The following is a 125,075-nucleotide window of genomic DNA, read 5'->3' as shown; positions in this document are numbered from 1 at the left end:
TTGGATCACAAGACGACACTGAACCAACTGAGCCAGTCCGACTAGGCAAGAGCGCTTTGTTAAGCTTGGGTTATATTACCTGGGGTTTGGGAAAGACCAGGAACTTCTTTAAACTAACCGATCAACTTCCCAAGCTCTAGTGGGCTGATGCTGGATCCTCCCCAGAACCAATCCATTTTGTAGATCTTCCAGAGTTCTGTGTCCCTTACCCAATCTGGTCCTTTTCCCAGGCTGGACAGACAGGCCTTTATGGTCATTATCTTAACATCTACTGCGGATGCCTCAAAGTGGAAGTACCTCCCTGGCTTCCTTGATTTTTAAACTTAATTTCATACACACTGTGAATTGTTTCAGTTCTTTGAAATTTGAGAATAGGTTTATGTCACAGTATACTGTCAATTTTGGGGGAAAATACCTATGCTTATAGGTCAGTGTGGCTCAGTGGTTGAGTGTGGACCTATGAACCAGGAGGTCACCATTGGATTCCCGGCCAGGAATCAATGCCTGGGTTTCGGGCTGGATCCCCAGTAGGGGTTGTGCAGGAGACAGCCAATCAATGTTTCTCATCATTGATGTTTCAATCTCTCTCTCCCTCTCTCTTTTTCTCTGAAATCAATAAAAAAAATATATTTTTAAAATTTTTCTGTTTGTTGGGTACCATGTTCTAAATATGTCTAATTCATTACACTTGTTCTTTATGTTATTCCACCTTCTGATTACTGAAAGAGGAAATCTCCCACTGTGATTACCTACTTTTACTGCTATTTCTCTAAATTTCTAGTATATATTTCAAGCCTTTGTAATTAGGTACATACAAATTTAAAATTTTATATTTTCTTAGTTGGTCACATCTTTGTCATTACAAATGACCCTCTTTATTTCTAGAATTTATTTTTGCCTTAAAGTCTATTGTATATAATATTAATATAGCTTTATATCAGCTTTCATTTTTCTAGCATTTGCATAACATGTCTTTTTTCCATCATCTTATTTTCAACTTTTCTATATTTTTATTAGCATAGCGTTTGTAAAAAGATTATTGTTGAATTTTTTCCCCACGGGAAAATTCGTGATTTTTTTTTCATGGAATTAAATCTCTGCATTTCCAAAGCCCCCTTAGGCCAGTGAGAGAAGAAGTGTAGCTGGGGTCTCAGTAAAGTTGGAAGCAAAGCCAGTGTCCAGTTTCCTTTTCATGTTGGAGCCGGTTGCAGTACAGCATCAGCCTCGTTGTAGTCGACAGCGTGTGGGGTCCACATAGCCTTGGGCCATGTAGGCGAATGCAGGAGAGCGGGACAAAAAGCCCCACCATTCACCAAGAAAGCCAAGAGCACAAAAGAACCAAGAAACCAAGAGGTGGATTTTATTTTTTATCCAGTCTGACAAGCTTCCTTTTTTTATTTTGGGGTATTGTTTGGTAGTCATTTTGTATTCTTTCTTGATATCTTTTTCATTGATTATTTTTTGTCAATCCACTATTTTCCCTCTACTAGTTTGGAATTTATATACTCTGTTTTTATCATTTTAGTGGCTATTCTAGAAAGTCAACATATATAACTAATATATGATTACCTTTATCCTACTATGATACCTTACATGGACTTTAGAACATCTTAACTCAATTTATCCTCTCCCTACCCAAATCATACATGTTGTTGTCATGTATCTTTTTATAACAGTTTTACTGATATATAATTCACATACCACACAATTAACCCATTTATAGTATACAATTCATGACTTTAATGTATTCACAAAGTTGTATAACTAACCACCACCATAATTAATTTTAGAACATTTTTTATCACCCCCATAAAAGAAATCCTATATCTATTTGCAGTCACCCTTCCCCATTCCCTCCCAACCTCCTGGCTCTAGGAAACCACTCATCTATTTTCTGTATAGATCTGTCTATTCTGGACATTTCATATAACTGGAATAATACAATGTGTGGTCTTTAGTGATTGGTCTCTTTCACTGAGCATAATGTTTTCAAGATTTATCCATGGTATAGTAGGTACCGATATTTCCATTTTATGGCTAAAAAAAATATTCCATTGTATGTGTGGTAAGCAGTTAGACAGACATGAGCAAAGCGTGGACGATAGGCCAGGTACAGAAGATCGCCAGGGCAGAAAGCCCTGGGTGCCTAGCAAAAGACAATTGTAGAACGGGAACTTGCCCCCAGAGTGACCTTTCCTCCCTAGAAATAATATCCAGGCCTCAGTTGTATTTCAGCCCCAAGCCCAGAAAAGCAGCAAAACCAGACAAGTGATGCCACGGCTGACTTGAGGACTAACTGCATTGGGTAATGACCCCAAGCCCTGGCACCGACCAATCAATCAGTGGAGACCTAGACCCTGAAAGGACACACCTGGAAAGCTGCTGAATATTCTATTGAGATCTTCCCCTGGTGCCTCCCCTAAAATATCCACCCTTAAACCCTTAGGAGGGAGGATGCTGTGCACTAGCCCTCCCGGGAGGAGGGCTGCACTTTTCCCCTCTCCCTTTCCCCCTCCCTGTCCCCCCAGGCTGGTTACTATTTGCTTCCTCACTCTCAAGCTCCAAGGGCCCTTCCTTTACCTCTATAACTTGTTTCCTAAGCCCATTTTTTTCTACAAATTACTTATTCTACCTCTGTGATTTTCCAAATAAATGTTCTCTTGAAGTTTGAGTTTTGGCTCTGAATTCTTTCCTAGCCAGAACTCAAATACTGAGGCTGCTAAACCCAGGTCAGGCCTAACACCTGGTGCTATTCCCGCTACCTACAACATGTAGATATACCACATTTTCTTTATCTATTCAGCAACTGATGAAAATGTTGTTTGTTGTCATGCATCTTAGTTTATTTTTTGAATCCACATATTATTATTATGATTGTTTTATACATTATACATGTGCTCTGTTTTGCAGGTGGAAACTCAAGTTTTGCCTGAGAAAATATTATTTCACTTTTATTTTTGAAAACTCTTTGAACTATTACAGAATTCTAAATTGGCAGTTATTTATTGAAGTCATTATTCCACTGTGTTTGGCTTCCATTGTTGCTGTTAAGACCAAAGTTCAAGTTTTGCCCAGGTCTGTAAATGACCTCACGATAAAAACCGTGCTTCTGTTACTTCTTCTGTTTCTTCCTTCATACAGGGTTTCTTGTGTTAATTTCTTACTATTTTATTAGTTCTTAAATGCTTTTAAGATGACAGTTTTGATCTATATGTATATTTTAGTCAGCACTATTTGTTTTCAGCCTAAAAGTTGATCTAAAAAATCTTTTAAGCCCAACATTACTGGAAATGGAAAAAATAAAAATATTTTTGATAAAATTCTTTTATCTCACCACTTGCTTTAATTTTAAGTTGATCAAAACTTTAAAGCTGCAGACTTTGCTCATTTAAAGAATAAAAAGTGTCTACTATTTACCTATTGCAAAGTCTGGCTTTCAAAGTTAAACCAATTGGTGATGTCACAATTAAACCAAATGGCCACATCACAATTACAGAAGACAGCCTGACTTCATTTTTTAGTACAAATAAACATGTTAATATGCATCTTCATGACAAGCTACCTCAGTTTGTATTATGAGATCAGGTATGAGTTTATTCCATTTCCTTACACATTGTTTTAAGAAGATGCAATTTTAATGACCTGAACTTAATTAACATCATTTATATTTTAGGGTCAACATTGAATGTTCCATAGAAAACAGGACTCAAATTTTAGGCGAACAAAGCTTGTTTGTGAATATTGTATTCCTAACTAAAAACCTTCAGGTATGGAACAGTTCCATACCTGAAGGTTTTTAGTTACCATTCTCAGTCTATTCAAATAAAATCAATTCTAATAAAAATAAACCAAGTTCTATAAAGTCTCTTCACAAGATGTATTCCTAAAAATAATTCAAATATCAACATTTCTTAATATAATTTTCTTCACTGGAAGAGCAATTATAAATTAACTGGGAATAACAGAAATCATCTATGCATTCATCCATCTGTAAGGCAATTTTCCCCTACAATCTACTTAATGTCTTCTGCTATTTCATGTATTCTATGAAGTGCAGTAGTTTTTGGAAAAAACAACATATTGATGTAAATGCAGTGGTGGATCTTTCAACAGTGCACCTGGTATTCTAACCTTTTCTATAGTCCTGTACAACTTCCTAGCTTTTGCAATGAGTAATATTAATTCAAGTTGTATGAAGTTTCAAAAACGACTTTAAGGTCTATGTAGAAATATTAAGCTCATTTACATACTTACTAATACTCAATCTTTTTTCATTAAAAATTGTTATTTTTGAGACCTTGTGTGCATATATGCATAAACCATGGAGACAGACAAGAGGGTGCTGAAGGCCTGGGTTGGGGCGCGGGGGTGGGCTGGAGGGGGTCAATGAGGCGGAAAGGGGGACATACGTAATACTTTCAACAATAAAGAATTATTTTTAAAAATTGTTACTTTTGGAGTCTGGATGTTTTATTAATGAATTACATTGTGATAGTTTTTTTGTGTATCATTGTTTGACAATAATCTCATGGGTGATGTCACAAAACAAAAATTATTACCAGTCCCACCACTCCACACAATATATAAGAAATACAGAATATCTCAAAACTTCTAATGCCACATTTCAGCGCTTACAAGACAAAACAAGAAGTCCCTGGTGCCATAACTAAAGAAAGGTTTGCCAGAATAAATGTTTTGAATCGTCCATTAGTTTCATAGCCCAGGCCTGAGGGTAAGATTAGAATGATTGAGAGATATGCCTTTGTTTTGAAAAGCAAAAGGGTAATTGTGAAAAAAGAGAGTGTACTGGCAAAAGGCAGGACTTTGAAACTGTAGATTTTCCCCAGGAAAAGATCAATATGGAAGTTGATTATCTGGAAATTGATTTCCATAAAGATCTCTGTGTCCTTGTCTCCTTAGAAAACCTTTGTGTATCTCAGAGGGCCCTCTTTACTTCTAGAATTTGATTTATTTCAGTGCGAAGACTTGGATCTATTCTAGACTGCTGCAACAGCTTCCCAACTTGTTCTCCTACTTGTACTCTTGCTTCCCGAGAGTGAATTTTCCATTGACCCTTTAAAAAAATGTAAATCATATGTCACTCTTCTGTTTACAACTTTCTCAGGCTATCCATTACCCTCAGAATAAAAACCCAAACATTTCATCTTGGTCTACTTAGCCATGAACTGTCTCCTGTTATCTCCACCCACACCCCATATTTTATTTTTCACTTTCTACCTCTCTCACTCTATTCTAACCACTCTGGTATTCTCACAAGGTCACTGCCAACTTCGCAATAACAGTTTCTTTGGCCTAAAGTGGTCATACGCCAGGTAATTATTGACTTTCTTACTTCATACAGGTCTCTTCTCAAATTTTACTTCCTTAATCACCCTATATGAAATAGCACTATCCTCTACCACACATTTCTCACTGCAACCTTTCTTGGTTTTCTGCATATTCAAAGTTATTTAAAACTAGAGGGCTGGTGCACGAAATTCATGCACTGGAGGCGGGGGGTGGGGGGTGTCCCTCAGCCCGACCTGTGACCTCTGGCAGTCCAGGAGCCTCTTGCAGGGAGTGGGCCTGAGCCATCAGTTGGACATCCTTAGTGCTGCTGCAGTGGCAGAAGAGGCTCCCACCACCACTGCTGCACTCACCAGCCATGAGCCCAGCTTCTGGCTGAGCAGTGCTCCCCCTGTGGGAGTGCACTGACCACCATGGGGCAGCTCCTGCATTGAGCATCTGCCCCCTGGTGATCAATGTGCATCATAGCGACTGATTGTTCCGCCATTTGGTCGATTTGCATATTAGCCTTTTATTATATAGGTTTATATTATTTCATCACCTCCCTTCCCCAGGTAGAACGTAAACTTTATGTAATGAAATCACTTTCTCGAAGAGATACCTGCATCCCCATGTTCATTGCAACATTATTCAAAATACCCAAGACATGAAACCATCTAAGTGTCTATACACAGATGACTAGATAAGGAAAAAGAAAACATACCATAGAATATTATTCAGCCATAAAAAAAGAACAAAATCTTGCTATTTGCATTAACATGGATAAACCTTGAGGGCATTATGTTATGTGAAATAAATCAGAGAAAGACAAAAATTGTATAATCTCACTTAGATGTAAAGTCTAAAAAAAAGCCAAATTTATAGAAACAGAGAGTAAATTGGTGATTGCCAGGGGTGGAGGGATGGAGGAAATGGGCAATGCTGGTCAGTGGGTATAAATTTCAGTTATGAAATGAATAAGTTCTGAGGATCTAATGTACAGCATGGTGACTATAGTTAATAACATTGTTTTATGTACTTGAAAGCTGCCAAGGCAGTAGATCTTAAATGTTCTTACCACCCACACAGACACACACACACACACACACACACACACAATGTTAATTATGTGAGGTGATGAATGGATTAACCTCATGATTTAAACAGCATTAATGTCTACAAAGTAAGCTTACTAAAATCTATAAACTATAATAAAACTAACTAAAAATGTTTTAATATTCTGTTTGTACAATGCCAGTAATTATAAAACTACGATGAGAAAATTTCTACCTACCTTCTTTGCTTTGGGGCTCTAAAATTTGGAAAAACAAAAGAATTGATAAATTTTTTGAAAAATCAAATACTTTTAATAAAAGTGCCCTGATTATGTAACATGCTAAAATTAGGAGAAGCTGGGTAAAGAATATAAGGGAAGTCTCTGTACCATCTTTGCAACTTTTTTGTACACCTAATTTTATCTTAAAATAAAAAGTCTTTTAAAAACGAATTCAGAGTACCAGTCAGAAAGGCACTAGTTTAAAGGGTTCCAAAGAACAGTAAGTCATTGAGTGTTGGTACTAATTCCAGTTTGAAAGTGTAGGAATGATCTCATAGAAAAATCTTTCTGTGAAATGATTGCTTATTTTATAAGAAAGAGAATCAGCATTCAGCAATGTGTGGAAATTATTTTGGAAAGCAAAGTAATTCAATAAATAATTAGAAGTATTTTTCGGTTACACTATTTGTAATTTCCTGATCAGGCCCATGTGTCCATTAGGTTTATGGTAAGGAATTTGTAGGAGATCATGTAACTATAAGATTACAAACTTTCCATATGTTAACACTTACATAGGGCAAATTACTGGTTCAAGCCATAAGATTATCACTGTATAAAATATAAATGTTTAAAATGGCACAAAGCAGATTATACATTCTTGAAAAGTGCACATATTTATTAATGATTTACACACAAGATACTCTAAAATGCTGGAGATGATATAAAGAGGAATAGAAGAGTATTTGCTCTCACATAACTTTTACAAACGGGCTCCATTTTTATTATCATAATTGCTAACATACTTCCATTTTGAAGTAAGTACTATACAGCAGACTATATAAATATTGATGTAAATATTGCCCCTGCTCTCAAGTAGCCATGTTTTAAAGATGGGCAAATGGTCACCTCTCACTAGTTTTTTAATGTGAAGCAGGCTTGGGATAAACTCATATCCTCACCTCCCTGCAAATCATAAGAGCATCAGTGAGTGAGTAGTGCTCAAAGTTCAGAGGGCATAAGTACAAAGAACGAACTTCATATTTTCCGATAATTTTTAAATAATTAACTAATTACATTTCCACTTCCTCTGATTTCAGTCATAGAAGACGGAAATCACATTTAAGAAAAATGGGTAAAGATATTAATCTCATTGCTATATGTTGGCCTCTGTTCTTGGAGAAGACAGCTGAGGAGTGTAGGGAAAAAACGAGAAGCTTTATCATAATTAATAAATTCAGGGCAGGCTGCGTACCTTGAGTCAAAAATCACTATGTTCACTCGGCTGAGACCACTTTTTAAACCATGCAACAGTGTGGGATTAGGACACCGTCTGGCCTGTCCGCGGGAAGACCACGGATTGAGAGAAGGCCTTTCCCCCAACAGCGGCAGGGGTTCTTTCCTAAACCGACCTGCTCCCCTCTAAAGTAAGTCGGGTTCTTATCCTCATTGAACACCGGGGCAGGAGAATCGGTGCTCGCCCTTCACCTGGTTCCCCCACATTCCCTGCTCACCATGCTGAGTGAAGCACGACCTCAGCGGTCTGTCTGCAAGAGGCGAAGCTGAGCGGTGTGGACGGAACGCTCTTGGGTTGTCAGGACGACAAGCCCCGCCCACTGGGGCCCCCGGAAAACAGCGCTTTCTGCTCGCACGGTCCGCGCAGTCGCGCTGGGTTCTTCCGGGCGGCGCCCCGCCCCCTCCCGGACAGCTCGCCCCCTCCCTGACAGCTCGCCCGCACCCCCTCCCTGACAGCTCGCCCGCACCCTCTCCGTGCTGCGTGGGTGACTGACGGAGGAGTGGAAGCGGTGTGAAGTTTTCCGGCTGCGGCGCGCCGGAAAGTGCGTGAGTGCAGCTCCCAGGTGTTTCCTTCTGCTTTGCGGACCCTGGGGTCTGGAGGCGGTGAAGTTACGCTCGGGGCAAGGATGTTCTCGGGGTGTGGGAGAGAGTTTCCGGGCGCCTCTGCCGTTGCGGGTCTCACCCCTCCCTCTTTCCCTGGAGTGTGTTGGGCGAATCTGTGTCAGGGCTTCCAGAAGGAAAGGGGCCACCCCAGCTACCCAGGTCGGCTGCTGCCCAGCTCCCCGGGTCCCCACAGCTTAGGCCAGCGGGGTGCCGGCCATTTAGATAAGAGGTAGATTGGCCCCGAGTGGCTTGGCTTATTTTTAAATGAATGACCTTCGGATTCTTCTCCTTGCACCTGGTTCTGTTTATTTCCGTGCAAGATATGTGTCGTTTTTTCTAAGAGCCGCTGTAAACAAGCCGCTGGGAAGGATTTGAAACAATTCCTGGGTAAAGTTATTGCTTACAGATGAAGGTCGCTGAAGCCCAGCCAGGGTCATTAAGTTATTTGATGGTCAAATATTGTGATAACCACTAGCACAACCTTCAGAATGTGACTCTTCCCCAAGGTCAAAAATTGTGATAACCACTAGCACAACCTTCAGAATGTGACTCCTCCCAAATGAAGAAACACTGACAACTCAGACCCACAGAAAACTACAATTAAGTTATTTAAGAAATCAAGTGCCTTCCAAAGCCTAACTGAATTCTCCATGGTTTTAGGTCCCAAAACCCTGTTTTAGCATAATATGACATGAAATAATTTCAAATTGCTGACACCATTTCTCATCTCTGAATTCTGATTTTATAATGCTCTATCCCAATGTCATTGGTTAAATATATTAATAAATATTACTGAGCTAGTCTTTGTGGGTTAGTGTTATTATCCTCATTGTAAGAGAAATCCAGGTTGTGGAATAGTTGACATCCACCTCCAAATTCACGTTAGTAAAATAAACACATAAATGTTGACTTCATCTACTTCTGAAGCCATTTGGAATGGAAGTAAGCTTTTGTTTTAAATTATTTTTTAACCAAACTACTTTTTATGATTAAAAAAACCTCAGTCCACTCAACTAGGACTGATTGGGGAAAGGAGGTGATAATTCCAAATTACCTTAAAATGGTAGGCCTCCAGGGAGAGGACTTGCTCAAACTCCCACTCTTACCAACCTCCCCCCCCCCTGGTATTGCTCTGGATGTGACAGAACAGGCTGGACTGGGTTCTAGGGGTCACCACGCTGTAAGAGATTATGCCAGTGGGCTTGGTTCTCCTCTAGTACTTCTCTTGCAAGCTGCGTAAGAGTAAGGAAGTGTTCCTCTTTCCTTCGGATAGGTCTAATACCTACCCGTTCTGAACATACATAACCGTCTCCTTTCAACTCACTTATATCATCTGGCTTCTAGGTCGGACTAGAGACCAAACTGTATGCCAGCCTTTGGGAGCAACATCTCTTGCCACCGACCTCTCTGATTACATATCCTTCAGTGCTGGCAGTTGTGTTGGAATAAGTTTTTGTGGGAAGCTTTTTAGGTTTAACTTTGGGGATATGTGCTTCGTCTATTTAATAGAGTCAAGTCTACCAGATCCCAATAAATAATAATAGTGCATTGCCCTTCTTTGCAAGTTTTCTTTCAGCTCTCTTATTGCCATCTGAACTGTATGGGGAAGAGTGATTAACAACAGCTTTGAGTGCCAAAATCCCTAGTAAAATGACAATCCTTGCTTACCCCAGGACTGGAGTTGATTAAGTCTTAGCTTCTTAGCCCAGTCACTAGAAAAGCTGTCAGTGGGGATTGTTACCCCCAGCCTTTGCCTACTACGCACAGCTGCACTCTCAGAATAAAGGGGGGCTTCTTTTCATCCCTAACTCATCTGGCTATTTACAAAGAACAGAAACCACCATAACTTGATGCAAGGTTAAGGAGCAGTCCCAGGCCCCTGTGCACTTAAATTGTGCACCAATTGCAAACCCAGGGAGACCGATTGTTCCCAAATGCTAAAATACACATAAATGCCTAAATGTCAGTGTACAATAATAAAGATACACTGCCTTAATCTGTTTAAATTAACATAGCAAAGAATGGGGAGAATTTACCTTTCAGCTACTTTTTTTTGCTGGAAAAATACTTCATTAATTTATAAAAAGAACAACAGCTTTTAGGACAATTTAAACCATATCTCTAAAAGCTTTCACAAATTTACAGACTGTGAATTAAATAAAACTATGCTTTTCCCCTGGAATAAAACAAGTTATCATTTGCAATTTGAAATCATACCTATGTAGATTTAATTTAGAATTATTTTAAAAGCACTTGGTTTTAAGAGTCATTCTTCAATAAGGTTAAACCACATTGGAAAATGGTTCTCAGCCTAACAAGAAACATTTTTAAAAATGAAATTAGGTATTGATATAGCAGGTTAAATACACCTCTCTAATTTCACTCCCTTCCAAAACTCCACTAAATTTTCATTAAAGGGGGCTATAAAAATAAATTGGAAAAATTAGAGGGGGGATGACAATAAGACTTCGAAGCTGCAAATCAGGTGAGTGACTTATTTAGCACACCAGAAAAGCTCCATTTCTACTGCATCATTCTCAAAAGGCACTGGAACAGGGCCATTGGGATTGGAAATGAAAAATGAAGCAAAGAGGATTAAGTGAAAGCTCTTTGAGAAACAACTCCAAGTGACTGTGCCCTCTCACTCCCACAGAAGACTGGAGGTTCATTTATGGACAAAATCTGAACTGGGGTGTCTTTAGGCATACTAAGTACATGAGAACCACAGTGAAAAGAAATTAAGTGAATTTGGGCATACAAAATACTGAATAAAAGTAGTACATTTTATAATATGTACTACTTTGAATAAGCAAATCCTCAGAAGATTGGAAGATACTTCTTTGGGAAATCTGACCAGCCCGAGAGGAAAGACCTAAGATTAACATCGGAGGTTCCCCAATAAAGGGCCCACTCAAATCCCCCTAGGACTAGGTGAAGGTCAAAGTCTGTAAGTTGCAACCATGTATGCAGATATTCTAAAATGCATTTGCCTTTTACTTCTAAGAATAGACAGAAAAGGTTTACCAGTCTTTGGAGGAAAGCTCAGAAGTGATGTAGCAAAAGCAAACAGCAGGGAAACAAAAAGCAACTTGGAGGAAAACAACAGAAATTGAGAGTAAACTAACATTAATGAACTCAAAGAAAAAGCAATTGTTTTGCTTCATTGTATGCTAGTTATGTAAATTAGTTAATAAACTAGTAAAAAGGGGATTGTACAAGTTTTAACATGGAAGTAATGTTGGTTCCTATGTGATTTATGAACTTCAGCATAAAATGAAAGTCTTCACTTAGTTGCTCTAGTATCAGCAGGAGTCGTTCAGGTATATTTTTTAAAAAATTTTAAACAGGTGCTTACACTCAGGGCTCCTTCCCCAGAGAAGCATACCCCATTGTATGCAACTATTGATTGGTGGCAGACTGAACCACCTACTCTGACCACTAAGTGTCAAGTCCAAAGGTTTCCTTAAACCAGTGGTCGCCAACCTTTAAGACCTCACGGACTACCAGTGGTCCGCGGACCACCGGTTGGCGACCGCTGTATAGCTCTCTACTTCCATGTGTTCCTCAGTTTCTACCAACCCTACTTTTAGCATTTAAAAAGCTTTACTGAGGTATAACTGACATAGAATAAACTACATTTATTTAAAATATAAATACAATTTGATAAACCAAACATATGCATACACCTATGAAATCATCACCACAATCATGATAAATATCCATCATCCCCAGACTTCTTCCTGCCTCTTTTGATCCTTTCTTAGTCTCCAGCCCCTAACTCTATTATTTTTAGCAGTTTAAACATCTCTGTGAGTCTCCAGCTAGGCTCAGAGAAACTCAAGTGATCCAAATTAACTCTCCAAATACCAGTTTCTGTTTATTAGTTGTTTAGTTGCATAAGATTTGAGTGGTCTGTCCCAAACCTATTTCCCCCCAAAACCCTGTTATTTTTAATGTTTTTGCAACATGAAAGGTTTTTCAGGAATATATATATATATATATATATATATATATATATATATATATATATATATATATATATATATGGTCTCAAAGCACTTCTCACAAAATGCTTACTAACTTCAAAGCGGGGGGAGTAACTTTACAGAGAATTCAAACCTTATTCTAGTGATCAAAATTAACATCAACCATAATAAACAATTTGGAATTGTGTCCACCTGATAAGATGCAATAAAATGAACAAACCATCATGTCTGTAATATGTTTGCCCAAACTACACAACCTTAATCTGGCCATGAGTTAACATCAAAATGAGACACATTGTACAAAATACATGGGCAATGTGTAATCTTGGATTGGATCCTTTTGTTATCTATATATATAAAACCCTAATATGCAAATAGACTGAACAGCAGAACAACCAATCGCTATGATGTGCGCTGACCACCAGGGGATGCGTGCAGAACATGGCGGGCAACAGCCACAGGCAGTAGAGCGTGGATCATGGCGGGCGTTGGCCACGGCAGGATGGTGGAGGTGAGCAGGGGCGCCAGACCAAGGCGGGGCGCCGGTTGCTGTAATCGGGGCAAGCCTCTGATGATTACTAAAAATTCTTTGCTCCTGTGCACCACGGTCCTGCCCAGTGCTCACACCTGCTGCAGCGCCAGAGCCACTGCTTGCACCCACTGGCGCCAGCCCCGATCGCTCGGTGCCATCAGCGGGTGTGAGTGGCAGCTGCCGGCCCCAATCACTCCTCAGGGCTTCTCCACCTCCTCCTGCTCCTGAGGGGTGATTGGAGCAGCAGCACCGCTCACACCTGCTGATGGCCCTGGCCCCACTTGCACCCACTGCTGGTGCCGGCCCCAATCACTCTGCCGTCAGCAGTTGCAAGTGGGGCTGGTGCATGAGAGCAGTGGTGGCAGGAGCAGAGCTGCTGGCAGACAGGACTGGGGACCGCGGCGGGAGGGGCCAGGCAGGGGCATGGTGGATGGGCCGAGACCTACCCTTCTGCCCACCGCAGACTCGTGGCTCACAGTTCCTTTCAAGGTGCACAAATTCATGCACTGGGCCCCTAGAGAAATAAGGGCATTTTTAGGACAAGTGCCAGAACATGAAGGGGTTGTTGATCAAATGGGAGTAATGTACCAGTGTTAACTTCCTAATGCTGATCGTATTGTTCTGTAGGAAATGTCCTTGTTCATGGACAATACACTCTAAAGCTGTGCTGTCCAGTGTGATAGCAACTAAGTCCTGGGTAAGCCCTTAAAATATAGCTAGTGTGACACATTAAAATAATATTTTAAATATAAAAAATGTTATTAAATGATTATATTTTATAATATGTACTACTAAAAAGTAAGTGCTCTTATATTTCTATTGGATGGCTATGCAAAGTATTCAGGCTGATGGGACAGCATGTTAGTAACTTCTCAAATAGTTCAGGAAAAAATATTAGTATGTTGCAACTTTCCTGCAAGGGTGAAATCATCTATACATATAAAAAGCCTGTCACCAGAACACTGTAATGACCAGAACGACCGGTCGCTATGACGCCTACTGGGGCTAGCGAACCAGCCAGATCTGGGGGTGCGACTGGCCAGCCAAACCCCCACCCCCCTCCCCACTGGCCCCACCCCTGACCGCCCCCCCATCCCAATAGGGGGTGGGGCCTGCCAGCCAACCTCCTGCAGCCCCTCCCCCCACCTGTTCCTGTCCCTGATGGGCTCCCACCACCCCATTCGGCCCACAGCCCCTCCCCCGAGCCAGCTCTGCCCCCGATCGGCCCCCCACTCCAATCAGGGCAGGGCTGGCTGGCCAACCACCCATGGCCCCTCCCCCTGGCTGCTGGACCCTGATCGGCCCCCCCACCCCACTCGGGGGCGGGACCCGCTGGCCAACCTCCTGCCATCTCCTCCTTCCAACAGGCCCGGCCCCAATCGGTGGACCCCAATAGAGCACAAATTCATGTATTGGGACTCTAATACTATCTAATAAAGAGGGAATATGCAAATTGATGTCACACCATAACAAGATGGCTGCACCCACAGCAGAGGCAGGGATTCCGTAACACAAGATGGCTGCGCCCACAGCAAAGGCGGGGATTCTGTAACACAAGATGGTTGCTCCTACAGCGGAGGCCGAGTTCCCATAACGAGCCTTAACGAGCAATCAGCAGGGACCTGAGGCTGCGTGGCGCTGGGCAGGGCAGGGGATCTGAGGCTGCGCCCTCTGCCTGGTGGGGCTTGACAGGGGACCTCAGGCTGTGCCCCCAGCCCACAGGGCTTGATGGGGGACCTCAAGGTGTGCCCCCTGCCCCAGCTCGGGGGACCTCAGGTTGTGGCCCCTGCCTGGCAGGGCTTGACTGGGGACCTCAGGTCGCACCTTCTGGCCTGGGCCAGAGGACCTCAGGCCACACCCCCCTTCCTGGCGCTGGGGCAGGTGACCTGAGGCCGCAACCCCTACCCAGCGGGGCTTGACAGGGGTGGGGCCGGCCGGGTCTGGGTCTCGCGCAATTTCAAGGTGCACGTGGGTGGGCGAGGACTTGACTCTGGTTCCCGTGGCATGCCCCAGACTCTGACAGAAGGAAGATTTTCATATACATTTTACTAGTTTTCTTTCATCTGATACTTCTATTATAGAGAAAGGGCAAATAGCAATATTGAATTATTTCCTCTAATTAATTCCCTTTTAATATGCATGAATTTCATGCACCAGGTCACTAGTCTATAATAAAAGTGTAATGTGCTAATTAGACCGAATGTCCTTCTGGACAAAGCCTGGGTTCCGGGTGCCTGCCGGTGGCCAGAGGGAAGCCCGGGTGCCTGCTGGTGGCCAGAGGGAAGCCCTGGTCCCGGATGCCAGAGGAAAGCCGGTGCCAGCAGCCGGGAGAAAGGAGACCTACTCTTGCATGAATTTCATGCATCGGGCTGAGGAACTGTTTCCATAGGTCATTGGGAAAATTGGAATTACAGAATTTTAGAGGAGGTTATAAATGACATTTAACATTTACTTTGGGCCTGGTTATGTTAGGACTTTTATGATTTAATCCCCACAATTATAACAAGTATTGGGAATTAATGTCTATGTTTAGGATATCCTGGTTCATTAACAAATTATACATGAGGTAAATCTATCCTATTTGATGTTGCCTGCTCAAGTAACCCCTTATGGGTTGTTCACTTGGCCTCTTTACCACCAATCTTATTGCCCGTCTACCATTAATTGTGAGCCTGCTGGACTCACACAGCAAGTTTCTCCTACTTTTTAGCCTTTCTTAGGATAGCACCCTTCTAGATTTGATCAGCCCTCTTCTCAATGCCCTCCAAAACTGGCCTTGCCTTGAGAGCAGAAAAAATACAATCTTCCTTTTGATGATAAGGAAATTGAGGCTCAGAAAGGTTAAGTAACCTATACATTATAAAGCTGGCATTCAAATCTAGTTCTAATACATTCTACTGTGGTATTAAAAGGAGGTATACCTACATATCTGACAATTCATTTTCTCTCTCTCATTATCCTAGTTCCCTCATGGGACTTGTCAAAGTTCTTAATTATCTTGTTAGTTTATGTCTCCCCAGGAGATGTTAGTTCTGTGAAAGCAGGTATCTTATCTAACCAATATTCATAGATATATCCCAGTGCCTGGAACATAAAAGTGCTCAAAATATTAACTGGATAAAAAAAGTTAGCATTTTCCCACTATGTAAAAACTCTTTTTATTTTCACTACAATACAGTTATTTGCAAAAAAGCCCACAAACTTTCTTTTTCTTTAGGTATGCTATATATAAGTGGATATTTTCCATAAATGAAAATGGCTAATTCTTTAAGAGGAGAAGTACTGAATCTTTATAAAAATGTAAGTAATTATGTTGCCAACTTTATAAATGTTGTTCATTGACATGGATTGTTTAGAAATATATAATCTTTTTCTTTTAAGCTGCTGTACCTTGGACGAGACTATCCCAAAGGAGCAGACTATTTTAAAAGGCGTCTGAAGAATGTTTTCCTTAAAAACAAAGATGTGAAGGACCCAGAGAAGATCAGAGAACTTATTGCACGGGGTGAATTTGTAATGAAAGAGCTAGAAGCCTTATATTTCCTTAGGAAATACAGAGCTATGAAACAGCGCTATTATTCAGATACCAAAGACACTAACTGATCATTACTATAATTCCACTAAAACCAGCGCCAGCTGTTCCTGTGCAACAAATATAAAAATAACTCTAACTTAAAATGGCAACATATACACAACATATAAAAATACTTAAGCTGCCTTAACTGAGCTAAAACAGGGTTCAACTTGTATTTATACTGAGTTTTATCAGCAACCCTTTATGCAATTTTATACTAACATAACATTGCCAACTACAAATTATAGATTAATGAGTACCTAATTTCAAATGAAAAATAATGTACTTAAACAATTGTAACTTAATAGGTTTTTGCCAATTATTCTTAGCCCATTTCTCCATTTAACTGACAATGCCATTTCATTCTCATGAAACTAGGCAAATCTTACATTTATTCTCTTAATTTTTGAAGGAGTACCTTATTTTTTACCCCATCTGGTATATTAGCAAGGTTCACTACAAAACAAATAGCACCTGGTCATGATTTTAGTGCAGTTATAGAAATAATACATATGAAGATTACTTCTGATCTTGAAATAGCTTGCCAGTGATTGGCATTACATACATACCTATTCAATATCTCCATTATTTTGCTTCTAGCTTCCTTTGGGTCTTAAATCACCTGTTATGTATCAATTACCTTCTTTGATAAAAGTAATAAATAAAGTTATTTTTTTGTCATAAAGGTAGACCTGTTTTGCACCTACTTCTAAATGAATTAACATGGCAATGGAATTAAAACTAAGATGGTCTTAAGCTTAAGCAAACACACCTTACAAAATGTTCACAGCACCTTTCATAAATAAAGAATATTTCTAACTTGTAAGCTGCAAAAAAAAAAAAAAAGATTTACTAACACACTACAGTATCTGTGATTATGAACTATTCCATATCAATTGTTGGGCAAATATTTCAAATTTCTATTAAGAAATACACTAGCCCTAGCTGGTTTGGCTCAGTGAATAGAGCATCAGCCTGCAGACTGAAGGGTCCCGGGTTCGATTCCAGTCAAGGGCACATGCCCGGGTTGCGGGCTCGATCCCCAGTAGGGGGCGTGCAAGAGGAAGGCAATCAATGGTTCTCATCATAGATGTTTCTATAACTCCCTCTCCCTCTCTGAAATCAATAAAAATATATTTAAAAATAAATAAATACACACTAGCATAGTCATCATAACTATTTTTATTACATTACAATAAGTAGGAGCAGTACAGTTCATGACAAAAATATTACAAGTTTCAGATCACTTCACAGCACATACTCCTATAAACATTTAAAAGTTAATTAAAAGAGTGGTCATTTTTAAATGTAATGTTTGATATGACCAACATTCCTAGGTCAGCGCAAACAAATGATGGAAAACAACTGGATCACACTGCGTATGCCCCACAAAAAAAGCACAATGTACAAAATGTGCATGTTTCAGTTTACACTATACAAAAATAGTTAAAATACATTCCAGGTAAACATGTTACATTAAGAAATAGTACTAGTAAGAAATTGGCACTCAAAGGAAAAATGCAAAAGTATTTTCAACATGAAAACACAAGACAGTGGAACTGGAAACTTTTAGATAAAACATTACATAACCCATTTAACTCTATGGGGAGGGGAGCCCTCTGTAATTGACATTTCTGCAGGTAATAATTTTGTTTTCCCTAAATTACCTAGTATCATCCCAAACAGGCACTTAAAACTATTAAACTAAAATAAGTATTAATCTAGTTATCACTATATTTTAAGAACTGATAAGAATATATCTTTAGAAAGAAATAATTTCATTTTCTGAAGGAATTTGCAGCTACCAGTTGTATGCTGTTCAATTTATCAAAGCAGATTTCATGCTACCCAATATTAACAGAGAAGTTATTAAATTCAGTTTTATAGTAACTGATAGGTTCTTAAAAATCAGCAATATATAATTACCATGAAAGTATTACTTTTTGACAAATGTAAATGACAGCTTTTATTACCTACAAAAACTGAATGAGTAGAAAAATGGCTAGAAGAAAAAAAATAATGGAATACAAATGAGATGAATTTGTGCAAACTGCAACTTAACATGCCTCACAAGATTTCTTTATATATTAGGACAAAATTGTGCAACGTGGCAAAGGTTATGATAACCTATAAAAGTTGGGTTCTAAATTCCTATGCAGTGTGACTCAGTTAAAATAGAGCCTAGAATTCCCAATTGGAAATATTCATTCAAATTTTACTACATACTTCTGATACATTCTTCCACAAACAAGTTTATGTCTAAGACTATAATTTAGCATTTTTTCAACTTCAACAAGGATTTTTATCTTTAAGTCTGTAATAATTAGGTAACATTTATATTACTTCTAGGATCATCTCTCCTCTTTTAAAATCTCTATGAAAACAAACCTTGTGTCAATTCATTCGAAATTTAGATAATAAAGGATAATTACCACTGCTTTAAAAAACATTGCCCAGCTACATAAAAAATTCAAGAGTCCTAAAAAATCCCCTCCCTCAATTATGCACTGCTATTCTTGAAGTATGGCCATTTCTTTATCTTGGGTAGAAATAAGAGGAGGTTCTATATAAGTCTTAATACTCCACCTAGATAATGTTTCATGAACCTTAGTTTAGCAAACCATTTCAGAAATCATAATGATTTTTACACAGAAATTTCCTGTTCTGTGAATTAGTTCAGGCATATGTTTAATCGTCCTTAAATAAACATAACTTTCAGAATTCATTATTAATTTTAAAGTCTATTTTAATTACTTATACAAAGAGGCCAACCAGAATATTACATACTTGGGGATTTTAATATTATTAAATATAACTTAATGTATACTATAATTGTCCCAATAGAGTCACACAATTATGCCAAATAAAGCTTACTCCTTTAAAACAATGAAAAATGATTTATATAAAGTAGCTTGATTAAACAGTTACATTGGAATCAGAGCAAAATTATTATCCCAAAAATGGAAGAAATTTTAAGAGACCGATTCCCTTCCCTACAAAACTAAAATATGCATGGTTATTTCTGGGTCATGTGCCAAATGCCTTACAAACCACTCTAGAATATAAAGACTACTTTAGCATAAAGATTATGTCCCCTTTACCATAATATCCTTAGTGCCTTGTGTAGTGCCTGGCATTTAGAAGGCACTCAAATATGTTGAATGAACTGTGCTAAGAAGCTTTATAAATTAAGTTTTAAAGTATTTTTCACTGTAAGATTTGTTATTAAAACAATGCAATGTGTCCTATTACCAGAGTTAGTCCTAATTACAGATTATCTAAGGAAGTCTTTCAGCACTACCTTTATTAAATTCTTCCACTGGATAGGGTTCTGTCTACTCATAGCAGGTATGAAAATTCCTAGTCACTAATGGACCAGTCAGCAAACATGATATTCAAAGGTTCAAGATTAAATTGCTACAGCCACTTCAAAAATTAGCCATTAGGTCAAATCCCACTGTAGTATCTGTCAGATTATGTGGAGTTTGAGCAAGTAAGAAGATGTAAGGCATTCTGATGTGACGATGTGAAGCCTTCAAGGAGATACCCAAAACAGCAATAAATCTTGAGGTTAGGGGGAATTGGATGTATTAAAAGCATCAAGTCATTGGCCATATAGAAGGGTAGGCAGGCAAGATGACATTAATATGAGAGGAAAGGTCTTGAATATGGAGAAAGGATATTCAAAAATAAACTTCACCTCTTACATAATTTTGCCTAAAACTGGTATTGAAAATAATAACACAGGTAAAAAATTATAGATTATGCTGAGATTGACAAACAGGTATATTTTTATGTAAACTGAATGTAAATCACATAATTGTAAGGCTAGCTATGGCCTTGAGATGACTTATTTTAACATGAAGAAATGATAAGTGATCAAAAGACACCAAAATCTAAGTCACCTTCCTCCTAGTTCAATGATATTTTCACCTCTTGCTTTAAATGTACGTACCATCTCACTTTAAATATCTTAAAATAAGCAACATTTCAAATGCATTGAAAGAATCATTTTGTTAATTTATCTTTTAAGCCTTAGATATTCTTTAAAAATGGACCAGACTTGTAAAGTGTTTATGTTACTTTAGCATGTTAAGAGAACTAGACAATACTAGAGACTTTGAAACTTTTTCCCTTCATTATTTAAAAAAATTAAAGTTTTGCCCCATCCCCAAAACCTCATTTAAAATATATACATATAATTTAAGTTCTATTGTTGTTGTTTTTAAGTTATGTTCCTGATCTGTCAGCAGAACCACCACATAGTGAGAATGTATCTTGCTGAGCTAGCCACATCTCTCCCAGTCCCCATTTTTGACCAACCAATGCTTGACAACACGGGGAGACCATAGGGATGCACTCCGTACTGTGAAACTCACAATGGAGCTCAGGGGTTCACACAGGGCCTGGACTTCAACTTGGTCTCTTGAACACCTACTAAACTAACCAACTCAAATAATCTTTAATATCACTACCAGAATTAAAATTATTTTTAAAGACAAGTTCAAGAAAAGGTTTATTTAAAGTTATGCTAGGAAAGAGCACTCTGACACAGGGAGACTACATTTAATTCCTACGAGAATTTTTATACATGTTAAAATTTTTTTTAAATTATTACAAAAATTTAGTAGCATGTAAATATACCCCCCAAATGGTTGCTAGAATCCTCATTACATACTGGGTCTGCATTAACAGGAAAAGCTATTAAGAGTATTATAGGAATTTATCTATGTGGAAAGTAAATGGCCTTTTAATATTTTCCATTGCCTTGTCTTTTTTTTCCTTTTTTTCCCTTTTATAGAAAAAATATATTATTTTTGGGAACATGACTGACAAATAGCAGTGAAAGAGGAAGAAAGCCTTTGTGAACAGTGTAAATTTACATTAAGTAATGGCAACTGAAACTAGAGGACATGATGGCTACAAGATGAATCTACAGGAAGCTCAGAAATTCGTGTTCCCTTAATGTTCTGGCAAAACATTAAATCTCAATTGAAGTTATAATTAGTAATTAATCCGTAGATGACTAGATAAAACACAGAATAGGGAGGATTTAAAAGCTTCATTAATTTGTTTCACACTAAAGTTCACAATTGGTAAGAAAAATAGGAAGTAATCAACTGCATGCACCAAAAACCCCAAGAAAGAAATCTTAGGTATTCAGTTTCTTTTCACAGGCATTGCTAGTTCAAAAACCAAAAACTCAGGGAATACTGGCACTTAAGAGAAAAAAAAGTTTCCACTGTCATTTTAAAATAAGCATTCAAGATAAAAGCTAATAGTTTGAATGGAGCAGAAAAAAAAGTTAGGTAATGCTAAAGTAAAACAAATGCTAATAATTTAGTGTAATGTACAAAAATTACCACTTAAGTATACCCTAAGAAAAAAGTACAAATTGTATTTACATAATTATACACTTTGTCTTTGACTTCTTTTTCTTCTTTTTACCATCTTTGCTGATCTTTTCTTTATGTTTTCGAATTTCTCGAACTAATGTATAGAAGGCATCATCAACACCCTGAAATATAAAACAAGTATTAAAATGTGAATATATATGATGGTTTGAGGTGTACAGATAACAGGAAAAGTGTATCACTAATGGAAACATTAATACTGAGAAAGAGTAAGGACACTTCACATTTCTCTATAGGCAAATGAGTATCAGACATTTAAGATTCTTTAATGTCTTCTTCATAGATATTTTGTCAATGTTATGAATAGGAACACTGATTTTAACAAAAGGAAATGAAAAGCAAAGGCATAGAATCTTACATAAGCTACTCAAATGACTTTTTCCCAGAACTTAATTTGCTACTAATTTTTACGTATCAGCACACCTTGGTAACCAAAATCCAAATGTGTATGTGTGGTGAAAATGTGTTTACACTTAATTATCCCTGAGTTTCTAGACATTAAATATTAAGCCTGCAAGTATGCTATTTTCATAAATATTCACAGTAATAATATTTGAGCTCTGGTTCAATATTTATTTAAATATGTTAGATTTAGATAATCACCGAGAATTAAACAGTATTTTTTAAAATTTCTTTATTGATTAAGGTATTACATATTTGTCCTCATCCCCCCATTATTTGCATATACTTTCTGTTTTCAAATATTACATACTGTAGTAAGGCATTAGTTTCAATTATACTTAATCATATAAGGAAGAAATTTAAAGTGACCCAACACAGATACTACTTTGAAAAACGTAATAATCTGATTTATGGAAAAAGGAGCTAAATCATTTTAATAGGGGTGTAATTTACCAATTTAGAGAATATTCTATTTTACTTAGTTTCTGTTTGGTATAAAATTTGTCATATAAAGCCAAATGCTGTATCTTCAAAAAAAATATCCATTTGGTCATTTTGGCTGACATCTATTTGTGATCAAAGCAATGTACCAAAATCAGTAATGGTAAAAAGTGATTGTAAGTCAGAATAATTTTCAATCTAATAATTCATTACATGAAAAGTGGCACTCTAAATATGGTAGCAGGAGAGTTTTTAACTGCAATACTGAAATTATACAAGATCTATACATAGTCAATTCTTGTCATGTCCCCATTAGAGCAAATTAAATATAAAAGCAAAATAAAATTAAAGAAAAAATATTATCGTCTATATATTTTTAAATCTGTTCAACTGAGTAGTACTATTTTTAAAAGCCTGTTAATATAATGATACTTTTTAGCCTGGACACTAGAGGGAATCTTAGAAACAAATACCCAACAATTAAAGTTACATAAATCAAGTCACCTTAAAAACAATGAACATTAGGTTTTTACTCGTTTTAACCACCTCTGTTGATATTCATATAAACACATTTGTTATCTTGAAAATAACTTAAAATTTAAATATGATTTCTCCTTTATTGTATTAATAAAATCTTCCAAAATTAGTATTTCAAAATAACAGCAAAATTAAATCAGGGCATTTTCTTCAAGTTTCATTTATCTAATTTTCACAACAAATCTAAAATTCAGAGAAGTATTACCAATATTTTTGAACTGAATATAGAGTGGTAATGAGAGGCCTATTCACATTTAAACAAATATTAAGATAAAACCAGCATTACTGAATATTAGTGAATAAACAAGCTCCCCAAGAAAGCCCCCAAGCTGCACTCATTGAGTGCTTCCCACTTTCTGAAATCATTTCTGATACAACATATGCTTTTGTTTCATCCAAAGTAGTGAGAAAAAGTAATAGACAATTAATCAGCAATACAATCAAGGCTTAATATATATATATAAACCTTCATGCTAATCTCCTTAAATAAAAAGCAAAAAACTTCCAATGATATAGTAAAGAGTAAATTTATAGCTCACCAACCCTTGACTAATTTATGAAAGTAAACCCTTAAAATGGAATACTTAAAGAGGATCTAATCCACCTCACTTAACCTTTATAAATGCTCTCTGATCACAATCCCATACATAATCTACTCCATTTCAACTTTTATACTGAAGAAGAATGTCAATGGTACTAAACTGGTGAAGCAGATGAAATAAAACACCACAAGATGGATATAAAAAAGAACACATTCTAAGTTGAAAACAACACACAAGTATTTAGGATACAACGAAAACTGAATCTGTTAACATTACGTTCTTTTAAGATTCTGACAAATATTTTAGGTTCACATTGCACTGAATTCTCCTTTCTAGGCAATCTTACTAAAATTAAATAATTTTAACGATTAGGGAAATGTTACAATTAATCAAAACAGAGCAGTAAATGTCTTTTTTTAATATGGAAACTAGTTTATTCTCATACACACATATATGACAAAAGTAGTATCCAGTAATTATTTTATTTAAACTCATTTATTTTAGGACTAAGAAAAACTAATTTGTAGCTATCATTATCAAGTTTTATAAAAATATTCTTATTTAAAATGTTAAATATTACAAATAACTTTTTTCTTTACATAAATGCTATCCATGTCCAATGAAAAGACATGAATTAAATTCATCACGTCCAACAATTATTTGACATTCGCACTACATAGTTAATGAAAATATAGTTTGCACAAATGAGAAACTTTAGAAAAGTATGATTCCACCTTGGTTTAAATAAAAATTTAAAGCATAAAATTTATTTTATTCTAAATAGTTCTACTTTAAAAATCACCTAGTAGTAAGATAACAGGAGAAAATAAAAAAATAAAACAAAATTAAATTTAATTAAAATAGAAAATTATACTTAGTCACTTATATCGGGCTCATGGCTACTGTAAAGTTTGACTTTTCAAATTGCATTGCAATGTTCAATTTTATCACACCTTCCAAATTAAGATACTGCTTTAGATAATGATAAGAAAAATATCAAGAGTTCATAGATCTCAATAAGAATTAATGTCAGTCATGCTTTTATTTCTTCTTCTGAATTTATATTAGTACTAGAACACACAATATCTTTTGGTATGGAATCTACTATTCAGATGTGTATTTCATACTTTTGGGAGCTACATTAATTATTTCTGACCTCAAATTCATATAATAAAGACTACCTACCTTTAGTTTAATCAGCACAATAAATGATACCCTATAATTTTATTTCACGTTCTCTGAGAACATGAAATAAAATTATAAACATACATCAAACAATATACATCAAAATCTAAAGCTTTGGCATAAAATTTATGGCATCTATTGAGTGATAGGTTTTCTGAGCAAGACCAATATAACATGGATTGATTTAGAAAGGAAATTGAAAAATCACATGCGATAAAATCCAATGGGGCAGCTAGTAAGTACCAGGAACCTCATTAGGCATGGACATGTAAAAATGAAAAAAATATGTGATTCTGGTTCTCTAAGATTCTACAGGACAGGAATCAAATATAAAAGAGGTTAATTCAAGTAATATGGTAAGCATGTAATGTTTAAGAACAGTATACTGGGAATACACAGGAAGCGCATTATACTCAGTCTAAAGGTTTAAAGAAAGATTCTTAGAAGACAGTGATTACAGAATCACAAAAGTATTAGCTAATTTATAAGACTAGGGGATAAGAATACTAGTATTCCAAATAAGAGCAACAGTCAAGACTCAAGGGACAGTAAGAAAATACATGGTGTTCATTTACGTAAGGACAAAGTAATTTCCAAGGAGTTTTTCGAGATAAGGCCAGGGATAGGAGGGAGTTAAGAGCCTTAGATAACACTAGAGGCCTGGTGCACTCAGGGGAGTCCTTCAGCCCAGCCTGCGCCCTCTCACAGTCCAGGAGTCCTCGGAGGATGTCTGACTGATGGCTTAGGCCCGCTCTCCCCACCGACAGTAGGACATCCTTAGCGCTGCCATGAAGGTGGGAGAGGCTCCTGCCACCGCAACTGTGCTCACCAGCTGTGAGCCTGGCTTTTAGCTGAGCTGTGATCCCCTGTGGGAGTGCACTGACCACCAGCGGGCAGCTCCTGCATTGAGCATCTGCCCCCTGGTGGTCAGTGCACATCATAGTGACCAGTTGTTCTGCAGTTTGGTCAATTTGCATATTAGCCTTTTATTATATAGGATGTTATGAAATTTGAGATTTAATTCCACAGTTAATAGGAAGTCAGTGGCTGAGTTTAAAAATAAGAGAATGATATTTAAGGATATCTTTCTGGTTGCACCATGAATGAAGACAGCAACAGGTAAACCATATAAGAGGTTATAATAGTCCCAGCAAGAAACGAAACGGGAGAAACCAAGATGGCGGCATAAGTAAACACCTATACTGCTGCCTCACACAACAATTTCAAAACTACAACTGAAGACAGAGCGGACATCATCCAGAACCACCGGAAAGCTGGCTGAGTAGAAATTCTGCAACTAGAAGGAAAGATGAAAGGACACTGAGACCCAGAGGAGCTGTGGAAGACAGAGGTGCAGAGACCTGCGCGCGGAAAGGGCGGGCGGCTGAATACGCGGCTGGCTTACTCGCGGTGCCGGAGAGGGCGGGCAGCAAGCATGCAGCTAGCTTTCTCATTCGGGAGGGAAACAAAACCTCCCGACTGCACTGAAATCCAGTTCCGGGTGAGACTTTGGGTACCCAGACTCATTCGGGGAGAAACTGGACTGTCTGGCAGCAGGCGAAACTCGAGGGCAGCCTTCTCTCAGAGGTGCGCGCAGCCATTGCCGTGGGAAACTGAGACACAGGGGCCTCGTAGGGCGGGGCTGACGGGAAACCAAGGCTGTCTGCTCCACCCAGAGACTCCGCCCCATCCAAGCTGAGCATAGAAACTCTCCCAGCTTAGACACAGCTGATCCTCAAAGCCAATTGGCCTGGAGGTCAACTCCCCCCAGTGATACTAACAACAATCTAGGCTTAACTAGAACAAGACTGCACACACAGCCCACAAAGGGGCCCACCAAGAGTGTCCACCTCAGGTAACTGGGGAGGCTGAGCCACTGGGCCCTATAGGACACCTAGCACACAAAGCCACTCCATCAACTCAGGGAAGCAGCCAAAATACAGAGACAAAGAGGCAGGTCACAAATGAAGGAAATGGAGGAAAGCAAACGACTGGATATAGAGTTCAAAACCACGGTTATAAGGTTTTTCAAGAATTTCCTAGAAAAGGCTGATAAATTTAACGAGATCCTCGAGGATATGAAAAAGGATCAACTAGAAATTAAGCATACACTGACTGAAATAAAAAATATTATACAGAGACCTAAAAGCAGACTAGAGGATCGCAAGAATCAAGTCAAAGAATTGGAATACAAAGAAGCAAAAAACACTCAACCGGAAAAGCAAAAAGAAAAAAGAATCCAAAAAGTTGAAGACAGTGTAAGAAGCCTCTGGGACAACTTCAAACGTACCAACATTAGAATTATGGGGGTGCCAGAAGAAGAGAGAGAGCAAGATACTGAAAACCTATTTGAAGAAATAGTCACTGAAAACTTCCCCCACCTGGTTAAAGAAATAGACTTACAAGTCCAGGAAGCGCACAGAACCCCAAACAAAAGGAATCCAAAGAGAACCACACAAAGACACATTATAATTAAAATGCCAAGAGCAAAAGACAAAGAGAGAATATTAAAAGCAGCAAGAGAAAAACAGTTAATTATCTACAAGGGAGCACCCATACGACTGTCAGCTGATTTCTCAACAGAAACTATGCAGGCCAGACGAGAGTGGCAAGAAATATTCAAAGTGATGAATAGCAAGAAACTACAACCAAGATTACTCTACCCAGCAAAGCTATCATTTAGAATGAAGGTCAGATAAAGAACTTCACAGATAAGAAAAAGCTAAAGGAGTTCATCACCACCAAACCAGAATTATATGAAATGCTGAAAGGTATTCTTTAAGAAGAGGAAGAAGAAGAAAAAGATAAAGATAAAATTTATTAACAACAAATACATATCTATCAACAAGTGAATCTAAAAACCAAGGGAATAAAAAATCTGATGAACAGTATTAACTGGTGAATATAGTAGAAAGGGAGTGGACTGACAATTCTTGGGGGAAAGGGGTGTGGGGGCTGCGGGAAGAGACTGGACAAAAAGCGTACACCTATGGATGAGGACAGTGGAGGGGAGGGGAGGTAAGGGCAGAGGGTGGGGTAGGAACCTGGTGGAGGGGAGCTATGGGGGGGAAAAAAGAGGAACAATTGTAATAATCTGAACAATAAAGATTTATTAAATTAAAAAAAAAGAGATTAAGTTTAAAAAAAACAACAACGAAATGGGACTGAACTAATGATGTGGTAAAAGTTAGAATGTAACATCATCGGAATTTGTGGTTGTCTCCAAATGGGGGTAAAAAGAAGGAAGCAGGAGTCACCTGAAGACTCCCAGTTTCTAACTTGGGTGAAAAGAGATGTTGATGCCAATGAATTAGAATTGTTAGCAATTGCCCTTTTCCACCTTCTGGGCCATTCAACCTTATTATAAACTCTATATGGCTTCTTTGATTTTTTTTCTTCCTAGACCCTATGACAAATGTAGTCTATAGCCATCAAAACTGCCTCAATTATAATTAAAACCCATTAAACTAAAAATTTCAATATACTAATTATGGAAACATACTATAGGGTTCTTTTTTTTTTTTTTTTTTAAGAAAAGATCCTTTTTTTTTACTTCGAATTCTTCCAAAAAAAAATTTTATTTTTTTACCTCTTATTCCCCTTCACATTTTTCATCCATCCCTTCACCCTCCTCCCCTGAGGTTTCTTTTAATATTTCAAATTAAAAGGCCACAACTAGGTAGTCCTAAAGTGGTTGCTCCTTTGTTACCTTTGAAAGACATCTACTTTCTGCCAAAATTAATATGCTGAACTTACCAGATTACATTATAATGCATTTTTTAATTTTCACACAGCCAGGAGTCTTTTCTTCTTTGCTGATTTTTTTCAATCTGTATTGTCGGATCTCTCTCACCAATGTATAAAAAGCATCCTCCACTCTCTGCATTGTAAAACACAACTTCTTTAAAGTCTGTTTCATTGGTAATAGTAATTTATTGGGACAGCCATGTGTAATAAGTTTGAAATTATGAGCTTTACTTAAAAATTTCTTTTTAAAACAGACATCAGATTGCTTGAATAAAACTGGGGATGCAGTTTTAAAATATGGCTTGAATCCTGGTTTGTTCTTTAAAATCAGTTTTGTTTTGTAATGTAATTATTATTTTTATTTTTTTAGAAAATTCAAATTAGCAATTAGGGGAGATTCTGAAAAACTTAAGTACAGGTATTAGTGCAATCATTTTAGTTTGCTAGTCACAGAATTAATCAAAACCTAAAGTTAGATTTAAATTATTTCTTTGACTTAGGGAAAACAAATGCTTTATATAGCACTGACCACCACCCCTCCTACTCCAACCCCACATGGGGAGGAGAAAAGTGGTACAAAAAGGATTTTAACCTTCGTTTTTTTAAAAAAAGAAAATAAAAAAACCACCCCCCACACACCTCAAAATAAAGTCAGGTCAAGAGATTGGAATCTTGAGTTCTATCTTCAATTACAACACTGTCCAGTGAATTTCTAGGATGGACAAGTGAAACTGAAACTGGGACTTTTGTGGATGGATAACTACATTATTTAAGTTCTAAACATTGTGAACTGTTCAATATACACAAAAAACAGCAGCAGTGCATTCTGTATCTTTATAAGTCTTAAAAATAATTTTTAGAACATTATCCAGTTATACTGACCTTATACTTTCTAGCAGTCTAATTCCAATATTCTAAATAAGCAAAAGGGACTTCTGCTTAAGGCTACGGGAAGAAAATTATGGCGACAAACACAATTATATATGGAGATCAACATTATATTTTCCAGTCCAGAAAATTAGGCAATAGCCAAGTGGGACAAAGTGTTTAGTTAACTGTACTGCTGCTTTGTCTTGAAAAATATACCATCAAAGTAGAAGCTTACATCTAAAAGAGAAACTCACACAAATATTCATCTACATGTAGTGCAAATTAACTTAAAAGATGTAATACTTGTGTGTATTCTTCTCAAAGAATGAAGTATTTAAGAAAGCTTGTCTACTTTATTGCACATTTAACTTCTAACTTACTGTTGTTGTTTTTTATTTTAACTTTTAAGAATGAATTACTATGGAGACTGGAATATTTTATCTCTCTAAAATTGGTAATATTAGTCTTTCTATGAACCAAATGTGACCAAATGGACTTAACACCTAAAAAGCTAATACATGTCAAATGTAGGATTTGTAGTTTTAAATTAAATCAGGCACACAGAATCAGCCATTTTAGTATTAACTGAAGTAAATTGACAGATAAGGCTTAATTTCTTTATGCCAAAGTCATTGCATATCCATTGCTTGTATAAAGGAAGAGAAGGTACTTCAATTCATTAATTTTTATCTCAAAAATATATCAACTGCTTTGGTAGAGTTTGGTAACTTACCATTAAAGTAAAACTTTAACTTAAAATTCATGAAATTAAGTTTCAATTAAGTGGGCATTTAAATAATATTTTGATTATATATTAAAATGTACACCTCAAAAGTTACTTATATTTCTATTCAGCTATCTCATATAAAAATCACTATAGCCCTAGAAAATGTGCACCTTATTTTTAATGGAATCAATTTAATCAACTACTAGCTAACTACACAATAAAAATTTCCAATAATTTTCTAAAATCATCAAATATGTTGTACTTTAAATTACATTACCACTTATACCTGTATATAAAATTTTTAATATTTTATATTTACCATTAATTCTCAAGGAAAGGATTTACTTTTACTCCTAAGTCCTTGAAAAAGTTATATATTAGAAATTATCACTGCTAAATAAAATAAATATTTTAAGGCATTAAAATGACTTTTGTAGAGCATGTAAAATGTAAAGCATGAGCTAGCATTTAACATATTTTCACAAATAATACTTCTTAAATTTGAAAATGCAAGAAATTAAAAAATATATATATATATAAAACAAACCAGGTAAAAGCTCATATTTGTTAAGAATGTAAAGATTTACTACTCCGGTTTTTAAAAAGTTACAAGGTCAATGTAGAAGTACTCAAACATTCTATGAGAGGAGAAAAACAGGGTTTTGGTCCTCTACTAATTTAGCAGAAGAAAAGTTTGATTGTAACTTATTTCTAAAATCAGTTTGAAAGAGTCTACTTTATAATAGTGTGCACACCCCCATCACCAATACCAGAATATATAATTTTGTTTCCAGCAATGCAGAGAGAGAATTGGAAGCCAATGATTAAAAAGAAGAGATTATTACCCACCACCAAAATATTCAATATTATCACCTCAGTTGCTAAAATGATTAACACAGAAAAACAGTTATTCCAAAATGACTTTTTCATTAAATTCGACTAATAGAAAATTTAAATTAGATTTTAAGGAATCAATTATATACCATATTTTCTCAGATTTAAATACTTCTTATTTCTTGGTAATATGCTTTAAGGTTATACTGACATCAAGAGATTATTATGTATCCTTGTGTGCACCGTAAACTACTGGCACTAGCACAGAACAATGGTTTCACATTCCAAAATTTGCAGGTAATTTTTAAAGAAATTATAGCTGAAACATTCAATACCCAACTGTGGATAGATGCTAAGCATTAACTGGCACTTAATAATTTATTCCTGAGAATATGGCTTATTACTGCATATACTCATTTTCAAATGTCACTTTACTAAACATTAAGAACGGAAAGTATTTATGAAGGAACAAATGTGTACAAGTTTATACAAGTAAATATTTGTGAAAAATCAAGATATTTGACAATATTTTCAGCTCAACTACTATCTTAAAACATACTTGTGAGACTAAGGTAATAGAGTACTCCATACTAGATAAAGAACTGTTAACAGCATCATTCCATATCCTAGTGTCTATAATGCTTTCAACTAAGAGATTTCATTTTAACCGAGTATTTGTTCCTACTGAATTGCTTATTACCTGCAAAAATTCTTGCAAACTCAAGGAAATAACATTCTATTAGACAGTCACATGCAAGAATATTAGCCTTCTTGGGGGAGAGGAATGGGAGGAACAAGGTGAATTCTAAAAAGGAACTGTGCGTTGCCAAATTTCTCAAAAAACTTTGCAAACTACAGCCTTGAAAACTTAAATGCAGCAATACCACTAATCGGGAAGCTAAGTATGGCATACTGGAGGTGCTCAGTAACTGTTCTATTTTTAACTCATAAAAAGCTAAAGTTCAAAATATTGACCTCATGTACACAAATTCAACTACTTATAAACAAAAATATGTTACATAAGGTTTTTTGTTTGGTTTGTTTTGTTAAAATGATATGATCAAAAACTTTCTTTAATGGAGGTCTTAAAACAACTAATTTTCAGTATCCAGAAATTACCAATAAAAACCAGGATCACTCAACATTTTTAAGTTCATAAAACTAACTTTCACATTATGCTCAAATTGAGACCCCCAGAAAGCAAAAAAGCTGAATCAGGAGTAGCAAATATCTGAGACTTCTGCTTCTGTCATCCATTTTACTGAACCTCCCACTTTTGATTGTAGCATACTGGAAAACACACAGCTGACTACCATGGTGTCAATGTTTTGGTTTCAATAGCCTTTGCCCACACTGCCATGCACTGCCCACAGAAGCCAGGAAAATCTGGCAGCTGCTAACTGCCCTGATAATGTAAACTAGGTAGTAGTCTTTACACAGTAGGGGCATGGGGACCACACACAATGCATACTGGCAGAAAATAAACATTACTTTAGCCTTTCAGACATGGATTAAAATGATTGTAAAGAAATATAATTCACTATATCCTCGCCATGTAGTGGGCTTTTTAAAGCTGATGAAATATATATTCTGCAACCCTTATCTTAAAAAAGTATTAGGAAAAATGTCCCTGTTTTCCCCCCTCCTACTTCCCTTTCACAGAATGCGTAAGTTTTACTTTAGATTTTTACAGGCTAACATTAGTAATTTTAAGTTGAAAAGTCTGCCCTGACTTCTAATGTATAACCAAACAATACAGTTCCCCAGAGAATTTGGGCATCAGTACACTACAACCAGAAGGCCAAATGTAGCCACATTCTTTTTTTGTACTGCCCAAAAGCTAAGAATGATTTTTGCATTTTTAAAGGTTACATAAGAAAAAAAAAAATGCAACAGATACCACCTGTGGCTCACAATGCTTATTATCTGGCCCTTACCAGAGAAACTGTGCCAGCCCCTGACTTATGAGAAGCTCTAAATGAATGTCCTATTCCTATTACCTTAAATTTAATTCTTTTTGGTGTTTGTGTTTTAGGTTCATGCTCAAGACCAAAATTTAGGGCATAAAATAAGTAGTTGTCGATAAAATACAACAACAATATGCATATTTATTTTGTTCAAATAATAGCAAATAAGTAATAAATAAAATACTCTGCAGAAAATAGGGCTTAAAATTTTCACAAAAAAATGGATATAAAATTTTAAAATTTATATTTTAAATTTATAATTTCCAGAATTAGTACTTGAATAGAGCTTTATAAAGTCTTGCAAAAAGCATGCAAATATCAAATTAATTTCAACAGAAGAAGATGAATAAACTTCTGAAAGGCAAATCAACAAGTCTATGTAATAAAACAAAGATCAGAAACTAAATATCTACATTATAGCTTAGCAACATGAATTACATAAAGATATCAGTAAAACAGTATATAAATATAAGGTGAGCACTAAAAGGTTAAGAAATAAAGAATTCCTTTACATAACTCTGTATTTTCATTAGATGAACCACATAAATGTCTACGAAGCAAATTTAAATTAATCCACTTCCATATCAAAAATACTACACACAACTTCCTTACCTTCCCCCCCCCCCCAAAAAAAATAGCATAAAGCCTAAAAATCTATTTTAAAAGGAAACCAGGTAGTTTTCTAATTATGAATGCTGTGGTTTATTAAAGCATTAAAATCAAACTCTAAGAATGAACTGATACTTCTGCAATAGTAACCATAGAACAAAGAAAGAAGACAGCTATTTTAGGTTCATCAAATAAGAAGTGGGAGGCAGCATTGTGGGAATAACAAGACTTCCTTTTATTGTCCTCTACTGCCTTTCTACTACAACTATAGTCCAGGTTCCAAAGATTGCATCACCTGAGAGCCAGTTGGATACTCAGAATCACAGGTCCCAACCTAGACCCACTGAATTAGAATCTAGATCTGAATAAGCAGCCCAGTTAATTCCTATGCATATTAAAGCATGAGAAGCAATGCTCTATTTGCAATTCTTTACATTAGGCAGTCTCTTAAGTTTTTTTCTTTATAAAATTTAAACTAAAATGTTAACTAGTTTAAAAAGTATCTTTAAAAGTTACAACTAGTGCAAACCACTACAGGGGAACTCAATGTTTGTTAATTAATAAATTGTTAATGGTAGTAGGTTTGTAAACATTTTCAATAAAATTCCTTTAATTTTATATTTGTAAATTTTTCATAAGAAAATGGTGGGGGATAAGTTATGAATATTATAATCATGTTTTTTGAATACCTCCCCTCTAACTAAAAACAAGGAGTCTGGTCAGAGACAACCAATAAAAAGAAGACAAAACCCAAACCTCTTCCCAGCCTATGGACCTGGGAATCAATGTGAATAAGATCTTAATTCCTCTAAAGTAAAGTGTAGTGCTGTATATCAAGTCTTTCTTTAACCTATAAATCAAAGACTTAAAATAGGATTTTTTTCTATAAACTCTTTATTTCATACAGGTAGGTTATATAATAAACTGAAATTATTTTATTTTACCTAAAGAAAAGTTACTTTTAAAATTTAGGCAATTTTTGGCCCTAGCCAGTGTTGGTCAGTGGTTAGAGCATCAGCCTAAGCACCAGAGGGTCATGGGTTCGATTCCTGGTCAAGGGCACATACCTGGGTTGCAGGTTTGATTCTGGCCCCGGTCAGGGTGTGTGCAGGAAGCAACCAATCGATGTCTCATTCTCACATCGATGTTTCTCTTTCTCTCTCTCTCTCTCCCTCTCCCTCTCCCTCACCCTCTCCCACTCTCTCCCCCCACTTCTCCCTCTGCCTCTCCCTCTCCCCCTTCCTCCCTCCCACTCTTTCTAAAAATTGATGGGAAATATATCCCAGGGTGAGGATTAACAAAAAAATTAATAAACTAATAAATAAATAAATAGTTAATTTAAAAAATAAATTCAAGATCAAACTGGCATTAATTTTTGTCAGAACAACCCAGTAAATAAATAACTGAGAATTTCTATTTATTTTCTAAATAGTCTCTTGCTTTAATGAAAACTTTCTCCTAAAATATATCCTTAATAAAACTCTACCAAAGTAAAATACTTCAAATACAACAAAATTTAATCTAGAAACATATGACATAAGACTCTTAAAAGCACTTCTAAAACAGGGAACTCAATATTTGTTCCCCTGTTCTTTCACTTTATAAATATCACAGCAAAAATAATAATAATAAATAAAAAATCCCCACATTTCTTGAATGTAAGATGTGCTGAGTTGAAGAGAATGTTCCATGTGGAAAGGAGAAACCAAAGCCAAAAGTAATAGCATGGAGACTGGATTAAGAAGCACTGCCCTCTCATATCCTTAAGGGAGCATTTTTTAAATAATTAGTTTTACTTCCTATTTTAGTATAGCAGTAGAAAAAACTGATAAAGTACACTGAATAATAAAACAGTTATGCTCTCAAGTTTGTACATTTATTTATGTTTAGCCTTCCTGCCTCCAAAATGACATTATTAGGAGATGGTTAATTAAAATCACTTGATATAGATAAGAGAATAAATTTGCATTTATTTCAATTTTACCTACCTGTCTTGTCTTTGCTGATGTTTCAATAAAAGGAATTCCGTAACTTCTTGCTAAGTCCTGAGCCTGTTTTGTGTCTACTGTTCTAGAAGGTAAATCACATTTATTTCCTACTAGGACCATAGGTACATCTTCAGAGTCTTTAACTCTTTTTATTTGTTCTCTGGGGAGGAAAAAAAAGTTGCATGAGAGGTATTAGAAATATAAAAATTGTACACACCTTTTCTTATAAAATATGGCCTAATGAAGACTTTTAATTTAATTCCTGGTTCCCACCTCACCAAATTTTCCTTGTTTCTCCTTTTCAGTATTGTTTTCATCCATCTTAAAGAACAAACTTCTATGTCTCTTAAAAGATCAAATACCTAGAAATATACTAAAACTACAATCTAATAGGTTCATATATGCAGTCAGGTCACATGATAAAACAGAAAATACTGAAAATCCTAGACCAAAAAAAAGGTATGCCTAATTTTTAAAATTATAATCTTAGAAACACAACCGAAGGACTTGTACGCATGCATATAAGCATAACCAATGGATACAAGACACGGGGGGGGGGGGGGGGGTAGGTAAAGGCATGTACTGGGGGGTAGGGGAGGCCAGGAGGAGGTCAATGGGGGAAAAAAAAAGGAGACATATGTACTACTATTTGTAATACTTCAAACAATTAAAAATAATAATAAAATAAATAAAATTATAAAAAAATAAATGTGTGTATAGAATTAAAAATGTTTTTATAAAAACATGAATTATAATGTTAATTTTCACATTTTTCTCAAAAAAGAGGCAAGTGGAGTTTTATTTCTATGTGTACTACCCTGTTTATTCTGTAAAAGTCCTTCTTTTTCAATAAGATGTGCATAAACTCTAAAATTTGCGGTAAAATTAAATTCCTTCAAAATTTAAGTGAATTTCAAAGATGCAGCATGAAATAAAAAGTCAATTTTTCTACAAAAATATTACCAACCACCCAAATTTCTTTTTCTGTATTACTAGACTAGAGAGAAAGCGTGCTGTAAAAAATGTTAAACCTCTTAACTAGGCTAACTCACTGTTAAAACATAGCCAATGAATGGGGTATTTGCTGAATACGTAGTTTTATGAAAACTGTAAACCCTCAAAGAAACAATATAAACTATACTTAATAGTGATTATCTTAAAAAAAAAAAGTCAGTTTTAGGCTGATTTATCAGTTTCTTTAAAAACTGTAATTGTTCTAATACCTGTCTTTTACAACTTCAAAGTTGTGCATGTTTTTTTCCCCTCTTAAATAGCTAATATCCGATTCCAAGAAATTCTACACTAAATATACTTGATTATTTTTTAAGGCGACTTAATTGGCACTGCCTCAATTTCATTTTCCTATTTTTGTTGATGGTTTTCACTTTTATGATAGCTTTAGCTTACAGCCTTGTTTCTCTAGTGTAGAGGGGTTAAAAGCACAGTTTTTGGAGTCAAACAGGCCTAGGCTTCAATCCCAGCACCACTATCTATGCAAGCTGGAACAAGTTACTCAACTTCTTTAATTCTCAAGAACTTCATCTGTAAAACAGGGATATTACCTACCTCATAATTATTCTAAAATTTAAATTAGATAATTTATGTATGGTGATTAGCAAAGATTCAATAAATGAAAGATATAATTAGTCCTCAATGTCAATTTACTATGTTCAATTTAAACCCACCTATAATGGTGAATATCTTCAAATGATTTAGTATTATTTATGGCAAATACACAAAGAAAGCCCTCCCCAGTCCTCATGTACTGGTCCCTCATTGCACTGTACTCCTCTTGACCTGCTGTGTCGAGAATATCCAAGAGACAGGTTTCTCCATCAATTACTACTTGTTTCCTGTAGGAATCCTGAGGAGGGAGAAACACAGTCTAGATTATTACGGTACTTTTACTTTTAAAAAAGTGTTAGACACAACTCAAGAAAAAGAACCTAAGTCACAACTGGGCAAATGACTTGAATAGACATCTCTCCAAAAAGACAAATGACCAATATGCATAGAGAAATATATTCAACATCATCAGGGAAATGCAAATCAAAATCACAATGAGTTACAGCTTCACAGCCATTAGAATGCCTATTATTTTAAAAAAAATGAAAATAATAAGTGTTAGCAAGGATGTGAAGAAACTAGATCCCTGGCCACTGCTGGTGGGAAAGTAAAATGGTGCAGCCACTGTGGAAAACCATTCAGTAGTTCCTCAAAAAGTAAAACATAGAATACCATATGATCCAGTAATTCCAATCCTTGATATATAACCAAAAGCATTGAAAGCAGGGAATCAAACAGATATTTGTATCTATTTGATTTGTATCACAGCAACATTATTTACAATAGCCAAGATCTAGAAACAACTCAAGTGTTTATTAACAGACCAGAGGCCTGGTGCACAAATTCGTGTACGAGTGGGGTCCCTCGGGGTGGCCTGCGGGGATCCAGCCAAAACCAGCAGTCCAATGCTGCCTGCAGCTCCTACCTGCCTCTCCCGCTTATCCCGGCCCCACTGCACCTGTCACAAGCTCATGCCCAATCAGTCCCGATCGGTAGAGGCTTGCATGCCGCCACCGCAACAGCAGCGCTCACCAGCCGTGAGCCCTGCATCTGGCACCCTCCTGAAGGAAGTGGCCTGCGGGATTGAGCTGAAACCAGCTCTCCGACATCCCCTGAGGAGTCCTGGATTGCGAGAGGGTGCAGGCCAGGCCAAGGGACCCCACCAATGCACTATCGGGCCGGAGAGGGACTGCGGGAGGGCTCCAGGGCATGTCCGGCCCTGTCTCGCCCAGTCTCAATCAGCCAGATCTCAGTAGCAAGCTAACCTACCAGTTGGAACATCTATCCCCTGGTGGTCAGTGCACATCATAGCGACTAGTCAACCGGTCGACTGTCTGCCCCCTGGTGGTCAGTGCATTTCATAGAAAGTGGTTGAGCAGCCTTAGCATATCATTAGCATATTACGCTTTGACTGGTTGAACAATCGACCAGTCACCGGATGACCGGACACTCAGCATATTAGGCTTCTATTATATAGGATGAGTAGATAAGCAAAATGTGATATATAAATATAATAAAATATTACTCAGTCATAAAAATGAAAATTCTGATACATGGTACAACATGGATGAACCTTGAAAACAGTAAGCTAAGTGAAATACGCTAGACACAAAAAGACAAATAACTATTATTTCACTTACATGAGGTACCTAAAATAAGTCAAGTCACAGAGACAAAAAGTAGAATAGAGGTCACCTGAGACTGGGGCGGGAGGGGTTAGAGAGTTATTGTCCAGTGGATGCAGAGTTTTAGTTTGAGATAATGAAAACAGAGCTAATGGCTGCCCAACACTGTTAATTTACTTAATGTCACTGGATTGTACACTTAAAAATGGCTGCAATAGTAAATCTTATGTTATATATATTACCACAATTTTTAAGAGGCTGTTAATAGAGATTCAACAATGGAAGTGCACATATTAGTAATAAAAAGACCCAAACCCTTATAAAAAATAGTTATTACAAAAATGGGATAGCTCTACCAACTCTGTTAATTCAGGATGATTTAGATGGCAAGAAAAAGAATTCAATCAGCTTACAAATAAATGTCATGAATCTATTTTACTTATAGTCAAAAAAATACAAAGAGAATGGTCAATACTGAGGATTTAATGCCCTTATCCACTTCTGAAATCCTGGGAACAATATCTCACAGCTAGGTGGATATTAAATAACTCTATAAAGAATACGACTTCTATCTGCAAATCCTGTGGGGGAGAATAGATGGATATCTTAAAAAACCTATGCAACGCTAAGACTGAGTAAGGAAAGGGGGTGGGTAACATCAACAGAATCTTAAAATGAAAATCTGATTTTCTTTGACTTTTGATTTATATTCATGCCTAAAGGATTTCACACACTCTCTGCCAAAACAAGCCTCAAAAAAATAAGGAAAATGGAATGGTGCAATGTGAAGTCCTGGAATAAGAGGCAGGCTGATGATGGTATAAAGTATACACCAAAGGCACTGTTTTTTATTGTTCTACATGAGGGGCTTAGCACTAAAGTGTCTTTATTTGATGAATTACTTTATAGACCATTCCATCATTAAAAAAGATAATGGTCATTAAAGGTCATGTTTTTGATAAAATATTTTTTAAATGTTCACAGTAGAATACAGATATATATCTCAGGGATGGGAAAAAGTAGGTTTATAGTTGTCAGTATGCAAGTTTATTCCTGCATTATTTATTTATTTTTGTATTATTTTCCATAGGAACTGTAAACCTACTTTTGCCCACCCTGCATATGTAGCATGGTCCCAATAAAATATATGTACATATCAGTATAGCTGTACCAGTACATATATTTAAAAACCTATGGTATTACATAAAAATGTTCATAAAGGCTGTTCTCTATTTTTTATACTAGATGCTATTAAATGTATTCCTTTTTTTGGCTTTTACTTTTTAAAAGTGTGAAAGACGACCATGTTAGACTGTGATCTAATGCTTATCTTTTAAAGTAAACTGCATCTTCCATACTGTCTGTAATAAAATTATTCCACTGTCAGAAAAGAAGGACGAATATTTATCTTCTAAGCAAGGAACTCTGCAAGCAGCTCTTTACTAAAAACACAAACACTTGGTTGACATTTTATTATTTTCGCCTACTCCCTTAATTAACTCCTTGAAAGTACTCCCATAATATGTTAAAAAAAACCAACAGTGTATTTGAAGTATAATAAAGAGCAGGAACTGAGAGCAAAGTACAGTGTCTTAGAATCAACTCAATTCATTACCCAGGTATGACTAGAGATCAAAAAGACTTTTCCTTACCTGTTGCTGTCCCCTCATGTTCTTCACTTACCAGTACTAACCTAAGTTAACCTTATAGCTGATAGTTTCCTTAGTCTTTAAATATAAAATGTTTTACCAACAAAATTAAAAGACTATAGTTTCTGGAGCCACACAAGTCTAGACCTAAGGTGTGGCTGGGAGATTATTTACCATCTGCCCACATATATAATGCCTCCAAAATGTAGCTCAATAAAGTCCCATTTATAAAATTTTCAAATACTCTGTTTTAAAAGTATTTAATGTGTAATATTTGTAGTTTCTTTATGTATTTCATAACACATTTCCATGATGAATATTCCATCGAAAAGACTAAGAAACTGGGAAAGTAGTCCCTCCCTGTTCACCCATCTATCTCATTCCTATTACCTTTTCCCTTCTAAAACCTAAAAATATTAACAGCTAAGATCTGTGTCATATTAGGTTATTGAAAAAAGTAATCTACAACCTACATGAAAACAATGAGTAGAATCTGATTAAAAAGAATAGATGTAGGTTAAAACTTCATTATTTCCAAAGTTAATTTGGAGCTATATAAAAAGGCAGTGCCATTTGGTAAAAACTTAAGAAGAAAGATGTTAAAAGGCAAAACATGATCTGAAAAAAAGAGCTGACAGGTTTGATAACAAAGCAGAAAACAAGCACAACAAAAATAGTATATAAATACTAAAGCTTTTGTTCCAACTTCAGGTTAGACATTAGGAAGAAGTATATGGAAGTAGAAAAAAATTAATCATCCGTGTAAGGTCTTTCCCAAGACTAGAGTCTAAATAAGAGTTCAGCAAACTATTGCTCACAGGCTAAATCCTGCCCACCTGTTTTTGTCTGGCCCATGAACTAAGAATAGTTTTTACGTTTTTAAATGGTTATTTAAAGATAAAACAAAGATTATGTGACAGACCCATATGGCCCTTTATAGAAAAGTTTGCCAATCCTGCTCCATGCTAATAAAATACCTTTTCACAAGTCTGAAGTATTCTCAACACATATTACTTATTCCTTTTATACTTAAAATATAAACCATCATCCTGAGAAAGTACAGGTTATTCAAGTCCAACCAATTTTAAAAACCACAGATTCTAAAAAGAAACTAGTTAGGAACAGAGCAAGAAAAGAATCAAAACCTAACATTCTTAATTAGTATTATGTCTAGCCTTTCAAATAGAAATAATTTTTAGATCAGGTACACAGATTACTAATATCCTTTGGAACTAGGATAAAATAAAGACACTTTAACTCAACATAATAAAATATTAAATGCAAGTAAGTTATTCCATATATTTTCTCTCGCTCTCAGTTACAGTACTATTGTTATGCTTACTTAAGTACTAAAAGCAAAAGCTTTTCTAAATGAAATATACTATGCTGGCAGAAGCTAAACATAGAACTCAAACATTTATAGTGATACAATAAACAGGCACAATCCTTTTGGAAAGCAATTCCAGTAGTTATCAAGAACCACACAAATGTTCATAGCCTTTGACACAGTAATGCCACTTTTGGTAAATGATGCTAAGGAAATATGGTTTATTTCCTTTGAAATGATAGTTACAATAGAGATATACTTAACATGGCAGGCATCCTAAAATATTTTACAAAGAAAAATTACATAGGTATTTAATACCAACCTACAATCTTATCCCATTGATCTATGTTCAAAATACACTCCAAATCCAAGCACCCACCAGCACCAGCACCCTAGTCCACAATTCTATTTTGTCTTATGCAATCTCCTGCAACTGCTTCCTAGCAGGGATCCCTGTGGTTACTCTTAAATGATACATTCTCCACATAGCAGCTAGTAATTATTTTTTAAATGTCACTTGCTTTAAATGTCACTCGCTTGCTTAAAGTCCTCGAATAGTATCCCTTCATTCTACAAAATAAAATCCAAAGGACTTAGCACTCTCTTTACTTAGCACCTCTATATTTCCTTCATATCATGTATTATGATCTATAACTATATACTTATTTGTGTAATTGTTTAAGTCTGTATCCCCTACTAAGTTTTAAACTCCATGACGGTTGAGCTCACATCTGTTTTGCTTACCATTATATACTCTGTGTGTAAGTTCTGAACATAGCAGATAATCAGAACTGTCTGTTAATAAATTAATCCATTCAATGTAAATAAGTGCAGACACTATAAAACTGTCTTATCAAAATTCAAGTTTAATAGTTTAAATTATATTTAAAAATTAAGTTATAAAATTTTAAATTGTAATATATTGAGTATTTTAGTGAATGCAGTCAACCAAGTTTTAGATAATATAAAACCTTTAATGTAAAAATATAAACCAAACAATACATAGATTTAAAAACACTGGGAGGGAAGACAATGAGATTGCACAGAACACAGGGTCCTTCAATTGTATTAAGTTTTACATCTTGAAAAAGAATCTAAACCAAAAGTGGCAGAATGCTACATTATGAAAAATCTGGTTGGTGCATACATGTTCATTACATTACTTTTTCATACAGCATTAAGAGTGTACCCGTTTAATCACCACTCACAACATGGATTTTATATTTTTATTTAAACTCCTGTCAGGCTAAAAATTCTTACTGTTTTAATATTCATTTCTTTGAGGACTAATAATATTATATAGTTTTATTTTAATATTAATTCCCATCTTCTATGTCCTTTGCCCACTTAAAATTTTCATTATTTTTGCTCTGACTTGTACCAGTTTATTAACATGCCTTCAAGTGTTGTTTTATGTATAGAAACTTATCTGTAGCTCCATTAAAGGAATTTGAAAGTTAAGACTAAATGCTTCAAACAGAGATTAAATTCATTGTCCAGGACATTGTTTTGCCATTTTTCTATTATAATTAATAACCAGTTACTCAGTATGTTCTCTTTTAACATGCTCAACTTAGTTTTCTAATTCAGGCAGCAACCCTGACATGGGAAGACATACTATAGTAAACAAAAACACCTAAAAGAAGTTAATAACTTTTACTAAAGGTAACCCTATTATTATTAACAATAATTATAACATTTACTGAGCCCTTACTTGTATGTCAAAACTGTGATAACCATATTATAAGTATTATTCGATTTAATCTCCATCCTCATGCTGCTGATTGCATCTGATGCTCTTGTAAATATGAACAGAACTGTTGGAAATATCAGCTAAAGTATTATTTGGGGATTTACTATTGAAAGGTTTGTAATATTTTCTCAATGCGTCAAACATTGGAATGCTTTTCATATATTCTTAATACCTATAGGAAAAAATGAGAAACCTTTACTCTCTTAATGCTCAAGTGTAACTTCTAAAAGATTATTTGAATCCATCATAGAACATGTTCCACACTATTGATTATAAGCCACCAAAGGTTGTCATAGACAGCTAATTTCTCACAGTTAGAAACATGTACAATAGCCTGGTTAGAATTATAATAGGGAAGAAGCAAAGAATTTGAGATATATAAATACAGGTTTATTAATTCATCCCCAACAATCTACTTTCTCCCTCGCATCATAGACCAATTACTAAAAGTCTTTTAAGTGTCATATACTGTGTCAGACAGTACAAAGTCTCTGACCTCAAGGAGCTAGGCCTGGTGGAAAAGATATGAATGTAACAGATAACTAAAATACAATGCAATATCGCAATACTATATGCAGGGCAAAGTACAATGGTAACACACAGGAAGGGGAGATCATCTTTGCTTGTATGAATTAAGAAAGACGGGGATGGGAGGGCCACTCCAGGCAGGAAGGAACAAAGAGAATGCACAAAAACACGAAACAGTATGTTAAATACATGGTACAAGAAGCTCAATACAACTTTAGCTTGGAGGGATTACAGTACACAGACGAAGAGAAACTGGACAATCACGCAGAGGCCAACTTATGGAAGGTCTTGAATGCCATATTAAGGAGTTTTAAACTTTATCTTACACTAACCCAAAGAAATTAAAGGTTTTTAAGTAGGAAGGGAGGATCAGATCTACCAGGTTCACTGTCAGCATTAGTATTATGGCAAATTATAGAAAGGGGCCAGATTAGTGGCTGGGAGATGAGTTAGGAAACTATTACAAGAAATGATAGAATCTAAGCTAAGGCAGCAACAGTTATATAGATGAATATTAAAAAGTTTTGAGATGCCCAACTGGTGTGGCTCACTGGTTGAGCATGGGCCTATGAACTAGGAGGTCATGGTTCAATTCCTAGACATGCCCCAGGTTGTGGGCTCAATCCCCAGTGTGGGGCATGAAGAAGGCAGCCAATCAATTATTCTCTCTCATCATTGGTGTTTCTATCTCTCTCTCCCTCTCCCTTCTTCTTTGAAATCAATAATATGTATATAAATATATATATTAAATAAATAAAGTTTTGAGAAATATTTAATGGGTAAAATTGGCAGAACTTCACACTGCTGGTGGGAATATAAATGGTGCAGCCACTGTGGAAAATACTAGTAGTATGACATCTCACAAAGTTAAAAATAAAACTACCATATGACCCAGTAATTCCACTTCTAGGTATACCCAAGAAAACTGAAAATACATTCACACAAAAGCTTGTACATGAATGTTTACAGCAGTACTATTCAAAATAGACCAAAAGAGGAAACAATCCAAATGTACATCAGCTGATGGATAAACAAAATATGATATATCCACACAACCAATTATTATTCAGTCATAAAAGGAATGAAGTATGTGATGACAGCATAGATGAACCTTGAAAACATTATCCTACATTTAAAAAAGCCAGACAAAAGACCACATATTATATGATTCCAACTACATGAAATGTTCAGAATGGGTAAATCCACAGAGACAGAAAGTAGATTAGTGGTTGCCGGGGCTGGTAGAACAGATTGGGGTTATGGGGCTTCTTTCTGAAAGAAGAAATGTTATGGATGAAAATGTTATGAGGTGATGAAAATGTTATGGAATTAGATAGTAGTGATGGTTGCATTACTTTGTGAATAAACTAAAACCCATTCAACTGTATACTTTAAAAGGATGAATTTTTTGCTATGTGAATTATATCTCAAGTTTTTTAAATGGCAGAGCTAACTGATTAGGGATGGAAACAAAAGAAAGAGTAGAGGAAAAGAGGAGTTCAATTTGGAGCATGTTGAATTCCCTTATGTTTGTGGATTGTTCTGGTGGCTGTGAGCTGTAGGCAGCTTGATATATAGGTCTGATGCTCAGGACAGAAGTCTATAGAGGCTAGAGATATACTCCTGAATCTTCAATCTATGGGCAGCCACTGAACTCCACACTTGTGGTATAAGCATGGGCAAACTACTTATCTCTCAACTACTCTTAACCATTGTCCCTTCAGCTGTAAAAGTGGGTAAATAACACACATGACTCTGAATACAGATTAGAATTTCATACCATGAAAATCCCCTAATAAAATGAAAAGTACTATAAAACTTAACTATTATTTTATATATTATACATTGCACTTGTTGTTATAAGCCAAAAAGGTAGGGGGCAGACCACTGGCTACTAGGAGCTAACTATCTGTATACAGCAACCATAGTATCCTGATCTTATAAGATCACTGGACATTTACACTTGGAATATATTTTGCAAAACCAATCACTGTATTTCAAGCTTCAGGGAAGGAAAACTAAGTCTCTGAGAGTCAAGAAGGACTTCTGTTTTGACTAGGATGCAAGGTGCTAAAACAGCTTGTTCTCATGATATTTTTTATTGACATTTATTTAAAAGATCAAGAAAAAAAGACATCTTTACAATGACAAATACTTGAAATAATGAGAATGTTGAATGTTAGTTTAAGATTAGAGAGAATAGAATTTCTCTCCCATTTCACTGCCAAGAGATAAAACTGGTTCAAAAATCTCAATAAATTCAAGGAAAATTTGCACAACAGATTAAAAAAAGAAAGGTATTATAAGCACACATCTGTCACCAGTTGAAGTCATGTGGTATTCTCCCATAAACTGTTACTTGGTGGCAACGTCAGAATGTGAGGCCTACACAATTACATATCAAATCCTAATAATTACAGATGCCAACATATTTTTCATGTTTTGTATTATAGATCTACTAGAGGCCCGGTGCACGAAATTCGTGCACGGGGGAGGGGGTGTCCCTCAGCCCAGCCTGCACCCTCTCCAATCTGGGACCCCTTGAGGGGACATCCCTCTCACCATCCAGGACTGCTGGCTCCCAACTGCTCGCCTGCCTGCCTTCCTGATTGCACCTAACCACTTCTGCCTGCCAGCCTGATCACCCCCTAACCACTCCCCTGCCAGCCTGTTTGCCCCTAACTGCCCTCCCCTGCAGGCCTGGTCCCCCCCAACTGCTCTCCCCTGCAGGTCTGGGTCCCTACCAACTGCCTTTCCCTGCAGGCCTGGTTGCCCCCAACTTCCCTCCTCTGCCGGCTTGGTCACCCCTAACTGCCCTCCCCTGCAGGCTTGATCGCCCCCAACTGCCCTCCCTTGCAGGCCTGGTCCCTCCCAACTGCCCTCTCCTGCTGGCCTGATCCCTCCCAACTGCCCTCCCTTGCTGGCCATCTTGTGGTGGCCATCTTATGTCCACATGGGGGCAGCCATCTTGTGTGTTGGAGTGATGGTCAATCTGCATATTACTCTTTTATTAGATAGGATAGAGGCCTGGTGCATGGGTGGGGGCCAGCTGGTTTGCCCTGAAGGGTGTCCCAGATCACGGTGGGGGTTCCCTTGGGGCGTGGGGCGGCCTGGGCAAGGGGCCTGTGGTGGTTTGCAGGCTGGCCACGCACCCTGGCGACCCAAGCAGAGGCCCTGGTATCTGGGGTTTATTTATCTTCTACAATTGAAACTTTTTAGCCTGGAGTGGAGCCAAACCTTCTCCTTGCTCTGTGGCGGCAGCCATTTTTTGGGGGATTCATGTATCTTCTATAATTGAAACTTTGTAGCCTTAAGCAGAGGTCTGGGCCTGCCAGGGTGTGCGGAAAGCTTTGCTTCCTCCATCGCTGCGGGCAACCCTAGCCTCCTGCTCTTTCCAGCTCCGTGGCTGCCGCCATTTCTGTTTGGATTTATGTATCTTCTATCATTGAAACTTTGTAGCCTTGAGTGGAGGCCTAGGCCGGCAAGGGCAGGTGGAAAGCTTGGCTTCCTCCATTGCCGGGGAAACCCAAGCCTCCCTCCTGCTCTCTGTGGCCGTAGCCATCTTGGTTGGGCTTATTTGCATATTCGCTCCTGATTGGCTGGTGGGTGTGGCTTGTGGGTGTAGCGGAGTGATGGTTAGTTTGCATATTACTCTTTTATTGTATAGGATGTTATTCTTTAATTGGCCTAATAACTAATTTCTTTACCCAAGATACATCTCCATTACCAATTTGTTGAGGCTTTAAAGGGGAGGAAAAAAGTAAATATGAAATAATCTAATGGTATCTAATACATGAGGGACTTTTCTCCCACAAAAGTGAGTATTTACTTTTATCCTTCAAACAATAAATGTTCATTTTAAAAACCAAATACCACAAAGAATGAAAGTTTGACATATGTCCTACAATATTTTATGTTCATATTCACAATGTTTTAAATAAATGGAATCATACTTTACATGATGTGCTATCATTACAAAGTATAACTTACGTAATGGACATTTTTCAACATCAGTACATATAGATCTACCAAATGCTTTTCAACAACTATATATAATACTAGAGGCCTGGTGCACGGAATTCGTGCACGTGTGGGGAGGGTCCCCTCAGCCCAGCCTGCACCCTCTCCAATCCGGGACCCCTCGGGGGATGTCTGACTGCCAGTTTAGGCCCAATCAGGGGATGGAGCCTAAACTGGCAGTCGGACATCCCTCTCACAATCCTGGACCGCTGGCTCCTAATCACTCACCTGCCTGCCTGTCTGGTCACCCCTAACTGCCCCCCCCCCCGCCAGCCTGGTCACCCCTAACTGCCCCCTGCTGCCAGCCAGGTCGCCCCCAACTGCCCCCTCCCTGCCAGCCTGGTCACCCCCAACTGACCCTCCCCCCTGCTGGCCTAGTCGTGCCTCATTGCCCCCAACTGTCCCCCCTGCTGGCCTGGTCACCCCCAACTGCACCCCCACCGGCCTGGTCACCTCTTACTGCCCCACCCCCCGCCAGCCTGGTTGCTCCCAACTGCCCCCCTCTGCTGGCCTGGTCACCCCTAACTGCCCCCCCTGCTGGCCTGGTTGCTCCCAACTGCCCCCCCACCTGCTGGCCTGGTCGCCCCTCATGGTCCCCCTGCCAGCCTGGTCACCCCACATAGCCTGCTGTTTAGTCGTTTGGTCGTCCCTCACTAACGGGTGTGAGAGTCAATTTACATATTACCTCTTTATTATATAGGATAATTTGTATAGATAGGCCATAAATTACTTCATCTATTCCCTGGTAGATATATGGATTATTTCCACTTTTAAAAATCATAAATACCGCAATAAGCATCCCTGTGTATTCATCTTAAACACTTATCCAACTGACTGAACCTTTGCAATAAATTCCTAGAAGTGGAATTGACCTAGAAGTGGTCAAAGGACATGCAGCTTACATGTTAATACATACCGCCAAACACCTCCAGAAAGTTGTAAGATTACATACTCCCACTTATAGCATAAATAGTACACACTTCTCCATACCCTTCCTAGCACTGTTATCATTTTAATCTTAGCCAATATAAAAGTAAAAATGTTATTTGTTTGAACCTGATTTCTACATTAATGACATATCTTTTTATATGTCATTTATTTCTTTTATTTTTGGTGGGTAGGTTGGCTATTTATACCCTTACCCTCCCCTTTTCCTTTTTGATGTTTGCTTTTTTCTAAAAGTTATATTATAGAGCTTTCTGATTGATATATGATGCAAAGTTTTCACAGACTTCCATTTGTCTTGTATTTTTGTTAAAGATGTCTTAATTTTTTACGTAGTCAAATCGCTCAATCTTTTCCTAAATATTTTCCTAAATGGTTTAAGAATATTTTAAAAATGAAAGGATCCTTACTTTTCTCAATGGAGAAAAACATTTAATCCATACCTATATCTATCTATCTATCTAACTATCTATAAAAGCCTAAGCAACCGCTCGAACAGTAGCTATGATGCACACTGACCACCAGGGGGCACTCAATGCAGGAGCTGCCCCCTGGTGGTCAGTGCGCTCCCACAGCAGGAGCGCCGTTCACCTAACGGGCGCTGGGCTCATGGCTCCCAGTCCCGCCATTGGGACTGGGTGCAAGCCCACGGCCACTCCTCCTTTAGGCTAGGATGACGAGCAGTGGCTGCGCGGTCATGGGTGCGCTGGTATAGCCCTAGGACAGGCACAGAGACTGCAGCGGAGCGGGAGCGAGCCTACTGAGCAGCAGCAGCAGCGGGCGGCAGTGGCAGGTGCAGCAGGGACGGGGTAAGCGGGAGTGGCGCAGCGCCCAGCCCGGGCTCAGGCTCCTCCCTGGCCTCCTGCCCCTTCAAGCACAACTTCGTGCTGTGCAGGATCAACACGGATAGCAGGCTGGAGCTCAACACGAGGTGGCGGGTAAGGCCAGGCTGCAGCGGCGTGGAGATCCACTGATCCCCGCAGGCCAGGCCAAGGGACCCTACCGGTGCACAAATCTGTGCACCAGGCCTCTAGTTATACAAATAAAGAAGCTAACTTAATGTTAATTCATTCAACTTGTGTTATTTACATAATACTACAAGAACAGAATTTAGGACTGACATTGTCATTTTTATTTCAACATGTCTAATGTTTAACATTAAAATTTATACAAGGTAGAATGAAAATATGGAGGGGGTGAGGAAGAATGAACTCATGATTTTTAAATACAAGGTATTTCTTAGCTCTGTCCATTGGAAAAGGTCTAGAAGCAGTGACTCTTCAATCGCAATAAATGTACCTAATATCCAGGTTTTTTAAAATATAATTCCCCATTAAAAGGGATCCGGGTTCTTTGGACAAGTGGCTGAATCCAGGGTGCGGCCATGGAAAGAACAAGATGAACCTGGAACACACTGTGACAGAAGTGAGGAAGAGCTCAAACACTGATGGAGACATGCCAAAAGGATACAGAGGCCAGTTTGAAAGGAATTCCACTGGCTATATAAAAAACAAACTTGAGAATCAATTTAACACATTGAATAAAAAAGTAATACATGAGTTCATTCTAGTACAAATATGGCAAACCAAACAAATGAAAAAAGAGTGACAAGAAAACAGAGAGCCGTTATTTATGGTAGATGTCAACCAATAAATGTAGAAGTAATGACAGAGTCAGAAGATTAACTACTGTTTTACATTCACTATGGTAGTAATTTATTCTGGTGAGAATTATCAGTGTATGCTACATCTCACTGGGTGCAAATATGTTGGAGAACAGGATATTTATATTCTCAATGTCTCCCCAGACATGACCTTAACCTAATAATCATGTTAACTTCATCAATAATGGGACAAACCTGTGCCTACTGATTTGATGCACAGAGGAGGGCATAACATCATGTAGTACTCTCGGGCCAAAACTGTTTAAACTAAATCTGATTATGAGGAAACAATCAGACAAAACAACTGGTCTGAATTCTTTAAAAAGTACCATTGTCATGAATGACTAAGAAAAGCTGAGAAACTGTCCTAGATTAAGAGAGTTTGAGACATGACGACTAATTTTTTTATCCTGGATCAGGAAAAAAGAAAAAAAATTGCTAAAAAAGAACATTCTGGGAACTGACAAAATTAGATTATGGGCTATATATGAGATAATTTTTTTTTGTACCAATGTTGAATCTCCTAAATTGCGCCACTGCATTGTGATTATATAAGGGAATGCTCATCTTGTTAGAATAGGGTTGACAACCTTTTTCTATAAAAGGCAAGACAGTAATTGGTCTCTGGTAAAACTACTCAACTCTCACTATAGTGTAAAAGTAGCCATACACACACACATATAGAGAAAGCAAGTATGTCTAGTTTAAGAGCAACTGGTATTCATTATACTATTTTTTACTACTTTTCCATAAATTGGAAAGTTTTCAAAATAAAGTTAAAAAATTAAATAAGATAAGCACTATGTCCCTATTTAATCCTCTCAATTATTTTATTTTTATTACCCATATCTACAATTTGTTTTGTTTTGTTTTTTGTTAATCCTCACCAGAGGATATTTTTCCCATTGATTTTTAGAGAAGAGTGGAAGGGAGGAGGAGAGAGAAACATCGATGTGAGAGACATATCAATGGTTGCTCCCTGGATGCATTCCAACCTGGGCCAGGGATGGAGCCTGCAACCTAGGTACATGCATGCCTTTGACCTAAATCGAACCCACGACCCTTCAGTGTGTAGGCCGACACTCTAACCACTCTAACAAAAGGGCTAGGGCTCTCTCTAATTTAAGATCACAATATTATAACTGTTCCATAAACCTAGAAACTATGATAAATAATATCGTTAAAAGATGAAAGAAATCTACTGCCCTCCTAAAGCATAAAGCCTCTAAATTAAGTTATATGTAATTAGAATCATTGTCTAGAAACATTGCTCTTCAAAATAGATCTAAGACTAATAAGTCCCACGAAGGCAGTGATTTGGTCCCCTTCTCCTTAATGTGTCTCCAGCCCGTAGGGAGACTTCATGGTACAAAGTGGGCACTGATAAATATTTACAGAATTTAAGAATTGACTGCATTGTTTAAACCAGAATCCTCTTAAGAGATGCCAACCCATTAACGTTTTTTCCTTTCACTTATTTCCATTATGATCTTTCATTTGTATGTTTTTAAAGCTTTGTATTTATAAAAACTCAAATAATAAAACATGTCCAATAATGTTTAACATTCAGGTATAATAAATAGTTATTATTAAGTAAATACTTATTCTTAAACTGACCTAAATACAGAACCTGAATTTTGTGTAAGTTTGTTCTAAAATTCACGTGATCACAACTATTCTACAATCCTATAAAAATCTACAAAATGTGAACTTCCACAATTTGCCACTTTTGAATAGACCCTTCCTAACACCCAATTAACACATCACTCCTGCATGCATGTAAAGAAATTCAGAGCCACTTTTTATTCCCTCAAGCAAAATAACCTCCCCTCTTTTCTCTTACAAGGCTACATTTCCTTTCTTAGTTAAAAACATTCACCCACATACTTAGGCTAAACTAGTCCACAGAGTAATCTTAATATTAGCAGAGTAAATTATGATACTTTATATTTTTAAACAAATAAAAAGAATAAAACTTTTAAATGAAATTAATATACTTATAAAATGATTATACCCACACACACAAATAGGAAAAATCTCCAAATTTAGGAGGTATTTTACTGTTATTCATTATAAAAGCAAATAAATTGACCAGTAGAGGGCACTCATTTACAAGGGGGGGAAGAGCTGGTCACAGCCTTGAAGAGAACTTCATTTACAAAACTGCTATTACCTTATTTTAAAAACAGAATGTTTTAATAGGAAGCTAGAGTATACGTATGTATATATAAGAATAACGTATTACTGGTTTAGGAAAGGTAAAGCTTAAACCTATGTTAGAAAATCTAACATAAACCTTATTCAGGGACTTGAGTTTAACAATTTAAGACTGTTTAAGGCTATGTGTAACACATATTAGGGTCTCAACCTCAGCACTGCTGACATTTTGGGCCAGGTAATTATTTGTTGTGGGGCTGTCCTGTGCATTACCCACCATAGGTGCCAGCAGTTCCCCCCTTCAAGTTGTGACAACGAAACATCTCCAGATATTGACACATGTTCCCTAAAGGTAAAGTCACTCCTCATTGATGACTACCAAATCATAGAAAAGCCAGAAAAATAACAGCTTGCAAGTTTACATAATGCTTTTTTAACACCATTTTCCAATACGATTTAATATTATAAATTTTCTCTCTATAATTTAAATACCCTATTCAGCAAGTAAAATAAATCCATAAATAAAGTTTATGTATAAAAAACAGAGAAACTGATAAATCTTGGTGATTATAGCTCAGAGCACTAAAGATAGCACAAATCAATCCAATTATAAATCCATTCTTCCTTACCGAGGAGGGAACTCTTTCATCAAAGAAGGGCATAAAAGTTGGACTGAATTATAAGTGTGTAACACTAACAGAAGCATGCAGATGTCAATGAAATTAAGAGCTTGGAAAAAATACTTCTATATCTATTTTTACTAGTATACTAATCCATTAGATACATATCTACACTAATAAAAGAGAAAGATGCAAATTGCCTCTACCTCTGCGACACCCATCAGCCAATCAGGAGCGAGTATGCAAATTAGCCCAACAAAGATGGCGGGTTAATTTGCATATGCAGGCGTGAAGCGGCCGGGCGTGGCGGGATGCCTGCTATGAGGGGGAGGGTGGGGGCAGAGGGAGCTACAGGAGCAGCGCTATGGCCAAGAGTGAAGACTTGCAGGCTCCCAGGCGGCCGGGAGCGAAGCCAGGGGAAGGAAGGCCTATTCTTGCACGAATCTTCGTGCAACGGGCCTCTAGTAATATACTTGCTAATTGATCAACTGATCATTCTGATTCAATGTCTATAACTACTTGTTGATTTTTAAGACAAGATTTTTCTTTTTCTATTAAATTTTCCCTTGCTAAATACATCTTAGAGAACATGTTTTCAGAATAACAAGGGATCTCTAAATTATAAAAACATACATTATTTCTAGCCTAGTATTATGCTTAGGGGGATAGCTTTGAGTTTTTAGTAATCTTGCACCACTAATGAGGTATATCATTATCTCTAGAACTCTTTGATGTACTTCATAAAAGATAAAGGTAAAATCTTTCAGAATGGAAGGTGATTATCATGTGCATAGCCTCAAATATAAACATGATCCACAAATGTGTCATTCCTATCTAATTCTATATCATATCTCTGCCATTAAGATGCCATCAGATAGTATTTAAGATCAAATTTTGGTATACTGATATGCATCAGCTTCCAATATTAACTATTTCTTTGCTTAAAGAGTTATACAAGGATAAAGTGGAAATTCCATTTAACTTAGTCTCAGAAAACTTAAAATGCCACCACTTACTAGGCAAGAATCTTAGGCAAGTGACCACCTCTCAGAGACCATTTTTATGTATAAAATGAAAGAAACAATGACCACCTTCCTTATCTATCTCATAATATGAAAACATTTGCAAATTTTAAACCACTAGAAAATATGGTATTACTTGATTTAAAAATTTTTTGGCAATTTCTTTCCATTTGTTTTAATGCAGGAAAACTGATGAGAATTCCAAATGTGCAAAATCTATGTCCTCTCTCATTTTCTCTCTGACCTACATTATTCACCAATCAAAACCTAACAGCAGTAGCGATATCCCCATCCTCCTTTTAAATTTTTTACAAAAACATCAAATTAGCATTTTGCTTAAGTGCTTATTAGAATAAACTAATTCTCTTGCCTTTCTTGTAGTTGAACTATACACCAAGAATCTAGTGTGTTAGTTGCCTCAGAGACAATCTCTGTATGACAGCTTTTCCTAGGTGGCTAAACTAGTGAGGAACCTCAATTTCAAAGTTCACAGGTAATCGATGTTCCCAGAGTCAAGTCTTCTGGTTTGACAGAAATCATAATCAGAGTTATGGGTTTGAGTTTATAACCATTTTCTACCTTCCCCCAAAATAAAGGATTAACTTTTAGATTTAGTTCTATTCTATTTATATTGCACTTTAACAATCGTGACCAAAGGTTTCCTAACCTATTTTATCACATTATCATACATATAGCATTCATGACCTCTGGTAGGAAACAGTATAACGAAATTCCTCAGATTTTCAGAGAAGATGAGGGTACTTCTGCTAAAACCATCTTCCAAAATCCTAGGAACAGTTCCATGCTTAACCTGAATTCTATTTAAAACTTCCTTTCACTTCTGATTTAAATGGTGAAGTATGCCAAGTAGCCTTGGCTTTAGAAATGAGTTAACTATTTAATACTCCTTGAAGACAAAAAAACAAAACAAAACATAACCATCATACAGCATTGAACAGACTTATCAAGAGCAAATATAGAGAGACTATTATATAGGTGGTTCACTTCAGTAGGACTCTTCCCTTTTACTGCAAATTCTTAAACGTGGAAGCCAAATAAAAGTTGCTTCTCTGTCTAAACCAAATCTTTGCAAATACACTTTTATTTCTTCATTTTTTCCCCCTGTAGTACCAAAAATATTTAACATAGAGGCCCAGTGCATGAAATTCGTGCACAGGTTGGGTCCCTAGCGGCTGCCAGCTGCTAGCTGGGGCCTCCCTTCGTTCCGTGCCGTCCCCTGGTGGTCAGCGCACATCATAGCAAGCAATCGAACTCCCGGTCGGTCTAACTCCCGAGGGGACACTTTGCATATTAGGCTCTCTATATATGTATAGATTTCCTTATAAAACTTACCTAATCAATCCTCAGTTATAAACTGCATAAACATCTTCCCAAGGCCACCAAAGCCCTCAGATCCTCCCTCAGTGCAGTCAAAGACATTACACAGCTTGGGACGCAGACAAAGTTCTGGGAAACTTTTCAAAGTTGACTTGAACAATTGGTCTACCAGACCTAGAATAAAATCTAGGGGCTTGGATTGCTTTACCCAGAATAAAGAAGTCTAAGAAATAATCCAACTTTATAAGTCTATTTCAAAGATGAGGCGGTATACTTATTTCCATCTCCACTGATGTGAAACTTAACATGAAGTTTCAGATTATGCATAAAATATAGTAATTCTGGAAATGAGTTAACAAGGACAGCTGTGCCATTCCCTCCTACAGGTCTTTGGGATTAAATTAATCCTTATCTGCTTGATACTACCTGACCTCTCAAGGTCTCCTTTAGGCCTTTATTCTATCGTTTGTTGTTGGCTTTTAGTTTGGTGATTTTTCATTAAAATAAAAAAGTCTGAAAATTATTAATCAATCTGTAATAAAAAAAAAATTCTAACGTTTCCTTGAGTAAATTAAAAAAGCGCTGCAAAGCAAAGGATATATATATCTCAGATACGTGTATCTGAGATATACAGTTATCTATATATGCAAAGGGTGAGCTTTTAAAAATGCATCAGGTAGCTGTAGATTCTCCACTACTTAAATATGAAGAGGAAACAGGGAAATACTAATTACATTTTTTAATCAGCTTCAAATGATTATACTTCACCAGTACAATTCAAATCTAATATGTGACATCAAAATAACAAAAACCAAACAAAACCTATAAAAATAATAGCCACATTTTTAAAAAATGACTGTTAGGTGCAGGTAAAATGTATATTCACATTTCACTTTCTCACAAAACTCTGAAATGCACACATACAAACACAGAAGGAATGTCATGAAACTTGATATTTCCCAAGAAGAAGGGCTCTCCATATCTATGGTTATGTATAACTTCAGAGTAAAGCTTTAAAGCCTAAATACATTTCTGATAACTTAATAAAATTATTTTCAGTATAACTGTCTTGTAATGCAACTTTTTTTGTACCCAAAGGATGGGCCTGCACAAATCAATATGCATAATATTAAAACAAGATTTACCTCTATTGTAGGATCATATTCATCCACAAAGTGATTCTGAATTAGCTGTATCGTCAAGGCACTCTTGCCTACGCCACCAGCTCCAACTACCACAAGTTTATATTCAGTCATTTTCAGCAGGCCTTATAATAAAAATAATGAAAATGCAACTAAATTAGAACAAGTATCACACATGAGATTAATAGAAGCCAAACACTCTATCAATGCCTTTTAACACAAATTCACCTTTATATGGAAAATTATTTCAAAATATCTCACAAAATTCAATGATAAAAACTTCAGTTAAGTACAGATGTGTATTGTAATGAATCACACTATATTTACAAACTTGCCCATTCAACATTTCAAAAAAAAGCATTCAGAGTACAAAGTTCTTTTATCATATATTCAGGTTGTTCTATCTAAACAGCCAGTCTGCTGTTCTACAGCAGTTAATGGCTCTCAAAGGAACATGCCACGATTTTACTCAGTACAAGTGTCTAGCACAATGCTCTATACCCTGTGGACACACCCACATAAAACTGTTGACTGCTATCTCTCCTAGTTGGCTATGGCCCCTAAGAGTTACAAGTGGATATGCTGAATGTCTTTGTTGGAGCCAAGAGCTACAGAAACTTTTTAAAAGAATCATCATAGTTAGTTCTCCTGAGTAGTTAGAAAGAATCAGACAGTGGAGTGGTGGTTGAAGAATTGTCAAATGAAGCTCATTGTGTAGTGAGAAAATAAAAATTGAGACACCAAAGTAGGTAAGGACAATACTTTAAAAAACGTACATATATATATATATATATATATATATATATATATATATATGTATATATTCATTTCAGAGAGGAAGAGAGAGGGAGAGACAGAAACATCGATGAGAGAGAATCATTGATCGGCTACCTCCTGAACACCCCCTACTGGGGATAGAGCCCGAAACCTGGGCATGTGCCCTTGACCGGAATCAAACCCAGGACCCTTTAGTCTGCAGGCCGACGCTCTATCCACTGAGTCAAACTAGCTAGGGCAGGACAGTAATTGATGAACAATTTAATTTGTAAAGTATCTGCTGGGGAAAATAATGGTATAAAAACTGCGAGAACTTTGAGAATTTTGAAATATTAAGCACAGTTGATTTAATCATCAATCACAACATATAAATCTATTTTAGTGCTGAAAAACAGTACTCTGCACAAGAAAATATAATTATATAAAATTTAAAAATAAGCACTACTTTTAATAAGAAATTTTTTAAAAGATGTGAGTGAATAGTTCTCAGGGATCCACATGACTTTTACTCTTTGCATCTCATCATCTCCCAACAGTTGCAATAAATATTGACAATTTGTAAGGTTATCAGTACAAGACAGAAAATATTTTTTAGTCAGTTGTTTCAAACTTTTTGAAACAAAATGAATTTGTTTAATTTTATCTTCTCTCCCTCAATAACTACATGATATTATTACAAATAAGGAACCATGGAAAGAATGGCAGTAAATGCACAATTTATCATAAGTAGTCCCAAGTTAATGAATGTGCAGATATAAACACTATATACATAGAGCATCCTATTTACTGAAGGCCAAAAATTATCCAAATAGTCACAGAAAAATAAAAGATAATATGGTTTTCCAAATGATAATATACTAACCACCTCCTTACCCTATCCCTGATCCCCCTCACAGCATACAGGCTAGACAACTGTTGTTACCAAAGACTGTTATACTCCAGATCCCTGGCCTACTCAGTGCCACCTAGCCTTACTTGCTCTTTTCTAGGGCCACCTTGGGAACCACTACAAACATGTATCTCATTCTGTTTGCTCCCACTTTTTATTCCAAATACAGGCTACAGCAAATGGAATAGATGAGGAGAATCACACCAAAATGTATCCCTGCCCACCAAACCCTGCAAAATAATTTGGATAGCCTAGCTCTCCAAAAGTGGTCCAGGAACCCAGTAGGCTTCCCAAGGCTTTGGGGGGAAGAGGGTCCAAGAGGTTAAAAACGATTTTCATAAAAATTCTACATTGTCAATTACCCCTTCCACTCTTGTTCTTTCACAAGTGTACGGTGGAGTTTTCCAGATGTGTGATCACGACAGACTGAATGCAGAAGCAGATATGAGGATCCAGATGTCTCCCACTGTCATATAATTAAGGAGATTTGCAAACATGTTAAACAATGCCACCCTTCTCACTAACTTTTGTTTTTGTTTTGAAAAAGTTATTTTTCATTAAAAAAATGCTATTTATGTTACCAGGTAATGGGCTCCTTGTTCCTATTTTTAAATGAATTAAGAAGTGTTTAAAATTCTCAGTTTTTGTTTCTGTGATGGTAAATACTGACATACCACACGTGGGGATCTTCAATAACTTTTATGAATATAAAGGGATCCTTACATCAAAAAAGTTTGCTAGCCTAGGAGATCCTGTGGACAGAGACTGGATTAGAACTTAATTTTATAGACATGTGTGAGCCCTGAGAGAAGCACACCTTCTGGTCTACTTGTTTATGAGTGGTTGTTTCTGGGGAGGGGGGATTCCTTAAACTGGATTATAAAATCAAGTAATATTTAAGTCCAGGAGAGAAAACTGGGTCCCCAAGGAAGCTTACTGAAGATCACATGCCAGAAGGAGCACCCCTCACCCAAAGCTACAAAAGCTAGCAAGGGGTGGAAATGTGATCAGAACACAAGATCTAGTTAAGGGAAGAAAAAAAAAATCACTTTTATTTATCATTTCATCTACTACCTCTTAAAACCAAGTATGCCTGTGGATGGCTAGTCTCAAAGCAAGCAGCATTACTATCAACCATATTGGATGTCTATGTTGGAGTCAGCATTTTGGGCCTAAGAGTGACGTCTCATATGGTTGATTGTGAGATGACTATTATGAACAGATTTTGTACCTTTACGATTTCTTTTTAAATGAATGTCTCCATTACAAATGTAACATATATGTTGGGTAAAAATTAGACAATACCTCTCAGTTTTTAACCCCTTGTTTTGATGGATATTAGGATTTAAGGTTAATTTAGGACTTCAGCTATAGCATGCACCTGCCTCAGAGTATTTCAGGCAGTTGGCTGGAAGATTGCTACAATTAACTCTTCCTGTAACTCAGTTTTAAAGGAAAATTTTTTGAGTGCTGTTTAATACCTCTGGGGATGAGGGTCAAATTTGTAAGGATGAGGGTAATGTCAAAGAGATAAGGGAAAGGACAAGAGCAGGTAAATTAAACTTCAAGGATGGTTCTGGCTATTACTGTCTACACAAGGGAAAAGCCCTGCTTCTGCTCTGTGGGTTTTCTGTGTTTTAACTTGACAAAGCAAAACAGTACAGACCTTCTGGGATTAACTTTTTCCTTCTCATTAAGTCACGGGCTTTACATTGTAGGGTGTTGGCCACCTGTTCTTCCACCACCATCTCTACCTCCTCCTTTGTGGCCACAGCAATGTCACAGCCATGCATGGGGGAGGGGAGCAGTCAGGAACTCGGCTGCAGATGCATTTTTTTCCCCAAACACAATAACCTCCAACAGTGGTCTCTAAGCACTTTCCTATGCTCTTCCAAAACGTGACCTCCCCTAACTCCTATCTCCCCTTACACAGTGAAAAAGGACCACTAGCCGTCGGGTCTGCGCTCGAGGGAGAAGTTTATTCCTTCGTCCTAGAGATGCTACATGCAGCAGAGAAGGCAGCACCGAGGCCAGCCGAGCGCGGGGAGGGGAGAAGAGGTGCGGGAGCGAAGGGAGAGGGCGAGAAGGACGCCGAGGGGGAGGGGAGACAGCGCGAGGGGAGTAACCTCCACCGCACCCCGCCGCCCCGCGGGGCAGCCTGCCTGGCCCGCGAGTTTCTCCCCGGCCGCCTCCCCGGCTCCCGGGGAGGAGGAAGGAAGGGGTTCCCCGTCCAGGAAGCAGTAACAGCGGCGACCGCCTCTAGCCTCACCCTCCTCAGCCCCGCACCGCCTATTCCTCATTCCCCGCGTCCCCGCGCCTCCCGCCGCAGACCCCCCCACAGCGCCCGGCCCCCGCCCTCCCGGGTCCCGCGACCCTCCCCGCCCCGCCGGGACCCCTAATTCATTCACTCGCCGCCGGCCCCGCCCGGCGCGGGCGCGGAGGGTCGGGTCCAGGGCAGGGGCCCAGGAGAGGAGGTCTGCTCCATACCTCTCTCCCGCACCTGGGAGCCGCCGCGCCTCTGGCCCCCGCCGCCGCCTTCAGCGCCCGCACCGCGCTCGCGTCCAGTCGGAAATGGCTGGGGCCCGGAGTACTGGCCGAGCAGCCGCCGCCGCCGCCGCCACCGCGCCGCTCTGCCTCCGCCGCCGGAGCCGCCGCCTAGGGAAATCGAGCTCCGAGCGCACCGATGGGCCCGGAGCCGAGCGGCCGCCGAGGGCAGGGCTATCGACGCGCTCGGCGCTCGATTCCTCTCCGGCGGGCGTGCGGGGCGGGAGTGGCGGAGGGCGGTGTGGGAAGAGGGAAGAGAGCGAGGCGGGGAGGAGGAGCGGGGCCGGGCCCGCGGAGGAAGGGGTGGCCGGGGCGGCGGAGGGTGGGGGAGGCCAGCCGGCGGGGCGGATGCGGGGGGAGGTTACTGTTGGACCCACGCGGCGTTCCGCCCCCGTCCCCAGTCTCTCGCCGCAGAGCCCAACCCGCAGCCGCAGATTCGGACCCCAGCCGCCTGCGGTCGGCCACACGCACACCACCAGCGAGCCTGCCTCACCCTTATCGCGTCTACACGGAGAAGCTGCGAAAATCCCGCCGTCCCTCGGGATCTGCCTACACTTGTTCACATTCACTTACTATCATTTACTGCACGTATATAAACAGGCAGTCACCCAACGCGGGCGAGGGTGCGGGACGGGGGAGACGGGGCAGACGGTCCCCCTCCCCAGGGCTTTCAGATCTTGGCCGGGTTATAACCCGCCTCACACCGAAGCTGGGAACCTAGCCCCAAGCCCTAACAAACCTGTCGAACCTTTTTATCAGTCAAAGGGTCTGTTGTTTTGCTTTTGCTGTTTCATCACAGTTCACTCTGAACAGGGACCTCAAATATACCTATTGCCCCTGAGGGCACCTTCAGAAGGCTAATTATTTTTAAGTAGAAATGTCCTTGATAGTTTGGACCCGAGGAGAGTTATTCAAACATTAATTAGAAGATTGAGATTAATCAGTTAACACTCAGGGAGTTAACACATTGAACAATGGGACAATTAAACCTGCTAGCATACCCAGAATCTGCTGTGGATAAACTAGCTAGAAAGGTAAATGGCCCACATCATAAAACACGAACAAAACAATTATTTTAAATCACAACTATTATGGCTGTTCATCAACCTCACACCAACTGTCATCCTTTCTTCCTACTCCTTCTGTGGACTGTGATCTGCAAAGCTTGTTTGGGCCTCCCTCTCATGCCAATTGGTACCAGGTGGAAGAGGCAGAAGAGAGGAAGCGGAACGCATGTCCCCTATAAATCCCCAAAGCTCCCTCCAACACCTCCTTACAAATCTTTATTCAAGTGTGTTCTAACGAGTTCTTCCCAAAAGATCATCTATGATATTGGATCTCTCCCTCCTTCCCCCAAATCTATCTCTCTCCCTGCTTTTTCTCTAGAGCAATTATCACCTTCTAATATACTATGTAAGTTGTGTGTGTGTGTGTGTGTGTGTGTGTGTGTGTGTGTGTTTCATTTCTCCTACCAGAACATAAGCTCCATGAGGGCAGGTATATTTTTTTGGGGGGTGGGGGGGCGAGAGGGGGGTTCTTTTTTACTTGGAGCTGAATTCCCAGTGCCTACAATACAATAGGCACTCGATAAATATTAGTGAAATGTTGATGGAAATCTGAAATCTGTGATTCTAAATCTGTACTTCGTTTAAGTGCCTTAAACTCGCTCTAATCTCTGTTTTCACCTTCTTACAAAATCTGCCTTTAGACCACACCCTGTGAAGTCTAGAAAAGGGTCTGCACATAATGGACACAATGAGTTTTTGTTAAGTGAATGAATTTTCACTTATTTGTATTTTGCTTTGTAGTCACTTAAATATGAATCACTGATTTATTTTGTCCAACTTCAAGTACATGATGAGCTTTTGTCCTCTCTTTCAGCTGTTAATACAATGTTCTCCCTGTGGTTAGTCCTCCATAAATCTTAAAAGGACAAATATAGACCGGGGGCTGGGGGAGGGGGGAGCTTTATATTGCACTTTTATGCTGATTATGAAAATTCTGGCATTAGCAGAAACCTAATCCATTCATATGGTCTCAGTTATCACCCAGCTTCACCTCACACACTTTATCTCTCCTTCCTTTCACATCTACAGCAATGCACACATATGCTATGTCAAGCCTTTCTGCCAGTCAGGCCTGGGTGCTTTCTCAGAAGCCAGCAGCCTCCCTAACACTTCCTTTACCCTGGGCTTAGAGCAGTGGATTTCAAAGGTAAGCACTTCATGAAGCATTTGACATACTTTCGAAAATGCAAGTTCCTAGGCCCCTCATCCAAAGATCCCATTCAGTTGGTCTAAGGTGAACCAGAAATCTTCATTTTTATCAAATCGGGTGATCTTAAACCCGTAGCCAGCAGTCTGTACATTGGGAAGCTTTCATCCAGATACTCAAATCCCTTTCTTCTCCTCTGGGAAGCTGCACTTTCTGCTTTCGGGGGCTTTCTCTTCCTCACGCCTGGTGGCTGCATCCAACAGTCTTCCTGGCTCTCCCCTTCGTTGCTCTCCCCCAGGACATGCACACAGTCCTGTTCTGTGATCACGATGGGAAAAGAGTGAGAAGGGTAACAAAAAGTATGAACCTGGGGATTCCAGGCTTGCTCTAAGATGCAACTGTATTTCTACCCTCTCCCATTACACTCTTCTGGGAAGGCAGCCACATACACATGTACACATGCCCACATCCTTTTGATCTTGCTTTATAAAGATCACCCTGACCCTTTCCTTTATAAGGTACCCTCTTCTGCAGATATAATCAAAGAAAACCACAGGATTACCCTTGTGTTAGTTGGGCTCTTAAGTAAAATGTCAGGCCATGTTCAGAGCACTGAAGACTCTGAGGGTTTACTTTAAGGAAATAAGGACATTTCAGAAAGTCATGTCATCAGCCAGAACTACTGCTCATTCCAAGAATCAACTGCAGTTCTTGCAATCCAGCAACAGGCTGGGATGCCTTGCTTATCCCCTCGTTAAGGAGCATCTATTGCCCATACTAGAGGAATCTTGCCATTCTCCTGAATCAGCATCTCTCTGCTTCTTTCTCATATTGGTCTCAGCTTCTGCTACCTCTGCTTCTAGTGACTACTCTCTATGACTTACATTTAAAACATCCCAAGAGAGAGGATCTGAATACATTTGTCATTCACTGTTCAACAAGAAAGGCCTTTATGGGACACAAGTTTCCTGACGGGACACCTAATTGGTGGCCAGCCTTGTTTGTGCCTGGTTTAGAGATCATTGCCTTTGGGTGCTATAGTGGAACTCACTTTATAGATTTAATATGACTCCAGCAGTAAAGGCATCCGGGCAATGTTGAACTCTCTGTTTAACTTTCTGTGACTGTTTAACTCTCTGCAGCCTCAGGTCTGACTGACTACCCAGAAAGCCAGAATGCTGCCCAAAGGTAATTGTTAGGCCCTAGAAAGGAGGTTAGAGTGTGGAGAACGTGTGATGTTATCTGTTAACTTAGAAGTGCATTGTTCTTTGTAGTGATCTACGTGACTAACCACCATACGCTTTTTACTATTATCCCCTGTGAAAAAGAGACCCCGTCCTGGGAGGGGGTAGATTCTTCCCGCAGGCCACCATGGGGAGCAGGCAGCTGCTTTGCCCAGGTAGCTAAATTTCGCCTATTAAAGCTCCTATGAACTTGAATAAAGCGCCGCAACAGTCAGGGAAAGTTAAACAGGAGGAACCACCTCTGGATACTTTCGTGGACTCGATGTCAGTTTTCTCACGTGGGAAACTTGTGCCACTAACTAGGTGTTATTTAATTCACTTACCCAGCATGTATCTCCTCTGACTCTTATTTCATTTCACTTTGTATTCTTTTCTTGCATATCTGTTTTCCCTAGTGGGCAGTTAATTCCTCAAAGTCCATGCTGATTTTAACGATATATACTACAGCTCTTTGCACATTGTAGGACCTCTATAAATTTTGGTTAACGTGAGTGAAATCATAACAAACCTTCAGCAGTCTCTACATAGTCTCTTCATTCTCATCTAGCCCAATTCCTAGATCATTTCTAAATGAATACGCTGTCCAAAACCAAATTCCCCTTCTTAATCCTCCCAAACTAATACCCCCTCCCAAGTTCTCCATCTTACCTGAAGGGCATGATGGTCCTTCAAAACTTTATACTCAAAAACTGAAATTAATTTTTAACCCGCTCTGCATTCAAATTGATTACAGCTCACTTTCGTTATATTTCCTAAGCATTTTCTCTTATCTGCCTCTTCGACATTCTTCCCTTCACACCTGCACTTCTGGAACAACTTCTGCATGACTTTCCTGCATCCTGGCTTTCTTCTCTTCAATTCAGGCCATATGCTGTTGCCAAATTAATCTTCCTTATACATACATGTCTTTCATCATCGTCAAACATTTCTTCTGTACCTTCTCCATATAGGCTGCACTCATACAGATTATATATTTTAAAAGTACAAAGAATTAATAAGCTTAGTGCCTAAAGATGATGATAAATACCTTAGAAATTTAGTGAGGAATGATCCCTGGTCTTAGCTAAGCCTTCACTAAGAGTGAATCTTGCTTACAAATCTTAATAACTCTTTGTATCCAATTGAATCAAGGCCAAATTCTTGGTACCTAGCTTTTGATAGCATCCATTGTCTGGCACTATCCTGCCCTGTGACTTTCTCTCCCACCTCCCCAAAGCAGGTACTCTCTCCTCCTCAAGCAATCCTCCTCTCTATGGTACAAAACTAGGTTACTGTGACTTTGCTCCTTTTTCACCCAGCATCTTTCTGCCTCTGTCTTTGCTAAAATTCTCTCTTTCGAGATCTAGAACAAGTCCGACCTCCTTTATGAAAGCTTTGTTAATTATGCCATCTTTTTTATCCGTCTATTATTTCATACGGGCTACTTATGTCTCCCCAAGTAAATTTTAAGTCCTAGAGGCGAGAGCCATATCTTAAGTGTGTGAACCCCACCCAAACATACAAGCATAGTCCACTGTAATTACTCAATAACTACATGAGTACGTATAATGTCCTTATCAGCAAGGTAAACACAATGAAAGCAATGCTTGAGGAAGATTAGAACAGAAAAGATCCGAAGGGAAAGAGCCCTCGGGGGAGGGGTTTTGTGAATGGTATAACAGTACCTGGTGGCAGTGGGAATTGTACACTGGCTAAATTTACTAGTCGTGTGAGCTAGCACAAATCCATGAGTCTCTGCAAGCTATGCATTTAAAAATGGAGCGATGACATAAGTTACTATTTGTTAAACTCCTCCAATGAGCCAAACAAGTATCATACACTACTTTCAACAAAGAACAAATCAATCCATCGCTGTCCACTTCTCTTCTTCACTGCTACCACTACATTCCAAGCCACCATCCATTGTCCCTCTCCCAGGGGGACAGTCATCCATTAATGGATCCTTTGCTCTACACTGGCTTCCCTACAATCCATTTCCCCTGGGCAGCCAGACTGAGTCTTCTCAAAATGCAAATTGAATCATGTGACCAGATCAAGCTCTCCAAAGGCTTTTCATTGCTCTCAGAAGGAAATTAAAATGCATTTAAGTCATTTCATGCTGTAGTTTTTACCTACTTCTGAACACATCACGTATGATCCCTTTCCTCACTAGGCTCCAACTACACTAGCCACCTTTTTCTTCCCTTTACGTACCACGTTCATTCCCTCCTCAGGGCCTTGAACAAGCAATTTCCTCAGCTGAGGATGCTCCTGCCAGCGTGCCTCTGCTTGATTTCGGGTGTCAGGTTAATACCACCACTTCAGGAGAGATTGCCCAACACCTAGCCTAAATCAGCACTCCCCACCCTATTCTCTGACTTCTACTCTCCAACAAATCACTCCTTCACACAGAGACTTGTTTAACCATGCTTATCATACCTGAAATTATCGTGGTTGTTTCTGTGTTTGCTTGTCTGTTTCCTCCCTGAAATATAAATTTCATGAGCCAGGGAACACTGAATCCTCCATATCCAGAGAGACCTAGGCACATAGCAGTCACTTAATAAAAATCTGTGGGTATGCTGCTCTAAAGAAAATAATAGGACTAATAATCCACTCTAAGTAAGGACTTTGCAAATAAAGTCTCTTGCTTTTGTTTCTAGCTCCCTAATACAATAGTACTTCATTGAATGTTTTTCTATTTAGAAATATTAGAAATCACAAGTATTTTTTAAAATCCCTTCTAATTCGCCAAGGAGGTACTCATTGGACAACCCATTGATTACAAGCCTGATTTTCCTAGTTTTTGACTTTGCTCCTTAATCAGTTATTAAATATGTTGTAAAGTGCTTCTATTCCATTCATGGTAAAGTGCATTCAAATAGAGCTTTATTTGTGCACATGAATTTAACATTTTAGAGTCTAGAGGCATTAGGTCCCTTTGGGATCAGATATCTAATTTGGCATCCATATGTCCTCAGCTGAAAGAAGCAAGTCACTCTTTTGCTAAATTCTTCTAGTCTCGGTGGAAGATTGTTTGCCTTGTCAAATGTCCCTTGAAAGCCAAGATGTAGGAGTTTGTGACTGTACCAAAAAGAATAGAAGACCAGTCTTTCACATGCTGAAAACTCAAAGGAACATCTTTGTTTTCACTGATAGAGTCATAATTCTTATATTAGCGGTCTGTGAATGTGTGGAGAAGTTGCAAATGGAAATATAAATGATTATTTCATTTTATTCTGAATTCCTTTCATTAACAATTGTAATGTCTGCACAAAATAATTCTATGTATGCACAAACCTCAACAAACATAAATATTACCATTTGCCCTTAAGAAACCCATGTTGGGGGGGAGGTTTGGGGGTTAATGGAGGGATGAGGACACATATGTAATGCCTTAATCAATAAAGAAATTTTTTTTAAAAAAGAAGCCCATGTTAGTTCATCTAACATCTTAATAATAATCATTCATTCATTCAGTCAGTCAGTCAGTCAACAAGTATTTATTAAGCAGTTACTATATCCAGCCGTCCTCAAACTACGGCCCGCGGGCCACATGCGGCCCGCCGAGGACATTTATCTGGCCCGCCGGGTGCCGCTGCCTGTCCTGCTTAGCAGCCGACTCGTCCCGGGCCCGCAGTGCGCATAGGAATTTGTTCATAGTTTTTTTTTTAAACTATAGTCCGGCCCTCCAACGGTCTGAGGGACAGTGAACTGGCCCCCTGTTTAAAAAGTTTGAGGACCCCTGCATATGCTAAGTACTCTTTGGGATATTTGTTCATTGATTCACAAAACACAAAAATCTCTGCCCTCTTGGAGTGTACATTCAAAAGTAGTGGTTCTACGATTTTCAAAGTAGTGGGTTTCAGGATCCTTTCACACATTTAACATGCATTGACTTCCTTATTTAATTCACTTAAAATAACAAAAATAAACTCATTACATCTTAACATGAATAACATCTTAATGAAAATAATTATAGTTTAAAAAGTAGTGATAAAAATAGCATTGCTTTAACATGTTTGCAAATCTCTTTCATGTGTGGCTTGAAAAGAGAAGTTCATCTCACATCTTCTCCTGTGTCTGTTCAGAAAGCACACATAGCCTCCAGAAAACGTCACCGTACACTCATAAGAGAAATGAAAGTGAAAAAAGAAAATAACATCTTGGTATTATTGTGAATACAGGTTTGACTTTGCAGACCTAAAAATGTCTTGGTTGCTTCTCAGCCTTTTGACTAAGATCAAGTGAAGTACAAATGCCTTGAAACCCCCAAGGGTGCCTGGACTATAATTTGAGAACTGTTCAAAAGAATTTTTATTATTATTATTATTATTATTATTGCTAATAAAATAAGGCCAAATTTAACAGAGACCAATGCAATAATTAGCTTTTCCTAAATTTATCATTTTACTTCTCAGAACCCAGCTCTCTGAGTCTCTGTGAGATGGCATTGATTGATAATGGTGATCAGGAGAAATTATTGCTAAGATAATTTACAGAGGTAAAACAGATGCCCCAAATAATGGACTTCTTTGCAGTCATTGAAAACCTTTGTTTTTAGGTCAATTTTGTGTTCTTGATGATCTCAAAGTACTTACAGACATTAATTAATTGAACTTCCAGGATGCCAATGAAATGTTTCCAAATACAGATTTTATGCATTTTGCAGATACTTTAACTGACAGAATAGCAGTTTGTCTTGGCTTAAAGGAAAGTTATGAGCAAAACCAAAGAATTGTCATGTATTTTTTTGTAACTATAAATACACTATATGTTCTCTAGATTGTTTTAATTTACCAGGTTTGTCAGGAACATGGATAATGTTGTAAAGTTACTACTTATTTTTTTTTAAATATATTTTTATTGATCTCATAGAGGAAGGGAGAGGGAGAGAGAGAGAAACATCAATGATGTGAGAAACATTGATCAACTGTCTCCTGCACACCCCCTACTGGGGATCAAGCCCGAAACCCAGGCATGTGCATTTAACCATGACATCCTAGTTCATAGGTCAACACTCAACCACTGAGTCATACCACCCAAGCAAAAAGTTACTACTCTTAATGTCTCAGCAATACTTAGTTTCTTCTATTTTTCTTCCTTCATTCCTTTGTTCCTCCCTTGCTCCCCCCCACCCCCGCCTTCCTTTCTTCCTTTCCTTTTTTCAGGACAAATACCATTACTATAAAACTCCTCAGACACTAAATCTTAGCCCAGCTCCATAAAACACCGTGGCTCTCTAGAAGTCATCACTAAGTGACATCATATTCATATTGTATCCCATCTATTGATGTTCAAGTCAGTCACATTCAAATCTTGTCACTCCTCCAATAGGTTCCTATCGCATTCTAAGGCAAACCACCGACAATGGCCCACCAGAGACCCCCTGGGCTTCCTAATCACGTGTCCTCCTCCTCTTTCCCTTGCTTGCTCTTTTGTTGCCACACTGGCCTCCTCTTGCCCTCTGGAGAGACCAGCAGACACTCACTTCAGGGCTTTTGAACGCGCTGTTCCTCCTACCTGGAAGGCTCTTTCCCTCAGATAACTACAGAATTCTCTCCCTCACTTCCTTCAGGTCTTTGCTGAAACGCCACTTCCTCAATGAGGTTCCTGATCACCTTATTTGAACTGTAATTTTCCTCAATGAGGTTCCTGATCACCTTATTTGAACTGTAATTTTCCTCAGTGAGGTTCCTGATCACCTTATTTGAACTCCAGAACTCTTGTTTCCCTTTACCTGCATTTCTGTCTCCATGGAAAGTATCACCATCTGTCGCACAATACGTTTTTTGCTTATTTATTTGCTCAAGATCCGTCTTTCCTCAACTAGAAACTAAGCTATACAAGAGCTAGGATTTGTGTTCTATTCCTGTTGAATTCCTAACAGTAGAGCACATAGTATATTCTCAAGAACATTTGTTGAATGAAAAAGTAAAGAAATCCTAAAATGCACATTGATGGTGTGTCAGAATAAATAAGAATGTGGCCAACCAAGAAAATATGTTAAAATATAAATATGTGTTTCCAGAAAATCATCCTGAAACATGCTGTTACCTGTACAAGCTCAGACAAATGGATCCTCATCCCACTGTCTCTCCTGGCTTCAGAATGGTATGCAGCTTGTACTGTTTTTTTGTTTTGTTTTGTGTGTTTTTTTGTTTTAAAGAGAGAATCTTTTTTAAAAATATATTTTTATTGATTTCAGAGAGGAAGGGAGAAGGAGAGAGAGATAGAAACATCAGTGATGAGAGAGAATCATTGATCGGCTGCCTCCTGCACGCTCCATACTAGGGATCCAGCCCACAACTCGGGCATGTGCCCTTGACTGGAATCAAACCCAGGACACTTCAGTCCGCAGGCCAACCCTCTATTCACTGAGCCAAATCAGCTAGGGCTGTACTGTTTTGTAAAAGTTACTGGTAGGACTACCCAAATGAGTTTTGTTAATAGATAAAATTGTGATCAGTGTGCAAATTCTCATGATGTTATATGAAAGAAGGCATTTAACCACCTTTGAACATATTTTGCATATTTCTTGTTTTCTCTTGATGACTTAGAATAGCAATTTTAAACCTGTATGCCACAAGAATTTTTAAAACATGCAAAACCTGACTATTTAGTCAGGAGCACTGACCTCTTTTCCCTTAGACAGCCAACACAACAATAGCTGTCTGGTGTGAATGACTCAAAAGGCTGAAAATCGCTGGTTTAGAATACCTATTACCCTGAAATCAGTTTTAGGAACAAAAACAAACAAAGTAAGTCCTCAATAACCAAACTAATTTTAAAATCATTTTTTTTTTTTTGTGTGATTCACTGTACTTACACATAAAATTAAAGAGCATGGCCCTGTCCAGGTCGCTTAGAACATCATCCCAATACACAAAGGTTGTGGGTTTATTTTTTATTTTTTTTAAAATATATTTTATTGATATTTCACAGAGAAGAAGGGAGAGGGATAGAGAGCTAGAAACATCGATGAGAGAGAAACATCGATCAGTTGCCTCCTGCACACCTCCCACTGGGGATGTGCCTGCAACCAAGGTACATGCCCTTGACCGGAATCAAACCCGGGACCTTTCAGTCCACAGGCCGACGCTCTATCCACTGAGCCAAACCGGTTTCGGCGAAGGGTTGTGGGTTTAATCCCTAGTCAGGGCACATACAAAAATAAACCAATGAATGCATAAGTAAGTGGAACAAATTGATGTTTCCCTGTGTCTCCCTTCCCCTCTCTCTCTCTCCCTAAAATCAATCAATAATTTTTAAAAAATAAAAGACCAAAATTCTATGCAATTGTATATAATTGCTGATAGAGCTTGACAACAGAGGTTAGAATGAGGAAATGTACTAGTACATCTAGTTAAGACTGGGAATGTGCACATGTATGGATGGTGGGGGAGTAAGTTGTGTGTGTGTACTTTGCTGACACTGAGTAATGCTTGGTGGTGATAACATCATCAGTCTAGCAGTTCTCACCGAAGCAAGGTGTTGTGATGTGTTTAATTATGAGGAGATACACAAATCATTTGTGACTAATACTAAAGCATTTCATTCTTAGGTTGGCTTTAAAAAGTTTAATTCATGTCCAGAGTTATTCCTAGCACATGTTTCTCAGGCTGACATGGGTTCTTATATGCTTTCTTGCGTGGGAGTGGCAGCTAGTTCCCACGGAGGATGTGATGGAAGTGATTACCTTCAATTATTTGTGTCTCAGGAAGACTGAGAGTCATCGGGCAGGTCGTTTTTCTAAGGAAAATCCAAAATCCTACCAAATACCGTAAAGAAAAGAAGAGCCTTGATGGCATTATCAATAGACAGTTGGCCCATCTTTTTCAAATAGTTCTAGAGTGGAACATTTGAAAACCATTCATCATGAGTTTGCTTTCAAGTGGTTAGAGGTAGGCTGCTTCAATGCATGTGCATTCACAGTGTGAAATGTGAATTGATAAAATTCCCAAAGGGGCAATGTCAGGCACTGAGACATTACCATATGAAACTCAACATCCCAAGGTAGGTTGCTTTCGGTTTTCTTTCAAATTTAAGAATTTTCAGAGCACCTGAGAAAAAAGCATTACTTTATAAAAAGAATTTGGGACTGGCTAGGTTTCGGTAACATCACAACCCAAAATAGTAAACAATGTGTGGAGTGGTTATTGTTTTGCCTTATGTGCTGTTGAAGAAACAAGCTGTTAGGGGATTTTGCATCTTGCATGCAATCTTGTTGCTATAAATTAAAAGAAGATGCGTAGTGTTGCTGTGTTACTAACATATCATAAGGAGCTATTATATGTAAATAAATAATGAAGATGTGTATAAATGCAAGACACTAACACAAATACTGGAGAGTAACACTGAAAAGTACATGTAGTATTACAGTGACAGTAATCCCCATTACCTTCCACCTAGGCTTTTGCACTGGGTTCTAACTTGATTTTACCCTCTTCAAATCCACTTCATATACCATTTTCAGATTAATCCTCTTGAAGCACAATGCTGGCATTCCTCCCTTGGTTAGAATTCATAAATGCCTAAGGATAAATACCTACAGAATGAAGTGCAAACCTGAATCAATATTCCCAACCTCTTTTCCCACTAATATTCCCCTTCAGATACTTTACTTGAAGCTAAACTTCTTTACTTCCCTATTTGTCCCACTATTATGACTTTGTCCACTGCCTGGAATTCTTGTTTCCATGTCTGAATCTTCCCTAATCCTCAAGCCTTTGCTAGGACAGGTTGTAATGGGGAAGATGGATAGGCCCTGTTGTAAGACCTATTCCTTGGGTTTATGGGGAAGTGAATACCTTCAAAGATGCAACCCTTTAACTACTATTTTAATGTTCTCTCCAGTGTGTTTTCATCATAACCTTAAAAAATTTCACAACAATATAACACTTTTAAAACAGTTTAAAAGTCCCAGGTTTAGAGCATATGTTTGCAGGAGAAGTCCTGCCCTTTACTCCTAACTAAGCACCCTCTGACTTCAAGGCTCTGCTCAGATGTGTCTTCATAAAAGCTTATCTCCGATTCTCTCAGCAAGAAATAATTTCCACTCTTCTTAACTCTCATTATACTTTACCCATTTCCCTTATTCAATATTCATTCAAATATCTGTGGATCTTCTCAGTGTCTGATGTTGAAATTGCAAGATAAGGATTGTGCTGCCAAGCATTTAACCTTTGATCCCTCCTACTATTTTGTAGTGTTTGGAGGGATCTTCTCCATGAGCAAAGAATAGGCACACCCAGGTTAGCCTGTAGCTACTAGGAATGTATTGTGAAGCTCCACAGGAAGTAAAAGGAAGAATAGTCTCAACAGTCAAATCAGCAGAGAACAGAACCTGAATCCAGGACATAGCAGTGCTTGGGACCCTCCAGGCTGAGAAGTTCTAGCCACTTGCTCAGCTGGCCAAACCCATTCTTTCAACTCCAGTAACACATCCTTGCTCACTCCTTATTCTACTTTTCTGCTGTCACATTAACTTCATAACCTTCTATCTCAGCTTCTTCAACTCCAGCCATGTTACAAATAAACTGACTCTCTCTGCATGGCTCACATTCAAACTTCCAGAAGGTGAGCTTAATCAAGCGAGCCACTGCAGGACTCTGTTTTGAACTCCATTCTCTGGAAGAGCTTGTTCCTCAGACCACTTCTGAGTTTAGGTGTTGGTCTCATATTCCATCTTCAAAGCATTGAGAAGAATATGCATACCATAGGCATAAAGAAACTACCTTAAGCTGTTTTTCTTTGAAGGAGGCTATGAATAAATGAGGCAATCAAAGCTTCTTAGCAAATATATACTGTAGTTGCTTGTAATATTTCACATCCCCTACATGATTGGAAGCCCCTTGAAGACACAACTGTGTTCTATTCATCTTTGCATCCTCCAAAGAGCTAGAGAGTAGCTTAGTACCTGGCACATAGTATATGCCAAGTTTATACCCTGAATATAAATCCTATGCCTTCCAGCAAAACGCTATAAAATACATCTGTAATTGGTTATCCTCTAAGGTGGTCATGTATTATGCCTGTTTTCAACAGCAGTTAACACAGAAATAGCGTTTCACTGTTTTTGTGTAAAGTTCTAGCCAGAAGGGTGCAAAGCCAAAGGTGGGAGTGAAGGCATGGGCGTTTGTCAGTGCTTTTTCTCCACTGTGGAATAGGTTATAAACAGTTTCATGAGATTTCACTGCAGCCTAGGGCCTCTCAATACATAAAAAGGCTGAGTTAATTGGCAACCAATGTTTTAAATGCAGTAGAAAAGAATTTCAGGGGTGGAGCAAGAATGTAAAAGAAAGTTTATCTTAGATCCCGTAACCGCATTTCTAGTCCAGCTCTGACTTGACAGCCATCCAGGGGGGCCTTATGAAGATACAGATGACATTCTAAAACCAGAAATTTATGAAAGCATTTTCTGTTGTATTTTCCCTCCTCTCTGACTAGTTGGTTATTTCCCCTTCTTCATATCTCTGGATAGTATTTTTTAATTGTAGTCCTATGCTCACATAAAGCAAAATGTTTTTGGGTTTTTTGTCTGTAATAATACTCTCCTAGAACCTTTTTATTACTAGGTTCTTTCTCATATCCACTTTGCAATATTTCTTCATTTCTCTAGCACAAATTATCTATAAATATACTTTGTCATACATTTTTTTCTATGTGCATATTTCTTTTAGTAATAACTCTTTCCTGAAAAGAATGCCAATAAAGACAAGTCCATAAAAAATGTAAAATGTTTATGTAAAATCTCATTTTACTTTCAAGTCACTTATCAAATATGAATGCTTTCACCCCAAAAGAGAATGATTTATTTTCCTTTCCTGCATGATTTCCTCAGTGTGTGAAAGGAGAAACACAAAATAATTTTGTTATACATTTAGTATGAAATTTTTTCATTAGAAACACTGCTACTTGAACTGAAAGAATGAGAGAAATGAATGTTACATGTAGAGTTAGAAAAATTTTATGGGTATGTGAAACAGCACCAACTCTTTTTAGAGAAAATTCTAGTCTAAAGCATTAACAAAATGAAAAAATGAAGATTTTTGCCTTTCTACTGGAATAATAGATTGAATTATTTCAGACGTCTCTATTTCAGTGTATGATCCATCAATTTTAATTTCTTGAGTTGACTTCAGAAATTATCTATGTAGTTTCTATATTAAAAGTTTTGTTACCCAAGAAATGCAGGCTTTTGTAGCATAGTGCTTCAATATTATACATAATGTATGACCACCATCATTTTCAATTTATATTCAGCGAGTCTTTGTTGCAAAGCATCCATACCATTAACAGAGATAAACATATTTACCCCAAACTTTGCATTTTCTATGATAAACCAATAATAGTCCAAATGGCATTCTATTTTGTCACTAAATGTTCTTGTTGGGTTTTTTTGTTCTTTGCAAATTAAGCCATGTTATTCACGTGCATAAACTGATATTGTCAACATGCGGAGAGCCCTTCAGGAATCTCAGTATACTAGTAATCCACCATCTGTGCATTGCTCTTGCAGGAATCTGTGGGAGCTAACAATATGTTTCAAGTCAGAGGTACTCTTATAGTTGAAATGTTCTACTAAAAAGTTATTTTCTGTGCTTCCTTGGGAACAAGACTTCTGTGATGTAAAATTTAATAGCATTATTTGATTTCACTTTAGAAGATAATTTTGTTTCCTGTAAAAATAATTTTTTAAAGCCTAAGCCAAGGAATTTTCAAGGTAGAACACAAATTATTTTTTTTTAAATATATTTTATTGATTTTTTACAGAGAGGAAGGGAGAGGGATAGAGAGTTAGAAACATCGATGAGAGAGAAACATCGACCAGCTGCCTCCTGCACACCTCCCACTGGGGATGTGCCCGCAACCAAGGTACATGCCCTTGACCGGAATCGAACCTGGGACCTTTCAGTCCACAGGCCGACGCTCTATCCACTGAGCCAAACCGGTTTCGGCGAACACAAATTATTTTATGACAGTAAGAAATAGAAGCGTAACTAGCAATTGAGTCTGATCCTTAACGTTCTCATTCACATGTTTAGAGTAGAATTATGTGGTGAAAGTCTTTGGCAACTTTACTTTTAACTTCCGGTCTGTTCTTTAATGGTAAAACTTTTCTTTAAGTATTTAGAGCCATTTTCAGAAATTAGGTCCCCTTAGGAACTGAGTAATCCATAAACTCCCTTTCTCTGGTTTTGTCATTCCTAAGGACCTACACTACTCTCTTCCTTCTTCTTTACTTCACTTTAATATTTGATCAGAAAGGAACGTGCCTACACCAATGATAAACTAGATTATATTAAAATTATTTATAGATATTTATATTTGGACTTCATTGACAAACAATACAATGGAAATAGACATACTACTATTAAAGATATGCCCAGCCATAAAAGAAAATTAAAGTTACAGACACACTAGCAGGAAACTGACTTAGATGAAAATTTTGATTTTCATTTGGATAGGAGGTAGAAATAATTTGTTTTAGCAGTCTCCCAGCCTTACTAGAGCCTGTAGCAACCGGGGGAGGTCCCCAACTTTCTAAAACCATCTCAAGACTAGACTTGGTACCTTTGCTCCCATCGGCTTATTCCTATAGGAACACTTATTATTGCATAGATTTATTTCTTGTGTACTAGAGTGTAAGCTTCTTGAGAACAAGAGTCATATCTTGTTCATTCATTCATTCATCCACACAACAAATATTAATCAAATGTCTATTATACACCAGTCACTATTCCAAGCACTTGGGGTGCATCAGGGTAAAAATAAAACAAACTCCCTGTCCTCAGGTAGGTTTTAGTCTAAGAGGTTCAGTGTTCTATTGCAGTGGTTGGCAAACTGCGGCTCACGAGCCACATGCGGCTCTTTGGCCCCTTGAGTGTGGCTCTTCCACAAAATACCACAGCCTGGGCGAGTCTATTTTGAAGAAGTGGCGTTAGAAGAAGTTTAAGTTTAAAAATTTGGCTCTCAAAAGAAATTTCAATCGTTGTACTATTGATATTTGGCTCTGTTGACTAATGAGTTTGCCGACCACTGTTCTATTGCATTGACTTTCTCAGTTCTACTTGCCTATGTGTTTTCTATGTCTCTTATCCTCTGAATGTCTTCAGCCGCTGTTCCAACCCAGTCTTGCTCGGTGTCTGGTGTTCAATACATATTTATTGAACTGAATAACTGTTTCTTTGTGTTTAATGGACATATAGTCTGTGGCATTCCTAAAGTTAGAAAAACATCAATACATTGTTGTGATTCCCATTCATAGGTAATGTGGGACCTGCAAAGAGAACAATTTGTGGTGATGACTCAGGTGTGCAGATCAGCAAGAGTGGCACAGGGTCACTGTTGCATGGCCTGCACCTGTACAAGAGGGGCTCAGGATACTGGCTCAGCAGAAATAGAGGTGGTTAAGGACATAGAAAAGTGGTTTGGAAGGTACCAGGAAACTGCCTTTCACCACCTAAGAGTACAATAAGCCTTAAATAGCTGGGCAGAAGCCAATGAGCTGGTTGTAACTGGGTAGGTCACCCTAAGAGATACAAATTTTCTTCTTGAAGTGGTGGAAGATCTCCTATCCTATTAGGATTATATTTTATATCTGGAAATGGAGGTTAAGGGTTAAAGGAGGAGGAGATGGACAATGGATAAAAAAGCTTTCTTAAAATATAAAGGGTAAAGGTTTATTTTAAAGATAAATTTGAAAACACTTGTAAAGATAAATATATATGTACACATATATCCCTTTGTTCATTGCAGCATTATTCACAATAGCTAAAATATGGAAACAACTGGAGTGTCCTTTGAAAGATAATTGGATTTTTTAAAAAAGTGGTACAGCCCTAGTTGGGTAGTTCAATTGGTTAGAGCATCATCCCAATATGCCAAGGTTGTGGGTTTGATCCCCAGTCAGGGCACATACAAGAATCAACCAGTGAATGCATAAGTAACTGGAACAATGAATTGATCTCTCTCTCTCGATCTCTCTCTCTCTCTCTCTCTCTCTCTCTCTCTCTCTCTCTCCTCTCTAACTCCATTAAAAAATTTAAATTAAATAAAAAAGATGTGGTACATATATACAACAGAATACTACTCAGCCATAAAAAGATGGAATATTGCCATTTGTGACAACATGGGTGGATCTTTATAGTATTAAGTGAAATAAATCAGATGAAAAAGGACAAGAATCATATGATATCACTCATATGTGGGATCTAGAACAAAAAGCAAAAAAAAGTGCCCTAGTCGGTTTTGCTCAGTGGATAGAGCGTTGGCCTGCGGACTAAAGAGTCCCAGGTTTGATTCTGGTCAGGGGTATATACCCGGGTTGCAGGCTTGATCCCCAGTGGGGGGCATGTAGGAGGCAGCCAATCAATGATTCTCTCTCATCATTGATGTTTCTATCTCTCTCTCCTTCTCCCTTCCTCTCTGAAATCAATAAAAACATGTTTAAAAAAAACAAAACAACTACAAAAGAATGAACAAATAAAACAAACAAAAAACAAGCAAACTCATAGATACAGACAACAGAATGGTGGTTACCAGAAGGGAAGGGGGGTGAGGGGAGGAGGAAGAAGGTAAAGGGGATCAAATATATGGTAATGAAAGGAGACTAGATTTTGGATGATAAGCATACAATAGAGAATAGAGATGTCATATTATAAAGTTGTACTCCTAAATTTGTATAATGTTATTAACCAATGTTAACCTCAATAAATTCAAAAACAAACAAACAAACAAACAGATAGAACTGGGTTTATTCTCAGGTCCAGGATTTTTTTTTCCAGATTCTATGTTTTAGAAATTTATTTTTAATTAATTTTCTTCTGAGGTTTTCCATTCACAAAAGAAATCCTTTAGTTTTAAAATAAACTTTATATAAAAATTGTGAAGATAGTACAGTCCAGTAATTTTAAATCTGTGAACTCTTGAGCAAGTGACTTAACCTATTTGATTTCTGCTTTCCTCATCTGTAAAATGGAAAACATAGTGGGAGCTGACTTTCATAGGTTTGTGTAAGAATTAGAAATAATATTTATAAAACATGGCACACTTGGTGGGTGTTCAGTGAATTCTAGCTCTTATTATTGCCCTCCAGTTCTGTGATTGGGCTCTGTGAAAGACTAAAGCCATCCCTGGACTAACAGCCAGTCATTTATGGCTCTTCCGTCTCTGTTCCATCTGTCCAAGGGACACTTGGGCAGTGGCCACATCTCCAGAGTGACCCAAGTACACTCTGTTCAGGGTCAGAGACATGCCAGGGTTGGAAAAAGAAAAATCTTATTTTAAGAATTCTTGACTATGTAACCATTAAATCATGGCCATTCTTTCAGACAATTGACATACTTATGAGGCTGAAAGAATCCAGAATTGCAACCCTTCATAGTGTCTGGCATTCTTGCTCCACAGTCAACTGATTTCAGCCAGAAATGAGTAAGATCATATGACTCACTAATAGTGAGAGTGGCCAACTAGCCAATTGGAGAAAAACAGAGACTTTTCAAGAGAGCATTACCAGTGATACTTCAGGCTGTGTTGATAAAACGTGCATGACTAAATCACAATGGGTGGTTTTAAAAATTTTATTTTCACTTGACTTTCATAAAATCTTCATTTTTTAAAGAAATATGCTTAGAATTCACTGCTATGGAAGAAATATTTTTATAGCGAACATTATTTTGGACACTAACAATATGCCAGGTGCCATTGCAAGGGCTGTACATATATTTCTTCATATAATCCTTACTACAACTCAGGCAGGCACCATTACTCTATCCACCCTATAGATATTGAAAATGACACTGACCTGGCTTGTGTGGCTCAGTGGTTGAGCATCAACTTATGAACCAGAAGGTCACAGTTTGATTCCCAGTCAGGGCACATGTCCAGGTTGCAGGCTTGATCCCCAGTGTGGGATGTGCAGGAGGCAACTGATCAATGATTCTCTCTCATCATTGATGTTTCTCTCTCTCTCTCTCTCTCCCTTCCTCTATGAAATCAATAAAAATATATTTAAAAAAAAGAATAGAATAGAAAATGACATTGAATTTTATTCAGAGCCTTTTTTAACACCTAGATTAAGAATATGGTTGGTTTCTCCTTTGTTGCCCATTAATTTTCTGGAATTCAAATTATACTTATTGTTCATAACTGGAAGGGAGATTTTCTTTAGAGATTACTTCTTTTTTGTCAAAGAAAGGAACAAAATTTGGTGAAGTTTGAAGCCAAGCATTGAAACCTTTTTAAGAAAACATCTAATTCAACTATTTTCTGAGGAGACAGTTTCACTGTCCAGAAATACCTTTGAGTTCAAAACTTTTTTAACGTCAATCAATTCCTAGGAAATAATACTGAGGTATGTAAGAAGGTTAGAAATATATACATTACTATTCTCTTAAGGGCATTTGAATGCTAAAAAGAGAAATTCTTTTAGAAACTCATTTTGTTTTTGCAAGCCTATAATATTTGAAAAATAATTTGAAATATTTTGTGAAACCTCATATCCCAAGAGATTCATCCATCCTCCCAAACTCTTAGAACATGTGTTTTATTTCCACACCTAAACTTATCCAATTTGGACCTTCTCCTAGAACTAAAAAAAAGAAAACCACACACACACACAAAAACTCTTTAAAGCAGGAGAGAAAAAAAGCTTTCAAACAAACTGTGATGCTTGGATTTGAATGGTAGTCTGCAGTTCTCGCTTTTGCTCATAGGACCTCTTTTAAAACTATAATAGCCACGATATAAGGCGCTCCTTCTTAAGTTCTGGGCGCTGTGCAAGCTTTCAGTATTGTGTTAATTAGATTCTTTCAGGGTGCAAAGAACAGAGATATGATCATTTGGCTCAATTAATTTAGGCTTATTAAAAAGGATATGATATGAGGAAGTAGAAAAGATAGATAAAGCTGTCATTGGCAGGCACGTGGAACACTAACTTTTCATTATAGCTGCTCAGCAACAACTGAGTACTAGTAATAGTTCCAGTCTAGGAGTATAAGCTAGCCTTTGGTGACTTCATAGGAGCCCTGGGCTTCTTGCCACGTGCATGAGTCAGCTGTCCTGTCTCTGTTTCCCTCTACCTGCTTATTTTTCCAACTCTTGCTACTGACTACTCACTTTCTCTCTGCCTCATAGCTTTGCTTACTCATGGCTTCTGTTTCCTGTCTTCCTTCTCCCTACTTCTGCATTTACTCAATGCTGACTCTCCCTGGATGTTTCATACTCTAACTCTGTAAGATAGAAGCATGGGCACGCCTCTCTGCCAGGCGTCATCATAGGCCATGAGTCTTCAGGTCATGTCAATCTCTGTTGAGTTATCAGGGCTACATAGCAAAAATACAAGGCTAACACACCTATAAAATAACCTCTCTGGTGCTTTTCAGGAGAGAGCAATACAACCGGCTAAGTGCCTTAAAAGGCCTGCACATACACTATTACTTAACTTTGTAACTAAGCAAATGCACAGGTTTTATATAGAGTAAATCCTAGCATCATCCTCCTCATCATCTTATCTACCTTGTATAATAATATCTAAAGTTCGACAAATACTATCTTACGCAAGTGTATTGCTCTGGTTTGTCAAATATTCTTGTTACTAGAGAATAGTTTGGTACACTAAATGAGTATTGTCGATTAAAACAAAACACTAGAATGACAAGGCATAAGGGCATAATCCAGCAGTTTTCAAATTGAGGATGTAATACAGCAGTGGGGGCCAGGCAGGAAGAGAAAGGAAGCAGCAAAACCAGCTGCTCAACCAGAGCATCCAGGAGTTTATCTGTTTTCTATTTTTCACAGGACCAGAAATTTCTGCCTTAAGAAAAGATTCCATAGCTTAACAAAAGGTTTGAAAGATATTTTTAGAGCTATATGTTCAATTCTCAGTTCCTCCTCTCTCTTTGATATGTCAAAATGCATAAATTAATTTTTTTGTTGTTTTGCCTTTCTTGGTTTTAAAAAATGGAGATAGTGGCAGTTCTTTGGTACGTTTCCAAGGAAATGGAGCATATAATGCAATGCACTGGCATCTTGAAACTGGGTAAGAGTTGGTTCCTGTCACATCAAGTACTAATTTTAAACCTCTACTGGTCATGATTTCACCTGTCATTGCTGGTTTAGGTAAATATTTTTCAGCATCTTCATAAATAAAATGCTGGCTAACTTGAGAGTTATATACAGTGTGTGCTATAGAAATATATATATGTATACTAGTACATATCATATTGTAGATATCAAACTACAGTATTGGGAAATTTTAGCATTCCAGAACTTTTTCATTGTATGCTCAAAGAATTAGGAAGAACATAAGGAAAAGATTATTGTGGATAATATGTATGGATTATTCACACATATTATCTAACATGTAACTCAGTTGTATTTTAAGTCATAATTTCTTGAAAAAGAGTTTTTCAAATATAATGTATTGTCATTTTTATAATGATGGACCCATTCCTGGCTTTATATACTTCTTCTTAACTGCATTTTAAAACATTAATTTTACCTATGGATAATGTTCCATTTTCCAAATCTTTCCAACAGTGAAATCATCATAAAACACAATTGTAGATATCAAGAACACGAATGCAATTATAAATCTATTACCTTACATGTACAAATGTTGGTGATTTTTCTGACTGGACAGTTTACAAGGTAGATAACTGAAGACTCAATATTCAGTGATTTTCCCAATTCTGTAGAATTTTAGGACTGTACATGTTCAAGGCACTTATTTATAGTTGAGGGAAATCAAGTGCAGAGAAGTAGATGAAGTCATACCACAGTTAATGCTGGGGCCATGAACAGACATGTATCTGCTGGTTTTCAGCCCTCTGCCTCACATCGAGACCAAAGGAGGAGCCACCTGCAATGATTTGCTGAGTTATCATTTGAGTAAGGAGCTGAACTGACTTCATTAGAAGTATATAATCATTATCAAAACTAGAAAACTTGGAGAATAACAGCAGAAAAAATAGGAAACATTTAATGATATTTAACAAGGTTAAAAGTACAAACCAAAAAATATGTATTGTATTCATGTATTAGTCTACATCAAGCTTAATCTCCAATATTCAAATAGAGAATTCAATTAGAAAATTTAACAGAGTTCTCTTTAGATGATAATATCAGGAGTCCTCAATCACTCACTTATCTGAGAGAAAGTCTTATGTTTAATGTATTAACTACAAGGAAAGATGTATTTAAATGTCTACAACAAGTTAATATTTTTTTATGAGTAATAGTGTCTGAGATTTAATATGTTTAAATAAGCATCAATATAGAATCTAATTTAAACTAACAGATTATTCTTTGTTATGAAATGGAATTCAAGTGAATTGATTTGCTATCTTACTTTTATATTGGGCTATCAGCATCTGTGATGGTTAGTAATAATATATATATATATCCTAGGTAAGCATGCAAAACAGACAGGAGATAGGAATACTGAGTATCAGTTGCTGACAACTTCGTCACTCACCATCTCTCTGAAAAAGTGCCATATTAGGCTTCTCACTTACCTTTCCCCCCTTTTCAATGTTCCTACAAGGCTTTATGGGTTATCTGTTGTTACATAAATAACATATTTCCTTTGGGTAACAAATGCCCCCAAACCAGTTACTTGCAACAGCTATAAACATTCATTATCTGACAGTTTCTGTGAGCCCAGGATTTGGGGGTGGCCTGGCAGGTATTTCTAAATCAGGTCTCTCATGAAGTTGCAATCACGGAAGGCTTTTCTGGAGCTGGAGGATCTGCTTCCAAGGTGGCTCATTCACGTGGTGACAAGTTGGCACTGGCCGTTGGCAAGTGGCCTTAGTTCCTCTCCAAGTGGGACTCATCCGGAGACTACTTGAGTGTTCTCACAACATGGGAGCTGGCTTCTTCCTCTGCAAGCAATGTAAGAGACAACATAGACTTTCTATGGCCTAGTTACAGAGTCAGACCCATCACTTCCACAAGACTTTATGGACCATGTCTTTATTTAATCTGTGAGGATACTACACAAGGTAAGACTACCAGAGTTAAGATTCACTGGTGGCCAGATACCTAAAGGATAATGTATTAGCTAGGACTCTTTCGGTTCTAAGTGACAGAAAAACAACCCATTGACTCTTAGGCAAAGGGGAATATATTGGTTTATATACTAAATTGTCATTAATGGTAGGATGTATCTGTGCTTTAGATATTAATGAAATCAGATGCACAAACACTCTCAGAGTTCTCTGCCCATGCTATGCATCTGTTCCTCTTTGCATGTCAGTGGTACTGTCAAACCCAACAATGGTGAAGCATACCCTTTTCAATTTTGCCTTCTTTAAAGAAGACCTGACTCTTCCCTTAATTCCAATTAGGAAAGCTTTGGGGGGAAACTCTCATTGCCTAACCTGCATCATGTCATTGGTTTGGGTTCTATGGTGGCTGTTCCCACCAGAACCACCAGGTTGAAGTGGGAGGCAGACGAATTTCCAAAATGTCCCCAGAAGAAAGGTCAACAAAACAATAGTGGTCTACTCTGCAAAAATTAAATATCTTAAGATACCTAAAACCAACCACTTTGCCACTTTTTAAAAATAAACTAATCCACCCTGAGTAAGCATCTATTTCTCCTCACTTGTACTATTTCCTTTTACTCACCTTTATCATTAATACCCTTTTTTAATTTTTTCCATCAAGGACAGTATTTGTTAAACAAAAAAGCCTTTTAAAATCCTTCTTCAAAGATATATTTTAAAAGCTGTAGGTTATGGGTTATTTTCATTGATTTTAGTGTAATTTGCAAATGTTCAAGCAAACAATGCAGGAACTAAATAATGTGAAGTTAATAAAATATTATTTCAATGGTAGCATAGACAGATAGAATATTTGAAATCTGAAATGAGATGAAATTTATGAAAAAACTAGCACATCAAAATTGGTTCTCTATATATGTAATATTCAGAGTAAGAAGATACTATATGTATTTATATAAATGTGTATATGCATGTATATATATATATATTTACATATATATATAATATATTCAGAATAGAAAAACAAGGAAGAGATATACTAACTGCTGACAGTACATAATAAATATTAATGGACCAAAAAATCCCAAACTCCTTACATCTTCCTTCCTTTTTCTACATAGAGAACACAACTTTCAAATTGAAACTGTAATCAACCACTGCTAAAGGGAACCTAAAGCTAAAGATAGATAAGGGGATAACAAGAGAGCACCTAATTGCTTTAATTAATTCATTATTTCTGAGCTGGCCAGAGACTTACTAAATTACTACAGAACTTGCAAATATGCTTGAGGACTCGATTTCAGTGATCTTTGAGAAATCATGAGGTTCTTCCAGTAGGCTACACTGACTAGCTGTATTGCTGAGTCCAGCCCAGGAGTATTTCCCTTTGTGGATGTGAATAAACCCAAGAGGTTTCAAAAAGTAGTCTCAAGCCCTGGCCAGTGTGGCTCAGTTGGTTGGAGCCTCATCCCATGCACCAAAAGATCATGGATTTAATTCCAGTAAGGGCACCTACCCAGGTTGTGAGTTCCATCCGCACAGTCAGGATGTGTGTGGGATGCAACCAGTCAATGTTTCTCTCTCTCTCTCTCTCTCTCTCTCTCTCTCTCTCTCTCTCCCCCCTCCCCTCTCCCTTCCCCCTCTCTAAAATCAATTTACAAAAAGCATGTCCTCTGGTGAGAATTTAAAAAAATGTGATCTCAATAAACCACTTCATCCTTCTAGTAAGAACAATCAATGGTCATATGCCTCAGAAGCATGGGCTAGCGACACTCAGTACAATCCAAGTGTTGCAGTCAATCCATACTAGTATCAAGGGGATAGTCAATATCATTCACACTTCATAGATTTTGGGAGAGAGACCCCAGAAAGAACCTGGGGTCATTTATTTGAACCAAATTTCCCCCCTTAACTCTTGTAAAAATCCTTGGAGAAAACTTTCTCAGAGATCCTATAAGCATTCTGAAAAACTGTTTCAAGGATAGGGCAGCTGTAGGACAATCTTTTGTCTTCTAGAAACATTGATTTCCAATAGAAATAAGCATAATCCACAATGCAAGTCACACATGTAATTTTAAATCCAGTAGCTATGTTTAAGAAGTAAAAACAAATATGTGAATTAATTTAGTAATTATATGTTATCTCAACATGTCATTAATATAAATGTTATTGAGATATATTTCATTCTTTGTACTAAGTCTTTGAAATTCAGGATGTGTTTTAAACGTATGGTACATCTCAATTCTAACTAGTCATATTTCAAGGGCTTAGTAGCCACATGTAGCTAGCTAGTGGCTGCTATTTTGGACAGCCCTGGTCTGGTCTAGGGTTATGGAGAGGTGGTCCTCAAAGTATTGTCCTTTCTTTTCAGGAGGACCGAATACTTATGAAGATTATTCCTTACCCATGTAAAGGAAGCTTGAAAGCCCACTTTATGATTCTTCAGCTTCTTTTTATCCCGTCACATGCATGTTCCTTTCTTTCAATTAATCTGGTAATGCAAAAAGTGGGGCCAATTCAACACATTTTCTATACTTTTCTCCATGAAAAGATCTGGTTTAGAAAGAACACGAGGGTAAGACATATCTGAGTTCAAACCCTCTCTTTATCCATACGACTACTGCGGAGACTTCCATTCATCCCTAATGTCTGCCTTCCCCTTCTGTAGAGATAAAAAACTTAGCTGGGAACAAAGCCACTGAGAAAAAGAACTATTACATTTCCAGTCTATTAAGCAGCTAGACATGTCTACATGTCTAAGTTCTGACCAAAGGCTGTAAATGGAAGTGTCATAGGGAAGCTTCTGGGAAGCTTCCTAAAGAGCAGCATGCGTACCTTTGACCTCTTCTTCCTTCCTCCTATTTAGAGCACATGTGCTTCCATTTTGGACCAGGAGGTCAAGGCCATGCATACCTTGAAGCTCTGTAACAGCTCACCTCACAGACTTTTACACAAGAGAGGAATAAACTCTATAAGTGCCACTGCAGTTTTGGATTTTCCATCGCTTGCAATGGAAATCCTAAAATATGACCTTGGGTAAAGACTTGACCTGTAAGTTCATAAGAATTAAATGTGAAAGTGTTCTAGTGCTTAGTACAAAGTAGGCACTTTATACGGTTATATTTTTTAAAGTATATTTAAATGACAAATCCACTAATTGTGCAGGTTTCTCAATAAAATCATTTGTTCCTCTTCCAGCTCACCTTCCTGACTTCTTTCTGACCTGCTTATGGATGATACAAAGATCTTCACTGCATTTGCATTTCTCTCCAGAAAGTCACCTGACTGCCAGTATAGTCATGTTCATGAATGCCTGGTGGCTCAGAAAAGCCTCTGTACGAACCTGTGGGATAAATATTCAGAAAAGCATTCTTAGAGCAGTTGGCAATGCTATTGTGGAATTTGTGAAGCAATAAGATAACAAGATCACGAGGTCCTTCCTCTCAACCAAGCAGATCTATTTACTATTATTTTTCATAGGAAAATAAAATCATGAAAGGATTCTTTTAACAGAGAATCTCCTTCTCACTTTAGTAAGAAGGAGAGGGTGAAAAGCATAGGGAACACCCAATGTTCTATCAGTTGTTTTCAAGTTCTTTTTCTGTAGTGGAACAATATGTGAAAATTTTCAAGGAACCCTATGCTTTAACAAAATTTCAAATGATATAAGGAAGCTTTACTGTAGAATTCCATAAAGTTACCTGCCCACATAAATGAAGGTTCTAGGATGCCAATGTGTTTAATTTATACATAACACATTTTTGTATACCTCATCATTTATGATGCTTGCAAAGAATGGTTAAAAACAAAAAATATTCAAAAAGGCATAGGAGTTAACCTAAAAGAACTCCCAAAGACTAAGACACACAATGACTGAAACAATTTGAGCAACAAAATAAATTATAATAATATTGGTTTATAATTCAAAGAATAAAACAACATCCATACATCCATATTGATATAAATAAGTGATTGAATAACTAAATACATTGTGGATGAGGGACAAATCTTTTTTTGCAAGAAATTGCAAATAATATATTTAGATACTTTTGCCTCAGGAGGTAGTGCATAATTTCCTGTACTTTGGGTATGGGCTAGACTTAGTGACTTGCTTTCAAAGTATAGAAAAGAAAGAAGGTCTGGAAAGAAAAAGCCATAACTTTACAGTGGAGAAATCTGGAATACATCACCTTAACCCAGTGGTCGGCAAACTCATTAGTCAACAGAGCGGCAAACCGCGGCTCGTGAGCTGCATGTGGCTCGCGAGCCGCAGTTTGCCGACCACTGCACCAATCTATCAAGGTTAATATCATCAGTGATAAGTCATGTACGTTATGATATGATACAATGACAATGGCACTTCATCTCTGTGGAATTCTTCCCCAAACCCATAATCCTACTCTAATCATGAGAAAATGTCAGACAAACCTAAGTTGAGGGATATTCTACAAAATAACTGACAGGTACTATTAAGATAGAACAACTTAATGTCATATGGTTTCCTGGACTGAATTCTGGAACAGAGAAAGACGTTAGCGGGGAGAAAACAAAACAAAACTGGTGAAATCAAGTAAAGTCTATAGCTTATTTAACAGTTTTGAAAAATGTACCATGATTACTAAGATATTAACATTAGGAGAATGTTAAAGGAACATTTGTAGGAAGCCGGTTGGGTGCTGTTTTGAAAGAACAAAAATTCTTTCCAGTAAATTTGAAGATCTAATTGGCTTTGTTGGGTGATTCATGAATTGGGTAGCTTCCCATCTAGCAAGTAGAAAGCCCTGAGAAGCTGTACAATAAGAAAGGCTTTTATAATCAGAAAGGGGGAGGGGCAAGAAAGTTATTAACAAGAAAATAAAGGAAAGTTTCAGGCAAGGTTACCCTCCCTTAGAGAAAGGTTGAGATCTCATCAGGCAAATTGATTCAGCTTACTTTATGTGTTTGTGTGTGGGGGTGTGTAAGTGGGGGAGTGGATGGAGAGGGCCATAGCAACAGATTACCTCAGGGGTACCGGCCAGAAAACTCCAGACTAAGATTATATTCCTGGAGAAGTTTGAAACTGCAATGAGATCAGGTATTAAGTCTAGGTTCAGTGTTATGGGCTTTAGCACAAGTGACTCTATTTTGTGTCTGTGGTTTTCTCTTTAACAATGCCCAACACTATACTAAATTATAAATGTAAATATAGTACATATATATGACTACGTAATATCCATAGCAGAGATAGTTCTCCCAAGAATTATCAAATAAGAGAAACATACAGGGAGTTAAAATACAAAAATGAATCAGAGCATATATGAAAATCACCTTTAAATGATGGCGAATATTTGCATATGCTTAATGTACACCAGCACTATTCTAAGCCCTTTACATATGCATATGGAATCATTTAATCTTCCTGAAACTCTATGAAGTAGGTACTATTACTATTCACAGTTTTCAAACTATTTTATTTTGAACTATCTATACAACCATAGAAGGTTGTAAAGAAATATGTAGAGATGTTCCATGTATATGTCCTCTAGCCTCACCCAATGTTAACATCTTACACCACTATCACAATATCAAAACCAAGAAGTGATATTTGGATAATCCACAGAGTTTAATAATATTTTACCACTTATACAGGTACTCATTTGTGTGTGTATATTTTGCTCTTTCTATTATTCCCTTAGAGGAGGAAACTGAGGCTTAGAAAGGCTCAGTAATGTTCCCAAGGTCACTTGATTTGTATATGGTAAAGTTGTTCTTCAAATGTGGGCAATTTAACTTCACAGTCCATACTCTTAATCACTAAGCTCTACTGTATCTCAGCTTCAAATACTGTAGTAACTTGAAGGGATGTAATCGTTTAAGCATATCTAAAGAGAGAATCTATATATATAAAGAGCCAGGGTTGTAACATCCACAACGACCAGAGGCTCAACCGAACGCCAGGCTGTGCATGCAGCAGGCGAGCGGGCTGAACTGCTGACCTCTTGGAGAGAGAGAGAGGCTGGGCTGATCAACAGCAATAGCGGCTGCTGGTGAGGCCTGGATAGAGAAGCAGGGTGATCAGACCCTGCTTCTCTCTCCTGGCCTTGCCAGCAGCCAAGCCTCTCTCTCTCCCAGAGGTCAGCAGTTCAGCCCACTTGCCAGCAACCTAGACCGAACACCAGGCTGCATGCACAGCAGGTGAGCAGGCTGAACTGCTGACCTCTCAGAGAGAGAGAGAGTTGGGGCTGATCAGCAGCAGCCTCACCAGCAGCCAAGCCTTTCCCTCTCCCAGAGGTCAGCAGTTCAGCCCGCTCGCCAGCAGCCTGGGGTGGCTGCTGATCAGCCCCGCCTCTATGATCAGACCTGGAGATAGGCCCGGAGATGTTGACTGGCATAGAAACCAACCAATTGGAACCAAATCTGGGTGAATTGCGAGGAGCCAAAACTCCTAGTAGGCGGAGTTTTTGATGCTGACTGGCATAGAAACCGACCAATCAGAATCTAAACTGGGTGAACTGCGAAGGCAGAACCTAAGGTGGGGACTGAGGAGGGGTTTTAAGGGCAACAGCTGTTTGGTATAAGATGTAAGAAAGCAGTTCAATTTTTTAATGACCGGTTAGGCAGTATTGTGCATATGGCTGGCTATCAGTCCAGATATAGGGATTATGTGTTTTTGTCTGCCAAGAGCATCTCCTCCTGCTGAAAAAGGCTCCCCCCCTCATTTAAGCAATCCTATCCTATCTAATCTATCTATACTAATAAAAGGGTAATATGTTAATTAGACAGGGTTGACCAACCATCTCCCAAATGTCCAACTTCCTTCCTGACAAAGGCAAGGTGGTGGGGGCTGAGGCAGAGGCAGTTAGGGGCGGTCAGGCTGGCAGGGGAGGGCAGTTGGGGGCAAGATCAGGCCAGCAGGGGAGGCCAGTTAGGGGCGATCAGGCAGGCAGAGGCAGTTAGGGGTGATCAGGCTGGCTGGGGAGAGCAGTTAGGGGCGAGATCAGGTCATTAGGGGAGGGCAGTTAGGGGTGATCAGGCAGGCAGGCAGAGGCAGTTAGGGGTGATCAGGCAGGCAGGCAGAGAGGTTAGGGGTGATCAGGCCAGTAGGTGGGCAAGGTAGGGGTGATCAAGCCTGCAGGCAGAGGGGTCAGGGGTGATCCGGCAGGCAGGCAGGTGAGTGGTTAGGAGCCAGTCATCCTGGATTGTGAGAGGGATGTCCAACTGCCGGTTTAGGCCCGATCCCACAGGGATGGGGCCTAAACCAGCAGTCAGACATCCCCTGAGAGGTCCAAGATTGGAGAGGGTGCAGGCCGGGCTGAGGAACCCATTCCGTGCACGAATTTCATGCACCGGGCCTCTAGTGTAATCATAAGTATGTATAAAGTTAAAGGTAACAGGTCAGAAGAAAACCCTTTGAAGAATAGACCAGCACCAACCTATCCTGTAACTGTCTAAGGACAAAGATTTGTGACCAACTGACTTCAAATTCTATGATGCAGGCATCATAAAAAGCAATTCTTATCATTAAAAAGGAGTATTTCAAACTATCTGAGAAGAACACATCTCAGGAGCAACAAACAGCCCTTGTTTTTATTCATAGCCACAGAACATTAGTCATACATTTACTTATAATGTATCATAAAATATGGAGTCAAGAACTATAATTGTAAACTCAACCAAAAGCTCCTTGAGGACTGGGATAGTGTCTGTCCTATTCATGCTCCCTCTTGTTGAGCAAGTGACTGAATGAATGAATGAATGAATACACTGATCAATGGTATGTCAGCAGCACCTCCAGCACCTCCCCACCCTCACACACACATATACATTCACCTATAATGCTGGAATCCTTTAAGTGCTTTTTACTTCTCTTCCATTTCTAACATCTAATCAGTTCTCAAGTCTTAAGGAGTCCCTTACCATTTATTTATTTATTTATTTATTATTTATTTATTTATTTGTTTGTTTTTTACCACCAAATCTACCATCCTATCTTCAGTAGTACCCATGTACTCAGCCCTCCTTCCTCTTAAAATGAAATTTATAAATGTCCTTTCTCCTGTCTAAGGTCAAGGCCTCCTTTTTTTGTTTTTAATTTTAACCAAGGAATCATTTTAACAAGGATTTCCCCCACCCTTTTTTGTTTGTATGTCCATAAGTCAAATAGAAAATAGCCATTTATTCATATGTAGTATATTATAACAGTTTAAAATAATTAAATAAAAACAAGTTATATTAATGCAATTTTTTAGAACACTCCACCTTCCCAGGCACAGGATTCCAGCTGATGGATGTGTTAATTGACTAGATGGTAGGAATTCTAGGGTCATGTATGAACATTGACTTTTTTAATCAATGGCATTGGCATTTCAGTGAATACCAATATTTCATGGCATTGTAACAAATGTCAACAAGAAAATACTGATAGAAAATGTAAATGGCCCTGGCTGGTATTTCTCAGTGGTTAGAGCACCAATCTGGGCACCAAAGAGCTACATATCCCTGGCCCTAATAAGGGCTCTTGTTGGAGGCAACCAATTGATCTCTCTCTCTCTCCCCGCGCCCCCCCCCCCCCCACTTCCATCCTTCCACTCTCTCTAAAAATCAATGGAAAAAATATCCTTGGGAGAGGATTAACAACAAAAGAAATGGCAATGATAGATTTACTAATTAGAGATTGCATGTTAATAAATATCAGTAATACTGTATTGATCCTAGTAATTATGCTTGACACTGAGGAATTCAAAAAATAAATCAATATTATTCCTGGCTGGTGTGGCTCAGTGGTTGAGAGTCAACTCATGAACCAAGAGGTCACTGGTTTGATTCCTGGTTAGGGCACATGCTTGGATTGCAGGCTCAATCCCCAGTAGGGGGCATGCAGGACACAGCCAATCCATGGTTATTTCCATCTGCATACAAACATGATTTAATGTCATCCTGTTAAAAAATAAATGATTAAAACAAATCCTTTGACTTTAAATTGTCTTTAGCACTACAGATTTTATTTTTTATCATCTTCAGGACAAAATTTTGAAGTTGTCCATGTTACCTGTCTCCTTTTTGCCCCTGTAATCACTACCATCAACGTTTTGTGAATACCACTCGACTGAAATGGAGTTTATTAAAGCCACCAACTCATTTCATTTTGAAAAATTCCTACAGATCAACTTTCCACCTATCATTTGATTTGTTTGCTTACTTATTCTTTGCTGAAACATTTCCTTCTCTAAGTTTTCCTGACATCACGTGCTCCTGATATTATCCTGTTGCGGCAGTTCCTCTTTCCCAATATCCTTTGCTCCTCAGAACTCTTTTTCTCTCTAGTGATCTCATCCAGGCCCATGGTCTTGGATACCTGCAATATACTTATGACTCTCAAGTACATCCAGTTCTGACCTTTCCTCTGATTTCCAAACTCATATATCCAGAGACCTACTGGACAGGTCTTCTCTGATAAATAACAGGCATCTCAAACTGAACAATTCCACAATGGAGCTCCTGATTCCTGGCTTCTCCCCCTTCCCACTCTGTCTGTCCAAATATCATCTCAGTAAATGGCCAAATGACACACTCAGGCCAGAAAAAGTGCCTTCATCCTGTTCTCCTTGTGACTCATATTCATTCATAGATAAGACCTGTCTGTGACACCTCCAATATAGCCCATGATGACCACTTTTCATCAATTCCACTGAAGAACTTTGGTCAAAATCTCCCTTATCTCTCACCCAGTCAGCTGCAACAGTCTCCCAACCGTTCTTAGGACTTTCTTTCTCTCTTGCCCCACCTACCAGTCTATTTGCCACTTAGGACCCACAGAGGTCTTCACAAAGCATATACTGTACTGACTTCTTTTTTTCTTTCTAAAAGTATATTTTTATTGATTTCAGAGAGAGAAAGAAAAAAGGAGAGAAATATAGAAACATGAATGATAAGAGAGAATCATTGATTGGCTGCTTCCTGCATGCCCCCCATTGGGGATCAAGCCTGCAACCCCGGGCATGTGCCCTGACCAGGAATCAAACCGTGACCTCTTGGTTCATAGGTCAATGTTCAACCACTGAGCAACACGGGCTAAGCTGTACTGACTTCTGACTTTAATAACTTTCTTTTGCCGTTAGAGTAAAATCCAAACTCCTTTGTATGGTCTATAGACCTACATTATTTGGCTTCCGCCTACCTCTGTAACCTCATCTCCTTCCATTCTCCCCTTTGCCTGTATATTTCTTCTTGCCATACATAATTCCCTCTGCCTAGAATATTTTCCCTCTGATTTCTCTCCCAGGATAACACCTACTCATTTTCTCAAGCCTTGGCTCTGTGAAGCTTTCCCAGACACCTTTCTCAGCTAGACACACTTAATTGCTCAATAATTGTCCCTTCCTTGTTATAAGCTTGATTCACCTCAGGGCTTTTGCACTTCCTGATTCTTCTGCCTCATATGCTGTTTCCCCCAGAAGTCCTTATGGATGCTCTGTTTCTGTCATTTATGTCTTAGGTCAGATGTTCCTTCCTCAGTCTTTCGTTGACCAGCTGAGGTAAGGTCATTGCACATGCTCTCTAATCCCCTCTATCCCTTCCCCTGGTTTTTCTGTCTTTTTATATCACTTAGCATTATCTGCAATTATTTTATTCACTTATCTGTGTACATGGTTTTTTCTGTGTCCCCCACATGCAACCTCTGGTGTATAGTAGACGCACAATAAAGAGTTTGATGGGTAAAAATCAAGGATGGTTTACTATGTGCTAGTTACCATACCAGGTGATGGCAAATAACACTGAATAAAATATTGAAAGAAATAGGATAAACTCTACTGAAGTATGTATAACCGGTGGTGGACTCAGAAAAAGGAATAAGCAATTAACTCTACCTGCAGAGAGGATTGACTAGGGAGACTTATATGGACAAAAGGGGCCACATGCTAACCTGACAAACTCAGGAGAGGCCTGCATGGCGGTCTTGCGAACTCAGAGACCTAAAGTAACCACAAAGGATGGTCTGAAATTAAACTTTAACTAAAAGCAGTTATGGTGGATAGTTACCTCCGAGGCCGGTATCCTCACTGACAAGGTCAACCTTTACCTTAACTGAGCCTATCTGTCTTTTTGCATCTATGATAACATACCCTTGAAATGTCTGGGTAACTTGTAACTTCCCTTTTTCTGGACCCTTTGGGGGCACAAGCTAATGTACCTGGATGCCAGGACAGATACCACAAATTCCTTCATTGTTATCATGTTAATTGTTCCTGCACCCACCTAAGTATTTGTCTGTCATTTTACTTTTTATCCAATCCAGAGGTTCCCCCCCACCCCCTGCCACTTTGCTTTCTCCTGCCTCTCTAGTCTATCACCAATGGATTTCATGTAACCCACCCACATCCCTTCCTTTGATTGCAATATATAAATATAGATGTAACGCGCCATTCTCCGGAGCATTATCTCAATTCGTTGAGGTTCTGCTTCCCGGCAATTGTCAACAGATTGGCTCAAATAAACTCACAAAAATTATTTACAGGTTTAAATGGTTTTTTTTCTTTATTGATTAAGTTATTACATATGTGTCCTTATCCCCCCATTAACCCCCCATCCCCCCTTGAATGTTTTTAGGTTAACATTTAAAATAAGTGCTATTTGAATTGAGTCCTGAAAAATAGATAGGAGCTGCCTTTTAGTGATTTTAGAAAAAGCACATTTCACTTACAAAAATGAAAGGAGGGAAGGAAAGAAGGAAGGAAGGAAGGAAGGAAGGAAGGAAGGAAGGAAGGAAGGAAGGAAGGAAGGAAGGAAGGAAGGGCATATTTCAGGCAAAGTTCTAATATACAAAACACCATAGAGAAAAAATTGTTTTTAAAGATGACAGGACACAAAATTGATCTCCAGATCAATGCCACCCAATTATAATTTAGGAAGGGCCTTTTTGTAGAAATCAACAAGCTGATTCTAAAATTTAAATGGAAACACAAAGGACCTGGAATACAAACTTGAAAAAATTGGAGCATCTGTACTACATGATTTCAAGACTTACTATAAGGTTACAATAATCAATAAATTATAGAATTGGCATAAACATTAACAAAGATCAATAAAACAGAACTGAGAGCCCCCAAAGAGGTCTGCACTTAAAGGACCATTTGATTGACAAGGCACCAAAGCTATCCTCTGGGAAAAAGAAATTTTTTCAATAAATCATTCTGAAATAGCTATGTGAAAAATAAATCTCAGCCTCTACCTCACACTGTTCACAAAAAGTAAATCAAGTTAGATTATAGATCTAAATATAAAAGCTAAAAAATACCATAAAGCTTTCATGAGAAAAAAAATAGAAGAATATCTCTGTGTCTTGGAAATAGGCAAGTTTTCGACAAGAAATGGAAAGGATTAGCCATTAAAAAAGTTGAGAAGACTTTATAAAATTAAAAACTTCTGATTACCAAAGGATACTATTAAGAAAATATATAGGAAAGCCACAGACTAGAGAAAACATTTAAAAAACTTATGTCTGACAGAAGACCTATAACCAGGATATATAAAGCACTCCTATAACTCAATAATAAAAAGACAAAGATTTGGACAGATAGGTTACAAAAGGAAGAATACAAATATTTAATAAACACATGAGAAAGAGTTCAGCATCATTAGTCACCAGGTAAATGGAAATTAAACCATAACAAGATGCCACTACATAACCACCAGAATGGCTAAAATGAAAAAGACTGACAACACCAAATGAAATGTTGGGGGGAAAGGCAGGGAGATGGGAAGGATGAGGGGAAATCCCAGACAGTGTTCAATGGCTGGAATCAGGGGTAGGTTGGCAAAAGATGAAGCAGAAGAGACGATCAGAAGCATGATCGTGAAGGAACTTTCATGTCATGTGAAGGAGTTTGTATTTTATCCTGTGAAGCAATACTGCTCAAACGTCTTTCTGTTTTCATTGCTAGTGTCTTTAGTCATGCCCTCATTAAGTTCCATCTGGGCTTTTGCAAGGTATTTATTTAATCAGATTGGATTGAACTGAATCAGATATAAAGGATGCACTTCACTTTCCTGTGACTTTACATAATTTTTCCTGCTTTAATCCCACGCAACTTTGAGATTTTTGCACATAAATAGAAATTGCTATTTAAATGCATTTCTAATTGACAGTAGTTTCAAAATTATATTTTTGTTTCTGCCTTTTGGGCTTTATTTTGCTTTTTTTTTTTTTCCAAATAAGCAAGGAGCAGATGTCAAATGTAAGTTTTTTTAAAATGGATTATTCATTTTTCTCAATATAAAATATTCAACCAAATGCTGAATTGAAAATAGTGTAGTAAACACTAAGGAGCATGAATTATCTAATTATAAAAAAACAGTTCCTACCTCCAAGGTCTTGACAGTCAAAATTCCTACATTTTACAAAACAAATATTTTTAAGTATATGCTTCATTAGCTGGACAGACGTATATTTATTAGATTCTATGGTTTCCCTCCTTCAGTTTTTCTACATGCATTCGATAATGAGATAGCTATTTGCAAAGGTGTAATGTAGATGAAATCATCAGTGTGGGCACACAAAGTGTTTACCATCCATGGAGATAAGGCAACAGGGACTGAGTGAACCGTGTATTTCCCAACAGCTTCCTCCCAAATGCAAACTTGCCTCCACAAGAAGTTTTAAAAAAAATTTTTGAAACAATATTAGTTATGTACCAAACTATTTCTCTCTCTGAAGAAAGCTTAGCTTATTTATTTCTTTTTTCTTTCTCTCTTTGTTAGTTCCTACAAGATGTGTTTTCAATTGGATAATTTTTAAAATGTGGGCATCCCTCAAGAGCTTAAACCTTCTAAGCTTACTGAGTAAAACATCTATTTGTTCATGAAAATTCTTTCCGTTTTTGCCAAACTTTGTATTCTTGGAGTTTTGCCTAGTGCCAGGCATGAAATATATAGATGACAAATATTATCTTATCTAATAAACGAGTAATATGCAAATTGACCATCACTCCAACACACAAGATGGCCGCTCCCATGTGGTCAAAGATGGCCACCCCCATGTGGACACAAGATGGCCACCACAAGATGGCCTGCAGGGGAGGGCAATTGTGGGCAAGCAGGCCAGCAGGGGAGGGCCGTTGAAAGGGACCAGGCCAACAGAGAAGGGCAGTTGGGAAGGGCATCAGGCCAGCAGGGAAGGGCAGTTAGGAGTGACTGGGCCAGCAGAGGAGGACAGTTGGGGGGGGACCAGGCCTGCAGGAGAGGGCAGTTAGGGGTGACTGGGCCAGCAGAGGAGGGCAGTTGGGGGGGATCAGGCCTGCAGGGGAGGGCAGTTGGGGGGACCAGGACTGCAGGGGAGGGCAGTTGGAGGCGACCAGGCCTGCAGGGGAGGGCAGTTGGGGGTGACCAGGTCTACAGGGGAGGACAGTTAATAGTGACCAGGCCAGCAGGGGAGGGCAGTTAGGGGTGACCAGGCCTGCAGGGGAAGGCAGTTGGGGGCGATCAGGCTGGCAAGGGAGGGCAGTTAGGAATGACTGGGCCAGCAGGGGAGGGCAGTTGGGGGCAATCGGGCTGGCAGGGGAGCAGTTAGGTGTCAATCAGGCAGGCAGGGGAGAGGGTTAGGGGGCAATCAGGCTGGCAGGCAGAAGCAGCTAGTGCCTAATCTGTGGGATCGGGCCTAAACCGGCCATTAAACATCCCCCAAGGGGTCCCAAATTGGAGAGGGTGCAGGCTGGGCTATGGAAACCACCCCCCCCCCGCACGAATTTCGTGCACCAGGCCACTAGTTTGAATACATAAACAAGTAAATAAGTAAATAGCAATCATAATATCAGAATACTAGAAAGTACAACTAATGACTATGCATCTAAATATTAAACAATTTATAATCCCTCATTAGCATCAAATCACAAAACAGTAGACACCCATGCATATATCAAATGATCTTTTCATTAAACTACAAGACACATGTATTTGAAACAGTTACAGCAAAAATTAATTGTTTTCCTTTAGCTTTGCTGGGGAAAAGGAAGCATGATGTCCTAGTTAGTACACTCAATAATTCTATTAACACACTGTTTCTATTAACATGTACTTGGTAAATAGAAAATCTCTATTGACAGGTATATCTGTGACTGTACACCATGATAATAGATATTAATTAAAGATGAGTTTAAAGTTAGAGTTGAGCTCCAGGCAAAAGCGTGAAGCTTATGAATTTTGTATTTGGAACCTTCCCCTGTACCTTCCCCCTTTCTCTTCCACTTCATAGAATCATGCATCATTCACTCCTTGTGACAGACACTCGTTGCACAAACAATAACCAATTTCCATGGTTTTTCTGTCCTAACACAACTTCCCTTTTGTCTAGGTATGCATCCTCCTCCATGGGGCTGGGTGACTCAAGGGATATTGTCCCTAACTCTAGCTCCAGGGGCTAAATTCTGATTGATCTGAGACAATGATGACTTTCTCCTTCCCCAGCCAAAGATTGATTTGTGCATAATTTTTGCTTGTGGCATAATTCCAACCAATAGGACATAATGGGGAAGTTCAGTTGGGGGCTTCAGGGAAAGGTTGAGCCATCCTACAGTGACACACAGGAAGAGACAGTGCCATCTTCCTCTGGTATTGTTGTGTGGTATCTAGAGTTGGGCCCTGGAATTCTTACAACCTTCTTTCTACTGGGTTGAAGATGAAGCCAACATGCAGAGAAAGGCAAAGGCAAGAGATGACAGAAAAGTGGAGTTCAGCTCTACATGCGTGTAGCCTGCCTGACTTCTGTATAAGCTAATTTTAACTGAAATTTTCTGCTGCTTGCTGCTAAAACAAGCTAACTAATAACATTTCCTCTAAGTATTGGATGTTCTCATATTTTCCTTTGGTACCCAAAAGCCCCTTACTAAAAAACCATCCAATCTACCCTCTATACCAGTAGAGTTCTTCCTTCTACACCACCAATTCTTTTAGTTCCTTATTCATTAAAACTCCCAATATTGACTGCCTCTATTTTCAGCAAGATTCTAGGGGGAAATCTATCTAACACTAATTTTCACTAAGATGTCTCAGGGGAAAAACTAATCTGAATGGCTCTAAAGTGAGAATGACTGGACTCTTTGGAGCATCCTTATTTTCAATGCAGAACTGGTTAACTGAAATAAAAAATGAATTGGCTCAAATTTAGGAAATGTGACAAAATGAATAGAATTTTAAGTAATGTAGGGAAATATATGAGGCTAGCCTAAATTATATCAACAGATTTATTCTCTTTTATAAATGTTTATCAACTCGAAGTCTTAGAAACCTAATCATGTATGAGTGACATGCATAGGAATATAATTAACCAGAACTTTAACTTTTAACTTTCACTTTAAACCTGGTCTGGGAGATGAGAATTTAGTGTGTGTGTGTATGTGTGTGTGTGTGTGTGTGTGTGTGTGTTTGTGTGTGTGTGTGTGTTTAATAATTAACATAAAACCTTTACTTAAAGTTTTTTTTTGTTGTTGTTAGGGCTAGACATAGATAAAGTTGTTTGCATTAGAAATAAAAAAATTATTTTCTTTAAACAAAAGGAATACCTTAGCATCATATCTTATATAACCACCCTTAGAACTAATTGTGAAAAGTAAGGCTTCCTTGATGATCTGTGATTATTTACTTTCTACAAGGCCTATAAATCTGAAGGATCTCATTCAAGGGGCTAGCTAGCACCATGGTCACATGATGGGCTCTCCAACATAATTGGCGCCACTTAATAGGATGGTGGTTACAACCGCTGTCTGAGTAAGGAGAACATGTGCCTGAGGATCAATTTCACATCATCGCAACTGAAGATTTCTTTCTTCGAATTAGATTCTTCAGGGGATACTTTGAAACGCTCAGGTCAAGTGACAGAGTAGCTGAGAAATGCTTTTATGAGCAATTTATGATGAAAGGGGCTATTTTAACGGCTAAGATAAGAAAAAGAAAAGCTGATCCTTTCTGCATGGGATATTCCAGGCATCTCTTATGAGTAAGGCAAATGGGAAAACACTTTTCTCACACCCCATCCTGGTAGGTCTATTATTTCACCAGGTATAGAGCACAATGAAAAATGGGATTATAATTCATTGTGTCCCAGTACCTTGCGCAGGATCTGGTACAGAGGAAACGTCTGATTTTTATTTACTGACTATCCATGCAGTTGGAAGGCTGAAATGAAAGGGTCAGCTTTCCTCTAGCAGCAGCCATTGCCAGGTGCCTCAAAGGAGTTTCCTTATTCATCTGCAACAGTTGTTTTTATGATTCATAAGGATTAGAAAAATAGCAAAAAGAGGTTATTGAGCACTAACTAACAATCAAGATATGAACAAGTTGCTTTGGAAGCCCAAAGTAGAAAGTAATCAACTGTCTGGGGGAGGCAGGTGTATCTCCATAAAGGTCTCACAGTTTTGCTGTCAATGAACACATTGAATATGCCCACTGCGTGCCAGTAGAAAGAAATGGGAAACTGACACAGACACAGGAAGGCTGAGTTCGGAGCATGCCCAAAGGTTCAGTGTATTAGTAGCATAAAGTATCTCTGAGGTCCACAGGGGCATGGCAGGGAGGGACTGGTGGCAGCAGAAAAAGTAAAAGCTGGAATAAGCCATAAAAATTTCAAGGAGGGGGAGTGATCTGATCAAATCTTGTGCTTTGGAAAGTGTTTCATGTGAAGAATGAAGTATGGAGAAGAGGTTAGAAGCAGAAGAGCCTGTTCGGAGGTCATTTTAATAGCTGTTAGGAGGGGATGATAATAAAACCATTTCCAATGAGAAAGAAGAATAGACCAAATCTAGAGATTTTTAAAAGGACAGAATAAAAGTACAATCAGGAGGGAGAAAGGGAAAGTTGAGGAGTAGTCCTAGGGTTATAGTATAAAATCGAAGGACACATACAAACATACAGTTCATAAATACTCCTGTCTTGATGCATATCACTATATCGCTGAAGAGAGAAGAGCAGTATGAAGATAATTTATTAGTGATTTATTAATAGTAATAGGTAACAGATTCTAGACATGCAAGGGTACAGAGAATTAAAGAAAAAATTCTTACTAAAAAAAATACTAAGCTCAGAGAGTGAACATATTAAATAAAACATTCTCTGAAGATCAGTATACATAGTTATTATCTATTATTATTATTAATCTTATTATAGGTGTTATTATTAAAAATAATAAAGAGCAACTGTTTAAAATAAACACCAGCTATACACAAGAAGCCAGAATAAACATAGTAATTTAGATTATGCTTTTAGGTTTTCAATAAGAATTTTCCTTTTTCGTTTTCAATTCTTACCTTGAGTTTTCCGACTTAATCCTCACATATTTAACCCCAAACTCATATCAATGAGTATTACTAGTTGTATTTAAAAAGAAAAGGAAATAGCTAAGTCATGTGTTTTTACTTTTGATGCTGAGTTGGTCTAGACAGGATGAATTTATTTTAACAGAGATTCGGCTGGTAGCCATTATGCCCTATTAGAAATGTGATTTCTTCGTTGAGGATATACTACTCTAGGATTGTCATTGTTAATCACAGCTTTTTGTTTCTATTTGCCTAATGTTATTAATAGAAATAGCAACAGTATAAACTTGTGGTACATTATAGTTTTAAAATGCCTTTACAATTCTTATTTTACTCATAATGGACATTTGATGTAGATAGAACTGATAGAATTAAGTCCTTAAAATTTAACCTCTTTATTATGAAATGTAACACACATGTAATAAAGTACACAAAACATGTACAGCTCATGGAATTAAGATAGTCACCTGTGTAACCAACCTCCAAATCAAGAACCATTGTCAGATTCCAAAAGCCCCCTCAGCCCCTCCTCAGCTATCATCCCAACCTTTATAGTTTTATCATGCACATATGCACCACTAAAAACTATAATTTTTGTTTATGTTTAACTTGATTTAAATAGAATTGTATTTTCTTTTGTGCCTGGGTTCTTTCACTCAAGATAGTGTTTTGGAGGCTTATCAATGTTGTTTCCATCTATAGTTCCTTCATTTTCATTGCAATGGAGTATTTGCATTGAATGAATATCCCAGAATTTATTTACCCATTTATTATTGATGGAAATTTGGATTGCTTCCAGGTTAGGTTAATGCAAATAATGCTTTTGTGAACGCTCTTCCACATGTCCTGGAGTGCACATGTGCACAGTTTAGGGCAGATACACCTGGAAGTGGAGCTGGGGACTCACAGAATATGCACTACCTAGATAATACTACATCGTTTTCATTCAGTTATACCAATTTACACCCCATCAACAGCATCTGGGAGTTCTTGTTATTGCACTCACTGGCATATTGCTACTGCTGGTCTTTAATTTTACCCTACATGGTGGGTGTGGAGTACTCTCTCCCTTTAATTTGCATTTTCTTTTTTTCTTCCTCTTTATTGAATTTAAAGTAGTATGGAGTTACCTCAAAAATTAAAAATGGAACTGCCTTAAGACCCAGCAATTCCACTTCTGGGAATTTATCCTAAATGAAATTTGCATTTTCTTGATTACTGCCAATGGGATTAAGCACCTTTTCATGTGTTTATTGGCCATTTGGGTTTCTTTGGGGGGGAGAAAAGGGGAGGGGAGTGGCTATTGAAATCTCTTGCCCATTTTTCTATTGGGTTATCTGTCTTTTTCTCATCAATTGGTAGTTCTTTATATATTTTGGATATGAGTCTTTTGTCATTTATTTATATTACAGAGATTTTTTTTCTGGCCTATAGCTTGTTTTTTTTTTACATACTTCATGGTGCCTTCTGATGAACAGTTCTTAATTTTAATATAGTCCAATTTCTCAATCTTTTCCTTTATGTTTATTGTTTTTTGTTTGTTTGTTATATAAAAACTCTTATCCTACCTTCAAAAACATAAAGCTATGTAATTTTGCAAATGCAGAAATAGATTCATAGAGCGATAGGGTGGCTTGACAAACTTTAATCCACGTATTTGACACCAAATTCTGTGCTATTACCATTACAGCATGCTAATGTCAATTTTTCAATACAGAATTATTTTAATTTATTTTAGATACTGATCATTTCTTATTGCTTGAGGTGGTACAAAGCATCAAGAAAATGGAGAAGCAGGTGATGGGACTTAGGGATAAGAAAAGCCCATAAAGGGTCCCTTCAGGCCCTCAGTCCAGAGGTGGGGAAGGAGGTTATTTTGCAGAGATTTCCAACTTTGACACCCATGCAGTCTTTTCTCAGCTGATTAATATTTCCACACTTCCTCTGGTCTTATTTCTGTCCTATACATCCAAGCAAAATACAATGCAATACGGGATTTAAGTTGTGGAGAGTGAATATGCGGAGTCAATAAGTCCCCTTAAAAATTTTTTTTAATAGCAAAGGACATGGAAAGTTATGAAGAAGGCTATATAAATAAAGCAGCAACCCAACATATTCCCAGTTAAACATGGGCCTCCCCAAGTTTCCATAGCGGTGCACAGCTACATATAATATCATTTGTGCTGACTAAAGATTCCACCAGATTTGAGAAGCATCCAGAGCTCTTGTGAATGAAATTTCCCCTAAACAGTTCTTCAAAACTCTAATTGCATCTCTGCCTGCTCACTGGGAGCAGATGACTGATACAAAGCAACTCTAGCACATCCCAAACATTCTATTTTACAACTTCTTATTTTGACATAATTTTAAATTTTCAAAAATTACAAAAGCACGCAGATCTCCCACATACCCTTTACCCAGATTCACCAAATTTTACATATTGCCCTATTTGGTTTATCAGATAGATACACATAAGTATAAATTGGAGACATCATATCCCTTTCTTCCTAAATACTTCATTGTGTATTTCCTATTATCAAACAGAAAATATTTATTTCCTATTGAATTAGTTGACTTTCTACTGTAAGGTAGAGCTTTCCTGTATGTATGTATGTATGTATGTACGTATGTATGTATGTATATGTATGTCAGTACAGGCTTACGGATTTTTGCTTTACTCAATGGGTTGTAATTCATTGCTATTATTATTGATTTTGATGTTTAAATCATCCAAGGTTTGGTCAGTGGGAACCCTTCTGCAGCTAGCTGCTGTGCACTTTTGACATAGCCCCATCATTCTTTTATTCTTTGAGTAAAGCCTGTCTTTCGGATGCAGTGAGCTATTCCAGACTCATTTTGTACTTTTCCTGCCTGAGCTTTGGAATCAATGTTTCCACCTAAGAATATCTAATTCTGTTTGGTGGAGAATGGTATTTAGAGAGCTAGATCCAGGGAGTGGTTAGGCAACCATATGCATTTGTCAAAACTTATAGAACTGAACACTGAAAAGCATTATTAATTTTTTCTTTCTACTCCTTGGAATTTATAAGACAAAATATGTAATCATTATAATACAAAAAAAAAGAAAAGTTTTAAAAATGAATTACAGATCACTAGTAAAGTGTACTCCAAGCAAGTAAGATATAGTATATTTCCTGTGTCCCCCAATGTCAACGTCTCCTTCCATTCCAGTTTCTGACAATCCTTGATCCATTTTCTGCCCTATCAGCTGCCTTTTCCAGAGTCCTTAGAAATGAAATCATGTAGTATGTAGCCTTCTCTCTCTTACTCACTGGGCTCCCTCCATGTTATTCCATGTAATAGTTGTTTGTCCCTTTTTATTGCTGAGTAATAATTCACTGTATATACTACAGTTTATTCATGCACCAATTGAAGAACATTTGGGTTTTAGCAATCTATAATAATAAAAGCGTAATATGCTAATTAGACCAGACAGCTGAATGACCTTGTGGACGTCATTCCGGATGAAGCCACGGTGGCGGGGGCCAATCAGGCAGCCAGGTGAGTGGTTAGGGGTGATCAGGCAGGCAGGTGAGCGGTTAGGAGCCAGCAGTCCCGGATTACAAGAGGGATGTCCTGGATTGCAAGAGGATGCAGGCCGGACTGAGGCCCCCCGCCCCCCCACCCTGTGCATGAATTTCATGCACTGGGCCTCTAGTTATAAATAAAGCCACTATAAACATAGATGATAAGTTTGTTTGTTTTTACAAGCATAGTTTTCATTTCTCTGGGTAAATACCTACAAGAAAGATTACTAAATCATATGGTGTGTTTAACTTCATAAAGTAAAACTTTATATTTTATAAATTATACAAAATAAAGTATAAAATTTTCTTAACTTTATACAGTTAAAAAATTTATAAAGTAAAACTGCTAAACTGTTTTCTGTTGCATGCCCTCCAGCAAGGAATGAGAGTTCTAATTGCTCCACCTGGTATTGTTCCATGAAACAAAAAGTAGATATTCTAATAGATGTACAGTGGTACGTCATTTGCAATTTCAATTTGCACTTATTTCCTTGATTACTAATGATATTGAGTATCTTTTCATATAGCATATATACTTTTTAAAATCAAAAGTAGAATTACATTGCACATGCTTTTTTCCTCTTTAATTTTTCCCATCATCATTTATCCCCCCTATACCCACCTCTACATCTACCCGCCCTCCCTCACTACACTGTTGTCTGTGTCCATGAGTTACTTTTTTCTTTTTTTGCTCAATCTTTCCTCCTCACTCCCCCCCACCCCCACCCCATGAGTTGTCAGCCTACTCTCTATCTATGGGTCTGTGTCTATTTTGCTTGTTAGTTCAGTTTGTTCATTAAATTCCACATATGAATGAAATCATATGGTACTTGTCATTCTCTGACTGGCTTATTTCACTTAACATAATGTTCTCCAGGTCCATTCAGGCTGTCACAAAGGGTAAAATTTTCTTCATTTTTATGTCTGAGTAGTATTTGTACGAAATGTAAATGTACCACAGCTGTTTTACCCACTTATCTACTGATGGGCACTTGGGCTGCTTCCAAATCTTGGCTATTGTAAATAATGCTGCAATGAACATAAGCGTGCATATGATCTTTTGAATTAGTGTTCAAGGTTTCTTAGGATAAATTCCAAGAAGTGAAATTGCTGGGTCATAAGGCAGTTCCATTTTTAATTTGTTGAGTCACCTCCACACTGCTTTTCACAGTGGCTGCACCAATCTGCATTCCCACCAACAGTACATGAGGGTTCCCCTTTCTCCACAATCTCACCAATACTTGTTGTTTGTTGATTTATTGATGATAGCCATTCTGACAGGTGTGAGGTGCTATCTCATTGTGCTTTTAACGTGCATTTCTCTGATGATTAGTGACGTTGAACATCTTTTCATATGTCTATTGGCCATCTGTATGTCCTCTTTGGAGAAGTGTCTATTCTATTCAAGTCCTTTGCCCATTTTTAAAATTGGATTGTTTAGTTTTTTTGGTGTTGAGTTTTATTAGATCTTTATAAATGTTGGATATTAACCCCTTATCAGATGAATCACTGACAAATGTGTTCTCCCATATAGTGGGTTGTCTTTTCATTTTGCAGATGATTCCCTTTGCTGTACAAAACATAACCTACTTTTTATTTCCCACTTAACATTGTGTCATTCATAGTGTTCTACAATTAACTAATTACTTTTCCTAAGTAAATTATTGGCCGGCAAAAGAGAAAAATTGACGAGGAGCTTGTAACATAATGCCATTTTCCCTAATAAAAATTAATCTAGAAATTACATGTTGGTGCTGGAAGGACACTTGTCCCCGCACTTTTCCATTATTGCTTTCTCTTTTGGAATAGCCTACAGATTATTATTTAGTGACTCATTTCTCATTTTCTCTTATCTGCTGCTGGGATTGCTTCTGGTTGGAGACGGAACTGGCAGAATAATCTGCTCTGCAGTTTAATCTTCAACGTCTTTTCCCCCTTCCCTCCAATTTCCTTCTCACTGTTTTATCACCATCCCCAAGAAGGAAGAGTTCAGGAAGACTCTGTTTCTCTCACTCCACTGTGGGAGACTTTCCTAAACTAGTGTCTATTGACTGAGATCTCAAAGACAGTCTTTCTACCATGACCATCCACTCCTGTTTCCTGAGGATCCATTAGACCCCTCAGGATGCAATCACTAGCTGACCTGCCCTCAACCAGTTCCTATTTTATCAGAATTGTGCTAGTTTTCCAAGAGCATGCCACACGCTTCTACAGGATTGAGTTAGGGAATTTCTTCTAAAGTTAATTTTTCCCCAGTATTTCCATGGCATCTTCTATTTCGTTGAATATGCTCCCCAGAGCAAGTCATGTAACCCAATTTGCTGTTTTGTTCATCTCACCCATATGGGAATTTGACATATAGAAATGTTGACAGATATAAATTTCTCAGATAAGGGAATGAATTCTTAGAGTCGTGATTTTAATGTTCCCTTTTCTGGGTATGCTCCACTCTGGTATAAGGCTGTTTATGGACTTCTGTGCTCTTCTTTTTCCCAGAAGGCAGAAAATTTGTTTGGAGAGGATCACCATAAACACCTGGCTCTCAGGCCCCTCCTTCCCAAATGAGCTTTGACTCTTCTTATCTTAAATGGTTATTCTCCTCTCCCCTTTGAAGTGGAAGTTTTGTGGGAAGCAAGTTTCTCCACTAACCCATTATTCCTCGTGTTTGTAGGTACTCCCTCCTAATCTTAATAGATTCCCAAAAGTGTCTCTCAGTTTGGACCCTGACTCCACTTGTTCCTCTATAGCTGCGTTTCTATTGTCCAGAGTAGGCATTTTCTTCCCTGCTTGGTTGGAAGACTTGATGCGGACAAGCTAATCCACCATCTTATCCTTCAACTAGAGTCCAACCAAAAGGTCTGCTGTCAAATGTTCAGAGAATGAGCTAGGTTGTTGGCAAGATCTGAGTTTCTTTTCTCTATTTAACATTGCTCCTGGACTTCTTGGCTCCATACTGCCAAGCCTTCATTATCTAACATTGTGTAACAAATCATCCCAACATTTAACAGCTTAAAACAGCTAATATTATCATTTCACATAGTTTCTGAGGGATCTGGATTAACTTAGCTAGATGGTTCTGGCTCTGGGTCTTGCATGAGGTTGCAGTCAAAATATTGGCAAGGGCCACAGTCTCTGAAAACTTGACTGGGGCTAAAGGATGTGCTTTCAAGCTCATTCATGTGACTTTTGGCAAGCAGCTTTAGTTCCTTGCCACAGGGACCTTTCTATTGGGATGCTCATGACATGACTTCCCCCAGGAAAAGTAATCCATGCGATAGAGATAGATAGGAAGATAGATAGGTAAGTAGGTAGATAAATAGGTAATCTCCCAAGATAGAATCTGAAATCTTTTTATAAACTAATCTCAGAAGTGACATATTGTCACTTTCTGTCATATGCGATTGGTCACATAATCCAACCTTGGTACAATGCAAGAAAGTACTATACAAAAGTATGAGTACCAGGAAGTTGTGGGTCCTTGGGGACCATCTTAGAGGCTGCCTTATATACTACCTACCCTTCTCTTGACTTAAATGATAGCATTCAACTCCTAGTCTAACTTCATGATCTTTGTGCTGGTCAGTTCACCAGCATTTTTTAAGCAATCTCTCCTCTCCCTATTACACGGTTGTTTTCCTTACCAGCAAATATTTGCCCACTAGCAACAAACATTCTGGTGTTATGGTGGATTTTTCTACCTTTTGTTCCTAAATGTCTTCATTTAGCTTTAAGTTGAAATGTACTCAAATACAAAGTCTCATGGATTCCCCAAGCTGGTCCCCAGATCTCCCCTGGTGCCTATGCAACCTCCCTGGTTTATGGAAACATCTCATTCATAGCTGGGCTAAGTACTCCAATCCCACCTGCAAGGTAAAATCACTTTCCTTAATGTAGTAAAACTCAGCACCTTCTCAGAGTCCATGCAGAGGATTAGAAGAATGGCTCATGCAGTTCTCGCTCCCTTCTCAGGAATGCCTTGCTGATTATTGCTTTCTGCCACCACATTGTGTTGGAGCTTTGTGGCATCATCTTCGAGACTCTCACCCATTTTTTCTCTTTATAATCTTTAAGGCCTAACATATCTGTAACTTTCAAATAGGCTTTTATGGAAAGGCTAAACAATTACAAAGAAAGATAAAAAAATAGAGAATCTAGCTTAAAAAGTAGTTGAGAGACTTTCATCTTATACTTTACTCTGAAGTGCTGGTCCACTCTTCCTAGCTACCTCCCTGCATCCACTTGGAAAAAGGCTTTTGTTAACCTCCACCAGTAGGACTCACTTTCCCAGACACCTCGATTCCTTATCATCTAGACCAGTGGTCGGCAAACTCATTAGTCAACAGAGCCAAATATCAACAGTACAACGAATGAAATTTCTTCTGAGAGCCAAATTTTTTAAACTTAAACTTCTTCTAACGCCACTTCTTCAAAATAGACTCGCCCAGGCCATGGTATTTTGTGGAAGAGCCACACTCAAGGGGACAAGGAGCCGCATGTGGCTCGCAAGCCGCAGTTTGCCGACCACGGATCTAGACCAGTTTGCCGCTCTGATGAGTTTGCCGACCACTGACCTAGACTCTTGATTCCAATAATTATAGGCTGTTGTTGTTCCTTGTGGTTAAGCCCCTATCCAGTGGTCGGCAAACTCATTAGTCAACAGAGCGGCAAACCGCGGCTCTCAAGCCGCATGTGGCTCGCGAGCCGCAGTTTGCCGACCACTGATCTAGACAGAACGGAGACAAAGCTTTTCTCTCTTATCTACCTAGAGGTCACCCCTACAGTTCCTCTGCTTCAGTAATTGCCTCTTCTCATGAATGCATCAGAAAAGACATCACCCATCTGTTAGGGGGAAAACTGCTTCCAAACCCAAAGAACTGTGCCTCTGCCCTTGTCATCCTTAATCTGATGACCATTTTCCAACAAGCATAGTAACCTGATATTCACCTAAGTGATGCAAAACCCGAAAGTTGTTTTTTGACAACTACTACCATGATCAATTTTTTAAATTATTGATGTAACTTCAGTTCAATTCAGTCCATACTGAGAGGATAATTTCAGAGCAAATCATAAAATGGCTATGACAAATGCTTTGACAGAAGGCTTTTTTATATTGTTTCTCCTACTAGGATAGGTAGGTAGTAAATTTAATATGACATCCTTTCAAAGTGAGATGTGGATTCCAAATTCATTTCCAGGCCCATGGTCAACTCTGACTTCATATCTCTGATTTGTACTAAGTACAATGGCATCTAGAACTTTCAAAAGAGTCTGAAGGTTCTGGACCACAGGCTTTAATCACAGGGTTCCTCTTGCTGTAAAGAGTGACCCTCAGGATATATCTTTCCTCTGCACAATACCTGTCATTTAAATCACATACTTTAACTGTGTCAGTATTCTTTGTACCTGAGATGGAAAGAAGCTTTCCTATCAAGGGCCTGGAGTACTGTATTGTGAGGAATGATAGGGTGGCATCCATCATGAGTTGCAAAGAGTCTCTATGACTGATGCAGTTGTGTAGCCCAAGTGCCATGAACAGGCTGTGCCCACTCTAAAAACATTGTCTAGTTGGTGGCTTCTGGTATCATCCATGTTTTTGACCATTAGCCCATCTAGGCCAAATAGGCAAGATGCTCAATTCCAAGGATCTATTGGAAAGTCTTTCTGCATTCCCTCCCCCAGACCATGGAAGGTCAATGAAAAAGAACAGGAAAAACATTCTCATTTACACCCCTTTGGGTGAATTTGCATTTTAAATGGAAAAGATTGAAATCACACTTAAAAGAAAAGAATTTCTGAAGTTGCTAAGATATCCAACAACTACACTAACATGAAACAAGTCGTTTTTGAAAGGAGGCTCAAGAGGACAATAGTTTCTTTTAAAGTAAGGGGAGAAAACCTCCTGACATGATTTTATAAAACAGCACACCAAATATTTTAGGCATCCGTGAGAACTGGTTCTGGAAGCTGGGTAAAGAAAAGACATATTCTTTCCCAGCACCCACATAGCTCTAACTACCCTCCCCACAATCTCCAGAGTTCACATAATTGGCCCCAAAATTTTCAGATGCTTGAGCCAAGTCCATGGAGTAAAATATCTGCCATTTAAATGTTCTTTGCTTCTTTCAACCATGTCTCTTTTTAAATATCTTACTTTCTTCTTTGTCTAATAAGTAACCTTAGTGATTTATGAAATCACTGATTTGTTTCCCTCTTTCAGGATGAATATACTCATCTTTTACGGCAAAGATAAGTTTGTGGGATTTAGGATATGCTAGCTTATTCAATTTGGGTCTGATTTGTTGCTAAGTCAAGGATCTTTACATGGGTATATGTGGGTGACAGGAAGGAAAACATCTTTCTTTACACTTGAAGATGAGAAGGAGTTAATAGTAATTAATGGTACATCAAGTCTCCCTTTAGGTAACTAGCTAACATTTAAAGTATAAATAATTCAATCAGGCAATTTTTGAATCCCATGAATAGTTGCTAAAAAAAAAACTATACCATTCATTGTGTAGACAGTGGAAGTTGTAAATATCCCTTATCGCTGAAGAGCTTGCAACCTCACAATGAAGGTAGGCACACAAGGATAATGTCCTATTTTTCTGTGATAATTGAGTAATATTGCATTATGGCTAACTGGACAGGCTCTCCTCCTCAAAGAAACATGTTCTTAGAACTTTTTAATGTAAGATAAACAATTTTCTCATCTACAAGTCTAAAGTAGAAATGGAAAAGGATTTGGGGGTTTATACCTGGGACACCAACAGTCATGCTTTATGCAGAGTATTTCACAATGTATGAAAATCACTCGGTTGGGTTATCATGATCCCATTAAACACATAAAGAAATTTAATCTCATAACGATTCTATTCTATTCCTTTAAAGCCACATAGCTAGTAAGAGTTAGAACTGGGACTCAATCTCAAATATTTGTATTCCTAGTTCTGTTACAGCATATATCCAATTAATTCTTCTCTATATTTATATAAGCATCTTCGATACCCAGGGAAGCCCCACATACAAGGGTATACAATTCAGTAACTCCATTTCCTACATTTTTTTATGTCTTTTCTTGAGAAAGGGAAATGACTTTGTGAAGTAATTGCAGTTACCTGCTCATTCTCAAGCTCCACTGAAGAGAGGAAAAGAGAGAAATGTCAGCGAGAAGATTAGATTAGACATCAGACTCGAGCTATTAAACACGACATACAATAGGTTACTGGTGATGGTTGTGCAATGTGTTCGAAGGGTAACTAAAAACAGGACAAACTCTCAGCTGCTCAGGGAAGTTTTTAAACATAGTTCTGCCTGAAGGTCAGAGAGTAGATCCAGTAATTTCCAAATCCCTATAATTACATGATTTAGGAGAAATGGCAATAAAAACCTCTTTTTTTATCCCAAGTGGAAGCAAAACATTCAGTGTCCAGGTTGATGGTCAATAATGAACAGAGTGAGTTTTACTTTGTGTGAGCTTTTAAAATAGAAACATTTATCTCAAACTTTTTTTGTTGTTTGTTTTTTTGTTTTTGCTCTTGTTAAATTCTCCAGTTGGAGACTTGTGACATTTAACCCGGACTATTTGATGTTGTAACAGCTAACATTGCCCATGAGGAAAACAACTTTATACTTCAAAGACAAAAAAAGAGAAAGTATTCAGATACAAAATTTTCATTACCATTTCTTATCATCCCAAATACATAGACTCTTAATACATGCTATATTAAGAGTCTGTCCTGCGGGCTAGGGGTGGCCGGGGAGAGGTCAATGGAGGAAAAAGGAGACTCATGTAATACTTTAAACAATAAAGAATTTAAATTTTTTTAAAAAAAGAGTCTGTGCAAGACACCAGGGAGACTATAGAGAAGGATACACAACACTTGTAACTGAGCCAAGTGTAGCAAGTTTATTGGGATCCGATTTGATTCATCAAATGGCAAGGAATCTCTGTGATGCATTTGCAGTTCTAATTAAAACTCCCTGGAGTCATTTCTTTGAGTCTCAGCCCTAATTCACTTCCAGACAGCCTGCAGTTTCAGGTGATTTGTATAGCTTCTGCAGACTGTGGAGGAAACTCTTGGCAATCAGATGTCTTGTTAAAATACAATTTACAGATCAAATAAGAGATGAGGCACAAAAGCAACTCCAAGGGAAGAGAGGGTGAAATGCCCCATTAATCCTATACTCCCCACCACATGTAGGCACTTGGTAAATACTTGTTAAGTAAATAAAGGTGCTATGTTAGATATGGAGACTACAAAGGTGAGGAGCACATGATCCCCCACTATGGAAGGTCTCCTCTCACGCAGGACAGGGACACACAAATGACTTTTAACAGGATAGAGGTGCCTGTGTTGGAGCCTTGAACCATTCCCAACTTGACCAGAACAGAAGTCACAGGCACTGCATTAAAAGTGGTCACGCACCCCTGAACTTTGTTCATGTCATTCCTGTCTGCTCATCTTGCAATGTCAACCTTGAACCTCCTCACACATCAATGCATCTCATTCCTGACCCATTTGGCTTTACATCTTGGTCTTGTCTGTTGGTGTCTAGCTTGAGTTGGACTGGTGACCTTAGTTAGAACGGCTTACCTTGGCACTGCCCCAGCAAATCTGTAGGAGAGAGCAATGACCCTTAACTCGCTAGGCCATCTGCATTAAAACGTGGCTTTGCTATTTATTAGCTCCCTATTGTGATCTTGGGCACAAACATAACTTTTTTGTGTATGCTTCAGTTTCCTAAGCTTTTGAATTAGGGTTATAATAGTACCAAACTCAAAGCATTGTTATAAAGATTGAGTTAATACTTTTAAAACACTTGAAAATGTTCCTGTCACATAAATTCTGTCTTAAATAAAGTTTACCTCCATTTGGTTTCCTCTCCATATTGTTTCATTAAGCTGCAGCTAATAGGCCCAATGGCCACATGACCTAACAGGTCCTCGGACACGACTAGCTGGCCAAGAGCATGGAGTGAGCAAAGGTAAGAAGGTGGGGAAGTAAAGACTGTCTCTTTAAGAGTCCCATCTGGTTAAAGCACTGAGCTCAAGGGGCTGCATATATAGTAGCAGTTTTAAAAGGTTAAAAAAAGACCAGGTTTTGGAGTAACTTGAATACCAATATGGGGAGCTTGTAATCTATTCTGTGTGCCATGTGACATCACAGGATTGGGTCAGTGCTCCAGAAAGAACTCTAGTAGTAGGGAGGGACAGGAGGCTAAGACATGGTGGAGGCAAGAAACTATTTTTTTCCAAAAGTTGCAATGATCTAGGCAAGTGATAATGAACCATGAAACTAAGGTGGTGACAATAACAGCAACATGGAGAGAGAAAATGCTAAGACAGTAGAGACTATCTGGAAGCAAAATGCAGAAAAATTATTTGTGTGTCTATGATATGTCAGGTATCTACAAGGTGCTTTGTCAACATTGTCTCATTTAACTGGCGCTATATCTAGGTTGGGTAAATAATGGGTACTTGATTAATTCAGATGAAGAAACGCAGGGAGTTAAGCAATTTGCCTGAGGTCACAGTTCTAGAAAGCAGCAGAACAAGGATTCAACCCAGTCAATCTGGTTCCAAAGTCTGATTTTTTTTTTCACCGATTAAGTTCATGTAGGAAATGAGAGAAAGGTAAAAGCTGAATGGTCTCCCCAAAGCCAGAAATGCAGTAATCCAGAGGAGAAAGCTTGAGAGAGGAGAATTTCAGTAGGGAGGACATGGTCCACAGTGTCAGATGCTGGTAAGATCAAAGAGCATATGAACACAGAAAAGGCCAATGGAGTTGTGTGTAGGAAGGCTACTGGAGATCTTCAGGAGAACCATTTTAGGAGAGTAGAAGGAGCAAGCCCGGATTTAAAAGTGACTGCTTGGTAATAAAGGAAGAAAAACAAATGAAAAATTAAAACGGGAATGGAGAAAATAGAACATGTTTGTAGGTCAAAAAGAAGTCAAGTGAGCAAAGGTGATTGAAGCATTGTGGAAGGGCCCTGGCTGATGTGGCTAAGTGTCCTCCTTTGCACCAAAAGGCCGCTGGTTCGATTCCCTGTTAGGGCACATGCCCAGCTTGTGGGTTCAATCCCTGGTCGTGATGAAGATTGGGAAAGATGAGATCACACATAGATGAGGAGTCTTATCTGGACAAGAAGTCCCTTTCTCTCCAGAGATCCAGGGGACTTCATGGAGAAGGGCAGCAGAGTGAAGGAAGCCCCCGTTGCCTGATCTCTGTTTTCTCAATGAAGAAGGTGCAAATAATGATCTGCTGAGTGGAAGGGCTCCAGGGGCCTTTAAGGGACACAGAGAAGTGAGTAATCCAGGCCCTCCTCTTGCACTCTTTCCTGCCATATTGTTGGATGACCCATGGCAGACATCGAATTCGGCTAGTCTTCTCCTTGTTGGCTTGTGGTTGGCTGTTTTTGCTGGGATTATGCATGAGATGCAGTTGGTTTCCAGCTCTTTAAAGTATTCTCACTTTCTCCTGGCAATTATGAAATGTCTTTAAATTCTAGGAAAAAAGTAAAAATTGCAAAGGAGGATACAATTGTAGCAAAATGATCTATATATATAAAAGCCTAAGCGACCGTTACGACAGAATGACCAGAACAACCAGTCGCTATGATGTGCACTGACCACCAGGGGGAAGAAGTTCAACGCAGGAGCTGCCCCCTGGTGATCAATGTGCTTCCACAGTGGGAGCACCGCTCAGCCAGAACCTGGGCTCACAGCTGGCGAGTGCAGCGGTGGTGGCAGGAGCCTCTCCCACCTCTATGGCAGCCCTAAGGAGCGGCAAGCTGAGTGGTAAGGAGCAAGCAGGCGGGCGGTTAGGAGTGAAGTGTCCTGGATTGCAAGAGGGATGTCCGACTGCCGGTTTAGGCCCAATTCCCAAGGGGTCCCGGATTGTGAGAGGGCACAGGCCGGGCTGAGGGCCTCCTCCCACCCCTGTGCACGAATTTCATGCACCAGGCCTCTAGTGAGTAAGTAAGTAAATAAATAAATAAAAAAAATAAAATAAGATATAATGACAACTTTTCTCATAACTATACTGACATAAAGAATCCAAAGCAAGACTTTTGGTGCACTCCTGAAAATGAGACTGATATTACTTCATTCACCTTTGTCTTGAATGACTATTATATTTTCTAAGCAAAAACAAGGGGCATATTTTTACTGTTCCCGATTATTCCTCACCCTTCATTCCTTCTATTGCAAGACAAAAAGGAACATCCTTGTGTAGTGTAAGTAACAAAAGCATGACTATTGATGGGAACAATAATAGAAGCATTCCCAGTTCTCCCAAACCATAGGTTGGGGAGACTGAACTTTCAAGAGAAGACACTGAAATTTATGTGGAATGGGATGAATTGCAGCCCACCCCCTAAGAAGCGCCACCCCACACCTCCATATTTCTGGAGATCTGAGCAGTCTTGGGGGTTTTCCTAGTGGTAGAGAAAGGGTTGATGTGCAGCTGCTGTGGTTTAATTCTCACACTCAGTAAGGAAAACAGCCTGGAGCAACAGCCAACTCACCTGGACACTCAGAGAAAAGTGTGAGAGGGATCCTGAGAGGGCCACTCATGGGCTACGAGACTGAAAGCACGTGACTGGAAGTGATCAGAATATCCCTTTCCTCTGTTACAACAGTTTTTATCTAAGAGTCGCAGACATTTTTGGCACACAGAGAATTTCATTATGTTTTAGATAACAAGTAGAAAACACACACACACACACACACACACACACACACACACACACACACACACACTTCTCTTTGAACTTACAGACTCCTGAGAAGACAAACGTGGACATAAACGTAGTTATCATGAGATGTTTATAAAAAAGCAAGCAAACAAACAAAAAACAACAACCACAAAACTGACTGTTGAATATGTTTGGGGAATCAATACTATATTAAAGTCTCAGAAATCCTTGTCTCTTTGCTTCAGTTCAAACTGGAATGCATTTTGGTCACTACTACTCTAAACAACAATACAGGAGATGGTAGAAGCAATAGTAAGAGAGAACTTCATAATTTCAAAGACTTATCTCAAAATATTGACTGAAAATTGTTTTCAATTCAGATTAAAAAAAATTTTACAAAGGACTGTAGAAATCATTATCTGTTTATGTCAACACCTGGATTCAATTTAACAGAAGAATTATACTTTTTATGTTTAATATGGCCACTGTGCCTAGCACAATGAGTGTAATGAACACTCACTAAATGTTTGATATTTGACTGATAATGCAATTTCTCTGAGCCCCAACTGTAATTCACAGGCACGATTTTTGTGGATACTAACCAAGTCCATAGGGACTGAATCACATGGACACAAATGGCAAAGCTATAGTACTATTAGGAACCTCCAGCCCTGTTGACTTTGAATAAATATGAATAAATGTTTAAGGTCTATGCATGAATAAATTATACAGGACACTTTTATTTATGAGTATAATAAACAGAATTGGAAAGAACATGGGATATATTTTTAGCCTATGTTTTCCCTTCTGATGTGACAGATGGCTTGATGCTTCATGTTTTTAAAAAGATGTTTTCATTTCCTTTGAAATTCTTATGGGTTCCTTTCAGTTAGGAAAGACTGCTGCCTCCTGTGGCACACAGGTCTGCAGAAGCTGCTTGTGGACTTTGGCCTTAGGGACGTAGGCGTTATTGTGTATTTCTATGATAATTTTTCAGGGATATGTAACGTGCCTATAAAAATATGCCTGTGGGCTGACTCTTGGCAGTGAACATTTTAGTAAGAGACTATATTTAGTAATATCTGAATGTCTAAACAAGTAACACATAGGTAAGCTATTTTTAAAAACTGGGTGATAAAAAAACATTGGTTGTTATTGCCACCTTTTCAATGTTTTTGGCTATTACTAAATATCAACTTTCAAATTTATTTTTCAAAAAACATTTGAGAAGCATGAATTTGAGTTAGCCTGCATTGGCCTCATCGTGAAAAACAAATAACTCAAGTCCTTCAGTTGGAAAATTGGTGACACTAAGCTAGGCTTGTTGAGTCAATATTGATGCATATTGACTTAGGTTCTTGGATTCCAATGTTGAGGAATAGCAACGATATGGGGGTTCTCATTATGGTCTCCTCTTTTCCTCATTAATTCAGTTCATTTGATAAGTATGTACAGAGAGTACTTAGCATTCTTAGCTTTGTTCTGGAAGGATACAATGACACCATTGAAGAACTGGAGAGCATTAGCTTTATTCAACAGGTGATTGCCTGTAACTTAGAAGTGAAGGGAACAAATGCAAGTAAAGAGAGTTGTAATATAACCCTGCATTCAGAGGTATGGCCATTAATACTTTATGGAAGGAGACACACAAATTAATCAACCTACAAATTAAAAAACCCAAATGAATAAGTAATAAGCATATTTGGAAGATAGGTTGGAGTCGTGGATACTTCATGCATTGAATCCAAGCCCTACCACTGTTACTTAATCCCTTTTAGTCTATTGCCTCCATTTGTAACATCGAGATAATTATACCTACCTTGCAGGTTGTTGTAAAAATTAGACAAATAAAAAGTGCTCAGTAAATGGGGACTGTATGATGAATATTATTGCATGGCAAAATCTCTGTTGGAGTTTCACAGCTAGTAAATGCTAATGGTCACACTCAGAAAGGAAGATTAGATAGTCCAGAGCAGCCAAGAAAGGCCTTGTCCTTGCAGAGGTAATACCTGCGTGAGCAGTAAGTTGTAGACAAGAGGGAAAGGGAAAAAGCTTGGTTTAGAAAGAAAACTTTATTTGATCTTATTTAAAGTCCAAAGCTCTGTGGGCAAAAGAACAGGGGTTGTATGAAAGTAAATCTCACAAGGTTACTGATCATAAATTCCTAACTGGGCAGATCATGGTGGGTGCTCACTTCCCAGGCCTGTAACTTCTTTAGTGAAAGTTTTCAAGCCAGCCCTGACCATTGTTCTTGTGCATCTAGGTTAACACACCTTTGAAATGCCAGGATACCCTTCAAAGGGGGTATTACCTCTTAAGAGAGCACATAATCTTGTTAACTACCTTGTAATCCAATCCCTGCCTTGCTTTCTCCAATTTTCCCCTCCTTCATTTCAAATGCATAAGAGGAGCTGCAAACCTGTTATTCTCTGGAACATTTGAGATCCTGCTCCCTGGCATATGTGATTAGTTTGGCTCAGATAAACTCATAAAAATTCTCTACAGGTTTGGGCGTTTCTTACGTTGACAGCCCCACATGCTAAAGCCACATGGGAGGACCGTAAATCCAAAATCTCTATATTTTCATGGTCAATAGTACAGCACATTGTTCTTAACACTATGTTTAAGTTGAATTTTAACTTAATTATGGTTATTATGACTAAAATTTCTCTTGTCTAGCGTTGAAAAAGAGCTGAAGGGAGACCTGTGGCAAGACTAAAGAAGGCAAATAATCAAACCACAACAAAACTCATTTGTGATTGGCCATATGTTTTGAAAAATATACCGGTTTATCTTTCAATCACACATTAAGTTGAGTGCTAGGCCTGGTCCTTTCCCAGACATGATGGCCTTCCACCCTGTTAGGAAGTGTGCATTATTACCTTCCTTTTAACTATGAGGCAATGAGCTCAGAGAGCCTAGCAGAGCCAGGATTAGAACATGGGTGTCATTTACCCTTCCTACTGCTATTCTTACATTTCAACTGAGGGAGCAGCACAGGCAGTATCCGGAGGCAGGGTACTCCCTCTTGGGAGGGAGATGGGCATGTAGCATGTAAACCATGGGATTAAAATGGGGGCTGGATGAGACCATCACATAACCATATTCTAAGATGATTGTCCAAGATGCTGTTAATTCAACAATGTTAAGGTTCCCAGTGAGACCCCAGAAACATACATCCTGTTTTCTCATTTACTTTTTTAGGGGGGTGAGGCAGCATACTTTGGTATTGTACCAATTTCTATGACATGTTTGTTTGAGATAAGCAGCTGCTGAATCCTTATCTCCTCCAGCAAGCCTTCCAGGACTACTACCAAGGAGGGAATACCTCCTAGCAATGCCACCCACTGTAGACAGTCAAATCCTGTGACTCCTCCCATTTGTCTCTTTTCCTCTTCAGGGCTGCTGTCCTTTCTTCCCTTTTATTCAATGTTGACAATAACATTATCTACACCCTTTTTATAGTCCACATCTTGTTAGCTGGTTATCTGTCTGCCTCACCTTAGAAAGCAGAACTTGGACTGTTTACGGAAACTCTTGAGAAAAGACTGAATTTGCAAACCTGTGAGCATTTTTATTTCAAGCAGCAGACCAGAGCTCTCAGGAGCCAGACCAGCCTGCCGCTGAAGCTTTGGGATACTTCCTGGACTCCCCATTTTGCTCTGAGTTCCCAGGTGCACTCAGTGTGGGATAGGTCAAGTTGTCAATGACAATGAATTTCAGCACTCTGTCCAGCAGGGCCCCAGCCTCCAAAGTAACTACAATAGGGTCTACTCCCCTACCACTGACCAACAAGAGCTTTTGGAGCAGAGGTCCTCAAACTACGGCCCGGGGCCACATGCGGCCCGCCGAGGACATTTATCCGGCCCGCCGGGTGCCGCTGCCTGTCCTGCTTAGCAGCCGACTCGTCCCAGGCCCACAGTGCGCATAGGAATTTGTTCATAGTTGTTTTTTTTTAAAACTATAGTCCGGCCCTCCAACGGTCTGAGGGACAGTGAACTGGCCCCCTGTTTAAAAAGTTTGAGGACCCCTGTTTTAGAGGATTGGTTAAAAAAGTTAAGAGAGGAGTATAATATTATTTAAGTACAATTTTAAAGGCTATTTTGCTTTATTACAAAAGAAATTCACATTTATTGTACAATCTTTGGAAAATATTAGGATTTGTATATGATTAATTGATAACAAAGCAGAGGTATTTCTCAGCTGGTTCCCACTCTCTTTCCCACATTCTATACTCCCATTAAAGGACAAATATGACAACGCAGCAAAACGTTTCTTTTCCTTTTTCTCTTTTTAAAACTGTATCTTACAGAGGAGTGGCAGATCTAAAATTTTACATAAGAAGGTCTTAGGGGCCATGTCTTACTGTTATAAAGAGAGGGGTCAAGTTGTGAGTTTGTAAAGTGCTTGACATAAGACCTAGTACACACACATCAATTATTTGTTTTTTAAAATGGCTCACGAAGATGTTTCGGAATATAAAGTCCTTCCAAACCCCACTCCCAATGACACAGTTGCTGCAGAGGAGTGTGTTTAAGAGACTATTTCATTAACAAGCATTTATTAAATACCTTCTATGTGCAAAGCCATAAGGTCGATGCCAGATGAAAAGAGAGACAAACCAACTTTGTTTCCTGCCTTTAAGAAATTTTTAAATAACAAAAGAGACTTTGTTTGACATGTAGGTCACTCTCTACTAAAAATAATACTGTGATGAAATCGCTGTGGTTGAATTCTTTTGCACATCTATAAATATTTCCTTGGGGGTACATTTTAGAAGAGGATTTGTAAGGTGTCACTTTGATGCTCTTAGAACTTAAGATAAAATAATCAGACAAATGCACAAGACATAGATAGAATGTAATGTATTATTATTTTAACATCTATAAGCCTTGCGTGTTTCTAAAACATTAAAAGTGTATGCACAGAATGCAAGAGTTTGGCTAAAAAGACATTTAAATATCTGAATAGTCTAAGACATACCAAGTCCAATCATATAAGGAAGTTTCAAGAGTGACTATTACAGATCCTAATATGATTTGAAAATTAGGTAATAAAATGACTCACCTGTAAGATCTTTAGCTATGTGACCACCTTTTGTTGTAAACGATGAACTCTCAGAGCAAGGCTATAAATAGGGCTCAGTGTGTCAGAATGCCCCCTCGGTGTCACAAACAAGGATGCAGTGTTGTCTGAGCCTGCACCATCTGGTCCTTATGAAGCTTCAGCAACCTGAAAGACAATGCAAAAATTACATGGGCGGTGACCCCCCAAACTGTGAAGGATGACATAATCGCTTCCTTAGTGGCTAAGCATCTTTCAACTGCAAGATTTGGAAAGTTTTTCATGGTGTTAATATATTTTGTGTTAGGAAATCTGTGCCTATTTATTAGTTTGGGCACTTTCAATGGCTGGAATTTGGTCTTAGAGTTAACAGATCAGTTGTTGTTTTTTTAGTTATAATTCAAAACATGTAATATGTAATGGATTTAGACTTGTGATGTAATTTGAAATTTTATCCAGTTGATATACGTATTAGAATAGTTAAGAGATCTTAAAGTTCATTATACTTAGGAGTTTCTTTTATTAGATGTATGGTCTATTTGGTACCAGGAGGGTTTTGTTTGTTAGATCAGACAATCATAATATCAGAAAAAAATGAGTATTTTAAATTTGTAAATAGAGTTTAAGATGTTCAAAGGAGTTCATTTAAATGTAACTGAGAGAAAACATTCATTGATGGCCCTTAAATGAAAATATTTACTGAACTTAGAATATTATTTGTAAATGGAACCCAAGACCTTTATACAAAACTACTGTTTAGAATTTGTAAATTTAATTTAAAAAATTCTAAATAGTTTTTTCTACACACAAAACCCTCCATCAAAGATAATTTTTTAAAAAATATATATTTTTGTTGATTTCAGAGAGGAAGGGAGAGGGACAGAGAGATAGAAACATCAGTGATGACAGAATCATCCATTGGCTGCCTCTTACATGGGGATGGAGCCCACAACCCAGGCATGTGCCCTGATGGGGAGTAGAACCTTGACCTCCTGGTTCATGGGTAGAAGTTCAACTAATGGAGCCACACTGGCTAGGCAAGTCTAGTCTTTTGATAACTATTGGGTTGCTTATGTCTAAAATTTCAAATGCTTTATCCCTAATTAACCATATACAGTTATTCCTATAATACATTTTAAATCTTTTTTTCTGTTCTTACTTCATTTTTCTTATTTTTACTGAATTTTTAATAATCTTGGTCTAGGGCACACATTCTGACATAAGCTGAATGGCATAATAGAGTTATAGGTAAAAATAACAAATTATTTAAAGATGCATAATTTTCTTCTGCAAGGACATACATGCATGTTTAGAATTCAGAAACTGAAAAGAAACCTACTGGTTGGAAAGTTTTCATATTATTAGGGAGAAAAGAAGAATTGAGATGACCTTATGAAAGAACCACAAAGCTAATTAAAGGTTTGTGAAATAGGCTCCATAGGAAAAGGCTTAAAGGTCTGGAATATTTTAACTGGCGAAAACTGAGGTGAAGTGTCTAAACAAAGTGGTTTGACTAAATCTGGCTTATAAATACTGGTTGAAGTCCTTCCAATAAACTCTCTCTCACCCCAGGCCCCACATTAAAGCAAATAAAGCTGATTTTTTTTTCTCCTCAGCTGGCCTATTGAGTACAGAATTTGAGGGTCTCTGAAAATAAG

General features: G+C 38.2%; 2 protein-coding genes across 10 annotated transcripts; one reads left to right on the top strand and one right to left on the bottom strand.

Annotated features, from left to right (window-relative positions):
* The first annotated feature begins 8,260 nt into the window (after positions 1–8,260).
* ETFRF1 (electron transfer flavoprotein regulatory factor 1) lies at positions 8,261–17,235 on the top strand. 3 transcript variants are annotated; one of them, XM_080662336.1, is made up of 3 exons: positions 8,261–8,397; positions 16,194–16,276; positions 16,358–17,235. In XM_080662336.1, exons 2-3 carry the CDS (start codon positions 16,226–16,228, stop codon positions 16,577–16,579), a joined length of 273 nt encoding a protein of 90 aa, XP_080518462.1. In that variant the 5' UTR covers positions 8,261–8,397; positions 16,194–16,225; the 3' UTR covers positions 16,580–17,235. The 3 variants fall into 3 exon arrangements, with proteins under 3 accessions (XP_080518462.1, XP_080518461.1, XP_080518463.1); XM_080662335.1 differs by having other exon boundaries at positions 8,267–8,401; XM_080662337.1 differs by lacking the exon at positions 8,261–8,397 and adding an exon at positions 13,615–13,673.
* A 481-nt stretch (positions 17,236–17,716) lies between these two features.
* KRAS (KRAS proto-oncogene, GTPase) lies at positions 17,717–61,516 on the bottom strand. Of its 7 annotated transcripts, XM_080662329.1 has the most exons (7): positions 61,322–61,506; positions 59,197–59,300; positions 57,172–57,293; positions 37,499–37,677; positions 35,814–35,973; positions 28,828–28,951; positions 21,046–22,068 (listed from the first exon to the last, which is right to left on the bottom strand). In XM_080662329.1, exons 3-6 carry the CDS (start codon positions 57,280–57,282, stop codon positions 28,832–28,834), a joined length of 570 nt encoding a protein of 189 aa, XP_080518455.1. In that variant the 5' UTR covers positions 57,283–57,293; positions 59,197–59,300; positions 61,322–61,506; the 3' UTR covers positions 21,046–22,068; positions 28,828–28,831. The 7 variants fall into 7 exon arrangements, with proteins under 7 accessions (XP_080518458.1, XP_080518460.1, XP_080518457.1 ...); XM_080662332.1 differs by lacking the exon at positions 28,828–28,951 and having other exon boundaries at positions 17,717–22,068; positions 61,322–61,516; XM_080662334.1 differs by lacking the exon at positions 28,828–28,951 and having other exon boundaries at positions 17,717–22,068; positions 61,335–61,483.
* Positions 61,517–125,075: the final 63,559 nt, after the last annotated feature.

Source organism: Plecotus auritus (assembly GCF_963455305.1).
Source record: "Plecotus auritus genome assembly, chromosome: 3".
Taxonomy (NCBI): Eukaryota; Metazoa; Chordata; class Mammalia; order Chiroptera; family Vespertilionidae; genus Plecotus; species Plecotus auritus.
This window is presented reverse-complemented; position numbering and strand designations above follow the sequence as displayed.

Coding starts and splice junctions, on each gene's coding strand:
- ETFRF1 (XM_080662336.1), top strand. CDS start 16,226: ATGAAAATGGCTAATTCTTTAAGAGGAGAAGTACTGAATCTTTATAAA. Junction 16,277..16,357: donor TACTGAATCTTTATAAAAAT/GTAAGTAATTAT, acceptor TTTTCTTTTAAG/CTGCTGTACCTTGGACGAGA.
- KRAS (XM_080662329.1), bottom strand. CDS start 57,282: ATGACTGAATATAAACTTGTGGTAGTTGGAGCTGGTGGCGTAGGCAAG. Junction 37,678..57,171: donor AATATGATCCTACAATAGAG/GTAAATCTTGTT, acceptor CTCCCTCCTCAG/GATTCCTACAGGAAACAAGT. Junction 28,952..35,813: donor CATCAGCAAAGACAAGACAG/GTAGGTAAAATT, acceptor TTTACAATGCAG/AGAGTGGAGGATGCTTTTTA.